Source organism: Castor canadensis, chromosome 8 (genome assembly GCF_047511655.1).
Source record: "Castor canadensis chromosome 8, mCasCan1.hap1v2, whole genome shotgun sequence".
Lineage (NCBI taxonomy): Eukaryota > Metazoa > Chordata > Mammalia > Rodentia > Castoridae > Castor > Castor canadensis.
In genome coordinates, this window is record NC_133393.1 from 90,345,126 (window position 1) to 90,483,460 (window position 138,335).

The 138,335-nt window shown below is 50.0% G+C and overlaps 8 protein-coding genes and 1 long non-coding RNA gene across 13 annotated transcripts; 8 read left to right on the top strand and 1 right to left on the bottom strand.

The window, feature by feature from the left end:
* Positions 1-3,724: 3,724 nt before the first annotated feature.
* Positions 3,725-5,851, top strand: Hoxc12 (homeobox C12). The gene is made up of 2 exons (XM_020185129.2): positions 3,725-4,354; positions 5,128-5,851. The coding sequence occupies exons 1-2, from the start codon at positions 3,751-3,753 to the stop codon at positions 5,364-5,366; spliced, it is 843 nt and encodes a 280-aa protein (XP_020040718.1). The 5' UTR covers positions 3,725-3,750; the 3' UTR covers positions 5,367-5,851.
* Positions 5,852-21,562: 15,711 nt separating this feature from the next.
* On the top strand, positions 21,563-26,583 carry Hoxc11 (homeobox C11). Its single transcript, XM_020185128.2, has 2 exons — positions 21,563-22,512; positions 23,759-26,583. Exons 1-2 carry the CDS (start codon positions 21,831-21,833, stop codon positions 23,989-23,991), a joined length of 915 nt encoding a protein of 304 aa, XP_020040717.1. The 5' UTR covers positions 21,563-21,830; the 3' UTR covers positions 23,992-26,583.
* A 6,956-nt stretch (positions 26,584-33,539) lies between these two features.
* Positions 33,540-38,768, top strand: Hoxc10 (homeobox C10). Its single transcript, XM_020185131.2, has 2 exons — positions 33,540-34,517; positions 37,649-38,768. The coding sequence occupies exons 1-2, from the start codon at positions 33,767-33,769 to the stop codon at positions 37,924-37,926; spliced, it is 1,029 nt and encodes a 342-aa protein (XP_020040720.1). The 5' UTR covers positions 33,540-33,766; the 3' UTR covers positions 37,927-38,768.
* Positions 38,769-43,353: 4,585 nt separating this feature from the next.
* Hoxc4 (homeobox C4) lies at positions 43,354-103,660 on the top strand. Of its 3 annotated transcripts, none has more exons than XM_074083534.1 (4): positions 43,354-43,526; positions 100,722-100,839; positions 100,957-101,916; positions 102,406-103,660. In XM_074083534.1, the coding sequence occupies exons 3-4, from the start codon at positions 101,478-101,480 to the stop codon at positions 102,759-102,761; spliced, it is 795 nt and encodes a 264-aa protein (XP_073939635.1). In that variant the 5' UTR covers positions 43,354-43,526; positions 100,722-100,839; positions 100,957-101,477; the 3' UTR covers positions 102,762-103,660. The 3 variants fall into 3 exon arrangements, with proteins under 3 accessions (XP_073939635.1, XP_073939633.1, XP_073939634.1); XM_074083532.1 differs by lacking the exon at positions 43,354-43,526 and adding an exon at positions 65,532-65,656; XM_074083533.1 differs by lacking the exon at positions 43,354-43,526 and adding an exon at positions 65,532-65,656 and having other exon boundaries at positions 100,987-101,916.
* Positions 48,439-53,348, top strand: Hoxc9 (homeobox C9). The gene is made up of 2 exons (XM_020185132.2): positions 48,439-49,168; positions 50,906-53,348. Exons 1-2 carry the CDS (start codon positions 48,631-48,633, stop codon positions 51,148-51,150), a joined length of 783 nt encoding a protein of 260 aa, XP_020040721.1. The 5' UTR covers positions 48,439-48,630; the 3' UTR covers positions 51,151-53,348.
* On the top strand, positions 57,656-61,218 carry Hoxc8 (homeobox C8). Its single transcript, XM_020185134.2, has 2 exons — positions 57,656-58,122; positions 59,480-61,218. The coding sequence occupies exons 1-2, from the start codon at positions 57,687-57,689 to the stop codon at positions 59,770-59,772; spliced, it is 729 nt and encodes a 242-aa protein (XP_020040723.1). The 5' UTR covers positions 57,656-57,686; the 3' UTR covers positions 59,773-61,218.
* Positions 65,538-80,169, top strand: Hoxc6 (homeobox C6). Of its 3 annotated transcripts, none has more exons than XM_074083537.1 (3): positions 65,538-65,656; positions 76,613-76,958; positions 77,678-80,169. In XM_074083537.1, exons 2-3 carry the CDS (start codon positions 76,805-76,807, stop codon positions 77,983-77,985), a joined length of 462 nt encoding a protein of 153 aa, XP_073939638.1. In that variant the 5' UTR covers positions 65,538-65,656; positions 76,613-76,804; the 3' UTR covers positions 77,986-80,169. The 3 variants fall into 3 exon arrangements, with proteins under 3 accessions (XP_073939638.1, XP_073939637.1, XP_020039170.1); XM_074083536.1 differs by lacking the exon at positions 65,538-65,656 and adding an exon at positions 65,833-67,724 and having other exon boundaries at positions 74,423-76,958; XM_020183581.2 differs by lacking the exon at positions 65,538-65,656 and having other exon boundaries at positions 65,833-76,958.
* Hoxc5 (homeobox C5) lies at positions 80,226-83,989 on the top strand. The gene is made up of 2 exons (XM_020183580.2): positions 80,226-81,594; positions 82,305-83,989. Exons 1-2 carry the CDS (start codon positions 81,141-81,143, stop codon positions 82,517-82,519), a joined length of 669 nt encoding a protein of 222 aa, XP_020039169.1. The 5' UTR covers positions 80,226-81,140; the 3' UTR covers positions 82,520-83,989.
* Positions 103,661-123,221: 19,561 nt separating the features above from the next.
* On the bottom strand, positions 123,222-126,700 carry LOC141425766 (uncharacterized). Its single transcript, XR_012450854.1, has 2 exons — positions 124,364-126,700; positions 123,222-123,649 (listed from the first exon to the last, which is right to left on the bottom strand). It is a non-coding gene; the product is annotated as an uncharacterized lncRNA (long non-coding RNA).
* Positions 126,701-138,335: the final 11,635 nt, after the last annotated feature.

Here is a 138,335-nt window from a genome sequence, read left to right on the forward strand (position 1 = left end):
AAGGCCAAGGAGTCGGGTGCCCCCCTCCCTCCCTGCAGCCGCCGCTTTTCCCTTCTTTTCCTCCAAGCTTTCGCCTCAGCCCTTCAGGGGCCCAGGCCCTGCCTCATTTGCATATGCGGAGGAACCGCTTTCTACAAACTAGACAGTGACCTTGAACTGGGCCTAGGCAGCTCCTCGACCCACCAAACAGAAGGCAGCACCGCGCTGAGTAATTCTCGATTTGGGGTTGGTGGGGGAGCCCCAGCGCAACCGCCTGAAGCCCATTCCAGGCCAGCTGCTTTGCCACAGCCACTAGAGCCGGCGTCGATTTTATAATTAACTTCTGTCTCTGGTCTCCGCGGCAGTAGAGGCCACGAGGATGCGGGAGGGAGGGAGGCACGGATAGAGAAGGTGTGGGAGAGATGAAGGGGCATCCAGCTGGTGGATGCGCTGAAAGACGCGGGCTGCCCTGGATCTTCAACGAAAGCCTTGGACTGTATCCTTGCCTTCAGCTTTAATTAACCCCTGAATTAATGAGCGGGGCATGGTTGAGCCAGGCCAGCTGCGGCGGGATCCAGTGGCCTAGGGACCATCAGGCAAGCCTTCTTGCCTTGTGATTTGATGAATGCGCGAGAGAGTTTGGACGCATCAATTGCTCGGCTGTTGACCAACGACAGTTTTGCGTATGGGCAGCGGACTGCTGGTGGATTAAACCAAGCTAAAGGCCGCTGCTCAACGCCTTGGGCTTCCAGCTCCTCCTGGTCTCTTAACCCAGCCTCAGCTAGATTCTAGCGAGCAGCTTTGCCGAGGTTGGATTTAGAGCTGAAGTTTTGCACCCTAGCCTCCCGCCGGCCCCGGGGATCCAGGTTGGGAGTGGCTTTTTTTGTTCGAACCTGGTTAAAGAAAGGGCTCCTGAGTTGGGAGACTGGCGAGATCATTTAGAGGCAATCAGAGTCACCGGGAGACTGGACGCTTAGATTGCCTGGGTCCTTGGCAGGGTCTTGAAAATCCCTAGGTTCACAGTGGGCCTTGAGGAGCAGGACACTGAGGAGTCTAATTTTGCTGATGGCTGTCGTCGGCACTCCCAGAGAGAAATCAGGATCGGTTGCACGGAAGGAAAAGGGGTTTTTGTGAGTGTGTCTGTACTCAGTCTGAAACCTCAATAGGAAAAATGGACCTATTTTGATGGGACCAAATCGGGCTGAGACAAATGCATGTCTGAAAGAAGGAAACCCTCACCCTATTCTTATTTCCCCTGCGTTGCATCTGCCTCCCTGTGGCTGCTGTTCAGTGCGAACAGCGGTCAGGCCCAGGAATGGAGGGAGAAGAGCTCCTGGGCTGAGATTTGCGAGCTGGGGAGTGCTGGGGAGAGGCTGAGACCTTCCTCCTGGGTTCCCTTTTCTAGGAGATTGGAAGTCCTCAGCGAAGGGAAATGGGGAGACACCCCACAAAGGCTAGTGATTATTCGGCAAAGGCAGCTCGGCATCTCTCACACCAACAATAGCGGCTGAGCACAGAGGCCTGGAGAGCCTGGGCGGAGACCTCGCTGCCAGCGCTGTGTTCTGATTGAAATCAGCAATATTAAGTCACACCCTGTTTATCTTTATGACCAAAATAGCACCCAAATAAAAAAATTTAAAGCTAAATTTTCATTTTTGATCACTAATGCATCTTGAAAGGAGAAAATATGATACTGGAGATGCTGTGACATGAAATTGGCAGCTGAGGAAACTGTTTTCTGCCTCACAGTCTCTTAATCAATTAGGCACAAAAAAAAAGCCAAGCCAAGCGGAGTCTCCGCTCCATTCCGGGGCGCTCCTGGACCTCTGGGCTCTGACTGGAGGTTAACTAAGTTGTCATCCTACCGCTCGGTCTCCGTCTTGGTTCGGGATGGTGGGCCAGGGGCCAGGCGGACTCCTGGAAGCGGGAGGGGCGGGCGAGGTGCCCGGCAGGCTAAGGCGGGGAAGGGGAACTGGCCAAGCGGGACGAAGCCGAGCTTCGAGCAGCGAGTTGCTGCTGCTGCTGCGCGCGAGGCAGGGCGGCGCCCGCGGGGACACATTTCTGTCGGAGTGAGCAGCTATGGTTTGGGATATGAAATCACTCCGGGAGCTTGGAATTCGAAGAATCCGCGTTTCTTTCTGCCGTGTCCTATAGAGAAGAGAGGGAAGGGAGAGAGAAAAAGAGGCAGATGAGAGTCTTCTCCACTTTGGGCTGTTTTTGACCAATTCTCTGATATTTAACTTTCACCTACATGGGTTCCTTTCTCTTGTATTCTTTCGGACTCTCTATCTTTCAAATTTTCTGTAAAATTCCCCGTGCTTCTCTTTTTGTATTTACACGTTTGCTGAACCATTCAACTAACCTTACACTGCTAAGTCCGTGCCTTAGAAGTTCACAATAATCATAGAAATCTGAGGGGTTTTTTCTATTATCAACTCCATAAGTTTTTTTTGGGAGGGTTACTTCTCTTTTAAATCTGCTTGACTGTTCTGTGCACCTAGTTGAGATCCGGATGTGGATTTGCAGAAATTGATATCATCCCACTGGCCAGCATTGGGTTCTCAGCCTTCTATGGAAGGAGCCTCTGAGGTGTGCACCATAAATATAATTTTAAACCCCCAACAAGATACTTCTGCAGGGTTCTTTCCCTCATTCTCAGGCCACCTCAGGAGGCAACCTACTGCTGGCCTCTACACTGCAATCTGATGGTCACAGCGGCAGGCTGGCTGGTTCTGGGGTGTGGTTGTCTCCTTTGCAGTGGGAATCAGGATACATTTTCAAGGCCCTCCAAGCGCTGCTGGGCGCCCACAGCCTACTGCCCCAAAGACTTGACGAGACCGCCCCCAAGCTCTTCAGTTCCCCAAAAGTAGTTGGAACCCCCCGATTTTCAAGAGCTGTCAGGGCACTGAGCTGGGCACATTGTACTACTGCTTTCTCTGCCTGCCTTCCGTGTCCTTCCTCTGCCTGCCTTCCGTGTCCTTCCTCTAAAGGGTGAGTGAAGTTGTGAGGCTGGAGTGGTTCCTAGTTGGGGAGAGGGGAGAACCGGTGTTACCAGTTCTCCCTGAGCCCTTCTAGGATGAGAGGACCCCAAATATCTCTCTAAATTCCTGAGGAGAAAGAGTCAATGAAGATGAGCGCAGCAGCGGCAGGGCTGGGAGAGCTAGTTGCAGGGAAACCTGTCCTTACCCACTTCGCTTCTACTGTAAATAAACCCCGAGCCAAAGGGCTCATCCGTCTCCTTAAACAGCCAGTAAACTTTATATGACACAATATCTAATAGTAATTTATTGGGGAGATATTGTAAATTCCAACGGTTTTAGTTAATAAAGGAGCTAATTAAAGAGGGACGGGCTGTACTCGGCCAGCTGTTGGTGATAAGATAATACATCTGTGGGGGTGTGTGCAGGGTGCAGGGGTGTGTATGTGCCGATATTTTTGGTGTGGCTTTTTTTTTCCCTTTTGCCCCGTGTCAGGCGATCGCTTCACTGTCTGTGTTAGGTTTTATAGGATTTTTAAAAAACTAGAATCCAGCGAATAAACCTGCCCCCGCCCTTCGTCGCCCCTACCCCCGCCCGGGATTGGGGAAGGGGGAAGTTGGAGTTTGTGCGGGTTGTGTGTGTGTGGTGGGGGGGGTGGATCGCCTGTCCCCACCTCTCCCCCTGGCGGCGGCGCCCACGTGAGCGGGGCGGCCAATGGGTGGCCGGTGCAGGTTTAACTATGTTTAATGTCAGATAGCAATAAAGTAGAAGCTGCCTGTCGGGCCCCGCGGAAATGGGCGAGCATAATCTCCTGAATCCTGGGTTTGTGGGGCCGCTGGTTAACATCCACACGGGAGACACCTTCTATTTCCCCAACTTCCGCACGTCCGGGGCGCAGCTCCCCGGGCTGCCTTCGCTGTCCTACCCACGCCGCGACAACGTGTGCTCGCTGCCCTGGCCGTCGGCTGAACCATGCAATGGCTACCCGCAGCCCTATCTCGGCAGCCCAGTGTCGCTCAACCCGCCTTTCGGCCGCACGTGCGAGCTGGCGCGAGTGGAGGACAGCAAGGGTTACTACCGCGAGCCATGCGCGGAGGGCGGCGGCGGGGGCCTGAAGCGTGAGGAGCGCGGGCGCGACCCGGGAGCCGGGCCGGGGGCAGCGCTGCTGCAGCTGGAGCCGTCGGGGCCGCCTGCGCTCGGTTTCAAGTACGACTACGCGACAGGCGGCGGCGGTGGCGACGGTGGCACAGGACCCCCACACGACCCACCCTCGTGTCAGTCACTGGAATCCGACTCCAGTTCGTCTTTACTCAACGAGGGCAACAAGGGCGCAGGCACAGGCGACCCTGGCAGCTTGGTATCACCATTGAACCCTGGCGGCGGGCTCTCAGCCAGCGGTAAGGACCCCAGCCCACTCGTGCGGCTTACTCAGACATCTTAACCAGGGCAAGCAGGGTAGAACTGAGCTAGGGCTGCCTGGGGTGACAGAATGTGTAGTGAGCAAGCGCTTCTTTTAAAAAAGAAGTGCAGCCGTGCGTGTGTGTAGGGGGGGGAGTCCTATAAACATGTAAATATCCCCATAAAAGAACTGGAAAGATTTCCTTTTTCGTTTGCCTGAGGCTGGAGGGGGCAGGGAGCTCCAGAGAAGAGCTCCTGACCGGGACTTCCCAAGGCCTGTGGGGGTAAGGAGGTGGGGAACTGAGTTTCTGGTTCCCTTTCTCCCAGGTGCCTCTCCGCCTTCCACTGGACCCCTTACCTGCATTTTTTTTTAAATTTTAAGAGGTAGACACAGTTTACTCATCACTTGCCCACGTCTATTCTAATTGATGGGGATCCAGTCCTGGAGGATGTGGGAGAACCGGGTCAGGAAAAAGGGAAGAAGAAAACTACAGGAGAGGTTTTGGAAAAAGTGAAGAGATAGGAACATAGAAGGGTTGTGCATACTACAGTAAGAAGTAGGTTTGAGGGGCAAAGAAGGAAAGGAGTGGGGACATTGGTGGAGATGGGGGTCTGTGTAAAGAAGACGTTCAGGGAGCCAGGAGGGAAGAAAGGAAGAAAGTGGTCTGGGGTCTGGTATGGGGCCAAAGAGAAAGGATGTGGGGAAGGGCCTAAGGCACTGAGCTGGTCGCCTCTTGATCCTCTGGCCAACCTACGGTTCATCTCCACCCAGGCGCGCCCTGGTACCCGATTCACAGCCGTTCACGGAAGAAGCGCAAGCCCTATTCGAAGTTGCAGCTGGCGGAGCTGGAGGGCGAATTTCTGGTCAACGAGTTCATCACACGCCAACGCCGGAGGGAACTCTCAGACCGCTTGAATCTTAGTGACCAGCAGGTCAAGATCTGGTTTCAGAACCGGAGAATGAAAAAGAAAAGACTTCTGCTGAGGGAGCAAGCTCTCTCCTTCTTTTAGGGGGCAGGACACTGGAGCTAGCCCTAGACTGAGCTTGTCCTGGCGGAGAGCAAGAGGGGGCGCCGCCTGGGACACGTCCCCGCTTAGTGCGCCAGGCATCTCTGGCAGGCTCTCCCTGGACATCCTCTTGTCTGTTTTGTTCGTGGTTCCCTCCCACACACCGCCAGGCAGGTCCTGCCAGGTCCCAGAAAGAAGGGGAAAAAACCTAGCCAGGGAGAGAGCAAGCCTACAGCTGCCGCTGGTGGCAAGGGTCAGGGAAGGCTAGGACGTTGCGGAAGGGCTGGTTTATCTGAGGCGGCCTGGGGCTCTGAGCCTCCCGCTGAGGAGCTGAAGGAGCAGCAGCGACCCTGACGCTCCCTTTCTCCATTTCCCTTCCGTGGTCCTAAGTTTCTCTATTTGGAGGAGCAGACAAGGTTAGGAACAGTGGAACCAAGGAACCCAAAGTCACAGTTGGTGGGGTTAGGCGGGGTTGGGAGGAGAGAAAACGAGTGGAAAATCAGCGGAGAGTGGAGGGGGTCAGGGTAGCTCTGGCAGGGCCAGAGGAAGTGGGGGAACCGAGGAGTGCGGTTTGGGAGAAGAGAATGATAGGCAAGACTCAAAGTTCGCTCAGGTCTGGGTCCTCCAGGCCTGGACACCGAGTGGGTTGAAATGCTCGCGTTTGCCAGACTGTGCCATGAACAAGGAGATCATCAGCCTATGTCCCTTCTAGGACGGTTGCTAGAAAGGTCTCCGGGTCCCTAACTTTCTCCTGAGCCCCCTGCCCGCCCCAGGCGAACGTAGGCTCACAGGTGTGCCGCAAGTCACTCTTCTCGCCCCTACGAGGCTGCGGACCGGAAGCGGGGACTTGAAGGCCGAATCCACGCAGCCACAGGTTCAGTAACCACTCCAAAGACCCCCCACTTGGCCCTGAGAGAAGCCCAAGAGGCTGTGGAGCACGGCATTGATTGGCGAGGAGAGTTTCCGGGCATCCACGGCGGCGGACGCTGATTCTCCTTTCCCCGCTGGCGTTCACGGTCACGGCCGGAGGCTGGACCAGCGTAATTTACGAGGCGGGAGGAGAATCTGCCCTTAAAGGGGCTACTGGCTGTGGAGGCCCCGCACAGCCTGTTTCCCAGGCTGGCGACAATGAAGGAGGGGGGCGCTGCAATTCCCCACCCAACTCCTTTCTCTCTTTCCCCTACCCGCCCCCCAACATCGCCCTTTGTCTCAGGATCGGCTGCCTCCGCCTCCCGGTCAGCTAGCCACAGAGTACAAGGGCCAGAGCAGAGGGAGGGGCACATCCCTAGAAGCAGTTGGAGGCCAAAGAGTGGCTTCTTCAAGCAAGAAGGCCTTTTAGCCACAAACCCCTTCAGGCCCCAGCTCCTGTCCGGTAGATTCTGGGCTGGCTCAGAAAAGAGGAGCAGTTGAGAGAGCACACCAGCCGTCCTGTAACCCGTTTTTATTCCTCTCCTCTAAGGTCCCCAAACCTTTCATCTGCTCTCTTACCCCAGTGGGAGCAAGAAGAGTTGAGAAGCAAGTGGCTGATGGAGTTAAGTGCAGCCTGGACAGGGTGAAATCAGCCTGCTGGCTTGGAGTGTTTCCTGCCTGGGGAGAGTCTCCCCACCCTCCCAGGGCAATCCACAGAGCTGTTTGGACTCTCTCAACAGCACACAGCTTCAAGTCTCTATACAGAGTTGTGCAGAGACACAGGGAAGCTGTGCATACAGCTGAGGCCAGCAAACCATTGGGACCACCCCACTCTCTCTACTACAGCTTCACAGTCCCCATACAGCCCTATAGAGAGGAGGTACAATCACACTCTCAGTCCTCCACTGGGCACCTGACACCTGAAACTTCCCCACCCCTACACTTGTTTTACCCACCTACAAGTTTCTAGAGAGCATCTCCATTCCAGCTGTCCACAGAGTTTCCTGTGGACTGGTCCTGGAGATGAAGCACTTACTCCTCCCTCAACCTGAACAACCACTGTACCCCTTCATGTGACTGGTGGGCTCAAAGGTTCTGGATTCAAACCCCACCACTCTGACATAACTCTCATAGCCTAACAGAGAAGAGACCAGAGCACTCCAAAAGGAGTGTGTGTGTGTGTGTGTGTGTGTGTGTGTGTGTTTGTGGGGTGGGTAATGACAAAGATATGCAATATCCTCTTTCCTTTGCTTTAAACTTGACTTCTGTGAGCTTCTCTGTTAATCTGTGTCCTGTTCTCTGTGTCTGTCGCTGGTACCTAGTGTAGTCCCTGTAGGTAGTCACCCCTCTCCTAACTTCCTTCCCAGCTCTCTCTAGTGTACTCTCCTTTTCAAACATCTGTCTTTCGCACGTTTTCCCTTTATATAGTCCTTGTACAGAGTCGCTTCATCATATTAATATTAATAATAATTAAAACACGGATGTATTACAATGTGATTTTTAGAACAATTTTTTTAAATTGGGTTCCTACTTATTGTCTCCTCTGTCCAGAAAGAATGACAGCCCCAGCTCCCTAGCTGTTCCCCCCTTTATTTTCTCCAGCTCAGATGAATAATAAAAATAATAAATGTGTAATAATAAAGGAAGAGGGTTGCAGGGGTAACAAAAAAATATGATCAACCAAGATCTGTTGATGAGTTGCCATTTCTACTCCCAAGCAATTACTGGTAGAGAGAAAATTGGGGGGTGGTAGGCTGGGGCAGGAGAGAGCTCTAAAGAGTCATGGAGCTGTAAAAAATAATGCGGACAGCCCAGAAGAGGTATAAGCTAGCTTCAGAAAAGGAGGTCTCTATTGCAGAAGCTCAAATAAAAGCTGAACTGGAATGTGGGGGGTGTTAGTGAGAGCCCTGGGGGCTGGGGTGAGAAGGGGGTTGGTGAGCTCAGACCTGCAACCCTATGGTTCTAATCCTGGGGCTTCACTGTGGGGATATTTTGTGCATTGTGAGATGACTGGGCAGAGTACTAAAAACCCCTTGTAGGAACTGGTGATAATAGGCTCCACCTCTTGGAGTCAGCAACCCTCTCTGGGCTTTGCCAGAGAGAGGCCCAGGTCCAAGCTGGCGTCTGTGGCAGATGCATTGTACCCATGCGTCCTCTGCACCTCCAGGAAATGCCCTCCCTCTGCCTCCACTCTTGCGCCTCTTGCTCTCCGCCACCTATCTCTCCCACCTCCCAGTTACCCTTTCTAGTTGTCTGGCTCCAGTCTTGGGAGTCTCCTGAAATTCCTCGCCAGCCTCCCAGGCCTGCAGGAATACCAGGGGCTCCCACTGAGTGAACCTCACAGCCACGCCTCCTACCCTGAAATCTTTCTCTCTCCCTTTCCTTGTTTCTGCATTAGGGAGACATGCAAATTCAGACCGAATCCCAATCTCCCTTTGACCGTAATTTCCAACTCCCTTGCAGAAGTTGCGGGTGCAAGCAAAGGAGACCTCAAGCCTTGGGGTACTCATACAAAGGCCCCAAAGAGTGCAGGAGACACTAGGGGTCACCAGTTTTTGGCAGCTGTGAGCTGGGGGAGGGGTGTCTGCGCCTGGGTCTGAATAAAGGGGAAGAGATCTGAATCTCAGTGAATCCAAGCAAAAGACTATCCACTTCTTAAGACGTGTGTACACGGGAAGGGCCAACAATGGGAGAATTTCTGGCTTTTTTAAAAAAGGGAATTTAGGGAGACCCTGAGTAACTGGGCCTTAATTTAGGCTCTTGAGTATTCCTAGACACTCTCAGTCTGAGATAGGCACCTTGTTGGATAGTATGTGTATGCAGACTGTCATATTCAATAACTGAGAAAGTTGTCAGAGAAGAAAAAAAAAGCAAGCAACAGAAAAAAAAGAAAACAAAAAACACTGCAGCCTTCTGAGGGCTGAAAAGCAATCCTTTGGGTCTCCCGGTGAAAGAGGAGGTCATGGTTGTAACCACGACCCAAATACTCAGGATGCGACTGAACTCTGGATCTGCCTGAGGATTGCTTCTATGTTGCAACTATGTATATAGTTTAAGCCCCAAACTACAATTTACTCCACTGACTTTAAGTCAGTGCACCCCATGCCTCTAACTAGGTGTTGAGGAGCAAGGAATAGAATAATCTAAATTAAACCAGGTAGAAAATCATTCTTTTGGGGTGTGTGTGTGTGTGTGTGTGGGTGTGTGTGTGTATAAGTTTATATTATCCAAATGAGTTCTGTATTTGGACCTGATTCTCCACGAATTTGTTCTGCGCCTCTCTAATTCGCACAGCCGAAGTTGGGTATTTAAATACACTATCGAGAGAGCCGGCAGGAGATGGACCCGGCAGTCCGGTCCTGTGGATGCTAATGCAGCCGGAAACCCAGAGCAATCGATGGCTTAGACCCATAGCGAAGAGGGGACCGCTGGCCCAGATCCGCAAACAAAGCAAACCCCTGAGACCTCGGGTTCCGGCCAGGCCGGAGCCCCCGCCCACATTCCCCTTCACATACAGGAAAGCAGGAAAGGGTTTTTAGGCTCCCGGGGGCTTGGGAAACGTCACCCTGGAGCCGCCAATGCTCTCAGCGCGGTGGGCGTTTGCAGGCGCGGAAGGTTCTGGTGTAACTGAGCGCGAGGCGCGCGGCAGGCCCGGGATCCGCTCGCAATTCCAGCCTTAGGCCCGACAGGCCACCTTTCTGTGTCTGCCTCCTTGGAGACATTGCTGATTTTCCTGCGATCCGCTCCCTCAAGGCTGCTACCGCAAGACCGCAGCCTCTCCCGCCGCTCACCGCTTCAGGTCCTCGCTGCGCTCGCGGTTGCTGCTCTAGGGGAGGCCCCGAAACAAAGGCGGGTCGGCCGCTGATGGATGACGCGGGCGCCCCGGCCGTTACCTAACTAAAGCCCAGAACCCTCAATGCTCTCAGTGGATAGGGATCTGAGACCCTGGTCCAATTCCGCGTCTTTCCAGTTCCTCCTCTGGTACATTGAGGAGTCTGGGGAAGAGAAAACTCAACGCTCCCAAAGCCCGGTGTGATCCAGTGCAGCTCCCTGCCCTACAGCGCCTGCAGCTCTGGTCGCCAAGGCTGCCGGGTCCCTGCCAAGGACGGGATGACCCCTGCTGGCCGGAGCAGTGGAGACTGTCTTTCCTGGGCCCGGTACCGCCCAGTACCTCATCCCTGAACACCCAGGGCCTGGGGAACGTCCCATGGGTTTGTGGGAGACCTTAAAGAACAGCTAGAGTCTGAGGCACTGCTTGAGCTGCAGGAACCAGACCTTTCTCCTAAATGCCTTCCTTCTGTGGGGCACGCAGTGTCCCCACAGTGGCAGCCGGCCCTCTAGGCCTGCTTCTCACTGGCGGCTCTGCCTCAGAGTCGCCTAAGGTTTATGCCACCAGCTGGAGCCTGGTACAGGAGCCAAGAAACTGAGTCTTGAAAAGACCTAATATTGCTAGACCTTTAGCCAGTCTGAACCAGCCCGCTGCACTGGCCGATTTCTCCTCTGTAACTCAAAGCGCTTATTGGAGAATTGGAGACAAGTCTTCACTTTGTCAGTTTCTCTGGATCAAGAATGGAAAACTTCCTTCAAGGACAGGATTGTGCAAATGGAACCCATCAGCAATCCTTACTTGGAAAGCTGTCTGTGAAAGGCACATAGTCCACATGGGAACATGGAAAGATGTTCCATAAAATACACACCTGACTGTGTTGCAGCCATAACCAATAGGTGAAAACACAGCCCAAAATGCAGATACATATATTACATTCTAGGCATGCAAAATGTTTCTCTATGAAATATACACACAGAGGTATTTTCATCTACTGCATGAGAAAGCAATGTACCCAGAAAATATTACATACAGCAAATACATTCACCATATGTAAAAATTTATTTACACATAAACACTACCTGTGTACATATCCTACATACACAATGTACAATCCTAAGTCTCTTGAGGTACCTGCTTATATACTCCATAAGACATAGAATCATTGCATGGAAATAACTACATAAAAAATGGCATGAACATTATACATACTCAAAGTGCCTACCTACCCAGTGTATTAAAAAAATCTGTAAATTGTTTACATGCATGGTGCCTGTACCAAATACATTGAAAAACTATTCTTTGAGTTCACATATTTTTATTTTCTCTGGATGTCTTAAAAGTAAGAGCAGAAGGAAGCATGGACATTGGTAATGACAATCTACATCTATTGAACCTTTTTTTCTGTTCTGTATTTCTTCATTCCCATCTTTTACACCCCCTTCTATGTCTACAAACATCATATAAGTGTTCTCTATTTCCCTGTCATATCTCTTGTCTGAAGCCAGGATCTATATTGAACAGGCTAAGTCCTGTTTGCAGGAGGGTCCATGCATAATCATGCCTGTATAGCACCAGCATTATAACAACAATTAGGTCACTTTGAGTGTCTCAAGATGCACTCTTCTAGGACTAATGCAAGTATATTAGAGCAGTCCTCTGTGCTGCCAGGTAGGAAAGAGGAGGCCACAGTAGTCTGATGAGGTGTGTAACAAGCAGCTTGATGCCTAGGTGTGCTGCTGGGCACTCAACGGTTTTTGAAGGCTGTTTGCTTGATTTTTACATTTTTATTTTAAAATACTGAGCCTAGGGAGCCATATGAAACAAAGGTCGGATCAGAGCTTCTATGTATCTCTTACATTTGGGAGCAACCCCCTCCTTTGCACCCGGCTAGAGCAGAGAGGCTTCCTGGTTTCTCAGCTCCTTGGCTCCAATTTGGATCCTTAAACTTAGCCAGGTGGAACTCCATCTCTGAGTCTACACAAGCACCGGGAAAGATATCCCTTAAGCCACACTTTTTCAACAAAACACACTCCCAACGTTTTTGGAAAGGCATTTTCTTACACTGAGCTGACTTTGGCCTCTTTAAAAATTAGTCCTACTTGGATGTTAGCAATTAATAATCCAGGACTGTATGACACATACTTATGGAAAAAAATTCTGAGAGACAGTTCACTCACACCCAGCAGAGAAATTGTTTATGAGTCCATGGGTTCCGTGTAGACGCGGCCATATTTTATAGTCCAAAGGAATCAATTAATTAGCACCTCCCAGTCCCCCCGCCGCCGGTCGCTGCTCGGCTGAGAGCGCGCAGTGGAGATAGATGTGCGTGGCCAGCTCGCTGGTCTTGTTAACAAGCCTCGTCATAAAGATGGAGATGATAAGGCGAGCTAGAAAGCTCCCGCAGCCACGAGGGCGGGCGGCGCGGCGGGGGTGTGTGTGTGTGGGGGGGGGGGTGTTCCAGGGCCCAGCCAGCCAGCAGCATGTAGGACACAGTCAGATGGGAGCGGTGCTGCCCTGGAGCCCAAATGAGAGCTAGACCCGGATAATTCTCTCTCCCCTCCCCTGCCCTGAATTTTCCCCTTTCTTCATCGAGCTCAAAATCAGATTTAAGAAAATAAAAATACATAAACCTCTGTCCGTGAGTGCCTGTCTTGCCCTCTGCCACGTTTGTCCGGGGACCTGCTGGTCTCGCTCCTTTCCCTGCATTTCTCGGCGTGGTTCCCTTTCATCTCCGATGGCGCTCTCTTCCCTGCTCTGGCTGTCTCTTTCTTTCTGGCTTCGCGGTTGCTTTTTCCAGCGGGTGGGTGCTGGTTCAGGCACCAATGAGCTTGTAAAAAAAAAAAATACAAGTACCCCCTGGTTATCTCGCACCAGAGTGAACACCCCTAGATAAGCCAGACCCAATGACAATAAAAATTTAAAAAAAAACACCTTGGGTGTAATTGCTAGTTTGGGTTGTAGCACTTAATTCTGTTTATTCGCACCGATGTGCATACTTAACAGAGAGATATTGATATTAAAGGGCAAGGGGGAATTAATTTTACTTTTATAGTCATCTATTAAGAGCAGAAGATGATCTGTTTCCTTTAAAGGGACCAAAAAAAAAAAAAAAAGAGGTGGGGAAGAAGAGAGAAAGCAAGGAGGGGGAAGGGAGAAATATGACTAGAGAGGAACAAAGATCTTTGCCTGAAGAAACAATGTAACACTAGACAGAACTATAAAGTCTGGGAATGTAAGATTGCAGGACTCTCTCTACTTCCCCCATTTAGAATCCTGTCCCCTGCACTTCCTGCTGAAATCCCGACCCTGACTACACAGTGGTATTCAAGGAAGAATTCATGCAATTATCCGGATAATTGTAGGGGGGAGAAAGAGTGAAAGCATTTCCTTTTTATTGTCTGACCCTCTCTGGTGTCTGTGTAGAGGAGGGAGGAGGGAGTGTGTGGGATATGGAAGAAAAGGATCCCTCAATATCACCTTAAGTTCTACAAAATGGCCACTCCTAAATCAAGAAGTACCTAGTCAAGAGCTTACAAGTTTTGAAATATATTCAAGAAAAACACAAGAGATCCCATTTGAAGGCCTCTGATCCAGTTTCATTTTCGATATCTGCTTGACTTCACTTGGTTTGCATAAACCTGCCTACTCTAGTATTGTAATCATCTCAAGTGAGTGGATAATAGATAATTATAGGGGTGTCGATAATATCATTTTATAGCCATACAAGATATGATTAAAGTTAGTGTCGGAGGCTCTGTTGGAACCCAGGAAACAATACGAGGCAAAGTAGGAAGGAGCAGTCTTTCTCTTTACTTTTTTTACTTGTGTGGGAATCTCCAGAAATCCCTAATACTCTAAATTCCCTCTCTTTCCCCCTCCCCCACTGTCATAAGGGAAATCTCTAGGATTTTTAGTAGTTATAAAAGCTCAGAGAAGGATGAACATCATCCTTGATACTTGAACTCTGCTCCTCTTAGCCTAGGGAGCAGTGGGCTCTGCTCTCCCTCTGCTCCCACAATCAAAGGCTTAGGTCTTAGTACAAGGCTACAGTAGGATTGTGGAGATTTGGCAGAGAGGTCAGTAAGAGCAAGACAGGGGTTTATCAAAATCAAGTTCATTGTCAATCCCAAGTGAGCACTGGGCCCAGAGTAAAGCCCTTTTTGGTTCCAAATTGACCTTTCTTCCCTGGAGTCTACTCCCGAAGGACACCTGAGTAGGGAGAAAAGCTAAGCTGGGGCTGCTGAGGTAGTTCAAGGTGAGTATGAGGAGAGGATTGAAAATATTTCTCTTGTTTCTGGGAGTCAAGAGACCTGAAGTCTATCGGAGAAAAAGAGACTGTCATTGAGGCACAACCAGAGATTAAGGCAAGAGAAAATTGAGGGGAAATATGAAACCACAGGCAAGACTGAAAGGAATGAGTGAACAAAAAGGGGCAGGAAAAAAAAAGAATGGGAGGAGAAAACAAAGAAAAGAAGGAAATAAAAGGAAAAAAGAGAAAGAGGAGGGAGGAGACAGAAACAAGGGTCAGCGGTTGCTCTCTCTCTCTGCCTGCCTTTTGCAGCAGTCTGGGTGGGCGGGGGCGCCATGACAAAGTGAAGGTCAAGTTAGCATCGTACCTTATAAGGAAGGCGCCGGTCCTCCATTTCAGTCTTTCTCTCTAGAAGGAGGTGGCAGTGGCATTTCTGGTCTTGTAAACACTGGACTCTATGGGACCTTAAAAAAATAAAGATCCCCCCTCCTACCTTTATTGGGGGTGAGCTCTACCGGCTGGGGGAAGCTGCGGACGGGAAAGTCAACTAATGAAGACTCGAGAAACTTTTCCTTTCTCTCTTTCCATTTGCTCCCCCCCATTTCTCTCTCTCTCTCTCTCTCTCTCTCACACACACACACACACACACACACACACACACTTCCCTGCCTTCCATATCTTTCGCCACTGTCTATAACGCTGGGCTGGATCTCTCCACTCCCCCCCTTCCCTTACTGCAGATTTATAAATCCATTCCAGTGCAAAGCGGAGCAGACATGAGAACTGGACAGAAAATTAAACGTCATAAAGAAAAGTTCATTTACAGCTTAAATGTGTGACTATTACGGTTTTCTTCGGAAAACAAAGCGGTGTATTCGGTAAGGAGAAGTGAGGTAGCAGGGGTGGGGAGGGCTGGTGCTGCAGGCTTGAATTTATTTATTCCTCACATCCAGAGGCGGAAAGAAAGAGAAGCAGGGAAGTGAGAGAGAAGCATTTTGACCAAGCAAAGCAAAGAAGGCTGTAGCTGGTGGGATTGGGAGCTTCTAGGATCGGGTACCCCCGCAGCGACTCCCGGATCTCAGAACGCTGAGCCGGTTCAGCCCCGGGGCCTTGGCTACGGAGGAGCAAGTATATTAGATGTTTGTTGGTTTCAAGTAACTGGAAAGCAAGAATGGAGGAAAAAGACAAGGAGAGTAAGGCGGAGCCTCAGCCCACCAGCGAGACAGAAAGTAAGAGCAGTGGCGGCGGCGGCGGTGGGCAGCGGGTGGACTCAGCTAAAAAAGACAGAAGAAGGAGCCTGAACTAGAATCCCAGGTTCTTTTCCACCACGGTAGCTCTGAGATTGGGGATGAGGGAGAAGTTGAGAGACGGTATTATCGTGGGGGTATTTGCAGAGGGCTCACTTTTTTCCCCCTGGACTTCAGTTTGTTTTTGCCTCCTCTGTGCTTATGATGCCATTTTTAGGCCTATTTTTTTTTCTTTTTAAATTGGAATTGTAATGGCAAAGAACGGAAGGATGCTCAGAACGCAATGACTGGGGATTCTGGTTAAATTTGATGATTCCCAAATCACTTATTGTTGTCACCTCCATCCTTGTCAAATGGAATATTGGCCTCTGGAATCAGCCCCTTCCCACTTTACCTACCTAGTTTGGGAGTGCCTCTGGGCTATTAGGAACTCGAAGTGGTGCCTGAGGCCTGAAGGACAGCAGCCAAGAGCAGCCTGTATGGTCAGTGGAGCTTCTAGGCCTTGGTACCCGGTGCCATCCTATCCTGTGTTCTGATAATGAAAAACAAAAGAGACCTGATTTGATTATTTCTAGTTGGTGTTAAAAGATCCTGATTTTCTATGCAGCTTCTGACCCTGAGATCTAAGGTGATAAGTGTTTTACCCATAGAAATTTAATTTGGGCAAAGTGCCACCATATCACAAAGCCCCTGGGTTCTTTGGGTAGTGGCTGGGGTTGGGGTAGCCAGGGTAGGAACATTTGTTGCCAGGAGGTCCCAAGGAGGGAATAGCAAGCCCTCTTTGGAGGATTTTTTTAACTGGTCTAAAAGGACTGGGGAGGCCCTTTCTGATGTCCCCACAGCTTGTAAAGGGAAACCCCAGGAAGTGAGAGGGCTTATCAGCTTGAATACTTCCCCCTAGTGTGGGAAAGATAGAGATATCCAGAGCTCACCCTACAAAAATGATCTCAATGTCTGTGACAGAGAACTGTCAGGCTCTTTGGAGATTTAGGGACTTGCATGCCTGAGGCAGGACCAGGCACCCTGGTGAAGGCAGAGGCTGAGGTGTGGTTTGGGGTGGGTAGGGGAATCTGAGGGGGTTAGGCTGGTAAGGTATCACCCAAAAGCAGTTCTTCAGAGAAGCCAAATACACACAATGGGCTCCAATATTGAAAAAACACCAGATCATTTGCCTGGGAGGGACATAAACAGGCCAAGCGGATGCAGGTTAATAAAATCCGAAAAAGCCCAGACAGGAACACTTAAAATGCCCAGAACAAAGCACACCGTGACAAATTCTCACCCAACACGCAAGTACACGTACCGGAATGTTCCCAGGCGCAGAGAAAAAAGACCTTGTCTATCTCAGGCCTCCACCCATGGACACTCATATATACCTGCCCAGCTCCAGCAACAAATTTGTGCACACCTAAATCAACCCAAAGAAACCCCCAGGGATTGAGGGGGGGCAAGTACCGGCTGGACTGCACACCCCGCAGAGCCAGCCTGTGTCCCTGGAGCCTCGCTAATGCAAGATCCAGATCCATACCCGGAGATAAAAGTCTAGACAATAGACGGCTGTTTATGACAATGAGGCTCTCCAAGTTTGGGGCCAGGCGATAAATCTCTGGCGAATCTTCCTGTAACTCAACTTCTGGCTGAAGTGACGAGAGAACCTCGGAGACCGCAGAGGAAAACAGCAAAATGGGGAAGACTTAAATCGTGAGCGACTTCCTCGCTGGAGTGAGCTGGCGAAGGCTGTCACACTCGCCGTGGGTCCACACTGTGAACGCTTTCTGATTAAGCTTGAGAGCACAGGCGAGTCAGGGCTTCCCGCTATCCGCCCTGGAGTTAGGGCTCCCAGAAATCGGGGCGAAAATGCAGGCCGAAGGCAGGGCCTGGAGGCTGGGACAGACCCACAAACCATTTTTGCTGGGGGCAAGGGGTCTTTTGTTGTTGACTGGGCTCTTCTTGCTCTGTATCACCTGATATCTCTCTCTCTCTCTACCCCCCCCCCTTTCCTTTTTGGATTGATGGGCTGTTCCCTTTTGCATTTTCGACCCAGGCGTCTGATTACAAGTAAAGAGCCACTGAAGTTGATCTCATAAAAATGCCGCGAGCTGACTTTGATCAGCATGGGCTGGGTCCGAGCCTAAGTAGGCGCTAAAGCCGGGGAATGGCGGCTCGGGCCAACCCGGCCTCAGCTCTGCAGCGAGGCGGGAGATCCGGGTGGCCCAAGAGGGCAATCTCACCCAGAAAAGGTATTTTCAGTGGGGCTACAACTGGCTTGGAAACTAAGACCCAATGGCAGCAGCTCCATTTGCAGACTGCTTTTAAGACATTTCCTTCATTTTAGAGCATTTGGTGGCGGGGGGGGGGGGGGCAATGAAACTGGCTCGTAAAATGGGGCTTTTATGGAGAGAAATGGGTCGCATTGCTAGCCTCCGGAGCCGATCCCTCCGCGGAGAAAGCTGGGTGGTGCTGCAAGGGCAGAGGAGCCACTGGTCTCTCCGCGATACTGGTCTCTCCCCACTCCTCTGCACCCCATCCACCGGCCAGAGGAACTTCGAAGCAGGGTCCATTCGCTTAAGTAGCCTAACTTGGGGCCTCGGCTTGAGTCTCTAACCAGGGCAGAGTAGAGGTGGAACTCGCAAACTTGCAGTCCCAACCCGTTCTGGTTCCCTGACTGGGGATAGGGTGGTGTGGGTGTCCCGCTAGCCAGAAAATTCCAAAACACACTAAAGTGTTTATTCTATGCAGTGATATTGCTGTAACAGAGAGAAATATGTGTAAGGAGGTGCAAACTAATTTTTAATGAGGGCTCCTCCTTGCTGGTCCAGCCTGGGAACAACTGAGGGTGTCCATGCATGGATTCCCTCTGTTTATCTTTTTATTGACTCCACAAAGGGCTGAACTTACAATCCAAGCCCATTAGAGACCTTACTATCTATCCTCTTTCTCCTCTCAGGGTTTTCTTCCTGGCTCATGGCCTGTGGAGAGGGCCCCTTCCCCTATCACGATCTACTCTCTACAATCCGAGCAGCTGAATCAGGTATATGAGTTGAAAGGCGGCCCCATCGCTGTGTGCAGGAGACTGCGTTAGGAGCGGTCCCGCCAGAATTCGGTAGATACTGCCCCCCTTCTGAAGCCACCCCTGTTATCCCTGTGTGGGAGGGAAGGGAGTCTGTAGTAGCCTTGGCCAGACAACCGAGGCTGCCCGCCCAGAAGGCAGCCGCCTGCTAGTGGCCAGGCAGACGGGCGGTTGGGACTGCGGCTACCAAGAGTCACTGTAAGGACGGCTGGAGGACTTCAGGTGAAAGCTGGGACTCCAGGTCAGTGGAGAGGCCATCGGAGTGCATCAGGTGAGGGAAAAAAAAATACGCCTGTAGTGGGGCCTGCAAGGGAAGGGATTGGGGACTACAGGTATCCCCTGAATGACAGGCAACCACTTCCCTGGCCATCAGTGCAGGCGGAGAAGGAGCAGCCTGGGGCCAGCAAGCTCATCTGAGGCTTCCAGGTGGCCTGGACTCAAGGTTAGGCTAGAGAGGCTGCTACCCCACACTGTGAGCAGTTTTGCCAATCACCATCTAGCTGACCTCAGAGAGCAGGACCTCCTCTCTTTGACTCCATCAGCAACCACCAGTTGCTGGAATTTTTAAAAGTTGTTGAAAAATTAAATGTCAGACCAACTAAACTTCATGCTTTACTTTTAGGGGGGGAGATATGAGTTCCCACAAATCTTTGTTAGAAGACCCCGAAGTTTCCTAGACATCAAATAAGACAGCTGAGAAACAGCCAGCCGCTCCTTGCAGTCGCCTGAGTCACTTTTATGGTGGCCCCGAATAAACTTTGGTGGTCAAATTCAAGTGCTCAGGCCGACAGCTGTCTCCTCACAGGAAGCAGCCCACCCCCTTTGGCCATGGCTGTGCAAAATATGCCTTAGGGAATTGGGCCCCACATTGCCCAGGAGGCCAAGAAGCAGAACCTAGTAGGGAAGTGAGGAAAATAGGATCTGAGACTCTGCCCTCATCCATGCCTCTGCAAGGGATAGGGGTACCTCTGCCTTCCCTTTCACTGGTTCCTATCACTGTTTGGGGAGCATTTTGCCTCCAATAAACCCAAGTTTAATGAGGTCACAGCGAACCCCATAAAAGTCACAGTCCATAGTTCCCCACCATTATAATTAAAAATGCTACCCCCAGCTCACCCTATAAAAAAGGGCTAGAGGAAGGAGGAAACGCAACAGATTTTTCTTTTTGTGGTCCCTTCCCTATGGAGAAGTCCCCCTACTTTAGCAAAATCCCAGTCTAGATTCTTCGCCCTCAATTAAGATCTGGCCAGAACTAAAAGAGGGCTAAGAAAGCAGCACCCAGCAATGAATGAATAGAGGAGCACTTGAGGCCTCTCCCAGAATATTCCTGATCACCCCAAAAATGAGATGCATGGTAAAGGCAGACTCTACCCAGGTATTGTTCTAAAGTCTGAGCAAATTTGGGGAGGCAAGAGAGTTGAAGAAGAATATATTTTAAAGGTTGTATTTGGAGATAAGGTACCATATTTGTGTCTTTCCTATCTGGTTTGAGGGGCCTCAGCACCTCACCATGCTCCAACAAGGAAAATGAAATCCAAATAAACATTTAAAAGTGGAAACCAGTTTTAACCAAAAGATAAGAATGTAAAGAGGGTTCAGGCTATTTTTTACTTTCCCTGAGAGGCAGTGGGTTGTCTTTGGGGGCTTTCCCTCCTTCCCTAGCAACTCATACTGTGGGAGCTCCTCCTGGGAACCAAGGTTGCTTTCTGCTTATGTCAGTTGCTATGCCCCTGAGACCAGTTCAGAACCTTTCAATAAAGTGATTTTTCTGCTGCCCATCTGTGTGTTGTGATGCCCAAAGGTATGGGAGACACGGGAGAACAGAATCATTAAGTCTACCTCTCCGGCCACAGCCATTCAGGAGACTGAGCCTTAGAGAAGGACAGGACAGAACTGAGAAACAGGAAGGAAGCACTAAGGTCTGGCTATAACCCCGGAGAAAGAGTCTGGGGGCTTCCACTCCCTAGTGTGGAGGGTCCACAGCACCCTTTCACTGTACTGCTGGTCTGCACTGGAGACCCATACCTGGCTTCACCACCCACCTAAGCCCCCTAAATCAATGAAAGACAGGAGCCTCTAGTCTAGTCTCCCCATATTCTGCCTGGGCCCCAACACCAGGCTTCCTTTCAGCCTAGTAGCTGAGGCTGTGCCCCCAACCCAAAGGGCCAGGGTAGAGAAAATGCATAACTCTCATTCCAGTCTTTTTCCTTGGGGTTTGGGATTTAAAAATCCACAATGGATGCAGCTTTCTGCACATTGATTGACAATAAAGGCAGGCATGAAATATTCACCCAGGGCCACTCTCTCATACTAAATATTTAACACAACATTAGAGAAGGTTTTTCCCAGACTTCACCAGGCACCGGCTGGGCGGCTGGCGCACTGCTCACCACTGGTTTATGACTAATCGAGTCCCTAGCCGGCGGCAGCACAGCAAGCCAAAGTTGGGACACTGATCATATCTGGGCTGCCTCACCTTTGGGAAACTTCAGATACTCTTCCGGGGAGACTCTCCAAAGACCTAAAAGGAGCTCACCGAGCTCTAGCGGAAAATAATCGAATGGACTTCTTCAAAGTCCTGTAAACAGGCGCTGACTCTGCGGGTTGGAGGGGTAAGAGTCCCTGAGACTTGGGGGGAAGGACTCACTACTCTGGGGGAAATCTGACAGTGGGGAAAGAAGACCTCACTCTTACCCCAGTCTGGCGCTGATCCCTATACTGAAAGCTCTCCTCCTTCCCCCAATCCTAGGGGGAAAAAGAGCAGCAGCTAGAAAAAAAATACAATTACCCCCTCCCAGCCACCGCCCCCGCCCATCCCACCGCCCACCCCACCCCAACCCTCTCTCTCCTCCTTTGCTCGCTCTGTGGACTGGAGAGGAGGGGAGTGACGAGAGAAAAACGAATACAAATCTGCAATTGATTTTCACAATGTTTCTGCGGTGTTTGCAAACCAATCGCCTGAGCGTCCCCGATCTTACCTAAGAGAGAACCCCTCCTACGTCTGCGAAGTGCTCCGAACTGATATATGACAATATCTACTTTGGATCACGTGCTCGGGGAGAAAGACTAAGACGGATAACGCGTCATCTCGCCTTCCCAAATTTTCCCCCCTCGCTAGACCGGGTCCAAAACCTCCATCCGGAGCAGGCAGGAGAGGAGAACGATGTTTAACTCGGTCAACCTGGGCAACTTCTGCTCGCCGTCGCGCAAGGAGAGGGGCGCTGACTTCGGCGAGAGAGGGAGCTGCGCTTCCAACCTCTATCTGCCCAGTTGCACTTACTACGTGCCCGAGTTCTCTACGGTCTCTTCCTTCCTGCCCCAGGCCCCCTCTCGTCAGATCTCTTATCCCTACTCAGCCCAAGTGCCCCCGGTCCGGGAGGTCTCCTACGGCCTGGAGCCATCCGGCAAGTGGCACCATCGGAACAGCTACTCTTCCTGCTATGCGGCGGCCGACGAGCTCATGCACCGGGAGTGCCTGCCTCCTTCCACAGTCACTGAGATCCTCATGAAAAACGAAGGCTCCTACGGCGGCCACCACCACCCCAGCGCCCCGCATGCAGCCCCCGCCGGCTTCTACTCCTCAGTCAACAAGAACAGCGTTCTGCCTCAAGCCTTCGACCGTTTCTTCGACAACGCCTACTGCGGTGGCGGAGACGCGCCTGCCGAGACCCCCTGCTCGGGCAAGGGCGAGGCCAAGGGGGAGCCTGAGGCGCCCCCGGCCTCGGGACTGGCGTCCCGGGCTGAGGCGGGTGCAGAGGCCGAGGCCGAAGAGGAGAACACGAATCCCAGCTCGTCCGGGTCTGCCCACTCCGCTACCAAGGAGCCGGCCAAGGGAGCCGCCCCCAGTAGGTAGCAGCGGCCGGGAACTGGCGGGCAGCGAGGGAGGGAGCGAGAGAGGGAGGGCTAGAGTAGGGGGGAGGCAAAGGGAGCAGAGACAGCCTCGTGTTTTGGGTCAGTCCGATTTTATGTGGAGTTTTATAAGCATTCAAAGGATTTTATTATAACCTACAAAGCCCTCTTTCCCAACGACTCGACTTTTTACGATGGAGAAGGGGTGGGGAGGGAGGGAAAAGAGCTCTTTGGAAAAGCCGGGTGAACCCCCCCTCCCCCGTTATCTCCCTTGGTCTGTGAAATTTTTAAAAGTGCCACCATTGCGGGCGATATTAACTTTGATCGTGAACTTAGAGGAGCATTTAAGGAAGGATGGGGAGCCGGGCTGCCTGGGGGTGGGTGGGAGGGAGGGGAGGGAGGAGGGGGAGAAAGGGGAGGGCGAGGAAAGACAGGGAGAAACCCAGAGAGGGGGAGAAGTGGGGGAGAGAAGCAACGAAGCAGAACTTGAGACCCCAGAGGCGAGCCAAGGCTGCTTTACTTCTTTTAAAACTATTTTTGAAAATGTTCAAACTATGTGTTTGTGGGTCTTTAAACAGAAACCTGAGCAGCCCAGGGGTTGCGGCGACAGGGGAAGGGGGAGAGGCGAATCGGAATTCCACTGCGCTCCAGGCGGGGGTCTCAGCTTTTCTGCTTGGTCTGTGGCCTCAGAGCCGGCCTAGCAAGGCAGCGTGCAAGGCACGGCTGGGCAGGCGGGCGTCACGGGGCGCCAGGGCCCAGGAAGAGGCTCTCGGGTGTCTTAGGAGTCTGCTCGCTGGCTTCCTCCCACGGTTATCGCCAGATCTCACTTCTTTGCGCCGGTTCTCCGCGGTTCCCCCAGATTTCTGGGGGAGGGGGTAATGGACTTTAAAGAACGTTTAGAAGGGCAGCCCAGGAAAGGGCAGAGGACTGCAGGGGAGCAAGCAGGGGGGCCCAAGGGAAGCACGTGGCCGAGGCAGGTTTTCCTTCTCCCCAAGACCCTGTCAACTAAGGCTGTCGCCTGAGGGGCAAGGGGCGCGAGTGGCCCAAGCTAGACATGGCAGGGGGATCGAGGCCTTGCCTAAGCGCTGTGGGCCGCGAGAGGACAGCCGCCGGCCTGGCGGGAGGGCTGCCCGGCGGATGGGCTGGGAGAAGGACCGCTGAGCGCTCAGCGGACTGGGGTCGCCCGGGTCTCACGTGTCTCTTTCCCCCTCTCCTCGCACTTGCCCCCTCCCCTCCCTCCAGACGCCCCCCGCACCCGCAAGAAGCGCTGCCCTTATTCGAAATTCCAGATCCGGGAACTGGAGCGAGAGTTTTTCTTCAACGTGTATATCAACAAAGAAAAGCGGCTGCAGCTGTCCCGGATGCTGAACCTGACGGACCGACAAGTGAAAATTTGGTTTCAGAACAGAAGGATGAAAGAAAAAAAACTGAGCAGAGACCGGCTGCAGTATTTTTCAGGAAATCCGCTGCTGTAACTGCAGACCGCGTTTTTTGGGGGGAGGGAGGGAAAGGGGGAAATTATTTTATTTTATTTTTATTTTTTATTTTCTAAGTCTTTTTTTTTTTCCGCGGGTGGAAAACTGAACTGTGGGCCAGGGCTGGCCCCCACTGCCGTTGCTGGCAGTTCCTTCCGGAATCTCCTTCGCTTTGGGTCTGACTCTCACTGTGGGAACAGAGACCCGGCCTGGAAAAGGGGGTGAAGGGAAGTGTCTGATCCGTGGCGAGTTGACCCCTTTGGCGCCGAGGCCCCAAGACTCTTTATTTAAAAGAAAACACACCTTGCGACAATGTCTTGCTGCTCGGATTGGGTGGGGGGAGGGGCGAGCGTAGTGGGCGCCTGAGCCAAACAATCCTTGAACTACAAGTCTTCCCTTGCCCAAGTGAAAAGAGCTGCTAGGACACCTTGTCTGCGAGAGGAATCCTGTCGGGCTCCCTGCCCCTACCCCACCTTGCCCCTCTGCTAGGGGGTAGCTAAATGTGATCCTGCCTTGCTGTGAAATTCCTGTACCTTTGACCTGGTGTTAGGTGTGCAAAGTCCGTGTCCTACCTCTGTCTGCGCCCTGGCCCCGCCCGAGCCTAGTTGTCCTTCCCCTAAATGTGTAGAGCCCTTTTTGGAAATTTCTTAACTGGTGCATTGAGGTGTACTAACCTTTTCCCAAGCAGTGCCCCACTCCATGGATTTATAGCTAGTCTATGCAGTTGTTACCTCCTTTAAAAAAAAAAATTGGGTGGAGAAGGCAATAGGGTGATGGGATTGGGCGCCTCCCCTTTGCTGGGGTCTAAATTTTTGTAAATAAATTCACTAGCATTTCTTTCTACCCGAAAGGATGGGGGAGGACGCTCTGGAATGAGATTCAAATCACCCATTTCCATGTGCGTGAGTGCGTGTGTACGTGTGCAATCCCCCACCCTGCTCCTGTCCCAGAGGGATTGCTGTGAATTTTTTTTGTGGCAAATAAAGGTATTTCATTCTGTTCAATATTATGATTTTTATTTGACCTTTTTATTAACCCCTCTCCTCTTAAAACCCTCCATGCTCCCAAGGCAGAGAAGGAGGAGGCAGGCTGGAGAGCCTAGCCAGTGAGGACCGTCTTGCAGAGGTGAGGCATGCCCATGCTGGCGGGACTGGAGCTCCTCTCCACTGGTAGAGCCAAGAGTATGGCGGTAGCTTCCTCTAGCTCTCAAGTGAGGGACATTCCATGGCTACTCCTAAAGCTTTCCATTCTCACGTGCATCTCAAGCTGTGTCCAAAAGCCAAGCAACACTTTCCGTTTAAGTGCACGTTTGTTGTGGAGTTAATTGTAACCATCATCAAATTTAAATTTATAGGAATTTTCTTGGCTCCACCGCCCTCCTGCCAGATGTCCCCGTCTGTTGCAGTTAAATGTGTAGGGTTGCAGATAGAGCTTCCCCCCCCCACCTTCTCTCTATGAGAAGACTGTATTGGAATTTTAATATACAGTTTTGAAGGAAGGAGGGGAGAGGAGAAACCAGTCCTCTCCTTGTCCTCTCTGCAGCCTCTTGGTGTGGGAAGGTGGGGCCCAGCCCCTTCCCCTTTGGCACAAATGGCCAGGCTCCTCCAGACACAACCAGATGCCCAGGCTGGGGCCACCCTGATGTTTATACATTAGGTGTCCCAAGGTAGAAAGTCCCTGGAGATGTGTTTTGTAGAGATTAACATGAAGTAGGGCACTGGGGAAGGAGGTGACCTGTGGGGACAGTCCAAACACCAATCTATATTTGTTGCATGTCTCTTCTGTGTAAAGATAGCTATGGTCTTTTCAACAGTTTTAGTAAGGGCACTCGCCGGTCTCTGTTCTAAATTCGTTATTTGAGGGCAAAGGTTTGGGAACAGTTTTCTCATCTTTCCTCTTTCTGTTCTTGTGTAATTCAAAGAAAATATGTTTGTCAATGCTGTTCTGTTGGATGAAAGGAAAAAGCACTGTGGCTATGGAATGAATGTAGGTTCTGTCATTTTCTGATGGCAGGGATCTCTGCAGCTTAGGCATCTGAGCTCTACTTTGTAAATGTGGGTCGTTGAGACAAGATTTGTCAATACATTTTATTATTTAAGGCAGTGTGCCTATGTGTGTGCACGTGAGGAGGAATATTGTACGCTTTTGCCTGTAGTATGGAGTAAATGTGACCATATGCACACCTATAGCTGTGTCCTCCCTACTGTGTAACCACTGGCAGTGTTTAATGAGTGTGGGTAGGAATGTGACTGAGGGTTCTCTGTGTGTTTGGGGGGAGCGACATATTTCTCTAGGTATGATGTTTATACAGTAGCTGTATCGGGGACTGTTACCTTGACCAGCCATGTTTCCTATAAAATAAGAAGAAGATAACTCTATAGACCAAACTCGCTTATAAAGCAAATTCTGAGGGCTCCTGATTTTGAAGAAAAAATATTTAAAACTGGCAGCTACAACTTTCCTTGCAATGTGCAGCCCAGAAAAAGATTCTCGGTTCCACAAGGTCTGAGGGATGAGAGGAGAGGCACGATGAAAGAAAAACAAAGGCTTCTGTGACCCAGGCCCAGGAACCTGCCAGTCCTGGTGACCTAAAACGGCCAAAAAAAAAGGGGTGGGGGTCTCTAGCCCCTAAACAAACCCTCCTTCAGACTCCTGGGATGTCCAGCCTCCCTTGATGGCCAGAGGCACTCTGGGCTCAACCTCTTGGGGTAATCCCCTCCAGCCGCAGCGCTGCCCGGGAACAAAAGATTCTCGTCTAGACGCCGCCATAAAGCGCCCCCCCCGCCCCGCGCCTCTAAACCCAGTTTCATTTCGCCCTTAACGACCCAGTCTGGCCTGTGTTAGAAAAACGCTTCCGCCCTAAATAGTAAACAAACCCACAGTGGACGGTCTTGGCTCTCCCAACACACCCCAGACTCCCCACCCCTTCATCCTCTTGCCCCACATTTTCCCTCTTTTTCTCCAGCCTTTCTCAGCTCCCAGCTCCCCACCCCACCCCCCAAGTAAATAAACCAGAGGCCGAGTTCAAAGTTTCCTGGAGCTAAGGAGGAATGTTGGTTGTAAAAATCCAAGTTTATAGCGCACGTGGGAGTTTACAAGGGTATTAAGTGGTGTGGGCTGAGAGAGTACTTTGTGCCCCACCCCCTCCCACTATGGGTTTTGGGGGTGCAGGAGACAGAGACACTTGAAATGAAAAGTAGGTTGGGGTAGCCTCGGATTTGGAGTTTCTTTGTCACTCAGACCCTAAATTACCCAGGAATGGCAATGCAAGGGTCCCTTGTAGATGTGCTCACAACCCCACTCCCACGCCACGGAGCACCTCTGAGAGAAAGCCCATGGGTTCTAGGTGCCCCTGTTGGAAGAGATGGGAGATGTGTTTGAGGAGGGAACAAAAAAGGTGGAAACCAGGTGTGTGAAAGGTGAGCAGACTTGGAGTTGCCTGCAGCCAGTTAACCAGAGGGTAAGGAAGTACCTTGGGCTAATTTCTCGAGTGGGCTGAGGGAAGAGATGACTTTTCTCATCACGCAAAGAACTTTGAACTTCAAGGGAGTCAAGGCCACTACCCCTTCCTCCCTGCCCCCTCAGGAATCTGTAGGGCAATTCGTTTCTTGATCAATATTCCCTGAAGGGGGCGGCCCCTGGGGTTTCCTAGTCCCTCCTTGCCCAAAGCCCTGTGAGCACATCCTGCACGCGACTACACTCTTTATTATTCGTATAAACCTTTAGAAAAGGCAACGCCTGGGAAGTTTTTATAACTTTGTTTGGTATAAAAGTTTTACAAGATTCTCCTCCCTTTAAAAAAAAAACTTAAAAAGTTTAGGTCTTGCCATAGGATAGAATCTTTGAGAGGGAATAGAAAGAGGCTCTGGGTTCCATTGTGTGGGTAGAAGGGTGCCTCTCTTTGCTGAAGTTAAAAGGGCTTGAAGGTCGGGGCCAATCTCTGAGGTCCACCTTGGACCTGGCTTTGAGGGCTGTCAGTTAGCAGAGGATACAGGCCTTCCAGACAGTCCTGTCCACTATGCTCTTGAGATCCACCCTTTATGGACACCCCCCTCCCACAGTTTATACAATGTCAGCAGGACAAGACTTTCCCCCATCACACTCTCCTCCTCCTCCAGGCACTTTTTTTTCTCTCTTTCTCTCTCTCAACACACACACACACACACACAGAGAGAGAGAGAGAGAGAGAGAGAGAGAGAGTCCTGCGTGCACCCCCCACTACATGGAAAAAGAAGTCCTATAACCTCGAATCAGACCGCTGGTTTGGGAGGTTTCTGCACACATAGTCTTCTATCCCTGCTGCCTGTGAGGTCAAAAATGAATTTGAAGAAAGAATCCAAAATGCCAAGAAACTCCTGCCCAGAGGGTGCAGCTGTTAACAGAATCAAAGGAGACAGAGGCCAGCAGGGCTGAAGTCCAGGAGCACAGAAAACAAAGGTGCTCAATGTGGGGACATGGCCTTGGGCTGCCAAGCCCACAGATGACCCCTTGGACCTGCCCTCCACCTTCGACTGACAAAACCTCATTCCCTTACTTCCCCTGGCTCCAGTCTTGAGGGCACCAACTAGGCTGAACTTTGGGCCATTTTAATGTTCAGCTCTGGAGTCAGGACAAAGATGAGGGGACTTCTTCCAATTCAGGCCTGGTGGACAAAGCTCCTTTGGTGTGATGGAAATGAAGATCCCTGACCCCTGGAACCTGGCACTTCAGGGAGCCATTGGCATTGGTGAGGATGTGTCCCAAAGTCGGCATTTCCTTCCCTCTAATGGCGAATGCTGAGGCCTGGATGCTGGCCGCCAGCCGGCAGTTGTACACTTTCCTTGTGAGGAGCCGAGCTAAGGCTGAAGGCAGAAGATCAACTCCAAGCCTTGAGCAGCCAGGATGGAGAAGCATGCTACAATCTGAGCCTGGTGTTTTCCCCCTTCCTGAGCCCAACACAGCAGAGAAAAATAAGAAAGCCTAGGAAAGAAAGTCAAGGAGAAGGAAAGAATCGAGGAGGAAAGAAAAGAGCAAAGAATCGTATAATGAAAGAAAGAAAAAATAAAGAAAGAAAGGAAATAGGAAGACAAGGAAGGCAACAAATTACAAGAGAAATGACCGGAAAAAAGAAACAAAACGAATTGCACGGGAAAAAAAGAGAAAGAAAAATAGAAAAAGAAGCAAATAAAGAGAAAGAAGGACGGTGAAAAAGAAAGAAAAAAGGACAGGGCAGGAAAACAAATAAAAAGGAAGGAAGAAAGAAAGAAAAAGAAAGAAAAGAAACAGATCTCTAAAAAGGAATTTACCTCCTGAGAGAGGATCCGGTTTTTTCCCCCTGAGCAAAGCTGCCCAACCACAGCCCCGACACAGGCTGGAAACCTGACGTACTGGGGCAACATAGAAATAAACCATTAAAGTGGGGACCAAGGCCTTCCCCCCAAGACATCCTCCCATCCGGCTCCTCCTCCCAAAGCTTCTCTCCGAGGTGTTTGCAGTCTGGTTTCGATTCGGGAAGCAAAGTTAAATAACCGGTCGGCTTCCGCAGGGCCAGGAAGCAGTCAGGCTGACGCGGGTTATCAGATTTTGGGATTGAAGATCTCAGGAAGCGCTTTGGGTAAAAGTGAATATTTGTGACTCTGAATACGCAATTAAGTAAGTGCAATCTGAACATGTGTGTATATGCTAAACTTCATAGCATCTGGGGTTAAGTGTGTACAATGTCCAGATGTGAGAGCGATTCCTCTGGCCGGGTTGCTGGGGTGGATGCGTGCCGAAGTACACCAGAGGCCCCTTGCACTGTCCTCAGTGGCTCACCTCCATACCTGTTTGAAAACCTTTTTTCTGGACCTCAGATCATTCCACGTTTTGCCTGGGATTTCCCAGCTCTCAATTCAACTGGAGCAGAGCCTAGTGCTAGAGAAGAAAAGTGAATCTTTCCTTCAAAATTCAGGAAGAGAATGGTTAAACTCCGACCTCCGAAACAAGAGGAGAAACCCTGCGCAATGGTTTGATTTTGTTTCCCATTTTGCTTGAAGAGATTTAAGTAAACACACTTTATTTTTATTCTGTTTTATTATTTTACCCCAAAGGGAGAGACATACTTCCTTTCTCACTTCATCTTCGGTATTTCCCACACAATTTCTTTAACTTCTTGGGGGAAACTCTGACAATGTTCACTGGAAAAATCAGGGTGCTTCTGGGGCGATTTGAGGGCAACAGCCCAGAAAACAACCGAGCTTTTTTTCTGTTCGTTAAGCACTGCATTCTCCTTCTGCTTTTACACGGGGACCCCTAGCGCTCAGTCCCCGTGAAACCGCTGGGCCCTCCTGGAGCAAGCCAGGAGCTCACGGACCCTCCACGTCTCCCTTGCTCACAGCCTCACACGCGGTAGGAGGCCAAGCCCAGCCCTGTTGCCCCTTTAGGGTCTGGGTACCCAGCAGAAAGAGCAAAAGAGGCCTGGGCCTTTCTCCTGGGGCGGTGGGATTTGTTGAGAGGTAGGCACAGTCCTACTCTGGTCCCCAGATTTTCACTTCCCCAAATTGAGGTAAGAAGGAGGCATAGCTGCTGGTCTCTTGAACTCTGGGCAAGTTGGGAAAACGGCTTAATAAGAATCCAAGTGGGGGTGATTTTAGCAACACAGACTTCCTCTGAACCCCAATCTAGTCACCACGAGTGCAGGCCAGAGGGTCTTGGCCCCGTGGGCAGGACCGGTGGGTGCCTGGTAGCCGTGCAGGCAGCAGGCGGGGTGGCTGTGGCGGCCTGCATGCCTTTGAACGCCAGGCCTGGACAATAGGATGGAAATTGTCTTTGCTCGTGGCCTCGGGAAAGGGGCAGGGCTGGAACCCACACGAGTACTCCCTTTGCCAGTCCCCCACACTTCCTTCTTTCTTCCTTTTACCTCCACTGAGGCAGATCCCAAAGTCTGGGAAAACCCAACAAGTTATTCAAGACTGAGTCAGTCAGAGGTATCCAGCTCTTGTTTAACAGCTTGGGGTTTTCGTTTATCTTGAGTAATTAGAGGCAAACATTTGTCCCACCGGGGGTCCCACTTAGGCTGATGAATTTGATTTCTTGTTTCATTAATGGGCCGTGTTTATCATACTTCTAATTATTTCAACTTTAAACACTATTCGTTCTTGTGAGGAGGTGGGAGTTGAGGCGGGAAGCTTTTCCCAAGGGTATTAATTTCATTAATAATGGCAAGGATTCTGAAGGGACTCCATCCCCCCCCATAGCAGAGGTGAGAGGTGGGCTTTGGATGGAGGTTGGGCTGGGAGAGGGAGACAGACCCCAAGGCCAGTGACTCTGCTTTCTCTCCTGCTTACTCCCCCGTTTATGCCTGGGGGCTTGTTATTTTTGAGGAGCACTGTAGAATTTGTCTACTTCACCTTCTTCTGCAGACTCCCACCATCCCCTTCCAGGCTGGGCGCCAATCCATCCCCTGTGAGGTTTTCCCCTCATAACCTGCTACTGATCGGAGCTGGCCTGGGGGGAGGCTCCAGTAGGACTCTCCAGGCCCCCCACTACTATCACTGAGAGAAAAACCAGGAAAAGCAGAGGTAGCTGAGAGGCACTTGGCCATGGCGTAAAGGGCCCACAAGACTCCAAAACAGGAGACAAGGGCAGGAGATTGGGATGACAAACTCTAAGGACAGGCACATCAGGCAGGAAAATAAAGGAGACGTGAAAAAGGGGGGAGGGAACCCCCCAAAGCCATATAATTCTCAATTGCTTTGGTCTTTAATTTCATCGTCCCATAAATGAGGAAATATCAGTTCCCATACTAAATTTTTATCCTCAGCTGATAAATATGACGGGAAATTTTCGTTGGGTCCTCGTAAAACGGAACGGTTTCGATCAAACTGGTGGGGAAAGACTTATGCAGATAATACAAACAGAGTGGCCATAATGTCTCCGCTGTTTCCCGCGGGATGAGCGGTGGGACAAATGGCTCTCTGGATTGACTGCTGCCCAGGCTGTCCCAAATCTGGTCTGGGGCCTAACCAGCCTAACCTTGCCCTGGATAACCCCCATGCTGAGGCCACGGCTACCTCTGCAAATGAAAACACAAAACTATTTCCAATTTCCCCTGCCGGCCTGCAAGCAATTCACACACTCTACATTTTCATCCAGTTTTCCAGGGGGTTAAGAGATTCCTGTGTCTTCTCTCCCTCCCCTCCCCCACCCCCAGTAGTTGGGGGGAATTCGGAGGATTTCTTTCCGAAGTCCTCTTCAGCTTCAATAACCTGGGCCTCCCTAGAAGCAGTCTAGCCTCCTCACTTATCCAGGCCAGGGCCTTCTGCACTCTGTCCTTTTTAGCCAGGCTCCAGCCTTTTGGGGCGTGTAAACCCCAGGGTCTGTCCAGAGAAAAATGTGGGGACACCGGAAAGACAAGTTATTCTCCGGATTCCGTTTCCTGAGGAAAGGGTGGAGAGTTTAGTTCGCTTTGGGAGAAAGACGATGGAGAAACGGAAAGAATCATTTCAAGTGTACATTTCCCCTTATTTCTTCCCTTTATTAAACAACAACAAACTAGACTGGCCTCTCTTCTTTCAAAAATGTTCCCAGCCCAATGAAAAGAACATTTCTCTGGGTCGGATTTGGTTATGTCTCCTGTCCTTGTTTCCCGTGTTGATGCGCGGCTCTCCCAACCCGGCCAATGTCCCCCGAAGATTCGGTCTTTCTATCCAGGAATATTTCCTGTTTTAGTCGGGGCAAGGTCAAGCAGAAAGCGAGAACCCCCAGGGCCTGGAGCAAAGTCTCCAAAACCGGCTCCAATGCCAATGTTAGATGGTGATCCTAGACTGCACACTCAGCCAGGCCCAGGCCGCAGCTGTAGGGTCGGGAGCGGGCTTCTATGGTCCGGGCTTCCTCTTCCAGGGATCTCTACATCCACTGGGAACCTCCTTTCCCCGGCAGTCCTGACGTGACCGTGACCCTCTCCCTGGTTTCCCCCAGCCGCTGCAGATACCCAGTCAACCCCCACAGGGAACTTGCAACTCACCCTCCAAGACCATCAGTAACCGAATTCCCAGCCTTAAGGATCAAGCCCGAGGAACCAGGAGGCAAGAGAACAGAAACTTTAGTTCTGTTTGGGATTTTTAAACTTTCTCTTCCATTCCTTGTTCACCAGAGCACCCCCTTCCCCCAAAAAGATCTCACTCTGCACCCACCCCAAGAGAAGAAGAGAGGGGTGGGAGACGAGAAAAAGAAAAGGGGAGGTGAGAAGAGAAGAAGTACCTGAGTCCTGTCTTGACCTTTTAATTTGAATTTGACTGTTTTTGTGCCCCGGGATGCCTCGCGCTCTCCCTCTTTCCCTCTCCCGTATTTTTTCCCTCTCTTAGCTTCCCTTTCCCCAGGAGTTACAGGCTGGTTCCCGGGTAAACAAACTCCACTCTCTCCAGGACACCCCCCCCCCGCCCCGTTTCCCTCCACCCGCCCTACCGCCGCTGCGGCCCGGGGGGCGCTTCCTTTGTTCGCGGGGAAGGGCTCTTGTGCCCCTACCCCGAGGCAGCTGCTAGGTGGCGCTGTTACTCCACGCTGCGCGCTCCGCCTGCCGACAACTTGACCCTGCTGACGTCACAGCCGTCTGAATCATCAAGGCCATTTTCAAATCCCATTGGTCTAGCCGTCACATGGTGAGGACCGAATGCGCGGATAATTATGGAGCTGATATTTCCCCCCCTTCTTTTTCCTCCCGCCCCTTCAACCACCCCCCCTTCCCGGATGGGGAAAAAAAAAAAGATGTCAGCTCCTCCGCTGTAGTATTGCTCCTTAAAAACCCCTCTCTCTGAAAATGACATGCCCTCGCAATGTAACTCCGAACTCGTACGCGGAGCCCTTGGCTGCGCCCGGCGGAGGAGAGCGCTATAGCCGGAGCGCAGGCATGTATATGCAATCTGGGAGTGACTTCAACTGCGGGGTGATGAGGGGCTGCGGGCTCGCGCCCTCGCTCTCCAAGAGGGACGAGGGCGGCAGCCCCAACCTCGCCCTCAACACCTACCCGTCCTACCTCTCGCAGCTGGACTCCTGGGGCGACCCCAAAGCCGCCTACCGCCTGGAACAACCTGTTGGCAGGCCGCTGTCCTCTTGCTCCTACCCACCTAGTGTCAAGGAGGAGAATGTCTGCTGCATGTACAGCGCAGAGAAACGGGCGAAAAGTGGCCCCGAGGCAGCTCTCTACTCCCACCCCCTGCCGGAGTCCTGCCTCGGGGAGCACGAGGTGCCCGTGCCCAGCTACTACCGCGCCAGCCCGAGCTACTCGGCACTGGACAAGACGCCCCACTGTGCCGGGGCCAACGACTTCGAAGCCCCTTTTGAGCAGCGGGCCAATCTCAACCCGCGCGCTGAACATCTGGAATCGCCTCAGCTCGGGGGTAAAGTGAGTTTCCCTGAGACCCCCAAGTCCGACAGCCAGACCCCCAGTCCCAATGAGATCAAGACGGAGCAGAGCCTGGCGGGCCCAAAAGGCAGCCCCGCGGAGAGCGAAAAGGAGAGGGCCAAGGCCGCTGACTCCAGCCCAGACACCTCGGATAACGAAGCAAAAGGTAAGGCCGCCTGGGCCGCGGGGCCCGGCTGGGACGCTCGGGCACTTGGTCTTCGTGGCCGGGACTTTGGGGCAGGGGAGAGGGTTGGGCCTCGGGAATGCGAGGTCTCTGGAATGACCCAGGCTTGCGGTTCATGTCTGCTGAGCGCCAGGCTGGTGGCGCGTCATTTAGCTGGGGAAGGTAAGCCGCGACGTGGAGGTGCAGGGCCAGCCCGGGTGTTAAGACGAGGGGCGGTGCGCACTACAGACAGCCTGCGTGCGCCCTGTGCTGCCCAGGACCAGTGACCGCTCCCGGGCGCGTGCTGCCTTTGGTTTGCTTTCTCAACGCTGGTGTCCTGAGGGGCTGATGTCCCCCACTTAGGTCAAAGGCTCACACACACACCAAAAAGCTTAAAATGGCGATCTTGGGCCAGGGACAAGGGAAGGCTTAGAAAAACGAGGGGTTTCTCTTTAGTGCGTTTTCCCAGTTGAAAATTGTTTCCTGTAAAACGCAATTTGTTGTTTGGGGGTCTCGTGTGCGTGCGGTTCGGGTTCCTGCGGTTTCTGACTCAGCCAGGGGGCCTTGGACAGCCAGGCTGAAGCCGGAAGAGGTGGAGGTGAAGGGCTGCCTGCCACATCCCTCCCTTCCCCAGATGCCTGGCTTGGAGATGGCGTTGCAACAGGATATTTGGAGTGTTTTAAGTTTTTTGTCTCTTCCTAAATTTTTTTCTTTTCTTTTTTTTTAAGTTAAATTACATTTTTCCTTATTGGTTTCCAAAAGCAGCTTACAAATGAGTGGTTGGAAATTTGTGTGCGTGGCAAGCGGTTTACTTCTGAAGGGAGTGTGGCTTTGGTTGGATTTCATTGTGACTTTGGTTGAAGAGAGGAAGCCTAGCCAGAGTTCAAGCTCAGGGTTCAAGATTCATTTCTGCCTTAGGAAATGGGGGCCTTTCAGGACCTTTCTCTGACACCTGGGGCAAGAATGGACAGGAAGTAGGAGCAGAAGAAGGAACTGGGGGCAATGAGTTTGCCTAAAAAGTTGGAGCAAAAAGCATTGCAAAAGGCCCAACCGGGAGGAATAAACTTGGTCCCCACACACTGGCTACTGGCAGCAATATATGAGAGAGGCTAATTGGGTGTAAAGGTAGATGAACTATTAAGAGTGGAGCAGGTTGGGGGCGGCCTGGATCTTGTGGTGCTTTGTATATGGATGCGACGCACACGCATTTCTGACGACGACCTGTGTCACACTTACACACACCCCTCTTGCATGTTTCTCACACACTCACGCATGCCTGCTCACACATGCACATGTAGTCTTTTGGTGGGCAAGGGCAGAGTCTCACCCTCTTGGGTCTGCTCTTCAAAAGTGGCCTTGGCAAATCAGTCCTCAGAGACCCCTGGCTAGAAGATGACCATAGGTGTGTTCCTGAAGATGATCGAAAGTGAGGCACCCACACGCAGGAAGCCTTCGTTGTTGTGGTACATGTGCAATGTGAAGGTTTAACTTTATACTTTCTCCATTGACACTGAGCTTGACTGTAGTGCAGAATTAAGTAGAAAAAGCTGTATTCTGGACCCACCGAAAGCAAAGTCAAGGTTAATAAGTCCACTTCCCTATGCAAACTGCACCCATCCCTATGGTATCCCTTTCTTCTTGCTGTCCCCACAGCAACCTATGCCCTCCCATCCTAAACTAATCCCGTTAACTTGCACTTTGCATGTGTTCTTCTTGTCTCTCCCCTCCCTTTTTGGTGCCTCCATCAGACCAGAGGAAGAAAGCTTTTCGCTAAACTTCTTCATTTGCATTTTCTTTTCTCTCCCCCAAATCCAACAACCACGGTTTAAAAAAATAGAGTTAGATATGGAGCCTGTAAACAAATTTTCAGGAAGTTGCAGATGCAGAGACAGGAGAGCAATTAAATACATCGAGGTTTTATTTTTAGATTACAGCCTCAAGTTTGCATTTTTCTGGTCTTTCCTGGTTCCCCTAGAGATCCTTCCTCACCCCCAATCAAGATAAGATCCAGGAACCTGTCAACTTCATTTGGTTTAGGAAGGAGAGTGTAGAGCCATCAGCAGAGTTATGTGGTGGGGTGCCCCTGCTTGGGTCTTTGGACTATTGTGTTTTACCTAAAAAGGATGGTCAAGTTCCTTTCTGCTGCCTTGAGAACAAGGCTGGTCCATTCAGGGAGAGAAGCTGCCAATCAGATAATGGGAAATACACACCACAACTATGATAGTCTTCTCATATGAGCATTATATATCCATGGGTGTGTACATATATGTATAGGTGTGTGTACCTCTGCAGGTATGCTCCTGTATTTACAGGCATACACATCTACCTACACACTGGACAGATTTCTAGGAAGATGCAATACCTCAGGCTTTCTCTCTCTCCCTTGACCCTAGTTCCTCTGGCCAGGGAAGTTGTCTGAAGACCCCTCAGCATGCCCCAGAGTTGTTGCCCCTGACCTCTGCTGCTAAAACAAGCTTCCCTGACTCAGCTACATACACCTGGGGCAAATGGCCAGGAAAGGAAGGGATGGCAAAGGGGAGATCTAATGGGCCAGAGTCACTCCATGGCAACTTGGGTGGGAGTAAGAGCTGGGGGCCTAGTTCAGGGACAGCTGCAATGGCCCCTGACTGCACAGACTGTGACCAAAATCCCTGTATCAAGTAGGAAGGGGTCAAAGCTCTCTGGAAAATGGCTCTGGGCTGCGGGCTGGACTCTGCACTCTCCAGTCTGGGGCCTGGAAAATACTTTTCTGTCTGGTTGGTTTTTCCAGAGCAGGAGCAGAACACAGCTGAGGAAGGATCTGGAGAGGTTTAGGGCACCCACCAGGGTCAGCAAGCTGGGGGGAAGCCAGAATCCTCAGGATCTGCTAGGTTAGGGTGAACTTGGGTAATTTAAATTTAATAAATGCTTTGAAGGAAAAGAACCACTTCCCACTTTCCCCTATAAATCTAGACCCCAAAGAAATTCTAAGAGCCCTGAGCCCAAGAAGACCCCACCAGTCAAGCCTGTGGGGCAAGAACAGCTCCCCTGTGCTCCCTCAGCCGCCCCCATAGCAGGCTGGCAAAGGCTGCAGCGCTGCTGCGAGGGCTTCCTTCTTCGAGGGATACTTATGTAAATAATATTATTTTTAACAGAGGAGATAAAGGCAGAAAACACCACAGGAAATTGGCTGACAGCAAAGAGCGGAAGGAAGAAGAGGTGCCCCTATACTAAACACCAGACGCTGGAATTGGAGAAAGAATTTCTGTTCAATATGTATTTGACGCGAGAGCGCCGCCTGGAGATTAGCAAGACCATTAACCTTACAGACAGACAAGTCAAAATCTGGTTTCAAAATCGCAGAATGAAACTCAAGAAAATGAACCGAGAGAATCGGATCCGGGAACTGACCTCCAATTTTAATTTCACCTGAACGCGCGGCCTCCCTCCCCCTCCCCCTCTTTCCTTTCCCCGCCCCTCCTTCCTTTGTGCCTGGTGATATTTTTTTTTTCCCTCCCTGAATCCCTGAGTATAAATGCAACGCGCCTGCAAAAAAAGGCAAAGACCTCAGACTCTCCTTCTAAGGGACTTATGGTTCGTGCTGCGAGGATGCTTCCAACCTAAAGCATGAGAAATGGGGTGCCGGGATGTGGGGTGTTGTGTGTGCCCTCATAGATGGGGGTGGGAGTGTGGCTGGTGTGTGTGTCAACCCCTCACTCACCCATGCACTCACACACAGCATTCTGTTCTCCATGAAAGTTAAGATCGAATCCACCCGATTGTAGAGGAAAATGGGGGAAAAAAATCCACCAGAGAGGGTCTGTAATCTCGCAGAGCACAGTCAGAATCGCTCCCTCCTTGCTGCATTTCCTCCTTAGAATAATAGACATTTTGGAAAGTTCGGCTAGTGTTTGTGTGTTTGTCTTAGCACCCAGCGTCTCCACCAAACCCTCTCCGTGTCTTTACCTCCCAGTCGCTCTGAGAATCTGCTTGAAGTCTTGTATTTGTACTGCTTTCTGCTTTTCTCCCACCCCTGCCAGTACCCCCATACCCCTTATCTACTAACACCTCAGAAATTCTATCCAGAGGAACAAAAAAAAAATTAAAAATAGAGCATAGCAAAGCAAAGACAGAATGCCCCCCCCCAAAAAAATTGTCCTATCCCTGTCTGGGAGTTGTGTTATTTAAAGATATTCTGTATGTTGTATCTTTTGCATGTAGCTTCCTTAATGGAGAAAAAAATCCTAATAAATTTCCGGAATCGCAATCCTCAAATGGGTGGTTTTTTTGTTTTTAGTGTTTTTTTAGCGACACCCCCCTCCCCCAAAGAAGCTGAGTGTGTGGATGTGTGTGTTTTGTGTTTGACTCATCTCTTAGAGCCTTTCTAGTACGTCTCTTGGCGGGTTTAATGTAAGTGAGAGACCATAACGTTGATTTAAATATTATCCAGGTGACCACAATAAGTCAAGGTCATAAAACAGTAATGTCAGGACGGTCTTGGTGCGCGCGAGAGGTGGATTTTATGATCTGCAAATATAATGTGGTGCTGCAGTAAAAGATGCATTTAAAGGTGACTGGAGGAGGGAAAGAGGCAGAGAGCAAACTGCAATCTTGAGGAGCAGACGGATCTGATTGCCTGGGGTGCTGGGCTGGGCGCACCCCACTGCTGCTTGGGGGCACCCCAAGAGTCCCCCACCCATCCAAAGAGAGGAATAAACTTAATCGCAGGAGGGGTACGAGGAGCTCAGCCCCCCCCCACCCACCATCAACAGCAGCTAACAGAAGAGCCAGCAGCAGCAGGAGGAGGAGGAGGAGGCAGCGACAAGGTAAGAGAAGCGGTTTCTTGTTCTTCTCTTGGCGGCGGAGTGAGGACTAGCAGCGTCCCCAGGTGCCTGGTGTGCAGCGGCAGAGCCTGGAGGAAGGTGTTTCAGACATCCATGCTTGCTGAGAGCCCAGGTTTGCCTTGTGGCCACTGGCAGCGGAGGGCAGCGACTGTGAGCTCCCTCTCCTCCCCTTCCCCGGCCCATTGCTGTGGGTTTCGGTGGTTAAAGGGGTAAATTGGTGGTTTTGGCTTCTTTATCTTTTGGGGCACTTAGTGTTGCCTTGAGGTCCACACACCGGTCTAGGTGTCTCTCAGTCTGGTTGTACGTTGCGGGAAGGAGGGGGTTGTAGAGAAGGTTGGAGCTTGAAGCTTAGGTTTTCCTGCTTTTTTGCTGGTGTGGGTGTGAGCCTTGTTCAGGCTCCTGGTCCTTCTGTTTCCTGCCTGTGTGGCTTTGCCAGGCAAGTGGCCTGATTGGAAGTGGTTCCAGAGCACAGACGCTGTGGTTCAGCCACCCATATTTGCAGAGAAGCCTAAATTGAGCTGAGACAATCAGAGAGAGTCTGGAAAGAGAGAGCAGGAGAGGCAGATGGACAAGACAGGGGACCCAGCTCAAAAGTACTAGGACACTCCAGCTTCCCCCAGGGCCAGGGCCAGATGCAGGGGAATAGCTCGACTGCGGTGCTGGGGGTGGGGCAGGGATTTGGCCGCCAGCGGTCCCATTTCACCAGATTTTCTCTGAGCGATTTGCTTAATGCAGAAACTGAGGAAGGCAGTGAGACCCCCTACTCACCCAGCCACCCAAAGTCCGCTCTTTAGTCCTTAGGGAGGTTGTGGGGGCGGAAAGGGGGACGGGGCTGAATTTCTTCCTTCCCCAACCCCCTTCCCTTTTCCTCCCGATAGATGCAAAGCCGAATCTCCCGCCCTGCTTGTTCAGCTGATCTGTGGCTTAGGTAGTTTCATGTTGTTGGGATTGAGTTTTGAACTCGGCAACAAGAAACTGCCTGAGTTACATCAGTCGGTTTTCGTCGAGGGCCCCAGCCCACCTCTTCTGCTCCTTTCCTCCCACTGGGACTGCCCACAGCCCCCTCCCACATAGGGCAAAGTGGGTGCAGACTGAGGAGGGCAAGCTGTGAGTGGGGCTTTGGGACAAGTCTGGAGAACCCTGCTTTATGCCGTCCCCTCCTCAGTCTGTCCCAATTCTCTGTGACTGAGGGAGAGGAGTTTTTCCTGCAGCTATTGTCTCCTGGGCCCAGCTGATGGAGACAGACAAAGAGGGTCCAGCCAATTCCAAGGAAATTCAGGAGTTTGAGTTTGGCCTGGCGGGCCAGTTCAGTAGGGCAGCAGGGTGGGGCAGAATCATTAGAGGAGAGGGGAGCCCAGAAAGAGGAGTGAGTCTCTGGAATAATTAGCTTCTCTCACCTGCCACCTCCAAGGAAAGAACATGCCTCCAGTTGGCTGGGGCTGAAACTGTTCCTTAGGAAAGTGGGGTACCTTAAGGTTCCAAGAGTTGGGGAACTCTGAGCAACAGCCCAGTCATCTCCTCTGCCCCTTCTACAGCTCCATCTCCAGGGGAAGGACACATGTGGAGTGTAGGGAGGTTGGAGGAAAGCCATCAAGGCCAAGTAGAAACCCTCACAAACACACCCTACTGGAAAACATCAGGTCAAAAGCCTGGCTCTGGTCTGTCTAGCTCTCCGTTGCTGGTAGGCCTTGGTCTGTATGCCCGTGAGTCTTTGGCTGCCAGGCATTTGCCTGTCTTTTTGCTGTATGGAAATGTCTGGGTGAACAGAGGCTGCCAGCGCATACTGTTACCATGTTGTTGGGAAGGTTGCTGACTGATGCCAGGGGGAGGAGAGGAGAAGAGTGGGGTAGAGGGAAATCTGAGCGGTGAGAAACTTTGTAAAGCCTCCTGTACTCCTTTTCCCCTCTGGTTCCTCAATTCTGGCTCTGGTTGCTGGAGAGTATGATCTCAAAAGAGGTTTCTTTGCCTTCAGAGAAAAATGGGGGAGGGGTCAGGGAGAATGGGGAAACACATCCCTGCTCTCAGATATACTGGAAAAAAGAAGCCAAAATGAGGAGTTCAGGGTCTTGGTTCTCAGACTTTGGAATAATTATAATTGTTAAAACATCATAAACTCTCACATAGGGAACAAAGTCATTTCTCTAATAAAATGCATACACAGAGTTCTATATTCTCACAGTGGTTTCCTGGGAGGAATATAGATATATATGTGACTCCATGAGTGTAAGTCTCTGTTTCTATCTCTGTCTCCTCTAGACTTTCTCAAATTCCCTGTATATACTTACACATATTCATTTATTTTCTCTCTCTTACACAAAAAGAGATTTATATTTAACCCCCCAAGGAAGCTGGAGGAGAAAATGGGAATAGAGTCTTTCATCTTCCAGCAGGATTGTTGGTCTGTCTCCCATCCCTTTGTGGGAGAAAATAATTCTTCCCATGGAGGGAAGTAATCAAATCTCCATGGCTCCCACGGAAATGGGGAGATTTCCAGAAAGGCAAGTCAGCTGGTGGGTGGCATGCAAGGGGTTCCCCTAGTTTGGGAGCACCTGGCAGCCTCTGAGTCTCCAGACTGCCCCCAACCAATTATACAGTCAGTTGGGGTAAAGGGAGTCTCAGGCAGGAGCAGGGTGCTCAAGAGGACTTGGCTTAGAGTTAGCATTCCCCCATGGGCCGAAATTCACCAATGAACAACTTCTAGTTTTGGGTTCCTTTGCCCCCATTTCCATTTCAAAGCTGGTGGGCTTACAGGAGATGGCCACAAAGCCAGGGGTCAGTGTTTTCTTCTCCCTACATCTGAGAAATGGAACAAGATCTCATAGGGCCAAGGTGAGGGCCAGTCTGGTGGTCAGAGTCCCCCCTAGGGCCCTGGGGCCGTGGATCATGGCTAAGGCGATGGTAATTATTTATTCGCTTCGCTGGAAGGGAGTCTTCAGAAGGAACAGCGTGAAGAGGAGGGAAAAAATTATCTCTCTCGTCTGCGGATATTAAGATGGATTTTTATTTCTTAAAGGACCCTCCCCGCCGAGAGCGCATAAGCGTAAACTTAATATATGCTCCGCAGCCCAACTCTAGAAATCGCAATAAAAGTTAAAACCTCCCCTACTGGTTTTTTTTAATTATGATATGGGAAAGAGGAGCAGGATTTATAGAGCTGAACTCTCGGCGTGTGAGTGTTTGAGACTTGCGGGAGAAGGAGGAAAAGGCAAGAGCTCGCCAAGGAGAGCCTTGGTCTTTGAGATGTCTAGCCGCTTCGGGGGCTCCGGTTCAGCCCAGCTAATCCGATGTGGCCTCCCTGGGACCTCGCCCCAGCCATCGGCCTTGCTTCGGCTCGCTCGGAGATGCAGCCCTTCTTGGGAACAGGTGAAGGGGGAGGAGGCAACGAGGGACTGGGGGCTCTGGGTGGGCACGCCAGCGCACGGAGCTTTGTCTGGGTCCTATGTAGGGGACCAAGTCTGAAGTTCCGAGTAGGGCCCCAGCCCAAGTATAGCCGGCTTGATTCCTAATCAAGGGGTGTCCGGGCAAGGGCTCGGGAGCACCAACAAGGTGGATTGTGTGTGGACTTTGGCTGCAGACGGAGCAGAGCGGGCTTCTGTGCTGTGGTCAGCGGCGAGGCGGGCAACCGGATGTTGAGTCTGTAGGAAGGACCTTGAGGTCTGTCGGGTGCTTGAGCGGCCGGGGGCGGCGGCCCAGAGTGTGGAGTATGCAGGGCGCGGGGCGCAGCGGTCAGCGTGGGCGAGGCAGCAGGCCCTGCACACCTCTGCGGCTGCTGGGTTGTGTCCCGGACGTCTGGACTGAGGCTGACCAATGGTCAGAGCATGAAAAATAAATGCAGTTAAGGGTTTTTTTCTTTTCTTTTCTTTTCTACATAAGAAGTCCTTTCTTTTTTCTCTCTTTCGGAGATACCTGGATTTGGTCCAGAGCAGGTTGCCCGCGGGAGGGCCCCGCGAGCGGCAGCGCGCGAGGGAGGGAGAGGGAGGGAGGGCGAGAAGGGAGGGAGGGAAGGAGGGCGGGTGGCGGCGGCTGCGGTGGCCGGGCTTCCCTCCCCCGGCGGGAGGCGGCTGCCCTGCATCTGTGGCCGTGGGAAGCCGAAGAGCAGGTAACGAAGGCGCTTCCCGAGGCGGGATTGGACCAAGCCAGAGGGACCGAGTCTTCTGGGTCTCTGCTTGAGGCCCTGGCGGGAGAGAAGGTAGGGAGATCGGCGCCCGCCAGGCCTGGCAAAGAGGCCTGGGGGAATGTTGAACCTGTATGTGATTACAGGCTCACACTCATGTTGTGAGTCTGTCTGCCTTGGGAGATGCCGTTGCCTGTCTGTCTGAGACATCCCAAACCCTGGCCTCTCCTTCCGAAGGCTGAGAAAATGTGGGAAAATTCGTCGTCTGAATGTGCACTTTCATTCATTGGATTCTCTGCAACTCAGCGGGGCTGGTTACGGCGCCCCCAAGTTGGTAGGGAGCTTTCCTTCAGTTTTCAGGTTGCGGAGTCCTCTGGCTCCCTCCGCCACGGGCTGAGTTTCCGGCTCCAGGTTCGCGAGTCCTCCAGAGGTTTGAGGCCAGACAGCTCCCAGTTGGGCAGGGAGGGCGGGGGAGAGAAGAGCCGCTCTGGCCCCTTAATTGTACTTCGAGCCCGTATTGTCTCTCCTTTCGCCACCTCCGCTTCCTCAGTCTGGGCTCCAAAGTCACTGCAAATTTCCTTGCGACACATACATCACACAAAAGATCAGGTAACAACGCGCTCAGAGCCATTGAGGCGCTGGGTAGGGAGCAGCCCTAACTCTGGGGCGGCTCCCCCTCCAGCCACTCCCCAGGCTGGAAAAGCAGACCGTGTTGGGGGAGCCGGAAATAGCCCCGTTTGCTGCGGAGCGGCAGGGCGGGGGCGCCGGCGGGAATGCAGGCCCGGCAGGCCGTGGCGTTGAGAGGGCCACGTTCACAGGCCCGGGGGTTTCACTCCTGCTGGGCTCGGGGGCCTGACTCCCGGCGTGCAGGGATCCGGGATACCCACCTGGGGTGGGGGCAGGACGCGGGTCTCCTCGCGGCAGGCAGGAGAGCTCAGTTTCTGCTTCCAGCGCAGGCCTTAGCTAGGAGGAGTTGTGTGTGGGTGTGTTTTTCCCAACAAAGAGGGATCAGGAGAGAAGGGGGGAAAGTAGAAGGGAACCAGGGAGGGGCGGGGAGGGGGAGAGGGCAGCGGAGAGGTGAAATGAGCCCATTTCAGGGGGAGAAGGAAAATGAAAGCAAATGGAGCACGTACTCCTCCGCGCAGGGCGGGTGCTGGGGAGCAGGGAGCGGACTCCCTGCCTGCGGCGGCTGGGATGGTCCGCTGGGGGCATAGAGAAAAGCCTGTTTTAAATTTAATCCGAACTTGACGGTGTGGATTGAACCGAAGGAAATTTAAATCACTAAAAGAGAGGTGCGGGACAGGGGAAGGGGGGTGAGTCTAACCTGTCTGTCCTTCCCACTGTGCTAGCTAGATTGTGGTCCCAGCTGCTCAGGTTTGAGGTGATGGAGTAAAGGAGCCCCTCCCCTTTAAGAGACTCTCCTGTGCCCAGTGAAATCTTTTGGGAAGTGAACGCTAAAAACCAGAGTGAATACAGAGCTGGTAGCTAGAGCTTGGGTGCCCCCCCCACACACTTCCCAACAGGGACTCCCAGCTGTCTCAGGTCCCTCAAGTTGCCCCAGCAGTGCTGAGGAAAATTGAAGGGAGTGGTGTGGGTGAGAGAGAGTCTTGTAATTAATATGCTAGGATATTCAGCATGAGTAACTGAATCCCACAGGAAGATAAGACCCTTCTTTTTGATGCCCCCACATCCTTGTATCTCCACACCTACAAGTATGGATTTAGGGGAACCCTGAAAGCTCACTTCAGAGCCTGACCTGCCTCCAAATATGGAGAATGGGGCTACAACACACATGCAGCTGTGGAACCTGCGGGACCTGGGCCTAGAGGGCTCTGGACTCCCAACCTCTCCCAGGCCCCCTCCCATGGCTAGCTGTCTCCACGAAGCATAGGGGAAATGGAGCATTGGCTAGGAGGGGGCTGTGGATGAGGCCTGCTTCCTCATCCACTGCTGTGTCTGCTCCTGAGTGGGGAGGGTCCCCAGTTCCTGCTCCCAAAAGGAAGGGAAGGCGACAGTCTCCTCCTTGGCTTCGTGGGGGATTTGATGGCAGCAGGGATCCCTGGATGGTGATCCTGACTGCCCAGCTGCTGCGTGTCTGCAGGGTAGGCAAGCAGAGTGTACAGGCAGCTCAAGAGTTGAAAAGAAGGTGGTGTGAAGGGGGTAGGAGAGAAGGAAGCTTCTCTTTATAGCCATGATGTCTATATGAGTGGATCTCCCAAATAACAGAGGCTCATAGGAGAGGATCCTTAAAGACTCTTTCCTTTAGAAAACCTGAGGTTGGGGCAGACAGGCCCTGTTGCCAGGGGAAGAGTTGGCTTGAAACCTTTTTCCTTTTCTGTTTCCCCCTCCTTGACTAGAATGTGGCTCTGCTCCCAGCTGCCTGAGCTGGCTGCCTGGACCAACATGGGATTCTGTATCCCTGAGGCCTGGTGTACCCACCGGAGCAGGTCCTCCAGGAAGGGCAGGAGAGGAGGCCTCTTCCTCCTTTGTGTCCAGACAGAAGTGGTTGCGCGCCCGGAGCTGGTCCCGCGGCAAAGCCCCGGCAAGCAAGCGAACTGCACACTGCACAATGCCACGGCTGCTCCGCCAGCTCTCTCACCCTGCCCCGTCCTGCCTGTGTATTGCTGCCCTTCCTCTGCCTTGCTCTTGCACGCCTTCCTTTCCCTGCTCTCCTGTCTCTTTTCATCTTGCCTTCCTTCTTTTCTTTAATTCTCGATTTTTTTCTTTTTGCCCCAATCCTCCATTTCCTTCTTTCCTTCCTCTGGCCTGGCGCTGTGTTTCAGTTAGTCTGTGTCATGCTGTCTAGGCTGTCTTTCTCAGGCTCTGTCCCCTGATGTCCTCTTGGTTGCAGTCTGGCCCCGGGCCCCACTGAAGACTAAATTAAACGTCTCTGCTCATCGCTGCCAGCAGTGCCCAAGAGCCAGACTGGGTCCCCAGCCACCCAGGGCTGGGGGAGGTGCTGACTGCTGTGGGGGGTTGGAGAAAGCCTTCCCAGAGGGACTGGAGCCTTTTCCTTGAACTAGTGAGGGAGATTTTTTGATTGACAGCTAACCTGACTACATCAAGGCCAAAGAGATACTCTGTCTCTTGTTGTAATTTGGGTTTCCCATCTAGTCCAGCCCAAGGGAGGAGAAGACAGACAGAGTTGAATGGGATGAGGCTGAGGCCCCGGGTGGGTTGCCTCTACCCAACCAAACATTTCCTTCATCCCCCTCCTCCCCACCTTGTGCCTGGAAATCCCAGCCCAGATAGACCGAAAAGGAAAGAACACAAAGGGGGGGGGAAGGATCTGGGAGGGGTAGTGCTTTGAGCTGCAGCTGTACCTTGCCCCCCCCACTAACTTTCTTGCCCCCAACATACAAACTACACTTTCCAGCCCTTCTCCACTCCAGAGGAAATAGAGCAACAGAGAGGTGGAAGAAAAGCAACTCCTACCCCTCCCTTGGCATTTGGTCCCCTCCTGGGAAGAGGAGAGAGGAAGAAGGGCAGGCATGGCTGGGTCTGAGAAGCCTCCTTCCCTGCTGCCTTCAGAGCCTGCATCCTAGTCTCAGTTCCTGCCCATTTCCCCAGGCACAGGCTGAGATTCTTCCCTCTGACCCTGAAATTGCACCCCTCCTTCAAGCTCACTCTGCCCAGCCTAGGTGCACCATGTCTTTGGGGACATCACCTGCCCTTCTCCTCCCCACAGCCAACCTCCCTGCCCCCTCTCCAGTACCCACACATGATTTTCTGCTTGCCTATAGCCCCCCCCTCCATTTACTAAACCACCATGGGACAGTGATGGAAAGCTTAGGGCTGTGCAACAAACCCCAAATTCAAGGAGGAGGGTAGCAACCAACTTGGGGGTGGGGGTTGGAAACCAAGTTGTCTGATATTTCTCTCTAATCACACTGCCCCCTCCGGAATTCTTGCATCCGACCCCAAAGAAATTGCTTTCTCCTATTCCTCCGTTGCTTTTTTCCCGTTCCAAAAACAGCCTACAATTTTATTTAATGAAAGACACATTTATGAACAATCAAATGATCCTCATAAAAATTTTATTGAAGGACGTAAAAACAAGCTACTTGCCCACGACCGAGGTCGCTCTCTCGCCTTGCCCGCTCTCACCCTGGCTCTCTGCAGACAGAACCGGGGAGGTTACTTCTTTTTTGGGGGGGAGGGTGTCGCAGAGATGGAGTTGGGGGCAAAGGAAGGTGCGCAGGCAGACGGGATGAGGATGCCCCACTTAACTTGTGTAGATCTCTCCTCCACTTCTTCAAGCTGGCAAAGAAACATAGAGACAATAAATTTAAAATAAAGGCGCTTGTATATCTGTGCCAAAGCAAAGAGAAGACTTCAGAGGCTGGTGATAAAGGTATAAAGGTATAAGAGATCCCGAAGTTCTACCCCTCCCACCCACAGACCACCTTCCCCCAAGCTTTCCCTACCCTAGATTTGGGGGGCTGAGTTGGCCAGTGGCAGAAGGACGCTCCCCTTTCCCTCCTTCCCTCCCTCCATCCCAGCTTGTCCAGTCCCCTCCCACCTTCCCTCCCTTGCTGCTGCTGCTGCTTCTGAAAGAAATACATACATACACACTATTTAAAAACGCATTTTTAAAAGCCACGTTCCGAACTGACAATCGCTGATCTCGGCTCGCTCAGAGACTGCGGGAGCGTCGGGGCCGACAGAGACGGATTACGTCAAGAAATAGTTCCTCCACCTACCTCGGCTGGCCTCCCCGCCCCCGAGGGGCTCCCGCGCCCAGCTCAGTCCTGGGGGTCCAGGAACCCTGGCTTCGGGGACTGGCATTTTCACCCCATTAAGAAATCCTCGTGGTAGGGGGGAGCCATCTGTTTATGGGTGGACATGGGCAAGAGGGGTTCCCTGATGAGGTATGACCGGTCCTTGGGGGGAGGGTGGCATGCGTCTTCGGTCCAGAGTTGCGGACCCCCGCGAAAACGCAGGTCGCGGGGATCAGCAGAGAGAAGGGGTGGGGGGGGGAAGCAAGGGAAAAAAAAAGCCCCTGCGCATTGATCCGCGCCGTATTTTTGGGTAAATACGATCACGTGGGGGCTGGGGAACCAATGAGCTGCCGGGAAAAGGCTGGAAAAATAATTACCTGCCTTGATTGTTCTGTGAGCAGATAAAAAGTACATATACAGTTCATACAATAATCTTATGTATGTAAAACCCTGTTACGATGTCGGCGACGGGGCCCATCAGTAACTATTACGTGGACTCGCTCATCTCTCACGACAATGAAGACCTCCTAGCGTCCAGGTTTCCGGCCACGGGGGCTCACCCCGCCGCCGCCAGACCCAGCGGTTTGGTGCCGGACTGTAGCGATTTTCCGTCCTGTAGCTTCGCGCCCAAGCCGGCTGTGTTCAGCACGTCGTGGGCGCCCGTGCCCTCGCAGTCGTCTGTGGTATATCACCCGTACGGCCCCCAGCCCCACCTCGGCGCCGACACGCGCTACATGCGGACTTGGCTCGAGCCGCTGTCCGGCGCCGTCTCCTTCCCCAGCTTCCCGGCCGGGGGCCGTCACTACGCCCTCAAGCCGGACGCTTACCCCGGGCGCCGCGCCGATTGCGGCCCGGGCGACGGCCGCAGCTACCCGGACTACATGTACGGCTCTCCCGGGGAGCTGCGCGACCGCGCCCCGCAGACACTGCCCTCGCCCGAGGCGGACGCACTCGCCGGCAGCAAGCACAAAGAGGAGAAGGCCGACCTGGACCCCAGTAAGTTGGGAGCAATTTTCCTTTACAATCGGCGCAGGAGGGGAGGGGAAGACAGGCAGGGGGGAGCCGAATTACAGCCCCTCGGAGCAGCGCAGGGAGCGCGGGAGAGGGGCGAGGGCGAGGGGGAGAGGACTCAATAAAAGCGAATTACCTTGGGGAGCTTTCAGGGGCAGGAAGGTCTGAGAAGGGGGCCCAGGCAGCCAGGTTGGGAGAGGGCCGAGGGGGCTCCTTTCCCAGGGGCTGGCTTTGATGAGAGACCCCTGGCTCTCCTCTTCGCCCAGGCTTTTTTGGCTCAGTTGCCACTTTCGAAGAAATGCAGACAGGGCCAGTGACTGGGGCAGGGGGTGAGGTTCATTTTATGGTTTGAAATGGGACCTTGGAGAAGTGAGGAGGACTCTGGGGGGGCAGAGGAAATACCTCAGGGATAAAAATTACCCCTATCTCTCAGTTAGCATGGGGGTCCTCACCCCACTAGGGAGTCATAAAAGAGGGTCCATTTACTTCTGCTCCAGGAGCACTGGGTGAGGGGTCTGGGGATTCCACAGCTTGGGAACTTGTAGAGATCAGGACTTCAGAGAGAAGTAAGGAGAGAAGTGAGGTCCCAGTCTTCTTAAACTTGAGAACCCTCTTCTGATGATCTGCAGAAGAAAGGGTTGAGAATTGGGGTCAGGCATGTGGAGTGGGAGAGCCATCTCCCCAGATTAGAGAATTGTGTACACACACACACACCACACACACACACACCACACACACACACACACACACACACACACACACACAAAAGTCAAGGAGACAGGAGCCTTCTGAGTATTGCAGAGAAGGATTGCCTGGGGTAGGTGGGGGCAGGTGTGAGCTGCAGAGACAGAGAAAGGAGGAAAAAAAGGAGAAACAGCAGGGATGGGGTGAAGCCCCCGAGTGTGAGGAAGTGTCTGGGGGAGTCCCAGGAAGGGGCTGTAGGAAATCTTTTCCTCTAGCCCCTTAAGGGGCCAGGGCCTAATTATACCCCTCTGAAGGCTTCCCTCCCTGCCTTCAGCTACTCCCATAAACCTGAAATTGGAGGCTCAGCTCCTGCAGAGCCTGTCCAGGGGCTGGCAGGAGGGGGGCACTGGAGGCCAACAGGGAAGCTAAGATATGGGGGAGTTTGTCCCCAAGGCCAGCAGTTCTCTGGGGAGAGGAGAAAGACTTTCCCCACCCCAGCATCACCCTGAGAATTCGCCTCAGCAGGGTTGAACTCAGCGGGAGACAGCACTGGAAAGAGGTGAGGGGTTTAGGGACTCTCAGGGTCAGGAAGCAGAACTGCTGAAATTTCAGGACTTGGTCGTGGGCTGTGAGGATGGGAGGGGGCAGAGGAGGAGGGAGGTGGGGAGGAGAGAGACCTCGCTATAAAAATAAAAAACAAGAGAGAGAAGCGTTTATGGGCCTATGAAACGGTTGGGAATTTGGACTTTTTATGAGGATATTCTCGAATTACTACTCTTGAAACTGAGGACCAGACTGTAGGGGCTGTGATAGCTTCGGATTTCTTACAGTTTTAGGTGCTGGAAACTGAAAAGGGAGGGGCAGTAGAGAGGGGGCAGAATGCAAAAGGAGGAAGGGGGAAAATTCCTAAAGCAAAATGTGTCCAAATTCAGGTTCAATTATTGGGTTTGGGGCGCCTGACTAAGCCTGGGGGTGGGAGGCAGAGGTCCTGAGCTCGAAAGGGGCACCACTGACCCCTGCCTATGTTTGGCCCTCCAGGCAACCCCGTGGCCAACTGGATCCACGCCCGATCTACGAGGAAGAAGCGCTGCCCCTACACCAAGTACCAGACGCTGGAACTGGAGAAGGAGTTTCTCTTCAATATGTATTTAACCAGGGACCGTCGGTACGAGGTGGCCCGGGTTCTCAACCTCACTGAGCGGCAGGTCAAAATCTGGTTTCAGAACCGGAGAATGAAGATGAAAAAGATGAATAAAGAAAAAACCGACAAGGAGCAATCCTAAACCCTGCCCCAGCCTGCTGCCTCGGCACAGCCAAGGGAAAAACAAAATCCCACAAAAATACCCCAACCCAGGCGGGAGAAAGCACGAAAAGAAAAGGAAAGAGCAAGATAGAGAAAAGCCAATCCGCTTAAAAAGAAAAATAAAAGAAGGGGAAAAGGAAAACTCTTGCGATTTGGGAGGGTTAAGTGTTGAGAAATTGATGTTTTTAGAGTTAGTTCTATCCAGCGAGGAGGAGGCAGGAGAGAAACTACGTTCTCTTCCCCCAGCGCAACCGAAATAAATGACACACACAAATGTGATTTTTTTCCTCCTTTCTTCAGAGAAGCCAGTACTTGAATTGCTATATTTCTAATTTTTCTCCTGTATCGTATTTGTCCGGGCCATCCCTTCCCTGGCCTTGGGCGTTCTGCGTGCAGATTTTGTACAAAAAAGACAAACACACACACAATGATGATCCCCAGCCCAGGAGCTGAGGGGCAGGGCCAGGACCTGCCGCAGGCTGGGTCGGGCGGCGGCAGGCCAGTGCCTCGGGCATGTACATAGCTGTGTTCCCTCTTGTCCCCAGCGTCCTGTCTGTCCTGTAATGTGCTTCTGTTTGTTATGGTAGAACAGCTCTGTGTTAATATATCGAAGTCACTTAAAAAACCAGAAACTCAACTGCATCTAGTTCTCGTTATTTCTCCTCCCTGTGGCTCCAAGGTTGAGAGGAGGCAAGTGCTCAGATCCTCTAGGGGAGGCTGAAGCCAGACAAGGGGCTTCCTCTACTTCAGAAGGGCAAATGCCTTCGGCTTCTCTCCAGGCAGGACAGGGTGGACATGGAGGCTCCAGGGAAGGAGTGGAGGCTGCTGAGGTGGAGGCCCAGCTTGTGTCTGCCCTGGCTGGCTGCCTTACAAGTTTCCTGGTGGCTAGATGCAATGTGTATGTTGGGGGGGGGGTGGACACACATGGTATGAATGGCTTTCCCTGGCTGTAATTAATTGTAATAATTTATGAGTACATGAGATCGGAGAGAAGAGATAGGTGAAGATGAAAGTTGGGTTCTGGGTGAGGGCCCAGGCTGGATTTTTGCCTGGTTGCATTGGTGCTTTCAGGGATGACTGAGAAAGAAGGCTGGTGGGAACGTTTGGCTAGGAGGAAGGCCATGCAGGCCTCAGGGAGTGAGCCAGGCACACTAAGGATTTGAGGGGTGAGAGACAGAACGAGAGAGGAAAGGGAGGAGGAAATGGAAGGAGAAAGGAAGGAAGGAAGGAAGGAGAAAGATGTCAAAGCCAATATAGTTAGAATTAAGTTTCTACTTCTCAATGCATCTCAGCTCTTCTCTTTCCTACTTTTCTTTTTTCTCAATCTCTGTCTCTCTGGTGTTTAGTTTGAATGTTGGGGTGGGGGTGACTAGGGTCATGCTGAGTAGCTGTAGCACCCCTAGGAGATGGGGAAGTCAGAATCCAAGGATGCTGGTTAGGGATTAGCCAGGAATGGGGTGCTCCCTTGTGGCTGTCATACCCCAAACACAAAGGTGTAGGGACGTGTGTGTAACAGCCTTGTGAGGCTGGTTGGCTGCGCTGCACCCCAGAGCTCCTTCCCTAGAACCAGCAGTTTTCATCTGCTAATCAGAAGCAGACACTAGCTGCTGGGTATGCCTCGGCCGGGCGCCCCTTTTCTAGGAAATCCCCCAATCTGGAAACTATTAAAATCAGACTGCCTGAAATATAGCCCTTTAATATCTCAGGCTGCCCATTCTGCCTAGGGTGCAGAGTGTCATTCTGAATAGTTGGAGGACACCACAGTAAAAGAAAGTAATAGGGATCCATCCCATTTGGTGTTACCCCCAAAGAGACACCTTACAGGATTGGTGAAACATTTGTAGAGACCAATCTCTTACTCATTAACTTGAATCTTTTGCCCTCTCCTTCCATTAAACGCTTCAATTTGGGGTACTGGAGGAAGATGGGGAGGGTGAACATTTTGTTTAGATAATATTGGGGAGAGCAATCAAGTCGCAACAAGGGACTTAGCTGTTGCTGAGACATTCTCTCTTTCCTGCTTGCTTAGGAGACCTCATACCTAATTCCAGAGCATTGTTTTCTTGGTCCTTGGGAAAGGTGCTTTGCCTATGGTTTTCTCCTTTTTCACTTCCTCGTTCTTCCCTTTGGCCCTTTTGCTGTTCTGTAACCCTGGCCCCAGTTCTGCACTTGATAGAATCCAAGACAACTCTCTCTCCCTCGTGTGGACCGCTAGGATGCGGGCTCCTCTCCCAGCCCGAGCTCGGTGGTGTTTCCGGGCCTCCAAGCCCCGTTTCCTCTGCTCCAAGGCTCTGTCACCTCCCCTCGGCGTCGGTCAGCGCGGCCTGCTTCCTGCAGCCCGCCCGCCCGCCCGAGCCCGCCTTGCTCCGGGCAGGAAGGAGGGCTGCAGGGCTTGGAGACCCTGACAAGGGCGTGGGATTCAGAGCAGGCCCACCTTCCCTGTCCACTGTTCAATCCCAGCCTCCAGCCTGCAGGTCAAGATTGGATTCGATTTTATTCATTATCACTTATGAATTAAAATAACACGACACACATCTTGGGAAAGAAATGAAAGCAGGCGGAAAGAAGGGTTAGCAAACGCCCTCCTCCCCTAATCTTCCCCTCCCACCTCTCCTCTGCTCCTTTGTCAGAATCACAAAACCCTAAAGGTTGTTCCACTTGGGAAGGCAGCGGATAGGTACATTTCCGCAGAACCGAAATGCCACTTTTATGACCCTGTTTGTCTCTCTGCTCTGGGTTCTGAATGGGGCCGAACAAAACAGCAGCGCGGAGCTGGCTAGACGTCTGGGCTTAATTGTTTTATGGTTTAAATAAGGTGGACACTCTTTCCTTTGAAATCGGATTATAGGAATGTTTTGTCTATGGCCCACGGAGCACAGGACCTCACTGGTTGGGAGGGAGAGGTGGAGAGTGCGCGCGCGCGAGGGATGGGCTACAAACCAAGGGGCAAACAGCCCAGAGAAGTCAGAGACCCACCCCAAAGTCCTGCAGGCGGCGGCGGAATAGGCGGTGCGGGGCCAGCATCAGGGTAAGAGGAACGAGTAGTTTAGGGTAGGCGGTGGTGGGAGCTTTGGTTGGTTCGCTCATCCGCGTGCGCGGAGATGTTCTGAGGCCAGAAAAGCGCCTGAAGAGGGTGGAGGGGATTGCGTTCTTTTGCACAATGTCTCTTAATGCAAAGGGGAGGATAACAAAAACAACAGTATAGAACCTTTCACACGGTTTATTTCAAGAACGTAGAAAACTGGTCTCAGGGCAACAACCTGCCAAAGAATCCCTCTCCTTTGCACCCATTTAGGGACTCCTTCCTCCCACTTCCCACCTTTGGGCCAAGCCTGGGACCTCGGCTGGCTTTTTCCCGGCCGTACTGCATTGGAGCAAGTGGACGCGAGGTGGCGCTGTTGCTCAATGTTAGAGGCAGGGATACCCTCGGCCGGCCTGGCCACACTGACATTTGAGGCCGGACCCCAAGCTCGGCGCGAAGGCCCCGCGCCTCTGCCCGGCCGGGCCCCACTGACTCTGAGCAAATCAATCCTCTCACCTTCGAGGTGTAAATAATTCGCGAGTGGCAGCGGGAGATGGGCCCTCACGCTGGCAGCGGGCTCGTGAGGCGAAGGAGGGCAGGCATCAAAAATAATCGCTTTGCGGAGGAGATAAGTGCGAAGCAGGCACAGCGTAATTAACACAAAAAGGCGGAATGACCCGAACAAACGAACATAAATCCGTGGTACCTAAGAGGGCGGTGCAGGCCTCAGGGAATGGGACAGAGACGGCCTCGGCGAGGATGGCTGCTTGCAGTTCCTTTATTTCCAGGCTCAGGGAGCAAAATAAACCATATACTTGAAAAAAAAAAAAAAGAAACAATGAAATGAAAGTCAAAAGATACCCCCAAAGGGAAAAGCAAGTCGAGCCAGGGGTTGCCGGACTGGTGGGTTCTCTGGACAGGCGGTGGTGGCGGCACACTCGGGACAGTCGCATTCCAAGACACAAAGGCCCAGAAGAATAGCTCTGTGGCAGGGTTTTCGCTGGACCATAAAATGTCGAAATATCCCCCCACCCCCTAAAAGATAAGGCGCAGGCCCCAGAGCGAATCCGGCCCTCAGAGCCTCTTCTTTCCATGCAGAGAAGAGAAAGTATTTATGACAGTCCCCAGTGACCCAGATGATGGGAGCCCAGAGTCCATCCACCCTGTTCAGCTCCACACCAGAAGAGCAGGCTCAGAAACAACAGGGCTGGAGCCAAGGATGCAGCAGGCTCTGGTAGTGGTTGGAGATGCCCTTCCAGGTCCCCCACTGTTCTGGAACCTACGGGGCCTGCAGCCCTGGCACAGCTCTCCTCTGACCCTTTCCTCCTGCTACTCCAGGGCCAGAGTTCTAGGTGTCTGAGAGTTTGGGCAGTCCCTAACTCAGATGGGGGTGAGACCCCTAAATGCAAGGGATCCTGGCAGGGTCTTTTGCTAGGATGCCCGTGAGTATTCTTTGGGAATTTGGCTGAGAATGATTATCCCAGCAATTATTCAGATAATAGACGGATAAGGGAGCAGAGCGGGCTCATTCCATCTATACCATCCTACCCTGCACTGCTGTTCCTTCCTCCATCCCCAGAGCTGGGCTCCGATGGGGATGCAGAGGAAAAGATCTGGTTTTCTAACCACCTCCTCCCTCATCCAACCCAGAAACCCCAGGATGTGGAAGGAAAACAGGTAATTTCCTTTTGTGATGCAAAGACCTAAATATGCATCTGTGTTTGTCAGGCATTATGTGCATATGTGCCTGGTGTGCACTTGTGTGCACTGAATCTGCAAAGTGACAGGATGATTCCAGGAATGTGTATGCTAGTTTAGAGTGAACATGCACTTGACGTGTCTCAGGGTGAGAAGGTAGCACATACAATGTGTGTGAATCCTGAGTGTGCCCCAGGGTAACAACCTCACACACTGTGTAACAACCTCAAACACTGTGGAAGGAAAGGGACAGAAAAATAATTATTCTTGTTCATCTTCATTCATATGCACACACATTCATGGCTCTCTCACTTTCTCCCTTTTTCTCTGTTAAGCCCAAACTGTACACACTGTGGCCAGGGAAGGTTGCTGATGAACTAAGGTTCTTTTATCCATTAGAATTAACTTGAATTTATTCAGTCTTGGGGATGGGGAGAACCCTCCAGAGAAAGTGTGGTAAATATTTAAAGAGTGTCTTTTGATAGTCCCTATTCCACATCCTAGCCTGTGCAGCTTGCCTAGGGAAGAGGGGGCTGCAGAGAAGCCAGGGGGCCTCTCCAGGCCAACCTGGCATTTCCTATAGGGTGGTGGTATGTGGGGAAAAGTAAGAGGCCTGCTCCAGGGCCCTCAAACCCAGATGCAAATAATCTCCTAAGAAGAAGCACCCTACATTAGCCAAGTCAGAAGCCAGGGAGACACTGCTGTCCTTCCTTCTTAACCCCATAAACAGCTTTAATTCTCAGACCCCCAGCTAAGTTTGTGGCCATTGCCTGGGTTTCCTGCTCCTTGTAGGGGGGCTGTTGAATGAAGGGATAATATGGCCCTGATGGGGTACATGTAGTGCCTCCCGCCCCTCCAGCTCTCTTCTCTACCCATTGCTATGGGCAGAGAAAAGTCAGAGAGAGAGAGAGAGAGAGAGAGAGAGAGAGAGAGAGAGAGTCTTAAAGGCAGCTTCATAACCTGGGGAGGGGCCAGAGGCTGGAGGGTCTGATTCCTGAAGTACGTGGGACTCATGATGTACTTGTTCCTCCTCAAAGTCCCTAGACTTAAGGACCCTCCTAGAGACCCTATCTTTTGGGTTAGGGGCTCTGCTCTAGCTTGCTGACATTCAACCCCCCTCAAGGGGTCTTATACCTGTTGAGATAACCTGAGTTGACCTGCTGGCTCAGGTATATCTCTCTCTCTCTCTCTCTCTCTCTCTCTCTCTCTGAGAGGAAGGGGGGGGGAACACCTTCAAATTTGAATGCGTATCTTGGAAAAGCCGGCCTTGGCCATTAGCTGGGGCTGACTTGCCACCCCCTACACACACCACACCCCCCATCCCTCCCCCTCTCCTCCCTCCCCTTCCTCCAGGTCCCCCCAGCCCTGAACCCCTCAACCCCCGCCATCTCTCTCTCTCTCTCTCTCTCTCTCTCTCCTCTCTCTCCTCTCTCTCTCGCCTGTCTTCATGTCGTGGATTGATGAACGCGAATCGCGTGTAAGCGCCGCCACCGCCGGGAGTCTGAGGAATTCGCCTGGGCTGTTAAAGGAAAGAGCTAAGTGAGAGAGCGCGAGCTCTACCTACCGACAGTGAAGAGAGCCGCCGCCGCCGCCGCCGCCCGCGCCCCAGACCCGGCAGCTCGGCAGGCACCGAGGCGCCCCCCACCTGCCCAGCCCCCAGCCCACCAGCCCAGCCCAGTCCGGGGGAGCCAGCCGGCCTGGGGTTCGGTCCCGGGGGGGGAGGGGAGTTTTGGGGGTACCGGGCGGGGGAGCCGTGAGCCAGAGGGGAGGGGGCCGCGGGTTTTCATGTACCCAGCATGAGCTCCTACTTCGTCAACCCCCTGTTCTCCAAATACAAAGGCGGCGAGTCCCTGGAACCGGCCTATTACGACTGCCGGTTCCCGCAGAGCGTGGGCAGGAGCCATGCGCTGGTGTACGGGCCCGGCGGCTCGGCGCCGGGCTTCCAGCACGCCTCGCACCACGTCCAAGACTTCTTCCACCACGGCACCTCCGGCATCTCCAACTCGGGCTACCAGCAGAACCCGTGCTCGCTTAGCTGCCACGGAGACGCCTCCAAATTCTATGGCTACGAGGCGCTCCCCAGACAGTCCCTTTATGGGGCTCAGCAAGAGGCGAGCGTGGTGCAATATCCCGACTGTAAATCCTCCGCCAACACTAACAGTAGCGAAGGACAAGGCCACTTAAATCAAAACTCGTCTCCCAGCCTCATGTTTCCATGGATGAGACCCCACGGTGAGAAGCCTTTTCTCTTTCCCCCTTGGTCTCCCGCGCTCCGGGGTCTTCCCCCCCTCCCTCGTCTCCTTTTTGTCTGCCCTCGCTTTCCCTCCTGGCTTTGGGGTCTCTCCCACCCAACCCCCGTGCCTGGGTGGGTTTCTCGAGGTTGGGAAGACTCGGCTGGGGGTGGGGCGGGGGGCGCCTGAGACATTTGGGGGTTTGGGATGAAGGTGGGGGAAAGGTGATGTGTGGGTGCAAAGGTTTAAAAATCATTTCCTCCATCTCTGTCTGTCTGGCTGTCTCTCTCCTTCTCCCCATACCTAAAGTCAAAGTTGGGAAGGTGACTAGGAAGGGTACCCTTAGTGTCCTGAGGTTATCAGTCTTTGAAGCTGATAACCAGTTTCTCCAAAGACAGAGGGCCAGCAGCCCAAGACAGTGGCCAGGCTGTCTTGGGTGGAAAGGAGACCCACTTTTCTCTCCCCTAACCAGAGAGAGTGGTGAGATCCCAAGATCTCTGACTGTCTAAGGTCCCCACTGTCTCCTCTCAGAGAACTAGCCTGAGGGCCACTACCCCCAACTTTTCTGTACTTCCCCCAGTTGGAGAGAAGACAGGGAGCCTGAGAAGAAGAAAAGAGTGCTCAAAAGGAAAGAGACATACAGATTAGGGGTCTCTGAAGTCCAGAGGACTCTAGCCAGGCTCCCCTTCAATCAAGAGCTTGTGGGGTCTCCCTGAGACCTGCAGAGCAGCTCAGGTCATGAGCCCCTCCAAGGGTGGCCCCTCATGGCCCAATTTCGAAGTACAGGGGGAAGCGATAAAGCGACAAGTTCCGGCAGGGATGGCCCATGATTTATTTGCTGGTCTCCAGTTAGCAATCAGGCAGAGCAATGATACATTCCAGGAGATCAATTATTTTTCTTATTGGAAAAGCATTAGGCAAAGAGAGACAAGAAGGGAGCAGTGGACAGAGCTCCTCTCCTTTATCCCCAGCCTTTTCCTTTCTTTTGGAAACAGATTCTGTCTCCAGCCCTGCTTACTAAATGCCACTGTGCACTTGTAAACAAAGCTGCAGGGGCCAGTTTCCTGATCCTGCAGGCCTGGGGGATTCTGCAGAACTCCCCTGGCTCCTTTAAGTCCCTAGTTTCAGACAGCCACAGTCTGTGTCCCCCACCTTTACCCACCTCCCAAGGTGAAGTCAAACCAAAACTATCCCCCAAACTTTCCTGCCCTCGCCTGCCTTCTGCTCTTGCCTCATCCTCTGGAGGGAGGAGAACTGGGGAGATCAGATCTGAGGGGCAACTTCAGTACAGGCAGAGTACCAGGGGGGAATCATGCCCCCACCAAGACATAACCAGACTGGGGTTCTGTTCTGTCCAGCTCCGGGGCGGCGCAGCGGACGGCAAACTTACAGCCGGTATCAGACCTTGGAACTAGAAAAGGAGTTTCTCTTTAATCCTTATTTGACACGAAAACGCCGGATTGAAGTCTCTCATGCCCTGGGACTGACCGAGAGACAAGTGAAGATCTGGTTCCAGAACCGAAGGATGAAGTGGAAAAAGGAGAACAACAAGGATAAACTGCCTGGGGCCCGAGATGAAGAGAAGGTGGAAGAAGAAGGAAATGAGGAAGAGGAGAAAGAAGAAGAGGAAAAGGAAGAAAACAAGGACTAAGCAAAAAAGAGAAAATGCCCCCCCTTTTAGCAACTCCCTTGAAGTTTCATTTTATGGTAGCAGATAAATTGAGAAGTTTACGACTGTCATTTGCTTTTATAGAGAATAGAATGACACTCACAACTCTAACTACCTGTCAGATACTTGCAGCTCTGGTTTTATTACCTTTGGACTTCCCCGCTCTTTATTTGTTTGGGGACTAGAGGGGGGGAGACACAGCAAAAAGTTCCACTCTATGCCCAACACAAGAAGAACCCTTGAGTTCTTCCTAGACTTTAAGGTCTGAGCCCTGGCCTGCTTACCCCTTCTCTCTGCCCCTTCTTACAGCACTCCCACTTTCCTGATTTTCTGGTATTTATTTTAGAGGAGAGCCCCTCAAAATATGGAAGAGGACTCCTGGCTTTGCTTTTATGCTAGGATTACTGTACTAGATTGACTTTTTGGAAAATGAAAGGAAGGAAAAAATGAAGAAAGGAGAAAAGGAAAAGAAAGGAAAAAATTTAAAGAAACAAGGAAAAGATAGCAAGGAAGATTCCGCCCCCCTCCCCGGGGCTGTGCTTAGAGAACCCCCTTGATTTTCTCTAGGAACTGATGGAAACCTGAAAGAGATGTGGGTCTCTCCTCCCACCCCAAGGAGTCAATAGGGGCCTGCAGTCATCTCTAAAATCCTACCTAGTCATCCCATGTCACTCGGGCCCATGCCTTCCTTGCCTTTGCTGTTTGATTTCTGTTCTTTTGGGCCCGGCTTCCTCTGAGCTGCAATAGTATTTGTGCTCAGAAATTTCCATAACCATAATAATAATAATACTGATAATAAATCTTTAACATACTACCTAAAGGGAACCTGCAATAATCTTGAAAAAGAAAAAAAGGAAAAAATTAAACTCCTACTCTAGGAGAAAAAAAGAGAAAAAAATAAAAATTTAAAAAAAGAAAGAAAGAAACCTCCAACATATTTTATCACTACCTATAGAAAGAAATCCTGCTTTGAGAGTATTCGTAATGCCGTTTTGTTGTCGTTTGTTGCTGCTTATTTCACTAAGAAAAACCCAACAACTGAGACTGCCTAGCCCGCCGGTCCTGTGCGCTTTTATTGTGCTTCTAACCCCAGTAGAGTAGAACTAAATTGCACTGAATGTATAGTTAACTCTGTCTTGAATTCTCTGTTTATGCAATGTGCTCGAAAGGAAAAAAATGTTAAAATATATCTATAATAATAATTTTTGGTCATTTGTCTTTATGTCCAGCTATGAATGTAGATTTTGTGTCCTGACAGCCCTGTTCCTGGTCCAAGTACTTTGTATTGTATACGTGAGTCATAATAAAAAAAAGAGAAAAAAAATTTGAAGCAGGAATGACTTGCTTTTTCTCCACAACTCTCCCCCATTTTCTATCCCCTCCCTTTTTATTTCTCTTTCCCAACAATCTGGAAAAGGTCTCCACAGATCTGGCTTTGGGGTGAGGGAACTCATGTGGGAGAAGCCTCTGAGTGGAGAGGGCAGGCTGGGCTGGGAGGGCAGGTGACAGGGAAGGGGGGTTGAGAGCAGGAAGAAAAAGAGGACTAGTCCATTGGTAGAAAGAAGAAGGTGTATGACTACTATGCTCCTGGGGGAATCTTGGCTCCAAACAAAGTGAGTTTATAGGTGCTAAGATCCCAGTGGGGAAAGAGCTCATACATTCACCCTCTTCTTCAGCCCTGGGCTGGGCCCAGACAAAGAATCTGCCCATGGCCCTTCCAGGATTTTGTCTTTTTCTTCCAGGAATTGGGACTGAAGCAGTGGGGCTTTTTCTTATCTTCACATGTCCGTTGTGACCAGCCCTGACACCCAGCATCTGGAATAGCGAAGATGATGGGGGGAAATGTGAAGCTTAATGCAGCTGACTTGTCAAGAGGTTTGGCTGAAAGATGACTAAACATTGGAGAGACTTAAGTGTGGGGTTGAGGAAGCTTTAGCCTGGGGAAACAGAGGGGAAGGGGAAATGGGTGAGCTGGTAGACCAGAGAGCCTGGGTCCTTATCCTGGAATTCAAATTCAGCCAGCAGCTGGGCTGTCACTGCCAGTCAGCTCTCTTGTGTCCACTCCAGCCTCTGTCCTGGCTGTTTCAAATCAGCCCCCCAGCTAGCTTCACCTTGGCAATTGGGCAGCCAGCCCAGCCCCCATAGTTAGTGCCATTGGCCTAGGGAGATGGGCCTGCTGAGCAGACAGTACCCCACCCCAGCCACAGCAGGATGGGGGGGGGTCCTCAATTGGCATCTTCATTCCCTAAAATAAAGAGTTGAAGTCTCAGGGACCCAGGGGGTAAAGAGGTCCCTCACTTCTCTCTGGAAGGTCCTAGACAGAGAAATATGTTTATGCCACTAAGATTCTGGTCAAATAAGCCCAAATTCCAGAGATACAAGTCTTCTGACTCAGCCAGGAAAGGGGGGGGGGAAGGGGAGGGGAGCAGATCTTCTGGTCTTCAAAACCAGACCCCCAAAGACTGACATATCTTTGAGGCCAGATTCTCATTCTCATTTTCTCTCTCTCTCTCTCTCTCTCTCTCTCTCTCTCTCTCTCTCTCTCTCTCTCTCGCTCTCTCTCTCTTTCTCTCTCCTCTGATTTCCCAGACTAGGCCCAGGTCAAATATTGTTTGGTGTATTTCACCGGGGTCCCCATCTCTGACTTCTTCGAAAAGTGGTACAGGATTTCGTCACGCGATGTACATAGTGGACTCTGCAGTCTAAGAGAGGTTGTGGGTTGGAAGCACAGGCTTCGGGCAGCTGGGGACAGCTTTGGGCTGGAGCTCCAGGGAAATCTATCCGAACTTGGGGTCGCTGCTTCGAAGTGCTGTGAGGTGCCAGCCAGGTAACCCCGTTTGCTTTGGAGACACCAGCTACCGCCTAATGAGTCCCGAAAAGACCGCATTTCGCTCCGACCTCAGGCCTTTCCACAAACGTCCCCTTCTATACTCCGAAGGACGACTGCAGGCCTTTCATTTTTAAATGTGAAGTTATGATTGCCATTAATAAAGAATACCTGGTCCGGTAGCTAAGCGGCATGAACACTGCATTAAGTGCCTCTGAAGGCCTCGCCGCTTTTCCCCTACACCAAATAGCCCATTCATCCCTGGCCCTGCTCCGCAATGTCCGTGGCCCCAAACCCGACGCGTCGGAGGGCGGGGTGCGTCTGGCGCCCGGCTTTGCTGGAAATGTCGGGCGACTGAAGGGTCAGACCAAAGGAGCCCCAGCCAGCCCCTCACGCAGCACCCGCTCCCCTGCTCCCGCTGCCCACCAACTCCGTTTTCTCGTTTGGAAAAGAAAGGAGGTTAAAAACCCATTTTATGGGGGAACATAATTGCGAGCGGGATGCGCTCTCTTTAGCAACGCGTCCTCCCAAATGCTCCCGCCGTCCCATTACCGGAATGGGTACCATTCGGCTGCTGCAGATAGGACTTTCTCCCATTCTTTACTTTTTTATTAGCCAATCAAAGTGGCTTCCGAAAGCTATTTGTGATTTGTGAAAAATAGTATCTTTCAAAATGCTGAGTTGAAGCATATCGCTCATTTCGCTTTGAATTTATTATTCTATTCTCAACGGTAAAGACAGGATAATGCAGCTATTAAGTTGGGGGGCAAATTCGTTTCTCTGGATTAAAAAAAAATACTCGGCATTCTCTTTCCCTTCCAAATCCGTCATCACTGAGGCCAAGGGAGGTGCAGGCCTTGGAGAAAAGGGCGGGGGTGGGGGGAGCTGAAGGGCTCCTTGGGGAATCCTTGAATGGGAGGGTGGGTTAGCCTGCCGCGTCCCATCTTCCCAAATGAGATGCCCCAGCCACTGCCTGGCGGCTAGAAAGTTACCCCCAGCCCCAATTAGAGAGAACTCAGGACAGGTTGTACCACAGACTAGAAAGAAAATTTCCGGTGAGCTGCCCGCAGCGCTCTCCCATTCTCCCTGTTACCCATTGTGAAAAGCTGGGCCAGCGCTTCCTCATCGTAATTTTTAACTACCTGTTATAAAATTTATGGGTGGGTTTGTAAAAGAAACGAGGTCTCTGCATCCGGCTGAGGGAACTGCTTTGCTTACTGTGGAGGAAGTTTGGGGAGGAGATGAAGGATACCCCCCTTGGCTGAGGTTCCCTTGCCAGTTCCATGCCGCACCAAGGGGAGAGCTGCTGGCCTTCAGATCTCTAGCCAGTGGGGAGGGATCTAGCCGGCCCACTCGCAAAATAGTCTCTGTGAGGGAATTTTTCTAGACTCCCCACAGTAGACCCAGCACCAAAATTAGGAGTCTGGAAGAATGGGGCGCTCAGAATTTTAGTGCAGAAGGTACAACTCAGGGCAGTAAGAGATCCTTTTACAGGGCCTCCAAGCCGGTTCTAGTCCAGACACCACCCAGGATATTTTTCTGAAAAAGGCAGGTGGGTGTGGGCAACTGGACAAGGTTGAAAAGGCTTCAAATTGCTTTGGAACTCAAAGAAAAGGGAAGTGGGAGCCACGATTTGGGGCCTTAATTTTGCTTTTAATTCTGAAAAGATTATAAATTGCCATTAGAATCTAGGAAATGAGGCCTGATGGTTTTGGGGAGCAATGTTATTCTATTTGAAAAAGAGACCATCTGGGGATGAAGGTGGTCCATTTGAGGGTCCTTGAGGCTGCTCCAAATACTCACCCCCTGCTGCCTCCAAAGGACTGTCCAGGGCTGGTCAGCCCTGGCTCTTTAAATCACATCCAGGGCAGACTTGCTTGAGAGGCTGTCCACAGCCTGAGACTCCTGTTTCTGTCTGGGGTGGAGTGGGGGTCTGCTGGGGGGGGCACCCCTGTAGGGAAGATGTGTTCTCTTCCTAAGTAAAAAAGTAAGCATAGGGAGGGTATTCCTTTTCAGTCCCTGCACCTTACCAGATTTCATGGCCCCAATGCTACAGATCTTTACGAAGCTTTGATTCCCCTAGACCCAATCTTATTATCTCCATTTATTAAGAAAAACTATTTAAAATTCGGTACAGTGAGAGGAGGCGGCTGAACCCCAGTGCCTAAATCCTTCCTTCCTTCTTCCCTGGATCCCCTCTCTCCCCTTTCCTCACTTGCCTGGAGCAGCCGGCCCGTGGGGAGTGGGCGGGGGTTGGGGGTGGGATGGGGGTCGGGAGATGCTCCCTTTCTGAGAGAATTGGGTAAACATGGCGACCGCGGCGCCCATTTGCACACGCTACACAAATGCATCGCATTCCCGGTTGTTTGCAGAAAATTTACAGCTGAGTAATAAAAGTTTACGATCGACTCACAAGTTGGATTGGCCACAAGAAGTCATGTGGATTCCATCCATGAACGTGAACTTTTTATTGTGGTTTGTCCGTTCCGAGCGCTCCGCAGAACAGTCCTCCCTGTAAGAGCCTAACCATTGCCAGGGAAACCTGCGCTGGGCGCTCCCTTCATTATCAGTATTTTTTTTATTATTAATCTGATTAACAATTATTTTTCCCTCCCATTTAATTTTTTTCCCTCCCAGGTGGAGTTGCCGGAAGCTGGGGGCACCTGAGGAGGGCGGGGTGGGAGGGGAGAAGCAGGAGTTGAAGGCATTTCTCCCTCTCTGTACCCGACCCTCAGGCCCCCAAGGGGCAGGAGGAATGCGGGAGTGGGAGTTCAGATCGGGAGCTGCGGATGCCACCACCCCTCCCCTCTCCCAGGCTCTCCCTCCTGTCCCCTTCCTGCAACTCTCCTTAATTTTATTTGGCTTTTTTTAAATTATCAGGACTATTCTTTTTATTTTTAAATTTATATAAAGTATATGTGTGTGTGTGTGTGGAGCTGAGACAGGCTCGGCATCGGCACAGAATGAGGGAAGACGAGAAAGACAGAGTGTGGGAGAGGCAGAGAGAGAGGGAGAGAGGGAGAGTGACAGCAGCGCCCGGTAAGTGTTTCCTTATTGGTTCAAATATGTAACTAATGGTCCGTAGCTGGGTGGCGGTTTCAAGATAAAGACAGCAACGGCTTGTCTTGGTTAGAGAGGAGAGGGGGCTGACGAGAGGGTGGGCGCTTGGGTAATTATAGGGAGGGAAATGGGGGGGTGATGGGGTTAAACTGGGATACTGGTAACTGGGAGTGGGGCGAATGTGTTGTCCTTATGTCACTGTGCGCCGAAGTTTAGGAGCCTGGGAGAATAAGAGGATTTCGCCCTTGTGGCATAAGTCCGGGGTTTAGGGCGAGGGCCCTCAGCCTGATGCCCACCGTGTCTATACCTATTATAGATTTGCCTAGTCTTGACTAATGGGAGTGGGACGGAGGGGCCTGGAAGCTCAAACTCCAGGGCAGAAAAGAGAACCTGTAGGCTATGCCCATTGCCCCCTGAGCAACGTCAGCCCCTCAACCCCCAAACAAACTTTCCACAGCCCCCTCCCTGTTCGGCAGCCCCCTCCTTCCCGGAGAATGAGTCCTCGGAGCTCACACATGCGCAGTGTGAGCCCAGGGCCGGGCCGCAGAGCAGGAAGCAAGCGCAGCTAGGCGGGCGGCGGGGCCTGTTAATTGGCAATTAGGGGGGAGGCTGGTGGCTGGTGCGCGTCAGCCAAGGGGAGAGCGTCTGCCCAACCGCGGTTCCCGCCCCAACTCTGGCGGATGGAAGGGTGGGAGGTGCCCTGCACTGCGGGTGGAGGGGTTGGGATGCGGGGGAGTATGCAGTATTCAAAAGCCATCTTGTGCTTGGAGTAAAGAGGCCTATCCGCTTTCCTTCCCCGGGTCCGGCGCTCCCCACCCCCAGCCGCGGCCACTCCACCCGGGATGCCCACTGAAGTGTTTCAACGGCTGGAATGGTTGCTCTAGACTAGGACCTGCCCTGTCCAGGCGGAGGTGGGAATGGAGGAGGCCCCAGGCTGGGCGGGGACAGGCCCAGACCTGGCTGGCAGGGCCTCCTAGGTGCTGTGAAGGCTGCCAGCCCTCGCGGGGCGGCGGGCTCCTGCGGTAGGGGCCTCCGAATAGGGTGGCCAGGAGAGTTCTGGGCGCTCAGGATCTTCCTAATAATTGGTGCTAATGGTGTGTTGTATGGTCTTAACCTGACACATATGGTTTCATAACACAGTGGCTTAATTTCTTCCAAATGTACGTGGCCCTGAATGTGTTGCAGTTTGATATATGACCTCGCCCTGCTGCCCGGCCTGGATCCGAGGCAACCCTGTATGTGTGAATTTGTGTTTATAAAGAGGGACGCACACTCAAATGCTTACACATCCAAGCAGACACACCCCAGAGCTGGGGAGGGGGCATATTCCTGGAGAGGTCTGAGAAACTGAGGTCCAGCCTCACCTTCAATCGGAGCCACCCAACCCCCCAACACCCCATCGTCTCTCAAGAGGCACAACTGGGATTCTGCGCCAAGCCCGCGTGGGGGAGGGGAGCGCTCCTGGATTTCCTGTTCAAACCCTGACCCGTCGTCTGGGGGGCTGGGAGGGGGGAGAAAACCCGGTTTTATCAAATGTTAAAAATACAGTTCGCGTGCATTAAAATCAAACCTCTTGGACCCGAGATGACGGTGAATCTTCTCTCCCCTCCCCCTGCAATCCCTTTCCCTTCCTCTCCTGCCCCCCTAAAATTCCCCTTTCGCAGTCGACATAAAGGCCTCTGAGGTATTCTCCCGGGGGAAGAAATGGCATTTTCTCTCCCCCTTCACACCCCCTCCCCATAGGACTAGTGTGTCGGCAGAGGCGTCTGCCGAGGGGCTAATTTCGCGTTCCTTGTTTACGATCGAGAAAAGCGCTTGGCTCTCCCCAAATGGGCCCAGCCCGCCGCCTGCTCCGGCTGCAGCGCGCTCTCCTGCTGCTCGGGCTCAGCCAAGGGGCTGACACTCGGGGGAACCAGGCTGCGGCTGGCCGGGACCAGAATCAGTGGGACCTGAAAGGGGCAGGGGGAGTACGGTGGGACAGTGGAGGGGCCCGGGAGGCCCGAAAATGGGAGCCTTTCTCCTGGCGTAATTTGGGAACCGCCGACCGGTGAGGCCTATATTTCTCTCTTTCGCCTGTATTTTGTCCGCCCCCTCCTCTGCAGATGGCCGCACTGCGGTGGAGGGTGGGGAGCACAAGTGTCTTTTGTTCCTCCCCCCAAAAGAAAGCCGTTTCCGGAGGCTATTCAGGCCAGTGGAGATTCACCTGGGACATTAGAGGGGCCCCCCTCCCATCGGAAAAGCGGGCCTGGGCGAGGTTGGGGTATTTCTCTAGGCCTACGGGGATCTAATTGAATGTGCTAACAGCGAGATATTGGGGTGCTAGGGTCCGAGGTTGCCGGTTAACAGTACTATCCTGAGGTGTCCTTATATAATATTTTTATCAATTTCTTGTCCATTTTTTGTTTTTTTGGTTAGGGTTCTGCAGGCCCCCACCTTACTCTGTGCCCTTCACCACTAAACAGAGGGATGCCGAGGAAGCATAGAAGCAGTAGCCTGGTCCTACTTTACCAGTTTTCCCATCTGGCCAGGGGATAAAACCGTACCCCAAAGGCAGCACTGTGCTTTCCAATTACTTTCGCTTTTCTCCCGCTTCTTTCTCTCCCTCTCTGGCTTTCAGACAGAAGCACAAGGGGGCCACCACTGGCAGCCCTCAGCCTCCTTGCAGGCCAAATTCTCCGTAGATGTGGTCCTCACTGCAGGAGAGCTCTTCTGTGATTATCTAATAATAGCCAGTGTGGCCGAGAATAGAATCTGGCTCAAGGACTCTGCACACCCAATGCTGACTGAGGCTGGGCAGACATTGAATCTGTGGGTCAGGGCCTGGCAACTTTCCCTAGAGCCCTGGGCTCAGGGTTCTCCACTGAGCCCACTCTTTGGGCACCTTCAGGCCTGCCTCTTAAGGGACTTTATCAACCCTGCTATGGCTGTGTTTCATGTACCGGTTCCTAGCTATGGATAAATGGACAATGCAAACCCTTTCTTTCTTTGGTCTGACAGTTGTGATCCCCACGGAGAATGCGACCTTGGTTGAAAATGCGACCTTGTTGGTCTGGCTGTTGTGTTCTGAGAAACCAGGCTTGGTGGCTTTGTTACATTTATTATATGCAGAGTCAAATGTATAGGTTCAGACTCATGCAGGAATATATACAGACTCATATTTCCTTATGGTTAATTATATATTACCATGGCTGTATTCACTCAAACACCATTTTATGTGCCTGTGAAATTTTGTTAGCCCTCACTGGATGAGAGTGGGCTCACAGAAGCACCGGTGCACAGAGGAGGCCTTCTCTTCAACTGTGCTGGAAATATGCATGTACTGGAATTGCAGTATGCGGGTTCCTATAACCAAAGGATGCCACAAGGGCTTTCTCAGACCTTATTGGTTTCCTTGTCCATGCTACTGGACTGGGAACTACTGAACTCTTCTGCTTTCCCTCCTCACCTCCCTACAAACTCCCCCAATTACAGATTATCTTATAAGGTTTGATTCCAGTCATTTTGAAAGCAAAGTCCATGGGCTGTTTCCTGGGTGTTCTGGGCCTGTGAGAGCAGTTCTGATCAGAACTACCAGAACTGGGCCCTGGTGCTGGAAGCCTGGGGCGGTGGGAGGCAGCAAAGGAACTGGAGTGGTTAATAAGGTGGCCTCCAGACAGTGGTCTGGAGTGGCTGCTGGCCAGGGCGCTTGGAGAGGCGACTGTAGAAAAAGCCAGAAGGGGTGAGGATGCAGTGAACATCTCTCCTCCCCCAGCTGGGCTGCCCACCCCACCCCAGAATTTGTAGGGGCCAATTTAGGAGCTCTCTAAATTCTCCCAAAAATCCAAATCTGGATACTGGTGAGGATGCATTTTAATTCTGTCTGCTACCTGAGCCAGTGCAAGGCCAGGTTGGAGAGAAAGCCGATGAAGGCTGCTCCGGAATGAAAGCTGGGCCTGTGGGCCTGGAGCACCGAAAACGGGCCACTGCTGGGAATTAATTGGCCTCTTTTTGCAACCTTTCTCACTTCCAGGGCTACAAAAAAGACACAACTGAAGGAAAATAGCAATGTCAGTGGAAAGCCCCATAAAAGAAAGTGAGAACAGGAGTAGGGCTGGAGGGGTTTCTGCTGCTCCCAAGGCGCTGAGGTTCCTCCCAAGGATCTCGTGTCCAGACTTGCTGTGGCTTGAGGGCCCGCAGCTTTCCTCCTTATTTCCTCCACTGTGTCACCTAGGGCGGCCTCAAGCTTTTAGGCGTCGGCCACCCGGGGCGCTGGGGTGACATTACCCCAGGATCGTGCCCCTCATCCAGCCCACAGCCTCTGCCACGGCGCCGCAGCCGTCCCTGTTTATTGTGTCTGTGAGTTGTTTACTTGTTTTGTCTGCTGCCACCCTGCGTCAGAAACCCGCCAAACCAGCAAATTTCGCCCCAGAACAAAGTGCAGTGCTATCCCCAACTCCATCCCCTTTCAGCACCCCCTCCCACCGTTACAAGTTCCCTGATTCTCTCATTCGGAGGGGAGGAAGCAGAAATCGGCCTATAAAATAGGGCAACAGTTTACAGGGTCCAGAGAATTATGGGGACGCCATAAACCTCCGGGTGTCCCGGGAGGAGACTCAGAAGCAGCCCTGCTCTTGCCTCCAGGTTTTGTTTTTTTTTCCCTCACCTGTGGTAAGGCTTGGTTAAGGGGTCCACAGTCATTGAGGAAATTTAGTCCCTCTTACCCCAATCCTCCATTCCTTTCTGAAGGAGTTTCCCTGAGACACAGGTTGCTGAGCAGACTGTTGATCAGGGTAGTGCTGGCAGATTCATAAGGCTAGGTAAAGTATGTCACTTTCCCCCTTCGCTCTCCTCAGCCCCCCAAAAAGCGGTGAATTTAAGCAAAATCCCACAAAATTAAATTGTCCCTTTGCTAAACATCCTATAAATTTCCAGTCCCATCAGGTGTAATCTGAGAGGCCACTGTTCGCCTTTAATTTTGCACATAGCTATCAAATCTGAAAGAGTATCATCTAAGTAAATTCTTGTTTCTAAAATTAATTCCTCTCTGCCCATCTCTTTCCCTTTTTGCCAGCACGGATTAATGGTTCTTTCAAATCTGCAAGCAAGAATAAAATTATTTATAGGGAAATAAGGGCGATGCTTCATTGTTAACTTATTGTTCTAGAACATAATCACATTTTATTTTCAAGTAGGAGAAGTTAGATCAGGGAGGGGAAGAAGAGGAAGGAAGGGGGAAAAGTGAGAGGAGGCCAGTCCACCATACAAAACTCCTGATGTACATAACTTTTATAACATTCACAATTTCTGTATGATAACTCACCATGATGCCATAAATGCCAAGTTCTTGAATTTTACAATTCTCATAAAACCTCCAAAATGGGTCCAAGCAATGCTCTATGTTCAGGGGTATAAGATAAACAAGGATGTTGGGGATCCTTTGGCCTAGCACGGAGCATACCTCCTATTGCCCCTCCTTCTTTATCTGATACTCTCCGGAGAACCTAGTCTAGCAGCCTAAACATTCTGGGTTTTAATTTTCCTCTTGGGCCAAGTAGGGCCACTTGCTTTACACTCCTAAAATGTCCCTAGGCATCTTAATTCCCTCCCCATTCCCAGTGAGACTAAGATGCTGAGTGCCCTCTTCAGATGATATTCAGTTGCTTGGGATGAGGTGGGAAACTTGTGGGCCAGGCCCCCACAAGCCAGAAAAGATTTTTGTTGTTGTTGTTGTTCATGTGGAACTGGAAGGGGGCTCAGGGATGAGTATGATGGGACCTATTTTACTTTTCAACCCAGAAAAGTGAGTGGAGAGGCCAAATAGGCCAATTCAAGAATTTGTATCTGCTGACTGTTATCAGTAAGTGGAGTGCCAGTAAGGAAAGGTCAGGCAGAAATCTGGAAAGAGAGGAACTACTACATGAGTTAGCAGACCCCCCCTCCATATACCTTTCTTCTCTGTTGAATTGCAATAAAGCCACAGCTCTGCAGTGAAGCTTCTTAGCTCAAATGAGGAGTCACCAGCGCTGGCCTCTGAGGTGTCTGGCCAATTCTCAGCAACTGGAAGTGCCCCATCTGGCCCCTTCTTCCTTTCCCCCTCCCTGCTGACCCCCAACTCCCACAAGTTGGTCAGCCTGAGCCCTATCCTGGAATATCAGTACCCACAAATGGGATTTATTTCCGGGTTGGGTGTGTCAAATTTCACTTTTCTCCAAGTCTTTCTAAGCCTGGACTTTGAAAGGAGGAGTGTTCCTTTTTGGAATGCAGTGTGTGTATACAGAGGGGGGTATACGCTAGGAAGACTTCCCCTATCATATCTGTGGGAAACCAAGAAATCAGGAGCCCTTTGGATGAGCCAGGCTTTGGTGTCCCGCAGCAGACCAGTCCTTGCGTTCATGTTCTCTGGCAGCCGAGCGAAGCTCCCTTTGCAATCCTTTTACTCCGAGTTCCATGGAGATCAAAGGAGCTTGTACACAACACATCAGGCATTTGGAATAGGGTTCTTTTTTTAATTTTTAAGTAAAAAATACAATGATACACCGGTGGAGCTAGCTGAACAGTCACTCTAGAACAGCAAAGCCTTAATCAAATAGTGTGATTGTGAGGTGAGCTGAGCAATTATTGAAACTCGGCTTTCTCTGTAAGAGGGAATTCAGCCCTCGCCCAGTGGTACAAAAGGGGCCGGCGAGGTAACTATTCTCTGTCTTTGGAAATCAAGGATTAGAAGTGGTGATGGGGCAGGGTTGGGCAGCTACAGTGACTTTCAGGCAGCCAAGCACCCAGGCCGAGGGAGCGCTGAGTCCTGCGGCTCCAGCGTTGGGGTCCTATGCAGCAGCCTCCAGTGCGGAGCTATAGTTGGTGGTGCCGGCAGCCAGGAATGGAGTGTGTGTATTGTGTTGAGGGTGAGTCACAAACATCTTTGAAGAGTCAAAGTTGGAGGATCCTGGGAGAGAGAGGAGACTGGCATAACACAAAGTAAGAGGACTTTTGGAAAAGATGGTTCCCAAATAAAAATTCCAGCTCTCATCAGGCTCACTTCAAATGTCTATCCCCACAAAATCAGAATATTAGCCAGAGCAGAGTGGAAAGTAAAGGCAGACGAGGTGAGGCCTGCCCGTGAACCTCTTCAGGGGAAGGGTCCTGTCTCCCTCACCCTTTCCCTAGTTTAGAGCCACAAGGATCCCTAGCCTTGCCCTGGCCTGGAGCTGGGCAAGGCTGAAGTAGGAGAGCTTAAGTACCCTGGGAAACTTCCAAGTGTCCAGCTCCAGTAAAACTCTGAGCCTTGGGGACTCCAGGCCAGTGGCTGCACCCCAGTCAGGCCCAAGACGCAGGCAGTAAATTCCTCTCCTTGTAATTAGTGCTCATGAAAAGCATGTGTTTTGGATTGGGGTGGGGGGACTGGAGCTGTGAGTGGTGACTTTCCCCCTTTATTTCTTTTTCTGCATTAAAAAAAAATTCTGTTTTTGAATCCACTGATACAGCTCCCCAAGCGAAAAAATCTGCTCTTGAAACCAAGCCCCCTCTGAATACCTAATTCAGAAGGCCGAAGGGCCACAGCATCACGGAGACCAGAGGGCCTGGGGGGGGGGGGTTCTCTGATTTCTCTAGGCTTGTTTTTATAGAAACAAAGAATGAGTTCACTCCCTCCTTCCCAAGACTTGTGCATATTTACAGAGCTCAACTGCAGTTTTAATAAAACATCTGTTCTTGCTTCTGCTGATGAGTTTCCCTAATTGTTTTCAGACAAATTTAACAGGAAAATATAAATATATTTAGAAAAATCCAAGTCCCAGCACCCCCCGCCCCGTAGACAGCCATTGTTTTGCCAAAAAAAATAAAATTGACATGAATTGGGAAAAGGAAAACACAACCTAATGGAGGGAAGATCAGAATCATCTGACCTGTTCTCCCTCCTTGGAGCGAATCTTTCCATCAAATTTCAGCTGCATAATTAAAAATCTAACTAAAAGGAGGTTCTTTCCTTAGAAACAGAAGGGGATGGAGAAGAGTGTGTTGGAAATTAATTTTGCCGAAAGTCTTTAAGCAGTGGGGGGATTTATTTGTATTTCTGCTTCCCATACTCTCTCCCTTCCAGCATTTCTGCCTTTTTCCCCTCAGCAGCTGGTTTCTGTTCATTATAAATCGGCGAGACCTTTCAGTCTCTGCCCTCTGTTTAGGGACGTAATAAAACACTTAACTTTCCGGGCCTGAGACTTACATTCTGCTCTTCAGGTCGCCCACCCCCGAGCCCACCGCCTTTAGGCCCCAAAAGAGAATCTCCCCAACTTCGGGGGCCCCTTTTCTCCAGATCTGATTGGGGAGGGACTCCAGGGAACTCAGGCAGCCTTGCTGGGGGGCTGTAGCACATGGTTCCCCAGAAGCCCCTTCTTTCTTTCAAGGTCCCTCCCTCCCCCACCCACCCATAAAAGAGATTTTAAAATACATGGAAAATCAACACTCACTGAAAGCAAAACCTCATTAAGACATCCTATCTTCCATCATTCAATTTGTTGTACATTGCAACAATTTAATATCTTGAAGGAAATATCACTGACATGATTTATCCCTCTAGCAATCTCGCTCTGAAATAGAGTGAATTTACTCTTTCTTCCGGCTTCTCCTACTTGTTACACTGCTACCCTCAGGGCAGACAGGAGGCTGGGAACTTTGAGAGAGACTACTTGTGTCCAGGGGTGCACTGACTTGTTCCTGGCTCAGCCTCAGGGTATTCCCCCCTTGTTATCTCTCCCCCTATCTCTTGCCCTCCAGAGAGACTGGAGCCCCAGCCAGCTGTTGGAAACCTCTGCCCAGGCATGCCATGAATTCGAGGACAGCTGGATTGGAAAGCAAAAAGTAACTCACACTGGTGTCTATGTGTACTTGCCATGTCACCCCCAAATAAAATAACTCTTTTTAAAATTTCTTAATGGAAGCATCCTCCTCTACCCTTTCACCTTCATCTCCTTGGGAAGAAGAAAGTGTAGTCCTAGGGGAGGAACCTTTATAATTACAGAGATCTTTTCCTTACCCTTCTAAATACCAACCAATTTCCCTCCTTTCTAAAGGATGGGGGCTGGATTTTTAAAAAGCCAACACAAATTGTCTGGCAGGAAGACTCTTCAACCCCCTAACGAGGTTCATGTATTAACTAACATGTTGTCTGCACCAGCTCCTACACATTGTCTGCTTTTGGGTTCAAAACTTTATTTTTTCCCCCCTAGCGACACTCCAGGGAAACCTTAACGTTACAGAAGATGAATAAACGAGTTTTTTCCCAGCGTAGTCCCGTTTATGGCTTTATTGCTACCCATTGATTACTCCGCTTTGTTACACAGAAGGAAAAGATCATAAAATCTGGCGACATCCGGGTTCTTGTTATAGTCAGTCTTCCCCCCTCCCCAAAAGGGGGAGGGAATATGAGCTTTCACTCCTCTCTACATACACCTCACCGCCCCCTCTTTGTCAACTCAAAGCATTTTCAGCCTATGTCGCGACATCAAATTAAGTTTGGATTAATCAAGGGAAAAACCCCCTTGTGCACATCCTCTGTTGCTTGCTGCTTCCGTTCGCCCACTGCCGCTGCCTCTGAAGGCTCAAACGCAGCTGCCTTTTCCTGACCATCCCTTCCTTCCCCCAGCCCCAAGGTGGGAAAAAATGGGGGTAGTTGCTTCTGAGAATCCAGGGATGACTGGCACTTGGGAGAGCTCCCCAGGAGCCCTTTGCTAGAGCCCTCCAGGCCTAAGAACTGAGGTCCAGGGGCGCCTCCCCTGGCAGGGCTGTGAATCCAGAGGGGGCAAGGGGCTTCTGACCTGTGCAAGGGCTTGAGCCTGCTTGAAGCTAAGTGTCCATCAGAATCCCACTAGCTTTCTCTTTCTGGCTGGATCCTATGTGAATTATCCCACCGGCCCTGGGTGGCTCCAAATCATAAATTCTCACCAACATAAACAGGAGTTGATGTCTCTAGAAAGACTTTCAGAGTTTTCTTTCTTCTCTCTCTCTCTCTCTCCTCTCTCTCCTATTGTATTTTTATGCACTTTCCCTTTTAAGTAAAAATGTTGCAAGTGTTTCTTTAAAAAGGAAAAATGTTGCAAGTGTTTCCCCAAAAAGGGGGCCCTTGAGAAGACAGAGGAAAAGAAATGCAAGCGCCCTTTGCCCACTTCAGCGATGCCACTGTGCCCTGTAGTCGCACCCTCACCCTTTTTAGACCTATTGCCACCCTCACACACATCCCCTCTACTCCCAAGATTTCAGTCACTCTCCTTCCTCTGGGCGCCATTTTTTAAGTGAATTTTACTTTTCTTGATTTTTTTTTAAGTATTGGAGGACATAATGCTGGTTTAAGTGGTGGGGACTCACTTCATGGAATGTCAAGCAAGGATGTCTTGTAGAATTTCTGGGAAATCCCTTGAATTGGGATGGAGCGCCACTCAAGAAGTGATCCGGATGTAAATTTAGAAAGGGGCAGATATAAAAAATTAAATAAGATTGAAAATGCAGGAATCTCTCTGGCCCTGGTTCTGGCCACAGCATAGCAAAGTTAGTTGGGGTTGAGAGATTTCCTGGGAGTACACCTCTACTTCCCCTGGGCCCAAGGCCCTGTTCATGGACATGCACCCCTCCTTTACCCCCAAACCAGTTCCTTTACATATATATTTTAAAAAGAAATCCAAGTCTTACTTTCAAAGCACACACTTAGTCTCAACTAGGGAATCAACAGAAGCAGAAGCGATTTTTTTCCCCCTTCTTGACATCTGGCTTGCGATTGGCTGGAAGGGGGTCAGCTGACTTTGTCATTTTGTCTGTCCTGGATTGGAGCCGTCCCTATAACCATCTAGTTCCGAGTACAAACTGGAGACAGAAATAAATATTAAAGAAATCATAGCCCGACCAGGTAAAGGCAAAGGGATGAATTCCTACTTCACTAACCCTTCCTTATCCTGCCACCTCGCCGGGGGCCAGGACGTCCTCCCCAACGTCGCCCTCAATTCCACCGCCTATGATCCAGTGAGGCATTTCTCGACCTATGGAGCAGCCGTTGCCCAGAACCGGATCTACTCGACTCCCTTTTATTCGCCACAGGAGAATGTCGTGTTCAGTTCCAGCCGGGGGCCGTATGACTATGGATCTAATTCCTTTTACCAGGAGAAAGACATGCTCTCAAACTGCAGACAAAACACCTTAGGACATAACACACAGACCTCAATCGCTCAGGATTTTAGTTCTGAGCAGGGCAGGACTGCGCCCCAGGACCAGAAAGCCAGTATCCAGATTTACCCCTGGATGCAGCGAATGAATTCGCACAGTGGTGAGTTTTACAGCTCCGAGATATAAATTAAATAAACTGAACTGGCTTTATGACCGGCTTCCCTAGAAGAACGGGCGGAGAGAGTTTTTTATGGCCCCATAAAAACAATCACGCTCGTCTCCTCGCCGACGCCGAGACAGGGCCCCCTCTTCTGCCCCCTCTGCTCGCCTCGCGAGCTGGCTCACAGGGGCCTGGCCCCCCTCGGCCCCTAACGGATTGGAGGGCTCCAAGGCGAGCCGAGGAGGAAGGAATAGGGCAGGGTGTGAAGGGAGGGGGCAGAGGTAGCCCCCCAAAGTCGAGTCAGGCTGAGGAGAAGGGAGGGGGAGAGAGAGGGCAGAAAAGTGGGAGAACTTTCCAAGAGCTAGGGTGCTTGGGGAGGCGGGAAAGCCTAGTCCTTGAAAAATGGGGCCTTCATTTCCAGTATTTAGGATTTTTCAAAAATCAGCTTTTAGGCTGTCAGCTTTCTGCCTGTTTTTTTGCCCCGCCCCCCACCTTTCTTTGGGATATACATTTCCCACCCTGTGGGAAGACTGAATGAAGTGGGGTCCTGGCTGTACCCCCCAGTGGGGGTGGGGCTCAGTAAAGGGAGAGGAGGCTAGAGCCCGAGGGGGCCGCGAGCTGTTGGCCAAGTTGAGAGGGTTAGGACTTTGCTAGGCGAAACCGTCTGCAGAGGACGCCTTGCTGATTGTTTTTAGTGTGTTTTGTGCCCGGATCTCTAGGGGTCGGTTACGGAGCGGACCGGAGGCGCGGCCGCCAGATCTACTCGCGGTACCAGACCCTGGAACTGGAGAAGGAATTTCACTTCAACCGCTACCTAACGCGGCGCCGGCGCATCGAGATCGCCAACGCGCTCTGCCTGACCGAGCGACAGATCAAAATCTGGTTCCAGAACCGCCGGATGAAGTGGAAAAAAGAATCCAATCTCACGTCCACGCTCTCGGGGGGCGGCGGAGGGGCCGCCGCCGACAGCCTGGGAGGAAAAGAGGAAAAGCGGGAAGAGACAGAAGAGGAGAAGCAGAAAGAGTGACTAGGACTGTCCTTGCCACCCCTCTGTCCTCCCTAGCTCACGCTCACCCCAACTCTTCCCTAATCACACACTCTGTATTTATCACTGGCACAATTGATGTGTATTGACTCCCTAAAACAAAATTAGGGAGTCAGATATGGACCTGAATGTCAGCTCTGGACCCCCTCCCTCTCCGCACAACTCTCCACCACGCGCGTCTCCTCCTCTTTTTCCTAGCTCCCTTGCTAGCTCGTTCTTGGCTTGTCTGCAGGCCCCTTTCCCCGTCTAGGCCTTGGGGGCTCAGTCCCTGAACCTCGCTTCAGACTTCACAGATTTCCCTCCAGATGAGGACTTGGCAGCCCCCCCTACACACACGACACTCCCTCGACGCCCCCCCCCCCGCCTTCGCCCCCGTGCAGCGCGCCGGCTCCCTGAACCTGGGGCCTCCACTCCGGGGCCTCAGGGCCCGGCCTGGCAGCCGGGGAGGGCGGCAGGCCCAAGGAGGGCGCGCCTTGGCCCCATAGCCACCCCCAGGGCCTCCCCTCAGCCCCTGCCTGGCCCCTCTGCCCCAGCAAATGCCCAACCCAGGCAAATTGTATTTAAAGATTCCTGGGGGTCATTATGGCCTAATACAAACTGTGACCGTTTCTGTGTGAATATTTTTAGCTGTATTTGTGGTCTCTGTATTTATATTTATGTTTAGCACCGTCAGTGTTCCAATCTCATTTTAAAAAGGAGAAAAAAAAGAGGGAAAATTACAAAAACAGAAAAAAAAGTGAATGACGTTTGTTTAGCCAGTAGGAGAAAAATAAATAAATAAATAAATAAATAAATCCCCTCGTGTTACCCTCCTGTATAAATCCGACCTCTGGATCCGTTCTCGAATATTTAATAAAACTGATATTATTTTTAAAAGTTTATATCCGTATTTTTGTTCAATCGCCCGCCCACCGGCCTGGAGCAGGCTGCAAAGCGCTCCCGTGTCTGCCCGCCTGCGCCCCCAGCCCTCTGCACTCGCCTTCCCCGGGAGCCGAACGGGCCTCGGGGTTCTTGTGATCACGCTGGAGACCTAGGAGGCCCCTCTGGGCTCCCTAAGCCAAGCCACACACACCCCGCGAAAAAAAAGCCACTCAGGCTTTCGTTGGGGGCAGGGGGAAAGCCAGGCATAGTTGGATTGGGCTCCAAGCGCACACAGGCCTTTCTTCCATCCTCTGGTAGCCTGGGGTCCTCGGTTTCGGAACCCCGAGCCCCAAAAGGCCAGAAAAGGAGCACTACCTAGGCACCAGGTCACCCCACCCACTCCCAGGAGCGTGGGGTGGGGGACGCCAAGTGAGCCAGCCCCCGGCCTGCTGTTGCGAAACCAGTCAGAGAACCGAGGGGAACGAGAAGACCGCGGGATTCTAGTCCTTCCGCAGGGATTGAGCGACTCAAGGACATCGCGAAAGAGAAAGCCTGGACACTGAGCTCTCGGCCCGCGCTGGGACTCCAGACGTGTTCGAGACAAAAATTCTTCCTTACAGCCCCAGCCTGTCTGGTTCCTTCCTCTTCTCTCCTCAAACCTGGTGGATGAGAGGCTCAGTAGGACCCAGACCATTTCTCAGTTCCAGCCTCCTCTTTCCAAGCCCCTCCAGAGAAACCTGAGTGGGCCTAGGGGAGAGGTGTGAGTGTGTGTGGGGGAATCTCCCAGAGTGAAAGAATCCGCCAGAGTTTTCCAGACTCTCCAGATCCCCAACACCGCCCCCTCCAGTGCCTCTGCCAGCTAAGAGGGGTCTTCTCCTGGCAGAGGAGGTGATTTCCTGGGGGAGGGTAAGCAGGAAAAAGTAAGACTTGAGACTAGAGGGGAACGGGCCAAAAGGTGGCAGAGACCCTGGCCAAAAGCTGCCAAGGTTGCTTAGGCGCCTGCCCTGTCCACCCGGCCTCTCTCCCCACCCCATTTCCATGCCTCCAAAGAGCTCAGAAATTGTTTTCCTGTGGGCCTTCTGGATTCAGGTTTCTGGAAAGCCTAGTCCAGGGGCCCTTTCTCCTGGACTAACAGGCCTTTTCCTCTGCCTTGCTCATAATTTTTGTGGAGGCTTGGATCTTGCCTCACCATGCCCTCAAGTAGCATCTATTTTGTATCTAAAATATCTGGCATCTGTACCACTATGAGGATCACACACAGGGCTGCAGAGCAGTCCTCCAGCCCATTGTGTCTGGTTACACACACACACACACACGCACACACACACACACACACACACACACACACACACACACGAGAACTGCCCCATTGCCACTTTGGGGACCCTAGCATGGTGGAGTGTGTCTATCCAACTCCACCACCTCCTCACCTCCAAGCGCATCCCAGGCAGTCCCCAGCACTCCCAGCCTTATCACCTCCCTATCTACTTTTGCCTACCCAAGACCCCTCCTCTTGGACATCCTGTCTATCTCTTCAGAGACTGAGTCCACTTTTCCATGCTGTTAAGCACCTCCCATGCAAGGAACCTTGACCTCCTATTTAGGGAACCTGAGATAAGCCCCCCTTACTTCTCCAGCCTGGGAAAGGCACGCTGTACTTAAATCGTCTTTCCTTGGTCATTTTTGAAGTTTGGAAGGCTCTGGAGGTAGGGAGAACGGGACTAACTATTACAAAAAGCACTTCTGTGTTTCCTGAATGGGGTCTTATCTTTTCCCAAATTTAAATAGAATTTAAAAGTCCAGCCAAATGGTTTGTTTCAGCCACAACCAGTTTTTCAAACAGAAAACCCAACCGCCAGAAGGCGAACCTCCGCGTCAGGATGCAATTCCTCCAAGTAGGCACCAGGTGTCGCTGTGGGCTCGTTGTCCCGGCTACCCCCCAATTCCAAGAACCATTTTTTTCCCCTTCCCCTTCCCTCTCTTTTTCTCTCTCCCTCTCCCCCTTGGTTGGGCTTTGCCAACATATCAAGATGCGTTTCGCCGGCTTCCATCACTAACCTCCCGGAGGTCATCAAGCCAAATTTATGAGTGGCCGCTGGAGTCACGTGACTCTATTTAAGGCTCCCTTATTTGGGAAGAGCGCATAGGATAAAGAAAGAGATATCTCCACCTATAAATTGTGCACTTTGGAGAACAAAAACCCCCTCAACTTCAAAGAGTCACAAATCACCCTTAATCAAAAAGGGTGCAGAAATTTTTTTTGGGCCCTCCCCGCCATGAGCTCCTACGTAGCCAATTCATTCTATAAGCAGAGCCCCAATATCCCTGCCTATAACATGCAAACTTGTGGGAACTATGGATCGGCCTCAGAGGTGCAGGCATCCAGGTACTGCTACGGCGGATTGGACTTAAGCATCACTTTCCCACCGCCTGCGCCTTCCAACTCTCTCCACGGGGTAGACATGGCTGCCAACCCCCGGGCTCACCCCGACCGCCCCGCCTGCAGCGCCGCGGCCGCTCCGGGACACGCTCTGGGCAGAGACGAAGCGGCTCCTCTGAACCCCGGGATGTACAGTCAGAAGGCGGCTCGTCCGGCGCTGGAGGAGCGAGCTAAGAGCAGTGGGGAGATCAAAGAGGAGCAGGCGCAGACAGGGCAACCCGCCGGACTGAGCCAGCCACCGGCCCCGCCACAGATTTACCCGTGGATGACCAAACTGCACATGAGCCACGGTAAACTTTAGGACTTCATTTTTCGCGCTCGGGTCCGCCTGGGTTTTATAGGCCATGCGGGGCAAATAAAGAAAAAAAACCTGCGGCCATAAATTTTACGATCCAGGCATCAATGGCTCGTAAAACTGTCCACTAAAAGGCTTAGAGGCTGTGTGCGCCCAAATTTACGACGACATAATTGGATCATAGGAACAAAACGTGTATAAAAGGCAATATTCAATTTTTGGGGGAGAGGGAGGGAGTTAAAAAAATAGAGGGATCTGAAGGGTGAGGAGCGCGGGGCTCCAGAGCGGGGATCCCCCCGCGGCTCCCTCCCTCCCTCCCCTGCGGAGCCCGCTCGGCCGGCGCTCGCTGCTCCGGAGGATTCCAGCGACTCGGGAGGGGCGGGAGGGGGGTCCCCGGTGCTCGGATCTCGAGGGTGCTTATTGTTCGGTCCGAGCCTGGGTCTCCCTCTCCCCCCCACCCCCCCTCAGCCCCTCCGGCTGCTGAGTGAAGGCTGCAATGGAAAGTTTCCTGCCTAGGCGGAGGCGCCTCGCCCGGGGCTGGGCTGGGCTGCCTGGGCCCGCCCGCCTGCGGCCCGTGCGGGGGCCTGTCTTTAGGGCGCTCTCCTCCTTTTCCTCCGGCCATGGGTGGGGGCCTGGGTCAGGGGTGGGGCGCTGGCCGCTGCACGCTATTCACCCCTTCCTGGCTTGGGGGGATTTATGTTCCAGAGACCGACGGCAAGCGGTCCCGAACCAGTTACACACGCTACCAGACTCTGGAACTCGAGAAAGAATTCCACTTTAACCGCTACCTCACTCGCCGCAGGCGCATAGAGATCGCCAACAACTTGTGTCTCAACGAGAGACAGATCAAGATCTGGTTCCAGAACCGCAGGATGAAGTGGAAGAAAGATTCCAAAATGAAAAGCAAAGAGGCTCTTTAGAGGCAGCGGAGAGGCCCGCAGAAAGCACCCTAGTCGGCTTTGGTCCCTGCGCCTTTCCTTTTTCGGTTTTCCTCTTTCTATATTTTGGGGCAGAGGCTGGAGCATTGGCTCCCGGGCCTCACAGACAAAGCGCTTTTCCTTGGCATTCTGCATCCCCACCGACCCAGGGTTCCCACGGCTGCCCGCACTGCCCGTCTTCCCTCAGGTCAACTGGGCACCCAGGGCCCAGGGCAGCTCCGCAGGGCTTGTAGGGGGTGGGGGTAGGGGGGCGGCTGCAAGACACCAGAAGCTGGTGCTGAACCAACCTCAGCCTGGACCGCCTGTCTGGCTCCCAGCATTAGTTCCGTCCTGCCTGAGTTAAGGTGGGTCGGGTAAGCTATGGGCCCCTTGCTGAGACCTCCGAGTTCTCCCTCTTCTTTGTTCCTGGCTAGGCAGGCCAGGCATCTGCAGGCTGGTAAGAGAGTGGTTTGTGCCTGGTAGCATCTACCGCAAAGTTGGGGTGCTTCCTCATAGCGGCTGAACTCCAACTTCACTTATTAATGATTTGCATATAAAAGGAGGAGATGAGTGACCTGAAGGTGCCCTATGCTCTCCAAACCTTCTACCCACCCCAAAAGCCCAGGGAACCTCCCCATCCCACTCTTGGTGCATGCCCTCTCAGGTTCACAGCTCCAGCCTGCTAGCTAGCTCAACTATTGGGGTTTCCTACCATTGGACCCCAGCAAGTGGTTTTAGAGGCTCCTTGCTATCCCATAGTTCCTGCCATGACTTTCTTGCCCTCCTGCCCCATCGCTGTTGCTCAACTATTTATTGACTCCGGTTCTTCCTGAAACTATATTTTGTCATATCAAATAAAGATGAAGAGAGAACAGGATTGAAGATGCGGTGGTTCCTGTCTGTTCAGGGCATGTATTGGGTAACTAAGCGAGAAGTAAAATGTAGGAGGAGGCTCATGACCTTTAAGACTTCCTTTAAATTTTCTTTTTAGAGATATTTCTAGGGACGGCAAGAAGGAGGAGGTGAGATTGAGTGCTTTTTCTGATTCTTGGCTCCGAGAAGGACCTCTGGGGAAGAGAAGGGCACCCTAGCCTTCTGTACTGGCTTTTCCTATGCTGTGGCTAAGATGTCTAGGGTCTCTGCACCCCATTCACACTTTGACTGAATGCATCTGAGGCTTCTAGACAGGTAGTAGCCCCACTCTGTGCCAGAGCTAATGTGTAGGGACCAGTGACTCTGCTTTGCTCAGATTCAGGCCCTTCTGTCCTCTGAAGATTTCTCCTGGGGTTGGGTGGTCTCTGAGGGGCCTTACTGGACATTCTAGAGACACATTTGACTCCAGAAGGACTCCTTAGAAAGAGCTGGTGCTGCCTGGTAAATAGGTGCTAGGGGAGTTGGGCAAGGTATGTTTCAGCTTTCTGAGAAACAGGAAGAGGGAATGAGGGAGGGCAATCAGCAGTGTGCACCGTCTGGCAGGACATGTTCAGACTGCTTACCCTTGGCCTTCTAGGGCCCAGGGCTATACAGGACAATTAACTGGGTTAAGAACTGCATAGACTAGTGCAGGAGCTGCGTCTGTTTGTCATCATTTATCTCAGTCTTTGAGATTTTGTGTGGAGGGGGAGGGTGGCCTACAGGGAGAGGAAAAGACAGCTAATGCAGGTGGTGCCTGAGGCTGGCCTAGGCCCATTCTGTACTTGGATCCAAGCTCCAGGGATGGGCTGGGGGAGGAAGCACTTTACAGGAGAAACAAATGTGGGAAGGGTCCATAAAACTTTACTGCATTTCCTCTCTCGCCTCCCACAATGGGGTGATTTCCTGGAGCCAAGCCTAGGCCCCCCACACTGGTGGGGTGGGGGTCTGGAGCTGGGCTAAGGGCTGCTCTAGCAGCCAGGAGGGAAAGGGGGCAGGGCAGCTCTGAGAGGAGCGGGAGAATATTTGTGATTATTAAGGCTGATGCTCCTTGGATTTATTATAAGGACTGACTGACTTCGTTGCATCCCACTGCCTAAGCTACCCGTAGAAGACCCAGGAGCCTTTCCTGCCCCATGCTTAACATGGAGGAGGTCGGAGCAAGTGTTTATTGAGCTGCATCCATTACTACCACTCTTCCTCTTCACACTGCTCGGTCCAGGTTAGCATGCCGGTAACATCTTTCCTCAACTTGCACACAGCAGGGGCAGCCCAGTTCAGTCCCAGCTCGTGCTCGCGCGCGCTCTCTCTCTCTCTCTCTCTTGCTCTCTCTCTCTCTCTCTCTGAAATAAAATGTGTAATTTTCTGCAGGGAGTTATTTTAATTTTTTCTCCATGCTGAGTAAAACTATTGGGTGAGCAGTGAAGCATGAAGAAGCACTGGTGTCTCCGATGGGTAATAGTTAAGTAAGAAAAAGTCCATGTTGCCCACACTCACCCGCTTCAGCCTCCCAGGCTGCCAGGAGGCCCTATGCTTCCTTCCTAGGGGACAGACCTGGGAGAGAACCAAGGGCTTTGCCTGGAATGGGGGCAGTGTTGGTCACACCCGCCAAGCAAGGTGCACTAGCCTCGCTTTGCACTGAGTACCTCCTCCCAGCAGGGCCTGGGCCTCTCTTTCCCTGGAGGAGCTGAAAGACTGATTCAGCTTGGCCAGGCTTTCAGTGATGCAGCCGCGCCTGCCTGTTCTCCTCCTGTCACAGTTTACAGGCCTGCACCCAGGCCCAGCCTCAGCTCAGCGGCACCGCAGCAGCCACCAAGCCAAAGGGCTCCGAGCTTCTCCCGTGCACTGGGGATGGGTAAGGCCCAGACCCTTGCTTTCTCCCCTAACCAGAAGCTTCGCTCAGGGTCTGTCTGGGGAACAAATCCTCCCACCAGGCAACCTCCTGGAATGACCTCCAAGTACCAGGGTTTGCCATTGCTCTGGGGAAGTAAGTGGCAAGTGGCGGTGCTCCTGGCTCCCAAAGGGAGACCATGGAGCCTGCTTCTCCACTTCGCCCTGGAACCCACCCACGCTGGCAGCAAGAAAGAAGGGGAAGAAGCGTGACTTACCTTCCCGGGGGAGTGGGAAGAGGGGACACGGCCCACTCTGAGCAATTAGAGGAGAGAGGAGGAAAAAAAAATAGGAAGAAAAAATATCAACACGACCTCGAAGGCGACAGGTCCTTATGGAAATAAGTAAGTAAATAAATAAATAAGGATCCACCCTTTCCCCCCTCCCCACCCTGAAAGGGGGGTGTGGGGGTGGGGCAAAGGAGCAGCACAAGGGCTTTTTAGTGTAACTGAGCATTAGAAATAGGCACAGCTTCCATGTGAATTTAGGAGTTTGAAACTTTTGGAGGTTATTTATGTGAATGGCCTGAAGGCAAGCCCGTGAGTGGCTCTTGGGGGACCACGTGATGTCATTAAACCAAGTTTTATGGTGTAGGGAGAGCTGACAAACCCACAATATATTTACATCATATATAATCTTAACTGTCCAGCCACGCAGCTGCTGGTGAGGTTTAATGCTAGGACAGAGGGCCTGGCAGTTAGAGGGGATTACGGCGCTGGGGATGATGGTGAGAGAGGTTACATCTTCGCAAATGAATCCCAGGCAAACGCTGTAAGTTAATTCTCTCCTTCTCTCTCTCTTCAGACCCTTTCTCCTATTTACCTAACTCCCCCCCACCACTTGAAAGAAGTCAGTTTCCATTCATTAAGGGGGGTGGGAAGGCCTCCCCAGGCTTCCTCAGGCTAGGCTGGGGGAAGAGAAGAAACTGCTGGGATATAGGAAGATGGGGGACTTGTCCCCTCAAACCATGTTTCCCCTCCCCACCCTTTAGCCCTTCTGGCTGTAAGTGAACTGGAGCAAAAAGAGACTTTGGTTCTTTAGAGTTTTAAGAGGTCATCCTGATCCCCTCCCTCTTAATTGGGAAGAAAGCCAGTGGCAGAGATACGGGTGTTTGGTGTTTGTAGGAGTTTATAAACCCTGAACACAAATGTAAAGTGCCTCTGGGGTCCCCTGATTCAGGGAGGGGCCAGTTTAGCCTTTGGCCAGTGGCCCAGAGTCCAGGCAGAGTGGGAAGCTGGGGAGAAAGGCAGTTTTGTGGCTCCTGAGCCAGGTCCCAAAGGATATCCTCCTGCCTTGCCACTAATCTGGGTGGACAGCTGTCCCAGCCTCCAAAGTCTGGACTCTTAGTCTGTCTGAGACCAGTTTGGCTCGACTTCTCCTCAACTCTAGCTGCTGGGGTATTTATTCTTAGCGTCCCTAACCCTTGCCTGAAGGATTATCTCTAGGCCCAGGAGGCCTACAGATTTCTCTTGTGAGTGTATGGAAAATGTGTGTTGGATACTGGGTGGGGGTGGGAGGCAATGCCTTTGCTAGACTGGGAAAGCCCCCAGACCTGAGAAGAAAGTGACCCCTGGGGGATGGAACTGGGGGATGGCCAAACTGGGCCCTGTACCCTGGGCCAGTCCTCAGGCAGGACTCCCTTCAGGTTTCTAGGAAGGAGCAGCAAAGGCATCAGACATGGGAGACACGTGTCCTCCACACCTGCGAATGTGTTCCCCCTCCCTATGCATCACCAGGAGCTAAGCCAGGAAAGTGACAACATGTGAATTCAGGCTCCTCTATGCGCCACTGTGGACAGGGAGGGTTTCTAAGCAGGGATAAAGGTCAGCGCGTGGGGGGAGAAAGGGAAAAGGAACAGAGGGGGCAACCTTCCAAACCGGGGCGGGACAGCTTTGGAGCTAGAGAGATCTGGGAACCGGCTTTGTGGAGAGGGTGTAGTTGTGGGGAGGAATGAGAATTCTGTTAGCATCACCCAGGACGCCCAAAAGACTACCGGAGAAGCAAGGCTCCTAAAGAGACAAATAGACCGGGCAGATTCTGGAAAGACAGAGGCCCAAAGACAGGAAGAGTCCAAGCCAAGCCCCCAACTTTTGCTCTAGCGGTTTCTCGCCTCCACCTAGGAGCGCAGGCGCCCAACATGGAGGATTCCTCTCTGCCTTCTCTCTGGATCTCGGTCCTCGGCCAAGACTGGGCCTCCCTCCCCACGCCCGCCCACACCTTTATTTCCCTGGGAAGTGTTTGGATCCCAGAAGATTGTCTCCATTCAAAACATTAACTCAGGCTTTCCCATCCCTTTACCTGCCCTCTTCAACTCCTCTGCACCAGTCTGTGGTTTTGAGGGTTTCTGGAGATTTTCCGACCCAAGCAGCAGGGAGATGGGAGTTTCCGTGGTCTATAGCTTGAATTTCCCCCTGGCTCGGGCCTCCCCACGGCCCTAGCAGAGAGTTCAATGGTCTTTAAGCAGGGTTTTAGCGGGAGCCAAAGCCCCACTCCCAGGCAAATCTCCACCGCCCTCCCTGACCCTGGCCAAATCTCAGTCCGGTTTCTTTTCTCTCTGTGTGAATGACTATGTGAGGGTGTTTCTATGTTTTACAGATTAACACAGAGCCTCTTGGGGCATTCAATACTTCTTCGCCTCTCTTTCTGGTCTTTAGGCAAAAAAGTTCCATTTAAATCCCATTCCCTCTTTCTGTAACAATAGATCCTCCTTCCCCTCAAATTAATTTGCCTAGAGCCGGTCAGTTTTTTTGATGTTTTGCCGCTCTCACCTAGAAACGGACAAACACAAAAGGGGGCTAAGATTCTTGCCTTTCCCACTTTCTTTCGAATTTGAGATGGGGGGGAAATGCCAAAGTGCCGCAGCCAACCCAGAAAGGTTTTAATTTTGTTCCTAGGTCTTTAACCTTAGAAGAGGTCAAGCAACCAATCAGGAATGCCCTAAGCAGAGTCACATGGCCCCTTCCAACCAATCAGCAAAAAAGTGCTTGAGTCTCTGTCTTGCACCTCCCCCCATTCCTGGTCTCCCCCAACCCCATTTCTCACCAACCTCTTGAGCTCCCCTCAGATAGGAGGGGAGGTGAAAAGCGGAGGAGCAATACTGAGCGTAAGTCCCTGAACCAGCTCTGAGGAGTCATTGGTGTTTCCTGTTTCTAACAAAGTTGTAGATGGAGATCAATCTGAGTTGTATAGGGATCTGAAGCTGTGGGGGCATCCTCTGGAGCATTCCCAGACATGTCCCACGTTTGTCAATGTGATCCTATCCAATTCTCTAGGCTTTATAAATTCTAAATTAGGCTACAGCCCAATTGAACTAAACTGCAGCCCTGCCTTCAAATTCTGAGATTACTCTTTATACACTTACCTTTTAAAGAGTCCTCTTTAAAAGAGTTTTCTTTTGATCCTCATGGGGGCAGTTGGGGGCAATTAGGGAGACCTCTTGTGATTTATCTTTCTGGAAATGCCCCAGCAACCATTAGCTTTTTTAGACTGCATGGTTAGGAAAGGGAGCGAAAGTGGAGATTGTTTCTGAATGTTGTGTTTGTTACCTCTAGTTTGTCAAATAACTTTGAGCCAGTTTAGAGCAGGGTTCTAGAAAAGGGTGGACACAGAAGAATCATGACCTTTCATATGGAGTGCATCCGTATTAAAGAGTTGATGGATTTGTTTAAGTCCTGTTCCCTTCCTTTCTTTAAATAAGATATAATGAAAGGGCCGGAGGGTGTATCTCAGTGGTACAGCATGTGCTTAGCATGTTGAGACCTTGGGTTCAATCCCCAACACACACACACACACACACACACACACACAATGGTAGACTAGGTGATGATCCTGTGTCCTGGTCATTAGCTACCAAAAGACCCAGAAGGTGTGGATTTTGATGTTGTGCTTACTTGGGGCAGGTCAGAACAAGCAGTGAGTGAGAAACTTCTTAGCAAGAACATCTGACAGCACAGTGTGCATGTACAGCAGAAATGCTTGTGTTTTGTGAACCACTTGGGCTGGGCCCTGAGTGAATACACTGATAGTTCCATAAACAGGCATTCTCTCTCCCATGTCCATCTCTCAGGCTTTATAGGGATTAGTTTTCTGGTTGGGTTCTCCTCCCTTCCCCGCTCCTTTCTGTTCTCCTATACTCCTTCAACTAAGAGTTCTGATGGACTCTGCTTCCTGGGCCTTTAAGCCCTCCTCTGGAGGTATAAGGATAAGATGTAGGAGTAGGAGTAATAGCCTGGTGTGAGTTGGGCCTTGTCAACACTCCCCTGCTTGTTCGTCTTCTGGGTAGGGCTGGTTTGGGAACAATGCCATAGGCTAGGGGAAAGATTAGGATGAAAAGCCAAAAAGAAGGTAGCTCTTCTCAAAAATCACTGATCCCTACTTCTCCACACCTTCAATCACACTGCTCCATTTGCTGCTTTTATGAGTCAGATGAATTAAAGCATACATTCATTTTCTGTTAGTGGAAGGTGTATAGCCTTGTAGAAGGCTAACTCTCACCTTCAGTGTGGACTTCTCACACTGGTCTTACCAGCTCTCATGATGGGTGAGTACAGTAGGACAGTGGATGTTGGATTTGTCCACACAGGCACTGGGAAGAGAGATTTCTTAGTGCCTCGATCCTCCTGATGTCCTTCTCTGTAACTGCTTTGGGCTGTTTTGAGAGGGGGGGTACTGAAACATCCTTGTTCTGGGCTTTAATTCTGTGTCATTTTGCTGGGAAAACAAGCACCACTGCACTGAGTTCCTCCAAGTTGGCTCTAGAGCCCCTGAATCCCTTGAAAGTGGAGAAGAAAGAAAATATGGAATCAAGATGCCAAACTAGGGCTTGGGGTTACGGATTCAATGCAAGAAGACTTGGCTGTTACAGGGCCAAGAAAGTCACATCCCTTCCTCTTTTCCACACTTATTTTTTCTTTTTTGTGGTACTTCGGCTTGAACTCAGAGCCTTCACTTTGAGCCACTCCACCAGCCCTATTTTTGTGAAGGGTTTTTCGAGATAGAGTCTCACAAACTATTTGCCCAGGCTGGCTTTGAACCTCAATCCTCCTGATCTCTGCCTCCTGAGAAGGTAAGATTACAGGAGTGAGCCACTGGTGCCCAGCCTTTCTGCACCTTTATTGGGTCCCTGTAACCCCTAGTGGTGTATCTGTTCTGATAAAAATCTCCCTTGGCTGCTTTGAGGGGACCCCAGGAGTCCAAGGAGTTACCAGTTACCAGGACCAAGGAACTACAGTGATAGAAGTCTCTTTGTCCTTGAGCCCTATAGGTTCTGGAATTCATCTCCCTCTCTTATTCCTAAGGCTTGGTGAGGGCCTAGAGGGGGAACTCTCTCTCTCTCTCTCTCTCTCTCTCTCTCTCTCTCTCTCTCTCTCCCCGCCCCCTGCCGTGAGTGTGTGTCCAGTGTAGCATTTGGGAAAATTAAACTAGGTTATCCAAGGCCTTGTTCAGCCTCTGGGCATGCTAGGAAGTTGGTGAGGAAGGAGGCTACCTCTCTAGTTCTACCACGATCTATAGCCTCATATGGACTGAGTGAAATGTGTGGGCTCAGATCCCTGGAATCCTTTTTAATTGTACCATAGATCTCAGAGAGGTAGAGCAGGCTGCTTCTGCCCCCCAGAACTCATCTCCATCCCTGAACACCAGAATATCTGAACACACAGAAGTATATGGATGTGTATGTATGTGTGATTTGATAGAGGTGAGAAGCCTGGGTTGGACATACTAAACCAGCCTCCAAACAACTTTCCAGTCCTTCCTTTCCACTCCATTCTTCCCATCACTTCAGTCTGGGAACCATTTGTCTTCCCCACAACACCCCCACCCCTCAAGCCCTGGGAAACTGTTGAGTGTTCTTTTTTCAGTTCCCCTCTGAAAAGCCTGAACCCTGGAATAGCCCCTATGGATAGCAGCAGCCAGCTCTTCATGACCCTTTAGAGTCCTCTTGTCCCAGATTGAGTTGTGTGGGGTTGGAGGGCCATGGGGGACCAAGAAACTAGACCATTATGTGGCTGAATTCCCCTTTTTGCTTTTCCAGGCTCAAACTCTTCTTTGCTCAGACATTGAAGAAAATGGTTTTCTAAGAAACACTTTAAAACAGTCAACTTTCTGGTTGGAAAACTCGTGTGTGTGTGTGTGTGTGTGTGTGTGTGTGTGTGTGTGTCTGTGTGTCTGTGTGTCTGTGTGTAAGGGTCAGGTCCTTCACTTCGGATTGAGTTTCTTCCCCTCCTCTGGGTGGGCCAATGTTTTATTGAGGGTACTTTTCCTGTTGAGAGTAGAGACAGGGTCATAAACACCTAGAGGAGGCCGTTTTGATCTGGTGACTTCTCAGGAAGTAGCATCTGAGGTTTTGCTTTGTAGATCACTCCCCCAAGCTGGCCAGCTAAATTGAATTGCACTTCCTCCCCAAGCCCACCTGAGGCTTCTTCTTGCCTCCCTTCCCCAGTAAACCGAAGGAGAAGAATAAAAGTACTTTCAGAGTCCCTGACTCTGCCTCCAATAAGAAAAGGGCCAGTTGGTAATTCCCTCCCCCTAAAAGTTCCAATTGTAAAAATCATGCAACCTTTCATCTCCTTTTAAAAGCCTAGGCAGAGCAGACCTTGATGCTCCAAGACCTACATCACAAAGGAATTAACTTTAAAGGCAAACAACTTCAGAGCTTGACACAGCCATGACTCCTCTCTCTTCTTGGGTTGCTATCTCTCTGTGATCCCTTTCCCAAGCCTCAAAACTCTTCTTGATGAGGAGGGACTAAGAGTGAGTTAGATAGGAGTGAGGCATATAGAGACCTCATCTAGTACCATAGGAATGGAGACGATGTATAGCCTGTGACTGGGTTTCGTGTAAGTAAGGTGATGCAAGGATGTGTGTGAAAGCCCACAGCCTTCTCATATCTCTGTACCAAGCTGTCTCTCTACCAAATATATTTTAACTAAATGATTCCATTTTGTAATGATAATGAGCTTTCCAATACAAAAATATTCCAGCCCCTACAGGTCCCTCCCCCTAAGCTGTAAGGCTAGAAAGCTGAAGGAAAAAGAAATGAAGAATCCTTTTTATCTCAGGGGCATTTACAGGGGCCTAAGCATCAGGACTCTTATGCATTGCCAGTGAAATGCCCATGCAGGAAATGAGGCCATGCATTATATGAATTCCTGAGCCCTGTCATTACTTGCCCTCATCCATTCCCCAGAGAAGTCTGGGCTGGGACACCCCAAACCCATAAGCACCAGAAATTCCTCCCCATTCCTAGGAAAGACACTAGGCAAATACATGTGCCTTTATAGAGGGCTGAGAACGCCTATAGTTTTAAACATGAAAATGTATTTATAGATTTTTCTGTCTGTATCAGGATGCATGTTTCACACCCGTCTCTGCTCCATCCACATTTGCATGCAGATTTATAGATCTTTAGATTTATAGATTCACAGTGAGCACAACATTCCTCTGTTGGATTCCTGTGTGCACACTACCAATCTTTCTATAATGGTTGGATGTATATGCTGGGAAGTATTGGTATAGTTCTCTCTAAAAATCTAAATGAATATTTGGAGTTTTTCCTCCCCCTCGGTTGGAAAGACGTATGTATGTGTTGCTCAATCTCTGTTTTGAAATTTATCTAGATTTATTCAAGGGTCCTAACCCATAAAATAGCTACATATTGAAGCTATGTCTATAGATACCTTTATAGTCATTGCACTTTTTCTGCAAACTTAAAATATTTGAGTATATGTTTAGAGATAGCTCCATAATGCATACATCTAGGTTTAAGGGCATAGATTTCCCTCCAGAAAGAGACTTACTGCATCTTTCTGTCTCCCTCTCTATCCCTGTCTCTTTGATCTATAAAGATATCTGGTGAGTGGGGGATGGGGACTAAATATCTTTTTGGATGTTTTGCCTTTTAAAGCAAGTGATTTTGTCCCTACCTCCAAGGTTATCTCCAACTCAGTTATCTGGCCCCTGAAAACCCACTCTAGAGATCACAGCCTCCCTCCCAGCTGTCTCTGTGACCTGAGGTTCCAGCCCAAGCTTCCCAAATTGTGTACATTCCAAAGTAAAAAAGAAGGTATCCCAGAAGAAAAGGGAGAATTACAGCGCAAGCAACTTCTCTTGGCTCTCAGGGTGAGAAGAATGTAGGTCCCCCCCACCCATTCACTACTAACAGGGCTTTTTGAAATTTGGGGAAAAAATAGGTGTCTAAGTCTCAGCCGTTTTTGTAGGATGCCCAAACGATGCCAGGATTACTGCACAACCCGTAGGTACCCTTCTCGGGTTGTTCTTGCTTGGTGCCCAGGGCCCAATTAAGCCGACCGCCTCTCTCCCGGCAGCCGCGCTCTTATCGGCTGGGATTGATGCCTCCGCGGCTCCTGTATATCATTTCCAAGATTTTTTCTGTCCAACTCCTCGGCTCCTTTGGCTTCCGCGGCTTTGACTAATGATTGCTACAGATGCCAACGTCTCCAGAATCCTAATAGCCAGGCAGGCGGACTCTTATTTACCCAGTAACAGTGCTGGGGGAAGGGGTTGGGGGAAGGAGTTTGGGGAGAAGGAATTGGGGTGCTGTAGGTCAGGGGACAGAGAGAAAGCTGTGACCTACTCAAGCTTTGCTTAACTACCGCAGTGAGAAAGACATTCCAACTCCCTCCTCTCCCTGAGTTGGTGGGGGGGGGTATATATATTATCCTAAAATACTGCTACTAGTAACTCATTGCCACCTTGTTAGAAAGGATCAAAGAATGAACAGGACATGGGAGAATAAGCAAAGAAGTGTTTATTAGTTGTAAATACATGAGAAATTAAGCGGAAACCCCGCAGTTTGGGGAGGCAAAAGAGTTTCTCCTTCCTGATAGAAGGGAAAGAGGTCAGTCACGATGGGAGAAGGGCCTCTGTTCTTTATTCTTGTCTTTCATTTCCTCTTCCTACCGCAGATCTACTCTTCCCATAAATTAAAATTCCCTCTCTTTCCCTTCCTTCACCTCATCTTCAGTCCCTGTTGGTCACGGGGGCTGAAGAGCGCGTTCCTGGATGTGGGTTCTGGCAACCACTCCCAGAAGCTGCTGCCGGGTGGCCGAAGGGGCTGCCAGGGTGAGGGCGCCTCGGTCTAGGGCTGTGGGGTGAAAATCGGATCCAATCGCTTATTGTGGGTTAGAGGCTGCGGCCAGGACCGCCAGCCCTGAAGTCCCACTGACGCTTGGCAGCATCCAGTTGGGGCCGAATTTGCTTCTCCTGCCGCTGCTTGGCTGCCAGCACAGGGCCCAGGTGTTTAGGGAAAGGGGCTGGAGCTCCCTTTGAACCTGGAGATTCCTGTCGTGCTTCCTGGGTCTCCCAATACATACCTTCTCTTACACACCTTATTTTGGTGAAGACAAAAACACAAAATCGCAGAGCGCCCAGCTCCAAGGCCAGGCACGAAGGGACAACCCAACCAGGGAGCTTTTTTTTTTTTTTTTTCTATCATTGAATAATGGAGCACAGAATAATTTAGAAAGGTGAATGGGCAGGACCACAGTACCAGAGTCTCGCACCGTGAGGCGGCTGCAGACCTGGTCGCGCCGAATACTGTGTCATGGCCATTTCGTTGGAGTGTAGAGCGAGGCCACAGGCCACCCCCGACATAGGCTGCACCGATGCGCGCCCACCGCCAACCATAGGGCCCGTCTCTAAATTACATCCCGTCTGGAGAACTCGGAAATACAAAAAGGGAGCCGAAGTATTTAAACAGTTGAAGGTTGAGGCTTCCGAAGCGGCCCAAGCGAAAATCAGTCACGTAATTAAAACAGGGAGGGGGTGAGGCCCGAGGCTGGGGGTGGGGGTGTTTAGGGTTTGGATAAGGCGGCCAAGGTTTGGGGCGAGTTGAGTGAGCGGCGTGAGGATATGGCTTGCCGCTAGCCGAAGTGCGAAGGGGCTGCGGGAAGTTTATTACAGATCGCTATTGATCCCCCGCTTGGCTGGGAAGAACAGTCGGTTTCCTCTCCCAGGCCGGATCCTGAAGGCAAAGATGGTCCCTTATGAGGTTTTTCCATTTTGGGGAGGGGGGGTTGAGGCTCGCAGTTGCATTTGAAGGTTGGTCTCCAGATCCTAGTGATGCCACGGATCTGCCGAGGAGGCAAGTGTGTGGCAGAACCCAGGTGGCACCTAAATGCTGCCTCTAAGTCTGAGGGACTGGAAAGAGGTAGCATCCCAGTTTCAGGCACCCACTTACATCGCCTAAGATGTTGATCCCCCAACCCAGGATTCCCCCTTTGGAATGACTGGATCTATGGGCCGAGGCTTGGAAGGGGGTGTGAGACCGGTGGGCTTATTGAAAGGGGGACTTTGGGACTGAGCAAAGGAACTCCTTTGGACAGAGAAGGAGAAGGAGCCATTCCTGGGAGAAGAGAAAATAAGGCGCACAGGGAGCTCTGTTTCATGAAGGGAATAGTTCTTGTTATTACTGAGGTTAATAAGGTAATGATCTGCTGTGGCTAGGTCAGCCCGGAAAGACTGCGCGCTCTCCAGAGGCTCTGTGAGCCCTTTTTACAGAGGCTTTTCTGCAGGAGCCAAGAGTTCCCTAACTTGGCTGTGGTTGGGGAAAATAAAAGTCCTTCCCTCCCTCCCCCTGACCTTTACTTGTTCACTCCTTGAGAACTCCAGAGCAAGTGAAACCTTAGAAAATCTCCATCACCCATCTCCATCATTTCTCCCTTCTCTTTTTAGTTCTCTAACACCAACCGTCTTTGAGCTTTCTAGGAGGAAGCACCCTTCTTGCCAAGGAGCAGATCGGCAAGCGGTTACCTAACCTCATCCCCATGTATTCTGAATGCGACCCTGGAGGGGACCCAGGATTCCCTTGCTTACTCCACGAAATTTTCTCTCTATCCTTAGCCTTTCACAGTCTCGCCTTCCTGGGTCCTGAGTACCTGATCCCATGGGTTTCTGGCAGCTCAGAGGCCAAAAACACTTCAGGGTGCCTTGAGATCGCTTACCAACCCCTAAAAGGGTTTCCAGGCTCCTTAATTCTGGAAGCACCAGGCCAGGAGCCCTCTATAAACTAAGCCCAGCTTAATCTCTAGATCTTTTCAAGCCATATTTAGGATTTCTAAAAGTAAAAGTCCTCCTCCTAACAAGAAAGTTCAGGTTTTAAACATACAGCAGAGTAAGCTTCCTGCATCCACACATCAGAATTGTCAACAATATTCACAAGAAGTAATGCTTGCATCAAAGAGAGAAAGAGACATCCCAATCCAAGCTTTTAAGAGGATATAACCCAGCAGCCTTGGGTGGGAGTGGGGGTCACTGAGACTGGGATGAGCAAAGAGTGTGGAGGAGCCCAATCTCTAACTAACAATTTCTCCAGCATAAAAATGAAACATCAAATTCGTTAGCCCAGGGCCTTCATTTTTCCCCTTCCACATTATAACTAGTTATTGAACTCGCTGGAAGATCTAAAGGCCATTTGCGAAGAGACAAATTTCAATGGAGTTTCCCCATCAATAACCCCATGGCAGTGACCTATTGGAACAAGTCAAACACCCGAGGTGAAATGCAGGTCACTCTGTCTAACCAATATTAAAATGCGGCCACTTTTTAAAAAGCCACTTTAAACGAGATTTGAGGAAAATTGAATTCCAAGGAAGGCAAGGCGGGGGAAAGTCAGAGAGGACCTTGCCTATGGTCTTGGAACAAACAAGAAAAATTCATCTTTAATATTTTAAAGGGGGGCAAATTAACATTCCATGATTGCTTTTTTTTTTTTTTTGAGACTATAAACAATTCCAGGAGGAAAAAAAAAAGGTTGAGTATTTTCTGGTGACACGTCCAGATTATTAAAATCATTTTAGACCAATTCATTACTTTTACTGACAAGAGATTTAAGAAAAAATCAATTAAGCATTTGCATATTCTTTTGCATATATTAGCCCTGCCTGCTCACATTAGAAAGGAACAAAAACACACATATATCCATGTACACACATACATTCACAAAGGAAAAAAGTGGCATAAGAATCCTGTTTTAGTTTGGGGATTTCAAGTTGCCCCAGGGAGGAAAAAAATCAAAATGAAATGAATTGCCTGATTGCATACCATCTAAAAGTCAATTTATTTGAGGAAAAGGAAAGGGACATGTTGTAATTTTTAATCCTTAAAACAACAACAATAACAAAGCACACATATACAAAAAAGAAAAAAGAAAGAAGAAAAAAGAACCCTGCACTTTGGAGAGTAGGGAAAGAATGACCCTCATTTTCCTTCCTTTTGCTCTCCAAATCCTGAATTGGTTCTCCCATTTATTTTTGTCCCTCAGAAAATCCAGGGAGTGTTAGAAGTGAGATTTTAACGCAGCACAGAATCTGTGGAGCTGCTGAGGTCTCTCAGCCGGCAGCTTGTTACTGGGGAGGGGAGGAATATGGGTTATCCAACGGTCAGTATGGTAATCCCAGGCACAATAAGGCCTCACACACAATGGACACATATTTTTCTTCAGTGGTGTCAGAGGGGAAGCGCTTTGTACTGAAACATGTTTCCGAAAGAGAAACCAGATCGAGATTTAGAAAGGAGATGGGGTGTGGGATGGCATGTGGGGAGCATTTGGATGCTGGCAAAAGGTGGTCAGAAAAAGATAAAAAATAAAATTGGGACAGAACGAGGTGGAGGGCAGAGGCGAGGTGGAGGCCTTTTGGCTGGCAAGGCAGCAAGAAGGATGGGAAAGCACAAAAGAAGACAGGACCAGATACTAGGATTCACCACAGGCAAGAGGCTCTTTAGTACCCCATCTCTATCCCAATTTAGCCATTGCTAAATCCTCCGAAAGGATTTTGTTTCTGTGCTTATAATAACATCCAGGTAAAAATGTTTGTATGTATACATGTGGTGAAAGTAGTGTTCTACCCATGCAATAGGTAATTATTAAGCTATAGGAGTCAAAAGAGAGCTTTTTTTCTTTTCCTTTCTCTCTCTTTTTTTTTTTTTTTAATGTTGTAGATGAGCATGGGCATATTTGGAGAATCTCCTAGATTTACTTTCTGGCTATTCATGCTGAATTAGCTGTGCAGACCTGGAATGAGAACTCTACATGTTTATGGCTGCATACGAGGCATTTGCTATTTTAATAAATATTAATACCATGTATGCATATATATTGCTAACTGTAATAACCAAACACTTGACATTCAGTGGTAGGCATCTGACCCCTCTGTGTCTATTCACTCACTCAGACTGGCCCAAAGAGGGTCTCCTCAACCCACCTGCAGGAGCTCAGAAACCTGAGAGGTGAGGGGTATAATGGGCAGTGTCTTGGGAAAAGCATCCTAATAAGACCACGAGGGTGAGAATTGAAGAAAGAAGGGTTGAGGTGGGAAGCAGGACTGGTGGAAGATGGATGGAGGCAGGACTGGGAGGAGGGGAGCCTGGCAGACAGCTCACCTTTCCAGGTGAAGAGAATATTCCCTGCTGGGGTGGGTGGGGCAGCCAACCAGGTGCTGGCCTAGAAGGGTGATTGGGAATAGGGCCAGAACAGTTTCTCTCCCTCCCTACCATCTCCACCCTCTCTGAAATCTTTGGGGCTTTGGACCTCCCCAAAGGGTGATCTGGGACTGTAGTGCAGACTCTTGTAGTTGAAGACTTAGTACTGGCTTCTCTTTGCCCACTTCCACCCACTTGTAATTAATCCCTCCCCAGAACCAACAATTACAAAAAAAAAAAAATGAAAATCTTCACACAACTCCCAAGCACCCCCAACCAAACAGCTGCCTCCCCCTCACTCACAGCCTTAAGTTCCTCTTCCAACCAAACAGCCGCTCCTCACACTCAGAGATCCCGGGCCAAGTGAGCAAGGGTTCTTCACCAACTTTGGGAGTTTAGGGATCTGCTGTAAGAGATGATGGACCTCTGAGGAACTCCTGTTTCCTCACCCGGTGACAGTGGGGGGCTGGGTCCTGTCCTCTTGGAGAGAGGGTATGCAGGGACCTCCAAGCACCAGCTTCAGCGCAGAGCACTGGCCCTGGAGAGCCCGGGATGGGGCGGGGTGGGGGGGTGCTAAGCATTGGAGCAGGGAAGGCAGCCAAGGGCTCAAGTAGAATGAGCTTTTGGGGCATCGCCTCCCTCTCATTCCAGCCCTTAGGGTGAGCCCTAATTTGGAAGCGAGGACCCTGTACCACATCCCAGAGGTGCTGAGAGAAGGTTGAGAATCTCCAGCTTTCAGTCTCCTTCTTACAGGGCTTTATTTTTTTTCCCCTTTCCCCACCTCATTCCCTTAATTGCAGATGTTCTAATTAAACCCTCAAATAGTTGTTATGCCGTTTTAAAAGGTACTTATTCAAGTGTCAACCAGGCTGGGCTGGGAGGAGGCAGCATAGGGCGGCGAATTAAAGGTAGATTGACTAATCACGGCGGCGATCATAATAATAAAATCAGAGGGAAAAAAATCACATTACGACTTTTCGTGGAAAGGAGGGAGCAGGCAGCCAGCGGCCGCCAGCCCTGCGCCGCCGACACAAAGAGTGCGGGCGATTCCGCGAGACTGATTTATGACGTTTTACAGCCCTATAAAAGCTGTAGCAACGAGGCAAGCGCTCCTACCACCGCTGGCAGATTTAGTCTAATAAATAAAACATAAACAGTTAACTTTATGTGTCACTTTTATTGTTATCAAGTAAAATATAGCCAAGCCCCGGCAAGCTATGATTTTAAACTATAATTGTTATCAAGTACAACAAGGGGACCCGGCTCCCTCCCTGGGCTTTCCCTTCTGCTGCCCCCCCCAAACTCTGAGTTATGGACGATCAGTTAATTGGAATCGGTGGTATGACGTGACCAGCCCTAGCTGAGGGAGGGGGGCTGGGAAAGCAGTCTTAGCTTGTCCCCCTCTCTCCCCTCTATGGCCCTGCCACCCCCCTCCAATGTGAGTATTCCTATGGGTGGGTGGCAGAGAGCAAGGGGTGGGTGGGGATGAGCTTGGGGACAGGCCTTGGGGCCTGTCTGGCCTCCCCAGCTTGTTGACTTCACCTCTCCTTTTTGGAAGGCAGCCTGGAGCTGGCCCTTGGGAATATGTGTTTACATGTAAACACACGTGTTACATGGACACGGTCCCTGGCCAGAAGCAAGCAGGCTCTATCCACACAGGCCTTCCTCTAAGCCAGGTCTACCTTCCATTGGGATGGAGAAAGATTTCTCAGGACCTTGGCTGGGCACCATCACAGGGCACTGATTCTTGGCAGAAAGCTCTCTTTTTTACCAGGGCTCCTTAAAAGCCAGTTTGACAAACAGTTATTAGCAAACAGCAGGCCAGGCTGCGTGGAGTGTGCAAATAGGAGCCAGCAGTAGAAGATACCCTCTGCTCTGGGACAGGGGCAGGGAGGGTCAGTGGGTAGTAAGGGAGGGAAAGGCTTTTGAACTCTGCTTTTGCCAACCACTTCCTGTCTCTCTTCAGCGGGGGGCTCAACCCCCAGACTTCCAGAAATGACGTCAGAATCATTTGCATCCCGCTGCCTCTACCTGCCTGGTCCAGCTGGGACCCTGCCTCGCCGGCCCCATGGCCAGAGGGTTGGGTGAGTGTGTAGGGGACAGTGGGGCTGGACTTTGGGATCCTTGGATAGGGGGGCACCCCAGGCTCTCCAGCCTCCTCTGCTCAGCCTGGGCCCCTCCCCATCCAACCTTCACTCCAGTCCTTACTGAACTTCCTCTTCCTGCGAAAGAGGGGCGCTGCCCGGTGACCTACACAGACTGAAACATGATCGCCATGAATGGAGACCACTGGAAAACCACTGGAGCCGAGGCCCACGGGGCCCACTGGAGGCAGCAGAGAAGACCCTGGGTGGGGGCTGAATCACAGCCTCCCCACAGACACCCAATGCCAAGGCTTTGGAGGGGAGCTGGGAGCTTCCCATCTCCTTTTGCAGGGGAGGGTTGTCAGTCTGGCGGAGTGTGCACTGGTGGGCACCCCAGCCTCTGCCAGCTATCCCCCCCAACTACAACCCCCCCCAGCAGCAGCACCACACACACAAAAAATTGGATACATTTTGAATAAAGCGATTCGGTTCCTTATCCGGGGACTGGGTTGCTCCGTGTGATTGGCCGGCGGAGTCACATGGTGAAAGTAACTTTACAGGGTCGCTAGCTAGTAGGAGGGCTTTATGGAGCAGAAAAACGACAAAGCGAGAAAAATTATTTTCCACTCCAGAAATTAATGATCATGAGCTCGTATTTGATGGACTCTAACTACATCGATCCGAAATTTCCTCCATGCGAAGAATATTCGCAAAATAGCTACATCCCTGAACACAGTCCGGAATATTACGGCCGGACCAGGGAATCGGGATTCCAGCATCACCACCAGGAGCTGTACCCACCACCGCCTCCGCGCCCTAGCTACCCTGAGCGCCAGTATAGCTGCACCAGTCTCCAGGGGCCGGGCAATTCGCGAGGCCACGGGCCGGCCCAGGCGGGCCATCACCACCCCGAGAAATCGCAGCCGCTCTGCGAGCCGGCGCCTCTCTCAGGCGCCTCCGCCTCCCCGTCCCCAGCCCCGCCAGCCTGCAGCCAGCCAGCCCCCGACCATCCCTCCAGCGCCGCCAGCAAGCAACCCATAGTCTATCCATGGATGAAAAAAATTCACGTTAGCACGGGTAGGCAACTTTGCTTTTTGCTCCCCCCTCCCTCCCCTGTTCTCCGGCGCTCCCCACCCTCCCCGGCCCCCTCTGGCCCCCGTCCTCCTTTCTCTCCTTCCCCCTCTCTCTCCAGGAGCGACTCTGGGTTAGCACAATTGAACTGGATTTACGAGCGAGAATGGGTAATTACATCCCCCATAAATTTTATGGCTTAGCTACTCTGGGCAGTCCGAGCCATGTGCTACGATCTGTTATGTATGTGTGAAAACTATGCTCGCTTTCTAAGGGCGCATAAATAATTCAGTGTCGTTACAATGAGGATTCCCCTCTTATTACACTACAAAGTCTCCAGCTTCCTTCAACTTCTTTATAACCATTTAGCTTGATGACTTTATTTCCACCAGTCCCTCCTCCCGTTCCTCAAAGCTGAGGATGGGGTGAGGGTGGGGGGTGGGAAGCCTGCTGCCTCTGAACCCCACTATTTGCTTTTCCCCTCCCCCTTCCCAGTGAACCCCAATTATAATGGAGGGGAGCCCAAGCGCTCGAGGACAGCCTATACCCGGCAGCAAGTCCTGGAATTAGAGAAAGAGTTTCATTACAACCGCTACCTGACCCGAAGGAGAAGGATCGAGATCGCCCACTCGCTGTGCCTCTCTGAGAGGCAGATCAAAATCTGGTTCCAAAACCGACGCATGAAATGGAAGAAGGACCACCGACTCCCCAACACCAAAGTCAGGTCAGCGCCCCCGGCAGGCGCTGCGCCCAGCACCCTCTCTGCAGCCACCCCGGGCACTTCTGAAGACCACTCCCAGAGCGCCACGCCGCCGGAGCAGCAACGAGCAGAGGACATTACCAGGTTATAAAACATAACTCACACCCCTGCCCCCATCCCATGTCCCATCCTCCCCTCACACACAAATTGACTCTTATTTATAGAATTTAATATATATATATATATTTTGGTTCTTTTCTCTCTTCCTCCTGCCTCCTCCCTTGTCAATTCTAAACAGTCAAGACAGATAAACAAACAAGCCCCCTGCCCTTCTCTCCCTTCCACTGTTAAGGACCCTTTTAAGCATGTGATGTTGTCTTAGCATGGTACCTGCTGGGGTTTCTTTTTTTTTAAATGCCATTGGGGGGGTTATTTATTTTTTAAGAAAAAACTGCAAAAATTATATATTGCAAGGTGTGATGGTCTGGTTTGGGTGAATTTCAGGGGAAATGAGGAAAAGAAAAAAGGAAAGGAAGATTTTTAAGCCAATTCTCATCCTTCTCCTCCTCCTTTCTCCCCCTCTTTCCTTAGGCCTTTTGCATTGAAAATGCACCAGGGGAGGTTAGTGAGGGGGAAGTCATTTTAAGGAGAACAAAGCTATGAAGTTCTTTTGTATTATTGTAGGGGGGGGTGGAAGGAGGGGGGAGGACAGCAGACAAAGCTAAATGCATATGGAGAGCCTCTCAGAGCTGTTCAGTTTGAGAAACCAAAAGAAAATAAAAATGAACTTTCAGTGCAGAGAGGCAGTCTATAGGTAGAATGTCCCCCCACCCCCATCGTGGTTATTGTGTTTTTGGACTCAATTTACTTGATTATTGTAAAACTTGCAATAAAGAATTTAGTGTTGATGTGAAATGCCTGGTGGTCAATAATAAACCAGTGGATGTGAATTAGTTTTACGTCAATGTCTGATGGTTTCTTTTTATCCCCCTCCTCCTGGCCTGGTGACATCTCACCTTCTCTATAGTTGCCTAAGTTTACTCTAAGCAAATACACAAACCTTAACTCTCAACTTCAGTTTTACAAGGCCTTTTAAAGAATCACTAAGGGGACTGAGCTAAGGGATATGGAAGATTATGACCGATTTCTCCTGTCCCCTTTTCACTGAGTCTGCACAGAAGCCAGACCTAGAAGTAATTTACAGTGAAGCTTGATGGGTTTGTGGGGGGGGGGATGCTGTTCACACTTTTCCATAGTTAAACACAGTCTCTTCTTTTTGTCTATTCCTTAGACAGTAGGCCTGTCTAATCTTCAGACTAGAAGGCAAGTTTAGGGTCTGGGAAAGAGAAAAGTTTTCAAATCTTAGGACTCCTTTGGGATGAGAGATTGAAGATCTCTTCTCTGCATTTACATTCTCCTTAAAAGAGGAAAAGTTTTGATTTGGTGATTCTGAAGCAGCATACTGGCCTGTCAGGATAGCATCTCTGTTTGTTTAGACTTGGAAAAAAAGGGTGAAGTGGAGGCCAGAGGCCTGGGAGGCCCCTTTGTATGGTTAGGCCTCAAAAGCTGATGCCTGGAGATAATGAAGGACTTTTATGTTTCTATGCAACTTTTATCATGATCTGCCAGGTGTTAAGAAGAAACCCTGAGAGAGGCAAGGACCACCCCCTCTTCCAACAACCCTACAGGTCCTGGGAGAGCTTGAGGACAGACTGAACAAGGTTCTCTGGCTGTAAAATAAAAATAAATAAATGGTTTTCTTGGGGCTAAGGGAAAAAAAACAAAAACAAAAAACAAAACTAGCTTGGATTACCTGAAGAATTAATTCAAGTCAAAGGCTCCCAGATAATTCTGGTCCTGGAGACCAGGCCCCAAGTTAGGCCTACTCAATTTTTTGCTGTTTGTTGGAAAAAGTGTGTGTGTGTGAATGTGGGGAGAGGGGGTTGATAAGCTTCTTCCCAGGCAATTTATTCAAATTTCAGAATGCAGGGCAAGGAGGGCAACCAAAAATAGAAGCAAGATGAAGTGATCTGGGATACTTAGGGATACCCCTTTCCTCTACCCCAAATTCTGGAGTGAAAGGTATCAGCAGGCTGGGGAACACCAAGTTGTGAAAAATCTGTTTGGTGTGCTTTAAATTTATTTCATATTGAACCACTTGCTGGCTGGCTGGCACTTGTGTGTGTGTGTGTGTTTGTGTGTGTGTGTGTGTGTGTGTGTGTGTGTGTGTGCGCATGCGTGCCCTCATGAAGTATGTCTGTGTGTTGGGGGGAATTGCTTAGTCCTTTAGGTCTACTTTCTCCTCTGTCAATGGTACCCTGGAGACAGCAAAACATGCTGTCTACAGTGTGAGGAAGCAGGGCCAACAATTATCTGGAGCTATTTTATGTAATCAAGTGAATTAGGGGCTTGATCTGACTGTAGCCCCTATCATCTTGAGGCAATTGCCTTTGGGCAGGAAAAGGGGGGGCTCACTGTGCTTGGGAAAAGGGGAGGAAGGTCTGAGGGGTGGGCCATGGTGTGGTTTTAAACCTGTAAAGACGATGAGATGGAAAAGAGGTGGGGGTAACTTCAGATCTACAGTTCTTTTCTGAGTTCCCTGATTTGAAGAGATGAGAGAGAATAGGAGGGGAAATTACTGCATTTTAGTTCTTAAGTTTCTTCCTGATCTTACTGAAAGGACATTCTTTAACTCAGGAAAAGCGGCTTAAAAGGGTCAGGGCTTTTATTTTATTTCCCTTTCTTTTCAGGCTTCTGTTTTATTTCCTCTTGTCACACACATACATAGTTATCTTTCTGTGTCTCTGTCCTTTTTGGTCTGAAAGGGGGCAACATTAGAACTCCCTAAATTCTTGACAAATGAAACAAAATCTTTTACACTTGAATATTTGAAGATTTTGGCCTCTGATCTCCAGCGAGTACCCTTTTTTCCCCTTTTCTCCAAAGCTTTCTCTTGTCTTGGACCTGACCACCCAGAAAGGGATCTGGCTACCCAGGCCTGAGTGAGGTGTATTTGGGGTGGGCGGCTAACCTGGGCCTGGGCCCCAAGCTCCAGCAGTCTTCATCCCCAGCGCTCCTCCAGATGCTGCTACAGCCTAACTGGGATGCCAAGGGCCAGGCTTTTATTGAAGTTGAGTTGAGCAGTGGGGAAAAGCTGGGGGGAGGACACAGCCCAGGTTCACGGGGAGGACACAGCATTTTCTCTCCCATTGCTTTTATATTCAGCAGCGCCTCTGACCTCTCCCCCACCCCCATCTCCGACCCTCCCAAACCAGCCTTTGCTCAGCCTCTAGTCTTCAGATAGGATGCCACTGCTTTGTAGGACTGGGATTTCTTGCCCAGAGTCATGGGAGAGGGAAGGCATATGAATGCCTGCTAGCACAGCATTGTATCTCTGTCTTCAATGGCCAAGTAAAAAGAAGACTGGGTGAAATGGCGACACCAATCTTCCAAGGTCCTTCTTTGCAAGCACCAGGAGATCCCCACCGGCCCCAAATCCCCTTGGCATGTAAGTAGTTAGCACTCATCTGCTCTGGGGTGAGGAACACAAAAGTTTAAACTCTATCTCAGTCTGCCACTTGGTTTTTGTTTCAATGCCCGGTGTTTGGGAGAAAAGGCAGGAAGTGCACTTGTCCATGGCAAGGATCTGCTTCGGGGAAATGGAGTTTCTGTAGAGTCCACGGACCTGGGGAGTGACCAAACTTGGCTTGAAAAAGAGAGACTCAGAGTCCAGAGAAAGTAAGATGGGGGTTGGGGGGGGAAGAGCTGGGTACTTTGTTCCTCTGAGGGCCTCTTGCTGCTGTTTGTATGAAGTTTCCTACAAAGTTTTCTCTGCAATCTGTGCATCAGCTTTCTTCTTGTGTGGAATTGTGATTCAAATCAGAGATGTCTTCCTACTGTGTATGTCTGTATGCTTAGGGAGTGTGTTATAACAGGTTTGCTGGAGTTTGGGGGCTAGGGTGCCCTCTACTAGGGGGGTTTCTCTGCTTTCCTAAGATTCGGGAGAGGCTCTCTCGGAAAGCCTCGCGATCATGGGTATCATGATGAGAAGGAGCAGTATGCAGGGGCAGGTCCATCTTTTTTTTAGCTTTTTGCCTGGTCCTTGGTCCTTGGTCCTTGGGGAGCTTAGTGTTGTACCCACAAAGCCACTTCTCCAGGCTTTCCGCAGCTGCTTTTTGGCACCCCACCTTTGGAGACATAATTAAAATGGTCCCATTCCTAGTGAACCCTCATAGGCTTAGAAAAAGAGATGGCTCCTAACTTCTGTGGGCCACCAGAGCAGAGGGAATATTTATTACCACTCGGATGTCATTACCTGAGAATACAATTTTATGAACTTCCTAATCTGTTAGTTTGATTTATCTAGATGGGCCAAAGCCCAAAATAAACATTTGGAGAATTTAGTGGGAAAGAAAAAAATCTTTGCCTCTGATCCATCTTTCTGATAGAACTGACCACTCCTCTCGTGTGCTTTTCTGCACCCTGCATCACTAACCCCATTTTAATTTTTCTCCTGCAGTGTGTGGTCGCTGTGGGTATATATTTTAGCTACCTCTTGAGAATTAGAATTAAAAATGGTGGAATGAGCTGTTTGAACCAGAGACTTGCAGGGCTCCCCCAGACACCTTAAAACCTGCAGTTCTCAGGTCGCTCCATTCCTTTTTCCACTTAGGGAGCAGAGAGAAACTAAAGTCAATACAAAGTTGCTCATCTGCCCTCTAGGGCAGCCCCTTCCCCGACAAGCTGTCCCTCCACTTCTCCGGATTTTTCTTCTCTTCTCTTTGGTGTTAGCTCTGTAGCTACTTGCAACACAAGCCGATCCAGCAAAACCTGTATCCATGCAAGCAGCAAGAAGAGCCCCTGCAGCTCTACCTTCCTGCTAGGCCCAGGAGGACCGAAGAAAAGGGCCAGTAGAAAAGATCTGAGAGTGACGGTGAAAGGGTTACAGAGTCTAATAAAGGACAAGGGATTGTTTTAAATTTCCAGGCTCCACCAATGACTGCCAGATCATCTAAAATATAGAATCCTCTGGGCTCTGCTCTACCTGACCTGAGGGGTAGGGGTCAAGCCAAGGGAAGTGTCATTTCTGCTCACTCCTCATTTCTGATTTCTCATCCCAGCACCAGATATTGGGAGAGAAAAGTATATTTGAATTTCGGAGGCAGAAACCCTGAAACCGTATGTGGGAGGCACAGCCAAACAGCCAAATCAAACCCTAGGTTCCTGTTGCCAACCTCTGGCTTCCTGGGATGAGCGGTGGGAAAGAACCGGCAAAATACGCCTGTTTTGATTTGGGGGATGAAGGGTGTGTGTTTCTCTCTCAGAGCAGGGGGGGTCTCAAGGTTCATGAAATTGGGCCCGTCCGGGCAATGATGAGGTTCGAAAGGCGGCGGACCCGCTGCTCCTCTGGGTTCCATGCGGGGTCCGCCCAGGGCACGGTGTCGCCTTGGGGTGGGTCACGACCCCGGGCGGACCGCGGACAATAGCGCGCGGAATGGGGGACGCAGGCTGCGTGACAGGCTGAGCAGGTTCACTGCGCGGTGAACTCCGGTGGGCCTGGGGGTCTCGCCCTTTACATCCAACCTCCTCTTTCTTTCCCCTGTTCCACCTTCCATTTACGCATGGAAAATTGAGCGGAATCGCAATTGCTCCTCAACCAATACCCTACCGCTACCACCACCAAATAAGGAGATTTCATTTTCTTTAGAAATGGGAGGATAGTTTTCTTCGAGTTACGTGTGCAGGAAGTGGGATCCTCTCAAGAGCTTTGCGGGGATGGAGAGGGAAGACCTAGCCATCCGTAGAAACCCTGGTTTGAGCGGCAAGGCTGCCTGCAAGGACCCCAAACTAGCAGTATCAGAGGAATTCCAGGCTAAGAATGCCCTCTTCCTGCCCCACTCACGAGAAGAATTGTCTTCTTAGTCCCCTGGCCTTTGTCCCCATGCCAACCTAGGGTTAGGGCTTTTATAAAAGGGCAAACACATTCTCAAATCTGATGGGCTGGGACAAGGCTATGAATGGGGGCAGGAGAGATGAATCACATGGGAGAAGAAGTCTCCCCACCCCCCAAAAGAACCGGGTTGTTCTTGCTGAGGTGATATCTCCCCACCACAATGATAACTCTGGCTCTTGTGATTCTGCTTCTTTGGGCTACCTTGTGTCTGTAACTTTGTACATGTGGAGCCTTTCCACTCAGCTGGAACAGATTTTGGAAAATAAGGTTTCAGATTGGGGCTTAAATTTTAGCTGGAGGCACAAAAAGGCAGCTAGCTTGGGGAAAGAAAAAAATGGGGGGAATATGGTATAGTCCAAGGGTACACTTGCTATGGTCGAGCTGACTTCTTCTAGAACCCACCAGACCTGGCTCAGGTGTGATGGGAATGTGGGTCTCCAACGGGAAACCTCCCGACATGGACTCAGTCTCCATGATGATTTCAAATCATTTTGAAATGTGACTGCCTGTCCCTCTGCCTATTCTTGGCTTTTTCAGGGTCCCTGCCTATCATGCTTCCTGCCTTCTGTACTCCTTATTCTAATATCCTTGATCCTATTCCTCTCTCCTCCTCCAGTAATCTCTGGGACAATCTCCAGCTTCAGTACCCCTTCCCAGGACTCCTCCCCTCCAACCATAAAAGCAGAGGAAGAAGAGCCAAAAGGTGAGGGATGACAGTCTTAGAAGGACAGCTGAGGTTCAAAGGTTCCTGGCTGGGCCTCCAGGTCATGCCATCTGAGGGCTGATCTGAGCACTCCAAAGTGGCCCCTGGGCCAGCAGCAAAGAGAACAAGGTTTTATAGCCCGGCGGGCAGGCAGATGTTGGCTCAGCCATCTCACTGATTCCCCTTTATCTCTCCTTCACTGCAGAGGCTCCAATCTCCACTATACCTTTGTTCTTTCTTTTTTCCCTCCCCCACTTCCTCTGTTTGATCCTGCCCCCCCCCACACACAAACTGTTTCTTTAGATCTGAAAGCATCTGTTCCTGTCTGTCCCTCCCCCATAACTTACTTCTTTTTTTCCTCCCTCCACCTCAAGCAGTTAGAAAAGTTCCCAAATGGAGGCCTCTGGCCTCTGGTCTACTCTGATATACCATGGTCCAGATACCTTTTAAGCCAAACCTTAAGACCTCCCTAACTTCCAGTCACTTTTACTTCATTTTTGCAGCTGAAGAGGGTTCTGGAATTGCAAATTTGAGTCTTCCCCACAAGGCCCAGTTTCTTCTCTCGCTGGGCCAATTCTCCATTAAATTTAGAAAAAAGCAAGGAATCCAAGGTTGAAAGGTTTGGTGCTAAATTATTTAGATAACTGCCCCACTTCTCTGTTGACCTTTTTTGTGCTCTAGATTTGGAACATACAGTCACATTCTAACCTTTACTAACCTCTCTACCTGGCCATGTCTTTTATCATCCCTTCCCTTGATTGCAAAATGATTTTCCTAGCAATTAGAAAGGTCCTCAGGCCCTCCTAGAATTCCCTAATCTAAACTGAGAAGACCAAAGCAGTGTCTACTCTCTGTCTTCTAAAAAATAAACAGAAACAAAAAATGACTCCCTCACATCCTCCTTTCTGCCACTCATCTCCAGAGAATATATGATCTCCAACATTTGAAGGACAGCATGGCAAACACAGTCAGGATAGGCAGTAGCCTGCTTTTCCTCTCTTAGTCAATCCAATTATGTCCAAGTCTAGATAATTTAGGTACAAAGCTCCTTAACTCTGCCTGGTAGACCTGTCTCTAGCAAAAACCCACTTTATAGCCTTCAGGGTACAAGACTGGAATAATCCAGATTCTTGTTCTAATGCCTACAGTTGAATAGTGGTGGAAAAGAGTAACTCTCTTCACTCCCTCCCTTCAGCTCCATTCTGAGATCCAGCCCCTGCTTGGGATACTGTGTCTTCCTCTGTCCTAGAAGAGCAGCAGTTGGCCAAAAGCCCCAGATTCATGCTCCCTGTGGCTTTGTCACTTAGTTTCTGTGGTGATGAAAGGCAACTGAACTACCTACCACCACCTCTCTCTCTCTCTCTCTCTCTCTCTCTCCCTCTCTCTCTCTCTCTCACACACACACACACACACACACATACATTCATAGGCATGTGCATACATGCATCCTTGCACACTGGGCAGACCAGGATTGTTCTTTGGGAAAACCATACCCAAGAAGAAGGTGAGAACCTGTGTTTCAAGATAGTATCTTTGCTAATTAAGAAGGAAGAGGAAGATAATGGAGTCCTTCTCTCCAATCAACAATTTCACATAGGGCAGTATGTTCACCTCGATGCACACCCTTTAAATGTACATGACACATACATGCAGGGTAGTAAACACACTCAAGTCTTCTGTTCATATGTTTGTGGGTAGGTGACTTTGCTGAAGTGATGTGTGTCTGGTGTCTGTATGTGTGTAGAAACAATGAATGATAGAGAATAACATCCCAACCAGGCACCTAGGAAATGAATTGTTTGACTTATCACTGATGACCCTAGTGACAGAGGCTTCTGCTATACTCTCTTCCCTATAAGCTGTGCTAAAAGCCCTGTTGCTTTGCTGAGGACCAGGTAGCCTGAGGACTTACCCTTATCCCTTGACTTGGTTCCTTAGATCTGATGTGGTTGAAGAGGATGGAGGCATGAGTCAGAAGACTATCTAAAAGACCAGGTTCCTCACCTACTACTCTTACTTCTATGTCATGAAAGCTTATTTAACCTTCCAATCTACACTTGCACCCATTGGTGGGACCTAGGAAACCACCACCACTACAGTAATAATGCAGCAAGTGCCAGATAACAGTAGTTCAATAGACTAGTGTCTGAAAAGCACTTGGATTAATGTTTAGCATACGGTAAACTTTCATTTAGTGCCATCTACTATTGCTAATAGTAATGGGCATTTACTTAAGTACTTGCTATGGACCAGGCACTGGACTAACCTTACAATAACACTGTAAGAAAGTTATTATATTGCCATTTGACACAAGGAGAAGCTGAGTTTGGCTCACAAGCCAAGGATGTGCTCTATTGGCAAAGTCCAGAAAACAATTAGATTTGTCTGACTCCAGAGTGGATGATCTGAACCACTCTGGTTCTTTGTTCATGATGGACGTGGTCATTGGCTGTTAGGGTGAGACAGTTTGGCAGGAAGTACAGGTAAGGATGGGGCATCACTAACTTGAAACAATGGGACCTGGAGTAACCTGGGCTTTGCTACTTGGCTCAGTCCTGCCTTAGCAAGTTCTTGTCCTCATCAACATTTGGCTGTAATCTAGTGGTTCAACAATGTTTGGCTCCAATTTTGTATACTCATAAGCATTATTAGAATTTCAAGGACCTTTCATTTATATGTGTTATACCTGTCAATATTTACCTTATTAGAAAATAAAACTAACTTTTTTTTTTTTTTACAATACTGGTGCTTGAACTCAGGGCCTACACCTTGAGCCACTCCACCAGCCCTTTTTTGTGATGAGTTTTTTCAAGATAGGGTCTTGCAGACTACATGCCTGGGCTGGCCTTGAACCTTAATTCTCCTGATATCTGCCTCCTGAGTAGCTAGGATTACAGGTGTGAGCCTGGTGTCCATCCACAATCTTTAAGAATAATAATTACATGCCAACTATTTTTCCAAAACAAAAATTAGTGCATAGAATGTTTTTGTTTTATAGTTTTGCAAATCTCTTTAATGTCTAACTTCATGAAAGTTCATTTCTCTTACTTGTTTATGCCTTCAATCTGTTCTAATATACTGCTTTGGTTGAAGTATGTGAAGTACACAGCCTCATGTAGATATGTAACTGGGAGTAGAAGGACCTGGAAAGCTCCTAAAAGGGCCTTCAAGGTCCCTGAGGATCCTTGGGTCACTGATCTTAACAGCTATTATAACCAGCAGAAATGCTTTGTAATAATTATATTGGATGACTTTTTAGCCCTTTAGTGGTTTCTCTGACTTTGAAACCCACCATCATCTCATTCTTCTATGTAGTATTCAAATTGAGTTATCTTAGGCAAGTTACTTAATTTTTGTATATCATAAAAGACAGATTAGACAAAGAGGGTAGGCAGACAGATATATATGCTACATGTGCCCTAGATGCATTACTCATTATTTTTTAGTATAAGTTTTCAGAGTCAAATAGAAATTAATGAATAAAATAGCTTTCACATGTTTGGCATTGTTTGAGGTAGGTGGCTCAACTATTAATATCAATCTTATTTCTTAGAAGGGGAAACTGAGTCAAAGTAGGGTGATTTGACTTGCTGAAGCAAGTGATGGACAGTGGATTAGATCTGCCCTCTGGCCCTAGACTACCTGTGCTCACCTTTTCAGCAGTACTTTCCATAGACACTTGGCTGTATAGCATGAAAAAGGAAGGTGGCTGTGTGCCATGCACAAACCAATTATGGGAGTATATGATGTTTGCATTTATCCCAATATATCTATATAAAAGAGAAACTAAACTTACAGCTTTGCTGAGAGATACAAGGCATCAGCCTGCCAATGTTTTTCCTTCCTCATCAAATTCTCTGTAGTTCTATAGTCTATATTTAATAAGTCCAATATTAGGGACCCCCCTTTCCTTCCATGTTCAATGTTGGCACATTCTTACCAAAATTACGTATAAAGCCCAGTTTTTCACATGAGTACACAGAACAGGCCCAACTGGGGGTAGCAGTCTGATCCCCTTATTTTTCAATTTTCTGTACATAATGTCTCACATACCTTTTCAGTGTAAGTGGTTCACAAGTGTACAGCCAAGGAAAGCATAGTTGTATGAGCTGAGGTGTATATGTGTCTCTAAAGATGCAACTACAGAACCCTCAAGTGCCCATATACCTGCCTAGGTAAGGCCCCATACAAATGTATGAGCAACTGGAGTCTCAGTCCTTTCATTAATCTGGTAGGTATTTATTCACAAATTCTTTATTTTATGGTTGTATGAGGCTTGTGTTTACGCAGAATCCAATGAGTAGGACCCTCAGTGGGAAGCCTGAATTCTAGCCAAGTTGTTTGCTTTTGGGTTGCCTTGAGCAAATCACTTACCCAGTGAGAGCCTCTACCTCCTTATCCATGTAATGGGGGGGAAATAATTATAGTCTCAGCAATATCTCGGGATGGGTAGTATGTGGAGAGGAATAGTAGAAGACTCCTGAATGAATGTGATTTTTTTAATGGAAAGGTTCATAATAGTTGGAGGAATAATGTAATCACTCTTATGTCCATCACCTCACTTTAACAATGGCCAACCTACAGCCAGTCTCATTTCATTAAGTCCCCTATCTAATACCACCTCATATATTTTGAAGCAAATCCAACACATTACATAATTTTTTTCTGTAAGCAATTCGATGACTATCTCTAAAAGATAGACTTTTTTTACAACATGAGCACAACATGACTATAATACACACCTAAAAATTTTTAGCAAAATTCTTTGCTTTTAAAAGAATTTTAGGTTCAAGAAATGCAAAATATCTGACCTCCCTGTGTCTCACACTCATGTTTGATGAATGTCAATAAGAGAAAATGAGAATGTAGAGAAAAGGATGAAGTCTCCTTTCTTATTTCCATCTTAAAATCCCAGGCAGCCTCTAGCTCCTCCTTTTTACTCATTAGGTCCATTAAAAATGGACTGTGAAGAGATTCTGGAGGTCTAGATATGGTGGAGGCAGCAGCCAAAAGGGGCCCTTGGAAGATACTGTAGACTTCATCTTGGAAGAAAATAGGACTTGAGCCAGAAGGAGTCTGAGCCAAGGGCCTGCCCAATCATTCTCCAGCATCAGATTTCTTCCTTGGCTTGCCAAGCATTTGAGAGATATCTTAAGCCACTTTGGTGTTACTGATCTCCAAAGATGTGCAGATATGTGTAATAACATCCTCATACAGAAATTCAAAAGGTGACTGCACAGAGGCACAGGTAAACCACCTGCTCAGACCTAGGACCTGTACAAACACATGCAAACATTCAGAGACAGATGCAAATGTACAAGTACCTATCAGCAAACTCAGGCATATGGGAAAACACAGTGATACAAACCTAAACACCCAGATATACGCGAATATGCAGGGATACAAACCCACAAGTCCTGAAATCAAATACAAAAGCCCAGAGGCATGCAAATGTACTTGGAGCTGTTTTTACTCATAACCAATTAATATGGCCATCTCCAAGTCTGGTTGACTCCTTCCCTCTCATACCATCAAATGGGCCAAATGTTGACCAAACTATAATCTTAGTCACATTTCACATATATGTGCACCTGAGATAAGTCATCCCAAGGCCTTCCCACTGCCTTTATCCCTCAGTTCTTACTCTCCCCCAAAGGTAGGAATAAGTTACGTGTGTGGTATGATATGTATGTGTGCATGTGTCCATATGAACACATTTCTTTGTCTTGGCAAGTCAGCTTGGTGAGAAGGGGGAAGACACTAGCTACTTACAGATTTCAAGTGGCTGTTTTGGCATCTTATGGACATAACCTGAGGGTTTTTCACTGGGCCTATGTGAGGCTGTGTCAGTTGTCTGAGATTGATTCTTCTGAATGAACTTACCAATCAATTAAAAGAATAAAGATGATGGAACAGCTGGATCTGGTGGTTGACTAGGTCTTACATGGCCACAGAGTGATTCTGAGTCAAAAAGGATGGACAGGATCAGACAATTTAAAAACACAATTCATTAATTAAAGAGAGATAAACCAGTGCTACCAGTGATTTCAGCAAAATCAGCCGGTTAACTAAAATGGTCTCTTTTCAACCAATTTTTGAGTGATACGGCAGCAGCAATAGCATCTGAGAGTCAGGAGACCTAAATGTGGTTGCACTGAACCCTAGATCTCCACTGGCATTTTGGGTAAGGGAAAGGTGCAAGTGACTTGCAACTTAACACATCATTACAAGGAAGAAAAGTTGTGTAGTGTAATTGTGGCTTTTTCTTTATATGGACTCACAGAATGTTAAGTATTGAAGAGATCTTAGAGCTCATGTGGAAACTGAGCTTAAAGAGTTTTAAATGACTTGTTCAAGATCACACAGCAAATAAATGGCTGAGACATATTTAGACAGTGTTAGTTTGTTATAACAAAGTACCACAGACTGGGTGACTTAAACAATATAAATTTATTTTCTCACAAGTCCTGGCAGCTCAAAGTCCAAGATCAAGGAGTCTATAGCGTCGATTCCTCCTGAGGACCCTTTCCTTGGCTTGTAGACAGCTGTTGTCTCCCTTTGTCTTCACGTTGTCTTCCCTCAGTGCCTGTCTGTGAACTAACGTCTTCTTACAAGAACATGGGACCTATTGGATTAGGGCCCACCTACAGGATCTCATATTAGGTTACTCATTTCTTTAAAGAATGTATATACACATATACACATTCTAAGGTACTGCAAGTTAGGAATTCAACATATGAATCTTGAGGTGACACAATTCAGCCCATAACAAACACGATGACTCTGGCACACAGTTAGTTCCATTGTGCTCTCCTCAGAATAAAATAAGTGTACAGGCGGATTTTACTCATGAAACAGTTTGATTTTGTTTTATTCCTAGGACTGGGGAAATTGTTGTTTACAGCCAATACGAGATTGAAAAAATGTTTCCTGGAGCCAAGGCCCAATGGAAAACTCAGTGAATATTGGCTGAAGACCCTGGGATTAGACAGACCCCCAGACACTAAGAAACAGTTTCTAGACAGACTCTTTAGACTAGAGAGAACTCAGTGAGGTTAGCTAGATTATCTCAGGAGGGTGAGAACTTAGGTGCTAGATTCAGAGAACACAGGTATCTGGCAGCCTTCGAGACCTACAAGTCCTTTCTTCATTTCCCATGCTAAACTCAACCTCATCCCTTGCCTCCTATCCTGAGTTGGACAGGAACACCAGCCCCATCCAATAAGAGGTTTTATCCCTTGAAGCTTAAAGAAAGCTTGCAGCATTATAAGGAGAATTTTTTATTAGACATAGTCTCATTCTTTCCTCATGTCAATATGGGAGTGGGGAAGTTAGAGGCAAAATCGCTGCTCTCACTCCCTGTACCTTCTGCCCTGAGACCTTCAGCCCTCTTTCCAGGCCCTGGCCAGCTCTAGGATTGGTACAGACAAAGGAGGTAGGAAGAGGCCCTTAATGCCACAGAAATCACAACTAGGCTCCAATGGGATTAAGGAGCATGACGTATGATGAGGTATGTGCCAAAAAGTGGCCACAACTAGGAAGGAGGGTCCACATTATTATAATGACTGGTGCCTGTGTTCTCTGCCGTGGAAATAGAGTTTGAATTCTGGGGGTCTGAGTGAGCAATTCAAATCCAGTTGAAACACAAAACAAGATTTAGTGTAGAATTGGGGAGAGTACTAGTTTGGAATCAGACCACCTAGATTGTAGTCTCTGAGCCTCAGTTTCCCTTCTTTCATAATTAAGTGACAATTAAGTGGTTTGATGAGATTATCAATAAGATCCTTCCAGCTCTGAGACTCTAAGCAAAGACTGGAGTATGCTGGGGGGGGGGGGCAGGGAGAAGGAATATTCTTTGTAGCAAATCAAATGATGGACTATGTGTCTCTGTGAACCAAACCAGGCACAGAAAACTCTCCATCTTCATTCCAGAGTTGGTGGGGGGCGGGGGAAAGGGGGTGTTTGCTGTGGTGGCTCCTCATTTGACAACTCAACCTTTTCCACAGGACTCCTGCAGATACACCATGGGAGAGCTGTCTCCCTTAAGGACCCTGCCCTTGAGGGGAGAGAGGCAGAGGCAAGATGGGCAGGAAGATGGGGAGGGTATCTGCACGATGCCAGCAGCCAGTTGAAAACAGAGAGCGCAGTCCACTATCTGCTTAGTCTCAAATATCAGAATAAAGAGATCTAATTTTGTAGCTTTCATCTGATGCTAATGGATAATGAGATGCAGGATCAGCCTTATGCAGTGATGCAGTTTAAAGCCCTTGGGAAGGCTCTGTTTCCCCCTTCCCAATTATCCTGCCACTGAAATGCCTCAAGTTCCACCATTAGAGCACATGGTGTTAAGTGCAGCCCTCTGCAGATCACATACTTGAAAATACAAAAGCACCACTGGGATACTTTATCAAAACAAGGATACAGCCAGAAAAGTACTGCTTGGGGGCAGGACGCTCAGAGAGATGAGGGTCTCTGATCAATCTCTAGATGCTTCTCAGTTTCACAAACCAACCCTTGTGAGAAAGTTGGACTCTACACGATGAAGTGGGAAGTCAGGGACTCCCCTAGACACCAGACGCCTGCAATTATGGGTATATTCCACGTCTGGGGAAAGGGATGGGCTCTAAGCGGTGAGAGTAGTGATCATGCTGAAAAATCACAGGGGCTGCCAGTAAAATTGAACTCAGGGAAATGAACATTCCCAAGGTATACCCGCACCTGGGCAGACATTGTAGAAGCCAGTGTAGAAATGCCTTGCGGAGCTCCCTATGTATGCTGAGAGGATATAAAACTACTTTGGAAAAAAAAATCCATTTCATTTCTATGATTATCTGCAGTTTATTTAACCCATTTATTTGACAGTGTTAGAACCTAGCATAGGGAAACACAACCAGGGCTCAAACCCAACTATATGACCTGGAGCAGGTGACTTAACTTTTCTGAGATTACATTTTCTCATCAAATTCAGTGTAAGGCATCTTCTCTAAATGGAAACTATTATTGTTATGAGTGCTGAGGAGGCTGCAGGACCCTACCTATAAATTGAAACTAAGTTATGGAATAAATGACCATCATGATCAAAACAAATCAGAAGCCCAAACCCTGATAAATTCACACATCACCTTCTTACCTGGATAAATCTAGTCTCTTTTCCATTTAATTTTACCTTTCTAAATCTGGCAATAAAAGCAGCAGAAGAGTTCCGTACCCCTCCAAGCAACCTGGATATCTTTGGTTTGGAGTTTTGTTGGCCTTATCCACATGATATGATTGAAGGAAAATAAAAAAACACCCTTACATTGATACCATGTAACCAGCCATATTGGTCTGAAATTCCATCAGACCTTCCTTCTGCACAATGGCTTTGGAATAACTCCTATCAAAAAAAGTTGCCTGGGAGAATGTGCATGTCAACACATTGGTAAAGTTTTCCTAATCTGGCAATCTCACTAGTAGAAAAGAATGGGCTGAGACTAAGGATAAATAAATTTTATAAGAAATAGGGCTATAAAAGGGCCAGAGCACAGGCTTCTTCCATCCAGGAGGCATACAGTGGAATACATGGGCAGGAGAAAGACATGAGGACTATAGAAAGAGGAAAAGACATCAAATGGGGATAGTACCTACCAAGAATGTCAGCTATGCCACCTGTGATTTAGGCCCTGGGTTTGATCCCTAGCATGGCAAATAATAACAATAATAACAATGATGATGACGATGAGGATCCATAACCACTGTCGTGATTATTTACTCAGGAAAAATATGAGTGAATATGTGTGTGTGTTCTCAGCAAGGACACACACATACACATTTGTTCCTTCCCCCTTGCCTGCCTTCAGCTCCTTTCCCTTCTTTCCTTTTTTCCTTCCTTCCTATGGCCATAAAAGGACAGTGAGATATGTGGGGCCTGGCAGTTCTAAGATCTGACCTGAAGAGCCTAAAAGCCAGAGGAATAGATGTTTCCTTCACTGCACTGGTCATGCTCCTACACTTGACTCAGATATTTTGGCATCCTGCCTGCCCTAAGAAGAGTAGCCAGAAGAAGTAAGGATTTGGTTCCTCCCCCATTATCCCAAATATTGGTGCCATAACAGGAAAACAATATTAATACAACAACTGCAAAGAAAGCGAATCTCTCTGAGCCTCAACTACTCCCCTCCGCAACCTTTCCTCCTGAATTGGAGGAGAAACTTCTTAACAGGGATAGAAGAACCAGGAATGGGAGAGAGGAGAATTAGGGATGTGTTTAGCAGGTGTCAAACACCTGCTTAGGGGTGTTCTGTAAAGCTTGGTTTCTGAGAGGGTGACTTTGTGGATGGGAGGAGGAGAAGGAGCTGAAGGGTGGTAATTAGCTTATTATTATTTCCCTTGAGTGTTGTGAGAATTCCTTAGGAGACACTTGTAAAAAAGCAGAGAGAAGACAGTAAATACACATCTAATGATATGCTAAATAAATTATTATTGTTATTATTATGACTATTATTATAGCAATTGCAACTTGCTCCTGGCATCTAAGTTTCCACTAGAGATGGGAATTGGTCCCCCTTCAGCTAGGCCTCCACTGCTGCCAATATGCCCCAGGCACTCCTCCACCCTCAGGAATTAGTTGAGTAATTGGACAGTATAGACGAGTTTTAAGTGAACAGTCACTCTCCTAGTTTTCGGCAGGAGAGTGGATGAAGAGCTCCGCAGAAGCGCAGAAGCGTGCAAGGGCCCTAGTAAATAAAAAAGGAAAGGGTTTTGCCAGGAATTCAGGGGTTATACTTAGAGAATTTCCTGACAGCAGGGGGTTTCAGGGAGGGCAGAAGCAAAGGCAGGCAAATAGGGAGGGGAGGAGTCATAGAAAGAAAGGGAAATTATATAAATTAGGGATAGTTTTCAACCTAGAAATCACAGGCTTCTAGGACTCAATACAATCCTAGCAATTGTCAAGGACACATTGTATGAATGCTGCTGGTGAGAGAATCAAATTGTTTTTTGTCAGCTTCTCAAAGGTTTCTGGGACCCAGAAACAGCTAAGAGCCACTCCAGCACAGGTAAAGGGACCCAGAACTCTCTGGACTCAATAATAGTGGCCTATTTTCCTGCCTTTTGGTTGAGGACAATCATTATCTGAACTCCAAGGTTCTAATGTTTACAATGAATGTCCCCCAACCCACCCCCATCCTAGCCAGAGCCCAGACACCTGCCCAGAGTACTTCTTAGGGAAATATATGTAAATACAGGACTCCCAGTTCTCCCTGTCTGTATTTCTTTAGAAAAAGCATAACCTTCCCAGTGGGCGTGTATTGGCTGGGAGAGGTGGGGAGGGGAGGGCTGGGTGTCTGAGGAGGAAACCATCCAAAAGTGTGAGACTAGAAAATGGGATTCCAGGTAAAAATTAGCTGCCTCTCTGACTTCAGTCCCTCATCCACACAGAATGGATGCCTCTAAGGAGCCTTAGAGAGAAAACAAACCAGGTGTGGGAGAGTCCTCCCGACTCTAACCATTGATGGTAGAGGAAAAGGCTGAACCTTCCCTGCAGTTGGGTCGGCACTACCTGAGGGACTTTCAAATCTGCCCATTTTGTCCCATTCGCCCATAGTGACCACTGGCCCTAAACTCCCAAAAGGAACTATCTTACAGGGACCAAAGAGGAGAAAATGCTGTCAATAAAAAAATAAATATATGAAACAATCTGGTTAGAAAGTATTCCTCGATCAGAAATTTTGTGAGCTTTTTAGCTAATTTTTAAAATTTTCAACTAGCAAGTTAAATTTTAAATATTAAGCCTGATTTCTTTAGTATCCCTGGATCAGGGCCAGATGCCTTTCTATAAGCTAGTTTGTCCATCTCTTACTGATTTATTTTTGTTTTATTTGCGTATTTCTTAACAGAATGGTGGCTCCCCATTGGACCCCTCATGTTAGGCAGTTCTTCCTAGCCCAGTCACTCGGGTTTAGTGTTCATAAAATTGGGAGTCTAGAGACCAGGCGGAGAGGGGCACAGGAACACTGGGGAGACAGGGCCTGCTCTGGTCCCCCAATTTCCTCACTCCACGTGCCTCACTCTCTGTCTACATCATCCTAGGCTTGGGGTGCTCTCCCATCCCACTAAACACTGGCCAGCCAGGGCCATGCTGTTGGCAGCCACCACCATGTTATCCCCCAGCCTGGCTCAGATGCCTGCAGCTATTGGGTGCCTGCTAGCCGACGACGTGGTCATGGCAGAAGTAAGGTGAGCTTTTGGATTGACTGCATTCTATGTACCTTGACAAGTATGTAGTGGGCAGTCACTCTTTGCCAAGCAGCAGACAGAGGCTCTGCCCTGGATGAGTTCCCAGTCCTGTGGCAGGGCTGTGTGGAGGGTGGTGCGTGGCGCTTAATCCCAGCTCAGGGGTCTCCCACTCCCTTCCCGCAACCTAAGGGCTGCTGGCTACTCAGACTAAGTTAGGAAAAATCCTTCACACAAGTCATTTAGCAAAGATCTGTGACTCCCTGGTTAAAACAAAAAACAAAAAACAAAAAAACTTAGGTGTGTATGGGTTTTTTTCCTCCTGGGATGGTTGGTGGCAGGGGAAGAATTGTGGAGCCTTGGGCCAGTGGTGCCTAGAAAAGGCTGTGGGAGCATGGTGTCAAGGCAAGCAGGAGAAGTGAATTGAAGTCTAGGGCCTTAGATCCATTTTTCCCATTTCTTAAAATCAAATTCTCTCCAAAAAGGCACAAGGCAGGGCCCCTCTGGATTCACAGGAGAGGGAATCCCAATGAGCAAGAAAGAAGAGCAGGCCAGCAGAGCTGACTTAGGCAGCTGAGGCCCAGCTGAGAAGGGGAAGGTGGTGAGGAAGACCTCCCTGAGCTTCCTCAGAACAGGCAAAAGTTCACTCCTCAACCCATTGGCCTCCCAGTCCCAACCATACATCCTCCTGAGGCCCAGGTAAAAGCAAGCTGCATTTGGCTGCATTGCTGCCCTTTTCTGGCCAGCCGTGGCTTCATTATCAGAAAACAAAGGGCATTTTCCTCCCTGCCTAGTGGCCCCAACCCCCCCCCACACCACTTTACTTTAAAGCCCACACATTGAGATTCCAAAAATTAGGGCTGTAGAGAAATATGCTAGGAACCAGGAGAAGCAAGACAGTTGCTAACATTAGTGCACTGAAAGCAGAACCTAAGGCTGCTCCCTGCTCCCTTGGGAGGTGGAGGGTGCCTGTGGTGGGGAGGTGATTCCCTGCCCCACTTCTGTAAGCCTCCAGGCCACTCTTGTCTGTGCCAGCCCCTCAGGAAGTCAGTTCTGGTGGGTGCTGGGTGTTTATTCCTTTCCTCAGGATCTATCAGTTTGAGCCAAGCCCCAATCGCCCTCCATTTGCCTCCCTTCCTGGGTGCTTCCTAGGTTTGTTTGCCCTTTTGTAACTCCATCCCTCGAGTAAAGAACTCTGCTAGTTTCCTAGATGGCCAGATAGAGCTTTTCAGTTGTCCCTCTGCAGTTATCTCTGTGAACAAGTCTCTCCCAGCCCCTACACATAAATATGTCTGTTCAGAACAGACTGGCCCAAGTCCCAATGCACACACATCATGAGATAATTACACCTTATATAAATACGGATATCTCTACAGAGTTATATTCAAAAGTGTCTATAACTCTAGAGAGAAATAGCAGCATGTACATATAGGACTATAATTACTTACGTCTATTTTTATAACTGTGGTTATAAATAGATATGCCTATATGTAGTGATAATAATATAGAAATATCTCCATAGCCATATATGGCTCTATGTGAATGTTCTAACTACTCTATATCACAATCAATAAGTATATATCTCCTGATACATAATTCTAGCAGTATACATTTATCTATATAGCTGCTCAGAGATATAAATCTGTCAGGATATCAAGTGTCCATAAAGCTGGATGGCTATAAGGGAGTCATATATTTTCCCATATATAAATCTGCTTCTATAACTATTGTATATGCACAAATACAATAGAAATGATTATATTTTCTTCAGGCATAAATCTGTAAATACAACCACAGCACATTTAGGTACGGTTAGAGATAGAGCAATATTTTGTAGACATCAGTCTGTCAATAGAGCCACCAGTGCCTGCAAACAGAGAGAGTTATAGAGGGAGTTATAAATAAACTCTCCAGATGTGAATGGATCAGTAGAACTAGATGTAAACACGGCTCCAAGCTGTTCTTTCTTCTTTGTAAGATATTTCTTGAAGAAAGCCGGGTCACATAGGATAGTGAGCTAAAGTGCCAGGGGTACTGTTATTTTTCCCCAAGGAGGGTTGGAGGTCGCTGGACTTTGGGGAGCCAAGCAGGAGTGGGTGGGGGGCAGTGTCAGCTCAGAAGCCCCTTGTGTCAATCTCCCGGTGGCTGAAAGCTGCGCAAGTGGAGAGGCCTAAAGGAGAAAAATTTTAAAAGCAGAAGCTGGCTTGAGTCACATTGCCTGCTTTCCGGACCCAAAACCCTCTCACCAGGGAAGTCTGGCCTGGCTGCAAGAGGAGCTTGAACGACCCAGAGGCCGGGGATCTGGGGAGGCCGTGGCGATCCAGGTCTCCAACTAGTGCCTGGCCGGCGCATCACCCGGGCAGCTGCCTCGCCGGCGGCCGCCTGGAACTCAATACCTGCGCCCCGCGCCCAGCCCAGCGCTTCGACTAGTTTTATTTTATTTCATTGCTATTTTGTCCGATTGGTTATCTATAGCAGTGTTCTCCACCCCGTGTTGCTCAAATGCAAGGCCCCCCGGGGCCCTCCCTGGAATCTTTGTGTGTGACTCAGTGGATAGCGTATCTCTTTTCAGACCAAATGAGTCACCGGCTGCTGAAAAAAGAATCCAAACCTCTAAAAAGGTTTGTGACAAATCTTTCAGAAGTTCTCACGCTCATTTGTTATGGTCATTTTCTTTCTTCCCTGTCTTTTAAAAGAGTTGTTAATGTGTGTTCTTATATTTCCACTTTGAATTTTTGTTGTGTGTGAGTGCGATTGTTTTTAAAAGAGGGATTTCGTTAGACCCGAAACTGAGGGGTGGCTTCCTCTCCCGCGAATTTCGTATCTCTACACCTCCGGCTCCACCTCCCCCAAATAAATTAATTAATTTATCTGAAATCCGTACCTGGAGAGAATGAGGTAGACATTGCAGGAATCCCGACTGTGGTATTCTTCCATGGAAATCCGCTCGGCTCCAAGCTCGGGAAAGAAAATTCAAGGCGTATCAGCCCTCCCTTCTTCTTCTTTTCTTTCTTTCTTTCTTTCTTTTTTTTTTTTTTTTTTTTGAAAAGACTCTAGGAAGGAAGGGAACTTGCCCTGGGCCTGCAGGAGAAGGGGCCTGGCTCTCCCGCTCTCCCCTTTCCCAGCGGCCATGAATATTTTCCTGCTTCCCTCGGGTCCCGCGGCTCTCCGGGCACCTCTGCGCCCGCCCCGATGGCCGTTTGGAGACTGTGGTCAGTGCCTCATCCATCTCTGCCCTCGGCCTGATCCTGTACGTTTGGCCTCCTCTTTAAAACAGGGGCTCCCAGAAATCCCCCAAAGTCACTTAAACACCCCATATGTTGGGGTCCTTTTTCTGCCTGCACAAAGCAAAAGCCAGAGGGAAAAAAAATCTGGAGTGTGGCCTCCTGGCTCTTCCACCCCTTTTCTGGCAAGAGGACCCTATCTGGGGAGGGGGTTCCCAACCCCAGGCCCCCAAGGGCATTTAAAGAAGCTAACTTCCTGCCTTTCTTGTCCTCCCCTTGGATTCTGTAATGGTGACTCCTCTGCCCCTTCCTCAAAATATCTCCTCTGGCATTTTATTGTTATCCTACTAGGGAGGGACTTTTAACTACTGTTTCATTATTATTGTCATTTATTGTTATTATGATTGTTGTTAGAGATTTGTTCACCAGGTACAGGGGATTGCAGCCTGGCCTAGAGGGAGGCCTGCGTGTCCACGTGCGTGGGGGCTCAGACACACATACGCAAACACACACGCACACACACACGCCTAACACAGTGCACACACTCACGTATTATGCCCAGGAATACCTTCAGGCCCCTGCACAGCAATTCAAAGGAGGCAGGCGTCCTCCTACCCCATCACAAACAGCACACCGCCCACGCACACGCACACCAGTATTCAGACAGAACACCACCCCCCAGACCGATGCCAAAACCCACACGCACCGACCTTGCAAGGCAAGGAAAATACAAGTAAGAATCCCTTCTCTCCCACAATCTGGAGGGGCGAGTCAGGCCTCTGTCTCTTATTCCCCCAGTCTCTCTCGCTTTCTCTTTTTTTTCTCCTTGTTTACAGCTTCAGAGAGCTCAAGGCCCATAAATCTTGAGGGGCCTACAGAGCGCAGAGCGCATTTGTATGCATCGTTAGGACTCGCTAATACCTAAGCCCATTAACGAGCGTGTATGCGCGTGGTTTCCGGTGTGTATTAACTTATAGTTAAATTCTGGAGGAAAGGGCATTGTGAATTAACATATAACAAATCCATCACGGGCTTTTGTCATATCAGATTAGTCAGTCATGGGTTTGGGGGAGCAAGTTGCCTGGGTCAGGGTGAACCCACCCTCCAAACTTTGTCCAGAAAACTGGGGGTCTGGGAAAGAGGAGCAGGCTCCTACCCAGACCTGGGTGGTTCTGATTCCCCAGGCCAAGTGGCTTCCCACCTGCGGGATTGCGGAGGGGCCGAGACCGGGTCCCGTAGGCCGTCGCCGGCGGAGGGAAGTGGGCGAGGGGAGGCCCCTCTGGCGGCAGGCTGGAGTTGTGCTGAGGCCGCTCCGCCCGTGGCCGCTGGGCCGTCTGGTTTCCGCTTTCGGAGAGAAACGTGAGGAGAGGCAAGTGGAGTCGCTGAGCTTTAATTAAACCGAAGAGAAGACAGTGGGAGGAGGAAAAAAAACGATCAGAGGAGGAGGAGGCCGAGAGGCCGAGGAAAGGAGAGGAGTCCGGTCCCGCGGAGCTAGATCTCTCCAAGGAGCTGCAAGCTGGCTGATTGTATGGTTTTCTGTTCCCCACCCCAGCTACTCCACCCCAGTCAAGGCGGTTGTTTTTAAAACAAAACAAAAGGAAAAGGAAAAGAAAAAAAGGTAAAGAAAAAAAGAAAATCGAATTACATGGCGTGATTCAACCAGGTGTTCTAGTTCCAATGACTCAGACACTATTGGAATACCAAGGACCTGGATAATTGGGCCTGTATAGAAAAAGATGAAGGATGCCAGTTCTACAGACAGGACGGAGAAGGGTCCATTTCTTGGGGTCCTGTAGAAAATGCCAAAGACAAAACAAACTAAATTATTGTGTCCGTGCGGATTCGATTTGCCTATTTAAATACAGCAGACTGGGGTGGGCGAGTGGGAGTGAACGGCCCGAATGGAGCCGGGCTGGCTGGAGCGCACACGCCCTCCTCTCCTCTCCTTTGCGGGACCCGCCGAGGGGCCTCCCCCGCACCGCGCAGACAGCCCCGGCGGGCCCGGGCCGGGCCGGGACTGGGGGAGGGGGAGGGGGCCGGGGCCGGGGCCGGGGCCGGGGGCGGGGGTGGGGGCGGGCCCTCCCCGGGCGCTGTGAACTTTAGCTGGGCCGCCGCCTGTCAGCCCCAGAAAGCGTTAAAGGTGCAGCAGCCCGCGCCAGCCTCCGCAGCCGCCTTTGTACGCGTGATTTATGACTTCAATCTTGGTTCACCGAGAGTTCACACGGCTTTCGCTGCTGTTGAAGGTTAAAAGATGGTCTTCGCTTGACAAGTGGGACTATTGAAAATTCCTTCTTCTTCGCTTTTTTTTTTTTTTAAAAGAGACGAGTGGAGGCTCAGGAGAGAAAAATTTTGGGGGGAGGGGACAGGGGTTGCAGGTGGGGCAGAATGGTAGGTCAGGAAGGTTTGGTCCCCCTACAATTAGGAATTTTTGTAGCTCAGGGTTATGTGTTGCTAAATAGGAGGGAGCTAAGGAAGGGTCTTAAAGGTCTTTCATATTTGGAGGCCAAAGAAATAGTATTTCGAAAAGCAACTCGTGGTTATCTAATTATTAGATAACCTGGGGTATAACCCCTAAGCCATCCTCCTCTTGAGCCCAAGAGGTCTCTCCACGTAAGGAGAGAGGCTGGTGAGGGGCAGGTGTATTGTCCGCATGGCAGTGGATGCCTGCAGGATGTTTGGCTGACCATCCACCTTGCCTGGAAAGAGAGTTTTCAAGTGTACCTTGTGCCCATAGACTTGGACAAAGGTGTTTCTGGGTCTCAGTGTTCCAACTCCCTTCTTCCTGTAGGTTCAGACTGACAAGTGTATTTGACGTAAATAAAAGAGAAGGAAGGTTGAAGGGTTGGGATTGGAAACCCTTTCTGTCCCAAATCCACGATCCAGTACTTCCTTCTAGCATTTTGGAGAAGGTAGTGTCACAGCAGAGATTGTAGCCCAGGATCTCCTTGAAGGCCAGAAGACACCTTCGTTCCTGGTCTTAAGTATTTGGAAGAATCAGAATCTCTTCTGTGTGTGTGTGTGTGTGTGTGTGTGTGTGTGTGTGTGTGGAGAGAGAGAGAGAGAGAATATCTCCTTGATTTGTGAAGGGCTGCTGAGTGGCTCTTTAAGGTTCCTTTAAGATATTTTTAAATCCCCTGGTGTGGGAATTTGGAATTATGAGTATTGGGGAGGGGAGCAATAGAGAGCTCCCCACACCTATTCAGTCCTCACCTCCATTATTGTAGATGACTTTTCTTTCTTTTCTTTTTTTTTTTTTTGCATTGTTGGTGCTGGGGATGGAACCCAGGGTCTCCTGCTCAGTAGGCCCTCTACCCTCTATCCCTATCACTGAGCTGCACCCCCAAACCTGTAGATGTCTTCGTAAGGGGTCAGAGCCAGTTCCTCAAGTCCAGATGGGGAAGGAAAGGCATGCACACAACAAGGGTTGTTCCCTGTCTCTATTCTTGCATAAAGTTGGAGAAACTTTCCACCACAACTGGAAGATGCCTAGGCAATCCCCATGAAAGGAAGAGGCAGAAGAGCCAGGAAGATGAACTCATTCCTCAGGGACACCCAGAGATGCACCAGCCCCTCCTGCAGGGAACCCCATGTGTAAATAGCAGAACAGGGGCAGAGACCCCAGAAACCCAGAGTCTAGGCTTTGAGATCACTTTGAAGGGATGGCCCTCTGGCCTCAGGAGAAATGGAGAAGCTGTGCGGCACTGTGTTTAGAGGTGTGTGTGTGTGTGTGCACCCACGCGTGTGTGTGTGTGTGTGTGTGTGTGTGTGTGTGTGTGTTGGTTGGGAAGCAGAGGAATGAACTTAATGGCCTCTGGAAGTAATGGCTGTACTGAAGTCCTGTGCCCACCCCTCTGACTATGTTCTTCCCTGGGATATAATTTCAGTGGACTTGTGCCTATCTGCAAGGCTGGAAAATTATGAATTATTAATTCATAATTAAGACTGTTGATTGTGACCATTGCTCTCTAGTGGATCTATTTATGTTTTTCTTCTCAGTGAGGCAGAAGGCAACCTCAGTTAGCCTCTGCCCTCTGTAACAAGCAACCTGAGGCCTGCCCCCTCTTGAAGGCAGCGCTTGAACTGGGCCATTTGTGGAATGGTTGCCTCATTGCTACTCAAATCATGCTGTACCTCACAGAGTATCTGTGCTGAACACAACCTCCTCCTACTAACTTCAGATTTCTAAGTGGTTCATAGGCTTGGTTCCTGAAAAGACACAGTGGGTACTAGGAGTGAGACTCCAATAGGAGTCAACCTCTGTGGGGACACAGGAACAAAGGCCAGGTTGCAGGATCCCTAGGTGTAATACTCAAGCAATCTAGGATCAGGAAGGGATGTTCTGCCTCCCCTGCCATAAGGAAAAGCTAGCCTCCTTCAAGCCTCTGGGACCCCTGAATGCACATCTAGCCCCTTTTTCTGAACTCCTTTTTCCTTATCTTACCACCACCACTCAGGAAGGCACAGGCTTCAAGACACATCATGTCCTTGGATGGCTGGGGATGGGGAAGTGGAATCTGCCAGTTGTTTCATACCTCTAAAGGCCTAGAGAGGGAGAAAATTGTCCCAATCCCATGAGATAATTCATCCAAATTCCTGCCTTTGGTTCACCTCCCCCTCATGATACAATTCTCTTTGTCCCTTTTGCCCTACCCTCTGGAAATGTAGATGGGGAGGTCAAGGGCAGGAGAGGCAGCTCCCAACAGCTCCACCAAGAGGAAAGACAGAAGTAGAAAATGAGGGGTTGATTCAAACCTGGTACTCCAGTCTTTGAACCCAGATCAACAACCTGAAGTCAGGACCAGGGGGAAGCTCTCCCTTCTGGTTCCCCCAACTCTATTCTTTTACATAGAAAAAAAAAGCCTTTCCTCCCTGTTCGAGACCAGGACTGCTCCTCTAAAGCCTGTGCTGGTAGAGAACCTGCCTAGCAAGCCTGGCAAAGGTGAGGCCTTGAGTTCAAACCCCAGTACCGCCAAAAAAAAAAAAAAAAAAAAAAAAAGATCAATGAGAACACTAAGCTGTCCAAAGGACATTTGGCGACCCATGCCCCATGTATCTCTCAAGTGCCTATCAGGTCCAGAGAGAAGCCATTGGCCCAGCCAGCACAGACTCATTTGCTCCCCACCAGTGGGGTGGTCCATCCCAAAACTCACCTGCTCTATCCCTTAGCTACCCAGCATCCCTTGGTCTCCCCCAAACCAGGAGGCAAATAGAAAGCCCATCCAGAGGGTTCCCTGGAGCTGGCTAGTATATTTTAATGTACTGTTCGATGGTAAATAAAGAGACCTTGGGAAAAAAAGGGAAGGAGCAACTGCGCCTGGCATCTTCCTCACCCACCCCTCCTCTGGACATTGGCTTTCCCAATGAAACAGTGAACTGTTGTTCTTGGACAACCATTCCCCACCATCTCTGTAGAAGGGTTTGCGTTTCACCCTCCGTTCACCCCCATTAATCACCCCAGCAGCTAAACATCACCCAGCCCCCTCTAGCCCTTTCTCTTCTTCTTGCCCTTAGTATTCATGGCGGGGCATTCCTCACTGTTGTATGCCTCACAAAAACCCCTCCTCTGACACAAGGTCCCTCCCCCTCTCCAGCCACCCAGTCCATGGTGGACACTACTCACTGTTCAGGGTGTTCTGGCTGCCAACTCCCATTCTTGGGCACAGTCCCCCAGCTTTCTCCACAGCAATTGGCCAGTTCCCATGCACATTTCTGCTCACCCCACTTCACGTGCCTCATCCCTTCCCAGATCCTTCATACCCCCTTCAGTCTCTTCCACCCACAACCATTCCTTCCTCAGTGCCCCATCTTCTTGTACCCTCTCCTCCATGCTACAGTTTCCCTTGCTTCTCTTCTCTTCCCTCTCCCAAGACATTCCCTGGGCCTTTCATATGGTAGCTTTGAAGTTCTTTCCCTCCAGCATTGAGAAACTAAGAGGTAATGTAGCACAATGGTTAAAAATGTGGGTTTTGGATTCAAATCCCAGATCTGATGCTTGTTAGTTTGTACAACTGTGGGCAAATTACTTAACCTCTCTGAGTCATCCATAAAATGGACATACCCACTGGCCTTATAAAGTTGTTGTATAGATCAGATTAAATTTTATTTGCATAGATCCAAGCATTCAGCAGGGGCTTGATAAATGGTAGTTATTAATATCTGAAGCTTCTTGTGTAGAGAGATAGGGATGCTCTTCAGATTCCAATAAAAGTTAAGGAATTGTCTCTTGCAGCACCTGAGAAAGTGGGATAAAAATGACATTGTCTTGCACATGAGTAGGGCTCATTTACCAGGAAGCCATACTCTCTCTCAGCCCTAGAGGGTCTCAACTCTGGCTATACATTGGAAGCTCTGGGGGAGGTGTTTTTTTTTTTTGTGAAATTGGGGGTTTGAACTCAGGGTTTCACACTTACAAAGCAGGCACTCAACAGCTTGAACCACACCTCCAGTACATTTTGCTCTGTTTATTTTGGAGATGTGGCTCTAGCTGGCCTTAAACCTTGATCCTCCTGATCTCAGCCTCCCAAATAGCTAGGATTACAGGCATGAGCCACCAGTGCCTGGCTCTGGGGGAGTTTTTAAAAACCCTGATGCCTGGGCTCTACCTCCTGAGATTCTAATTTGATTGATATAGAGTAAGGTCTGGGCATCTAATTTTTTAAAAAACTCTCAGGTGATGCTAATGTGCAGCCAGAGTTTAGGAAGGAATACAAGAAGAGCAAAAGGAAGAGGAACAATACTCAGCTTTGGAGTCTTTCCAACATGGAACCCGCAGTGCTGCAGTGAGGGTACGTGTCATTTAAGATCAGCTTCTCTTGAGATTGCAGGATTTTGGACATTTTCATCTTTCTCATTTCCTGAAGCTACTGGAATTTAGAAAGGGGCCACACCCTAAGAAGATACAGGGGAATGGATAAATTGGCCTCTTAGGAGTCCCTCTTTCATCAGAAAAGCATGTGGACTTCAGGCCACCAGTAAAAGAGGCAGAAGCAGCTACCTTCAGTAGTGGGAAAATTTGTAGTTATATAGTAAATGGAGTTTCTACCTGGTTGCTACAATAATAGGCCAAGCAATTAGGATACAAGTTTCCAGGATCTTTTCCTGTATTTCCAAAAAGATAAATCACTCCCTAGAACAGAATCTGCATATTGTAATTAACTGATAAATATTTCATGTCTGGTTCAAACTTTCTCCTCTTCTATTTAATGGTCACAAACTTGAGCACTAAAGAACCCAGAGAGTGAGGAGAGTGGGGACTGGTGGGAGAAGCTCTAAACTGGCTTTGGGGGAGTGAGATATTGTCCTAATTGGTTCTTTATTTACTTTCTCTGTTCTTTAAGAAAACATTGCTCACCTGGAGGAAATGAGGTCACAGGTGTTACAGGGGGTGACTTGAGTTTGTTGACCTCAGTACTGACCTCCACGAAGAGAGGACAGTCCCTGGTGACCCTTGGAGGCACTGGGAGGAGCAGGCTTTGGAATCCAAGAGCCCAGTGTTTGAAAACAAGCTCCATTCTACCACACTTATTAACAGGATGGCTTTAGGCAATTTATTTAATTTACCTGAAACTCAGTTTTTTCACCTGTAAAACAGGTATAGCAATTTTTACCTTCTAGGACTGCTTGGGCCCAGTAGGCTCTTCATACATGAGAAAGACACTATCAATAATACAATTCATAGTTAATTACATTGCTTTGCATCCCTTCCTTCACTCAACCCCACCCGAATTTTTAGGGCACCTAATCAATTGAATGCTTACTGTAAGTATGGTGAATGCCTTATCTCACTTAATTAATACCGTGACTCTATGAAGGGAGCGTCTTATTATCCCTATCTACTATAGATGTTTGGCAAATGAGGGAACTGGGGGATGTAGAAGGTAAATGCTTGCCCAGGGTCACATAGCTAAGTGGTTAATAGCGGGCTCTGTAGTCTGACAGTATAGTCTCAGATCTGGGCTCTGCCATTTAACTAAGAGATGTAGGATACAGCATAGGCTACTTAACCTCTCTAAGTCTCAATTTCTTCATCTGTAAGTTGGGAACGTGAATGGTACCTACCTGAAAGGTAGTTGTGAGAACCACTGAGAAAGCATGTCCAGTGCCTATCTCAGGCCTAGCACAAGTGCCCAATAAATGAGTCAGGGTCATTTGATCATCACCAACATACCACTATGCAACCAGGGTCGTGATGTCTCTTGCTCTTTGACATTTGGGATGGGTGTGTGTGTGTGAGGGTTCTCCAGAGGCCACAGAGCTGCTCTTTCATTAACACACACACACACACACACACACACACACACACACACACACTTCGGTACTCATGACTTGGGAAAAAGGATGCTAAGCAGATTATGAGTCCATTTCGGGAATTAAATCAAAACTCAAGACTAACTCAATTTGGCTTCTGACGAGAGGGAAAGGTTAAGAGGCAGTGAACAGGCGTCTGGTGTGCACTCAGAACTATAATTGGTCTGGATCCTCACCGCCCCCCAACCCCTACACAGGGTGGTGTCCAGGGGGGATCCCCTTGGGGTGGAGGAATGAAGTAACCTTAAAACTCAACACCACCTCAAATTGTTCAGAAATGCTTCCCAAGGGGATCTTCCCTCACACCTCTGCTTAGCCCTGGATTGCAGGGGACCCCAAGACAGAGTGGGAACTGCGGGGTTAGACTGACAGGTGGGTCTCAGTAGTATGGAGAATCCTGCTGGAGGCACTTGCCTCCCTGGAGAAATAAATGCCTGAGCCCACACCCTTCTCTTTAAAGACGTCTAAGTGGTGCTGACATTGCTGCCTCTTATTTTCTGATGGATTTGTTGGCCTTAAAGTATTATGATATATGTACACGTATAAAAAGATATTCTCGGTGTAAATAGCCACTTAGCCGTCATTCAGCTTTGAACATTTAGCTCAGGTTATTCTGAGCACTGTAAACTAAAAAAAAAAAAAAAATCGATTCTCGGGAAAGGAAAGTGGTCATTTTCCTCAGCATTTCTCCCTGTGCTCCCAATACTGACCATCCAGTCTTTCAAAGACCATTATTTCCCATTTTACAGAATGGGAAACTGAGGCACAAGGGGTGAGCTGCTTGTTCAGAATTACAAGACACAGTGTGGATCCAAGGAGGATTCCAAAACAGAAATTGGTGTCTTGGGGAGAAATGGCAGGGAAAGCCCCAACTAGAGCCCTAACCTGGAGGCGGTGGGCCTCCCCAAAGCCCAGGGGTTGAGGCTCCCCCAGGCAGGCACTGCAGAGAGAGGAGGGACTCCTGGGCTCGCCAAACAGCGGGGCCTCAGGCGAGAGCGTCGCCAGCGCGTCCTCATTCTGCGATTACTGTCAGGGGACCATCCATCAGCGCCGCCTGGGACGCTCGGGCCAGACTGCCCGCCGCCCGTCCGGGTCTCTCCAGATCGCATTAGCGCGGGGCGAGGGCGCAGTGCGGCAGGCACCGGCTGCGAGGAGAGGTGGACTAGCCGCGCTGAGCGCGGGCGGGGCAACACTGGGGCAGGGTAGAGGCTGCCTCAGGACCCTTCTTCTCCTCCCTTTTCCCTTCCTCTCCTCCCAGCCTTCCTCCTCTGGGGTCTAAGGTTGACGAAGGGGGTCCCAGAATGAGAGGAAGGGACCCAGAACACAGAAGGCTCCAGGGAGGGGTCAGGTAGTGACGGGAGGGATCTTCAGAAGGAGAAAGAGAAGAAACACCTGTAGCCTGTGGCTGGGAAGTTGCAGAGGCTGGAGATTAAGAGGGAGAGGATTTAAAAGGGAGAAAAAGAAAATTTAAAGGGAAGAGAGAATCGGAAAGGAACAGATGAGAAGGAAGGGAAATAGAAACTACTATAGCCAGGTGTGGGGGTGCACACCTGTAATCCCAGCAGTTGGGAGGCTGAGGCAGGAAAGTGGAGAGATCAAGGCCAGCCTGGACTACATAGCAAGACCCTGTCCCCCCGCAAAAAATTTTTTAAGCCACAGATTGTTAGGGATGGCAAAATACCTTACAGATAATCTACTGCCACCCTCTCATTTTACAGATGAAGAAACTGGGGCCAGACAGGGGAATCCCTCATCCACAGACTCACTCCAGCTGCTGCCTGAGCTAGCTCTTGGCCCAGAGGCTCGTGTATTCCTTCCAGCCATGTGTTTTGAGCATCTGCTCTGGGCTGGATCTTGGGGCTGCTGAAATGCTGCAGGATCAGTTCCTCCCTCCAGAAGCTGCCATCTTGCCTAGTGGGGGAAGGGTCTGAACATCTAGAGAAGCTTCCTCACTCCCAGCCACCAGGGCCTCCCTCCCTGAAGCCTCCTCTCCTAGCCACAGAACACTTCTTGTTCTCTGCTATTGCACTTGTATCTCATGGAGTGTGATTATTCCGTGGGAGAACCCCTCCTCTCTTCCCACAGGACTCCCCAAGAGCTGAGAGATACTTGAGGGTTTGCCCAGTTTGTTCCCTCCCACAGGCAATAGGCCAGGCCAGAGAGCAAGGCCATTCCTGCTCAGCTTGTGTTGTAGGATGGAACAGAACTCCCTCTCAGATTCCATGAGATCAAATCAAGCTGAGGACTGAGGTCTAAGACCTTCCAGGTCCCACAACCTGGAACCGTTTTTTGCTGGGGCTTAAAAGCAGCCTTCCTTCCCGAAGCATGGAGTTGGTACCATTTCCTTGGAAGGACTTGTCCTCTTTGGTCAGGTTCTCTAGACAGCTCTGTGTGGGGCATTGTGTTGGGCAGGTCAGGGGCTCCCAACACCTGGTCCTTCTCCATGGGGTTTGTGCTCTACAATAGATGACCTGGCTTCCTCCCAAGTCTTCAGCAGCTCTGCAGTATGATTTAAGCCTCTGAATCCTTTGCAACTCCCAAATCATCTCATCTTCCCTCCTTCCTCTGGGGGACACCATGCCTGAGTCATTCCACCTAGCCCTCTACCATCTCTTTCCTTAAACCCATTCCTTGACAATCAGGAAGTGCCTCCTATGTCTAAATTGGATCCTCCCTTGATGCCATGGCCCATCTTCAGCACCTTGACTTGGGATGTGTCATAATCAGGACTGGGGCAGCACAGTTTTCTACAAATGCTCCCTACCCCCACCCCCGCCCCAGGGATGCTCATCTAGTTTTCAATGGTCAGGCAGCCTCCTGCCAAGAGCTCTGGAACCATCTCTTTCCTCTGACTGAAACAAGCTCCTGCCTCCTGCAGGTAGTGATGGTTGTCTTAAAAAATGGACCCATCAGCAACCGGGAGTGTGGCTCAAGTGATAGCACACTTGCCTAGCAAATACAAGGCCCTGAGTTCAAATCCCAGTACCTCTAAAAAAAAGGAGAAAAAAAATGAAGGGGATCTTTCAGCCATGCATGCTGGTTCATGCCTGTAATACCAGCTACTCAGGAGGCAGAGACAGAAGGATGGAAAGTTCAAGGCCAGTCCAGGCAAAGGAAGTGGTGAGAGCCCTGTTACATTGCAGAGAGGGAAATGTGAGTGTCCAATCCCAGCATCTTAGTCTCTGTGCCAAACTCCCAAGGAGACATGGGACTCAGGAAAGATGAAAAATGATCAGAGCTGGGACAAGAGCAGCTTCTTTTTCCTATCCCCTTGTTCCTGTCCCAACTCCCAGGAACGGGCCCCCAGAAGGCAAGAGATGTGGATGTTCTTCAAGCCCCAAACTAAAGAGCCAGCTAATATAATTTGAGTGTCATTCCTCCTGCAGGCTGTTTCTGCAGCCCTTGACACTTTATCCAAAGCAGGGTGTTGGCTTCGCCCCAGGAACAGCACTACAAGTAGATAGGATGAGAATAGACTGCAAAGCAGTTCTTCAAAGGTCATGCCAGGTGAGGGGGTTTGGGCACCCAGCCCAGAAGGAGCTTCCAAGGAAGGAGGCCTTGGCAATCACTTTCCGTGTGTCTGAACCAACTTCACATACAGAGTCTCATGGGATCCTCAGTACCAAGTTCTGTGCCTGGCACAGAATACATGCTTGTACAATGAATGAATGAAAAGCCTTGGGAGGAAAGTCAGAATCCTCAATTATAGATGAAGAAACAGAGGCACAGGAAAGTTAAATGACTTGTTCAAGGTCATATGTTTTGTTTGGGACAAGGCCAAGTTTCAGTGGAGACCCAATTTGGTGGTGGAGGGTATTGGAAAGGGCAGGAAGGGTAGAAATAACTATCAGACACCACACAGGGGTGCAGAGAGAGCTCCATAAAGAGATAACTCCCTGGAAAGATGGTCTTTAAGACTAGGCACCTAGCTGAGCGCCGGTGGCTCACACTTGTAATCCTTGTTACTCAGGAAGCAGAGATCAGGAGGATATAGATTTGAAGCCAGTCCAGGCAAGTAGTTCTCAAGACTATCTTGAAAAAAATCCATCATAGAACGGGCCTGGTGGAGTGGCTCAAGGTGTAGGCCCTGAGTTCAAGCCCCAGCACTGCAAAAAAAAAAAAAAAAAAAAGGTCATGGAACATGGCTGATTTTTAGCATTATACACAGTTCTGCAAATATCCTGAAGCAGTCAATAGGCAGAGCAAGCCATTGAAGACCAAAAGAAAAAGCCAGCACTGAGAGTCTGAACCTCCAACCTCCAGACCTTTGCTGGCCTTAAATGCTGTGTGACATCAGGCCATCCATGCCCCTCTCTAAGCCTCTTAAAGGATGGACATCCTGGAGGAGGGAGCAGGTATGCATAGGCAAGAAAAGCCAAGTCATTGTCCTCAGGGTAACAATTGGAAGCATTAAGTTCCCACCCCCTGAGATCTATTCTTTGCTGTTATTTTTAATTTGTTTTTTTGTTTGTCTGTTTTGGTTTCTTTTTGGTGATGGTGTTACATGGGTTTGAACTCAGGGCCTCCTGCTTGGTACTCTACCACTTCAGGCATGCGCCCAGGCCTCAAGTGCCTTTTGCTTTAGTTATTTTTTGAATAGGGTCTCCCATTTATGCCTGGGCCTGCCTGAGTTCCAATTCTCCTATTTACACTTCCTACGTAGCTAGGATGTCAGGTATGTACCAACATGCCCAGCTTTTATTGGTAGAGATGGGGTCTTGCTAGTTTTGGGCCCAGGCTTGCCTCAAACAATGGATCCTCACATCTCTGCCTCCCAAGTAGCTAAGATTACAGGCGTGAGCCAAAACACCCAGCTTCTTTGTTGTTATTCTTATTGCCTTTGTCTGGTTTTAATATTTTTGAGTAAGAAATAAATGAATGTGGTTCAAAACTCAAAAGCCACCAAAAGTTATACAATGACAAGTGAGTGTCCCTCACAACTTCAGGACTCTAGGCCACCCAAGTCCCCTCTCCATTATAACCCCAGTAGCCAAAAAGACATTTTCTGCTTCTCCTGGTTAATATTCTGATACCACCAGAGAGCTGCATTGAGCACTGGTGTTTTGGGGTGAGGTGGTGAGGGGACACACCCAGACTGGTGGGGCCCTGGAGAGAACTAGATACTCTCCATTGTTCCTGCCCATCTTATAAGGTGCAGAAAGGTCAGGGAAGAGAGCGGGCAGAAGCCTGCAGGTGAGAGGCTGGGCTCAGGAACCAAGCTCAAGCAAGAACCCTCCCCACACTCTAGTCCCTCACACTCTTGCCCCAGAGCTGCACAGACCCACAGAGCTGTCCTTGTTAGCCTGGCTGCCAGGAGACTAAGGC

What these genes read in the sequence shown, in the direction of transcription:
- Hoxc12 (XM_020185129.2), top strand. Translation starts at nt 3,751, where the DNA reads ATGGGCGAGCATAATCTCCTGAATCCTGGGTTTGTGGGGCCGCTGGTT. An exon ending in CGGCGGGCTCTCAGCCAGCG is followed by an intron (nt 4,355 to 5,127) that starts GTAAGGACCCCA and finishes ATCTCCACCCAG; the next exon opens with GCGCGCCCTGGTACCCGATT.
- Hoxc11 (XM_020185128.2), top strand. Translation starts at nt 21,831, where the DNA reads ATGTTTAACTCGGTCAACCTGGGCAACTTCTGCTCGCCGTCGCGCAAG. An exon ending in GGCCAAGGGAGCCGCCCCCA is followed by an intron (nt 22,513 to 23,758) that starts GTAGGTAGCAGC and finishes CCCTCCCTCCAG; the next exon opens with ACGCCCCCCGCACCCGCAAG.
- Hoxc10 (XM_020185131.2), top strand. Translation starts at nt 33,767, where the DNA reads ATGACATGCCCTCGCAATGTAACTCCGAACTCGTACGCGGAGCCCTTG. An exon ending in CTCGGATAACGAAGCAAAAG is followed by an intron (nt 34,518 to 37,648) that starts GTAAGGCCGCCT and finishes TATTTTTAACAG; the next exon opens with AGGAGATAAAGGCAGAAAAC.
- Hoxc9 (XM_020185132.2), top strand. Translation starts at nt 48,631, where the DNA reads ATGTCGGCGACGGGGCCCATCAGTAACTATTACGTGGACTCGCTCATC. An exon ending in GAAGGCCGACCTGGACCCCA is followed by an intron (nt 49,169 to 50,905) that starts GTAAGTTGGGAG and finishes TTGGCCCTCCAG; the next exon opens with GCAACCCCGTGGCCAACTGG.
- Hoxc8 (XM_020185134.2), top strand. Translation starts at nt 57,687, where the DNA reads ATGAGCTCCTACTTCGTCAACCCCCTGTTCTCCAAATACAAAGGCGGC. An exon ending in TCCATGGATGAGACCCCACG is followed by an intron (nt 58,123 to 59,479) that starts GTGAGAAGCCTT and finishes TGTTCTGTCCAG; the next exon opens with CTCCGGGGCGGCGCAGCGGA.
- Hoxc6 (XM_020183581.2), top strand. Translation starts at nt 76,559, where the DNA reads ATGAATTCCTACTTCACTAACCCTTCCTTATCCTGCCACCTCGCCGGG. An exon ending in GCGAATGAATTCGCACAGTG is followed by an intron (nt 76,959 to 77,677) that starts GTGAGTTTTACA and finishes CCGGATCTCTAG; the next exon opens with GGGTCGGTTACGGAGCGGAC.
- Hoxc5 (XM_020183580.2), top strand. Translation starts at nt 81,141, where the DNA reads ATGAGCTCCTACGTAGCCAATTCATTCTATAAGCAGAGCCCCAATATC. An exon ending in CAAACTGCACATGAGCCACG is followed by an intron (nt 81,595 to 82,304) that starts GTAAACTTTAGG and finishes TTTATGTTCCAG; the next exon opens with AGACCGACGGCAAGCGGTCC.
- Hoxc4 (XM_074083534.1), top strand. Translation starts at nt 101,478, where the DNA reads ATGATCATGAGCTCGTATTTGATGGACTCTAACTACATCGATCCGAAA. An exon ending in AAAAATTCACGTTAGCACGG is followed by an intron (nt 101,917 to 102,405) that starts GTAGGCAACTTT and finishes CCCCCTTCCCAG; the next exon opens with TGAACCCCAATTATAATGGA.